Raw genomic sequence first — 142,485 nt, 5'->3', positions numbered from 1 at the left:
TGGAAACTATTGAAGTCAGTAGAGCTACTTCAGATCTGGACAAGTTTTTATGGAAAAGAAATTTTGCCCATACTTCACACAAGGGATCTTTGTTTCTGAAATCTGTGCCATAATTGTGGGTTTGTTTGGGTTTTTTCAGCTTTCTTACTGGCAAGTGCACCGTCCTGACCTTTCTCTTTCTTTCTTTTGGAGGCTTTTTACATAATAGAGAGGTATTTGGCAGAGGTCTGATTGCTTTTTTTTTTTTTTTGAAAGAACAATGATATTTCCCTAGAGTAAATTTGGATATCGAAGCAAATGTAATTCCAGAAATATACTTTCTGTTTGTTTGTTTGTTTAAGGATATTCACAAGTTTGATCGAAGACAGATTTTTATCTAAGAGGATAATTCTTTTAATGCTGAGCTGAAATGTCGAATGCATTATTTACTAGGAGGTACTCCATTCTGTACGGAAAAGTGAGTTTGTTCTCTAGAAAACTGTAGCATAGTAAACCATGCTGTTTAAACCAAAACAGAACTAATATCATACATCTGACGATGGAAAAAAGTGCAGCTTGCATGTTGCCAGAGTCGTATTTTTATCTCAGTACAGAGCTAGTGGTATTCATAGACCTGCCTCTTCTCCTGTTTGCTTCAACAGTAACAAATGGGAGATTCCAAATGGCATCTCAAAGGTCAGCCACAGTTTGAAGGCCAAACCACTGCTGAAAATGAATTTGAACTATACCATTGTCTTGGTGATGTGGTGTTTGAGCTACAATTGGTGATACTGTTCAGCTACACTGTGCTTGGAAAAAAACCTTTCAAAGAAACTACTTGTATTTCTCTGCCACACACACAGTCTGTAAACTCACAAAGTAGAGTCTGACGAAGAGGTGAAGAGTGAGATTCAGACTGTTTCCTATGGTGTGCAAAGTAAGAATGAAAGGCTTTAATCCCTCCAAAATCCAAGAGAGTGATTCAACCAGCTCCAAGAGCACTCCAGGACTGGTGGCACCTACATTCAGTAGATGTAGCTTTTGGATCACAGAGTTCCTGGTGGCTGCGTTCAAGCTCCCAGCCATGTGCAGATGCACTTTTCTATGGACCACAAAGAAAGCTTAGCTCCTGCATAAGCAAAGTCACTCTTTCAGTCTGTGCAGGATGGGGCCTCAGCTCTGCCTTATCCTGGTTGTTTGGTAGGTGGCATTGGGCAGAGCTCATGCACTCGAACAGCACAAAGCACAGTACAAAGCAAAGCAGCCATTGCTGCCTTTACTCGAAATCACAAAAGAAAAATATTGATGGTGCTAATCCATGCCTGGGATTTTAAAATACTGTAGAAATTGTCATTTCAAAGCACCTTTAGGCTCCAATCAGTGCTCAGCATCAGTGGGGGGCATCAGGCCAAAATAAAAGCTGACAAAAAAGGGATCTCAAAACTAGGACAACTCAGAGGGCAGATCCAGATTTGTATTTGCTCTCTTGCCTCCAGAAGAGCCTCACAGAGAAAAGGATCCAAGACAGAATCACAGACAAGGTCAGGGGCTGCCCCATCTGCCTCACCAGGTTTCTAGGGGTTATATAGTCACATCCCACTCCCTTTCCTGGAAAGATGGATGTGACCCTCAGCAGACACATCCAACGGTCAAGATGATAGCAAGTATGAAGGTGTGGCATACAAATTGCTAATGGTTATTTTCTATTTATTTGAGATATATCTTCAAATAAACTTTCATACCCTTTAGTGTGAAATTCTAAAATGAAATTCTAGCAAAGAAATTCTAAATACAGGAGAGAGGCTGGGGTGAGCATTCACTAATTCAGTCCAAAGCGGATAGTAATGAAATAATTCTACAAGCAACAGATACTTAAAGAATATCTTCACTGCTTTAAGGAGACTGCAGGGGAGTTTGAACAAGTTGACTCAAAAACACCTCCCACACCTGCTGAACTTCACCTACTGTTGTTAATATAATAATATCCAATATAGGGAAAAAAAAAAGTCTTCAAACCGATTAGGTACTGCAACTTCTTTTCACTCTGTTATCTTCTTCCGCTCTATGTGCTTTCCCAACTCATTCTTATCATATTTACATTTGTATCTTCACTTGCCTGTTTCACAGTGTACACCAAGCACTTCTTCACAATTTAGTGAAGGAGATGAGAAGGCAAAGGCATTGATATAGATTCATATCTACCTTTTGACTCATGTACAAAATGAGGAAACTGACCATCAGGTTCTCCTGGTGCTCCCTTTCATATCATATCATCGTAACACAATGGCAAAGGCTGGAAATGGTATATAACCAAATATTCATAATTTAACTGTTTCATTCACAGTAAGACAAAAAACTGGTGAAGCAGTGAAATACAGTTATGATGGGGTCTGGTTTGCAACATTCAAACTGGTGTTCACGGATCTTGGGAAAGAAGGAAAACAACGTTCTTGACATTTTGGGAAAGTGGCAATCTTAAATCAACTCCACTAGTTTTGTCTGAAAGTTGGCATAGATTTACTCAGATAACTTCATCCAAGTTCTGTCAGTTGGCCAAGGAGATATTAAAGTTAAAAACCAGATAATCTAGTAAAACAAAATAAAAGGCCTAATTAGTGATGGTAGCTCTGGCCTCATAAGAAAATAATGTGATGGATTTGGAACACAGATCAGAGCACTAGCTCCACAGAAGTGTTATTCCAGCCACAGAAGGTCTTAAATACACCTTTTAAAATGTATAATATAATGCCAGATGGCTGAGCCACTTCTGAGTTTTTCAGAGCATTCAGTATGCGATCAAAGTTAGATAATCACTGAAAGAGGGTAAAGTTGCTAGGGAGTTGGCATTATAGTTGATGTGACCATTGATGAATTGATTCTTGATCTTTTTTTCAGAAAAACTCTTGGTGGGTGGCATTTCTGTGAAATAGGTGTTAACTGGAATAGCCCAGTTTCAGGTCATGTTTTTCAGCTGAAAATGTAGTTCTTTCTAGTACTTTAATAAAATAAAATTAATATAGAGCAATAGTTTGTCTAACTAATAGCCAAACTTCTGAATTCTCTCATTATAGCCAAGATAACATCCAGCTCTGAATCAAAATCTTGTTTCACTCTTGAACACAACCAACTCCTGGCTGGACAGTTTGGCTGCATCTACACTCTCTTTTGAAATCCTTATGTGGGTGGTGGCTAAACTGCTCGAGTTCTCTGATCCAGCACCAATCAAAATTGCTGTCTTCAATCAACCTGTCATCCACAGGGCAAGATTCAACTTTGCATTAAGACACATAATTTCAGATATGTGCACGTAGGTGTTGAAACTGGCATTGTAGCTATTGGAGCTCTACTCAGTGCCATCAACAGTGTTTGAATGGTAATTCGCCTCAATCCAAACTAGACACTTAGGGCATGGTTGATTGCATTTAAGTATCCCATGATATTTGAAATGCTCTAGGGTATCTGAAACACATCCATAGGGGAGGTAAAGTGGCACATGCCCCACAGGAGACCCATGATTTCCCATACTGGCAGCTAGGAGGTCAGGCAGGACACCCTGGAGCATCTTAAATGGTACCATGAAATGCCACTTGTGCATGGACAGATGAATTCAGTGACTGCTCAACCAAATCTCTCTTTAGACTCCATAGACTGTACTGATAAATTCCCCATTGATCAGATTGCGATTCAGACACCTAGGCCACATTCAGACAGGCAGCTAAATGAAGAAGCCTTAATCCTGTAGAAGCCTTAGTCCTAGCCAAGCTGTTAGTCTGAAATGTGTAAAGACACATCCAGCTCTGGCTGCCTAGGAATTCATGGTCCTTTACATGGGCTACATGGGTCCTTTATAGATAGGCTCCCTGGTTGTATTATACTGCATATTGGTTCCCTAACAAACAAATCCCACATAGTTGATAAACACAGAGGTGGCAGAACCAGGTGACAAACAGCTGTCCACCCAAAAGTAAGTATCTGCTCAGGCCTGCACTAGGGAATGTGGGTTGAGATCCCAGATTCTTCCCCTTCCCATGGGCCTTGAAGAGTCTCCATCTGGACTCAAGCCCAAGCCCACTCTTGTTTCCCAAGATTATTTACTCCTCTAACCCAAAAGGCACTGGTTACACACAGCACTGTGGAGTGGAGAGAAAACTCATGAAAAGCAGACAGGACTGCCACGGTATGAGGGTTACCATGAAGCATGTCCTTGTTCACCATGTCAGTAGTATAAAGGAAAAAGACAGACGAGTTGTCTGGAAAAAAAAAATCACTTAGAGTAGGGACATCATGAAGACTTTGCCAAGTGGTTTTATGTTGTCCAAGTTAAAATTGCCAAAACAGTTACTCTGGTATAAAACTGAGGTAAACAACAGGAAATAGCACCTACATTTTGCAAGTACCAGTGAAAGGTAACGGTTATATTAACTAATAGGAACATAGGTATGGATATACTTTTCATAACAATAATAGACTTTTCCAAGTCACCCATTAAAAAAAATGCAAAAGAATGAACTGTTTTATCTTCAGGTCTTTGTCCTTCCTTGATCATGGGCCAGGAAGGAACTAATGAGAAACCATTATTGGACAAGGAGATAGCCTGACAGTATGTTATTTATTTAGTGCGCCTTCTCCCCTGCTGTTTAGCTTGTAAACAATTGCAAACACAGGCTGATCAGCAGAGCAGACACTGAATGTCGACCCCACTGCCCAGCGGCTGGGTATAAATATGCTTAAGAGATGTTCAGCTAGCTCCTCAGCAGGTGTCCTTCACAGTAGCTCCATTAAGGGCCTCACTAATGCCTAATTAAGCATCTCTTTATGCTTAATCCTGATGCGGACTGGACTGATGGAAGATTTTTCTGGGTTTATCCCATAAAGTCCTGACTTCTTGCAGTTCTTTCATACAGCTCTAACATTTTGGTGGTTCATTAGAAGTAAACACAATTGTTACAAAGTTATAGAAGTTATAGTTTAGGGCATGAAAAGCAATTTGAGAGGATTATCTGTTTATTTTTCACTCTACTTTCAATGAGATATCTATACAAGCCCTTAATATTAATTGTCCCCATGACTTCCACTTTTTAATCATTCAAATGTGTCAAATATGTAACTTTTTATTTATTTCCTAAATAGAAAACTTAATTTTTAAATAAATAGTAATATAAAGTATTTTTAGACTGTTTCTTCCTCTAAAAAGTATTGCAACTTTTCAACAGAAAATAAATAAATATTTTAAAATCATGCTTTTAAGATTTGAAAATATCTTTACGTTTTTAGTGAGAAGGAGGGGGGAAAAAAGAGGATTCTCTCCCACTCTAGAAATAAAACTAAGTTGGTTTATTATTAAAGGCTTGAGGTGGCTATGTCTCCCACCTCCAGTAAGATTTCTTAGGTGTCTAGATGAGTTGCTCTGGATGTACCTAGAATGCGTTGGCCTCAGCAACGCTGAGCGGCTTGGCATCTGTGTCAGCGATATCAAGTCCACTGCCAAGAGCAGCCGGCATGATCTGACCAAATGGATGGTCTCAGAGCACATCCAGATTGGTCCCTGCACAGCATAAAGAGCCTGGTACGGCTGCTACGTCACCTCTTACCACTCCTGGTCAAAAACCCCACTTACCTGCTATATGGGAAAGTTGTTCCAGCTCTGTTTCTCCCAGGCTCTACAGTATCCAGGCTCAACCATCCTCCTCAATCTATTAGTCTTTTCATTGACTAAGTAATCAGCTGGCAATTGAAGAAGGGATCAGCAAAGCCCTAGCTTCAAGACCAGTGGTTGGGACAAACACTTGGGAGAGGGCAGACCTATAATGACTTGACCTGATGCTCAGCTCTACTGTGTATCACCACTATTAGTTTCCCTAATTATTGCGTTAAAACCACAACAGCTTAAATGGGAGGAATTAAAAGAGATCCCCATCAGAATGCCATTGGGGTGTGGCACTCAGAGAATTTGTCAAGGTGGAGGGAAATTTGACTTTACATGCACTCTTGTGCTGATGGAAGGCCAAGATGAGGAGGACTTTCCTCCCCTTTGCTGTCATTACCTCCCAGTGGTCAGTGGGAGCCAGAACCAGAGACAGACATGTGTTCCACACACAGCAGAGAGAACCAAGCCCTTGAGATGGGAAGTTTCTTCAGAAAGGCCACATTTCACCATGCTCTCTCCTGGTGGAGCCTTAACCCCAGTCACTGTGTGGTCAGGCTGCTCTTACCACACAACAACACTACAGTTTTCTGGATCCAGCAGGTCCCTGGGTATCTTCCAAATGTGTGGGGCTACTGCTAAACCCTTCTCCTGCTTTTCCACAGTCTTCTGCAAGCAGGAGAGCAAACTGGCTGCCCTGCTGCAGCTGCTTCAAACACACTCCTGTCAGCTCTGTGCCTCAGTCTGTGACACTATGTGCTACATTCTCTGCCCCTCTGGACAGACCATCCTACAGTTTAGTGGCACAAGAATGCGGGTCGGCCTGTACCTATATGATTTGGAGATATCCCTCAACATTTTCTTCCGCAGGGTTTTGCAGCATGACTGCAAACTTGCCAGCTCCCCAAGCCTCCCTAATCAAGCACCTGTGATATGACAAGCTTCTTAACAATATTATTTACTTTTCCTGAGACATAGCAAGGGAAGGTTACATTTCTCTCCCTACAGAACACAGTAGCATGATGGATGAAACTTTAGGAAATATTACACTGGCTGGTTCTTTAAGCTTTAATATAAAACATACTTGTGTCTGGGCTGGACCTGAGTTTTTCAGCAACCTGAATTCCTGTAGGGATATTTTAATTTCTTTCCTTTGATGCAATTACATTTTAAAATCATTCAACTCCTTTGTTTTGCTAAGAAAGAAAAATAATTTTAATCCACACAGCTCCTTTTGATATTGCACTAAGACATAAGAGGGAAGCCCCCTCTTCCACTAGTGGCTTTACCTCCAATAGAAGGAAAAAGTCCCAAACCAATTCAACTAGTTTGTCAGCCACATAAAATCAGCAGGCACATGATAACCAAAGGGGAAACAGGAGAGGTCAGGTACTGAGGAGAAGAGGAGCACCTTCAGGGTGTGTTCCTGTGAGGAAAGCAGAAATCCCCCTCCTCTCCCACCATTCCCTCTTCTACCTCCAGCCAGAGCATACTGTAAGCCTGGGATGCTGGGACCTACCTTGATGGCACTTCCCTCAGCAGCTTAAATTAAGAACAAAGCGATGATTTCTTCAAGTTGAGAGAAATGGTGCCCTTCCCTGCAGCATCCAGTTTCCTTAAGACCTGTTCAGTAAAATGAAAACCCACAGCGTCTGGAGATTTCCTAGAATGGAGCAAATCAATCCTCAACACCCAGGCCCTGAAATGACAATAAACACAGCTATGGCATCTGAACCACAACTCCCCAGTAAAGCCTCTGGGAGTAACACAGAGGTGTTTCTTGCTTACCAAATTGAGTGGCTCCACCAACGCCGAGGAAGCCGGCAACACTCTGCCCGTCACCTCCATTATAGACTTGCCAGGACTTAAGTGTCTGGGCACCATCTTTACCATGCTAATAAGCTGCTGTCATGACTAACAGCTTTTTCCAGTAGTATTTTAAACTCAGTCAAAATAGTAGGCTCAGGAAAACTATAAACAAATAAAAAGTTTACCACGTTTCTCAAACCTCAAAAAAAAAGGAAAAAAATTGAAAAAACTTCAGGTGATGAACCTCAGAACTTCTTTTTACACCTATGGACCAGCCTTAAAATCAGGAGGTACTGGGAGATCGCTTTTCCTACATTATTCTGGGGGTGAATAAATATATCATAAGCAAATTTAGATTAGATAGATAGATAGACAGACAGACAGACAGACAGATAGACAGGAATTGCAGGGAACATAACACTCTTCAGTACACTCTAAAGAACCACCAGCCAAACCAATTTAGGTATGCAACAATACTTGGTTTCTCTGCATCACCTCATGCCAAGGAAGGATTATAGCAACAGCAATTTGTTTCAGATTTACTCAGTCAGATCAGCTGCTGATAGCTTCAGACTGCTCTAATCTGGGAGAGAAAATGAAGCTATCCGTTGACAGAAGAGCTATTTGTAATTTTTCTGAGGCACTTCATTGTTCATGTAAAACTATTAAGGAAGCTGGGGGTGATATGAGTTCAAACTCCTTTTTAAAAAGATAACCAAAGAAACTTCAGATTTACGATTCTGTCTCTGTTCTCCTCATGAGATATTGCAATCTTCTTGACTCAGACGAAATGAAAGTCTAAACACCAGTGGTGACCACAGTGCCTGCTACTACAAAATATTTGGTTTCTTCTCATAGAACACTAAACAGTGGCTTAGCTTTGGGAGCTGTAAATAAATGAACTGCATTCTGAAACAAACCCCAGAGTTTACATCATCTTAACTATAAACTCTAAATTAGGTGCAATGGAAGTGACATTAGATCTTTATATGCTGGTAAGGCTTTCAAAGATGTCTAAGGAATTTAAATATACAATTCTTATTAGTTTTAATAGAAACCTATGCTCAGCTCCCTCAGGTAGTTTCAAAAGCTTCATCTAATGTACCTGGACAGAGGAAACCAGGAGATCTTCTCAGATAACTTCAGTGCTGGGAGGGAAACCTGGAGGAGGGTATTACAGTATTTTATACCAAGGTTGGTAAGACTGTCAAACACCTCACGTCAACTGCAAAACACCCATTGCCTGCTGTTGCAGAAGATTTCCCCCCTGGCCTGAACGCCTGAGCATTGGGGGAATTGCAAACCCCTGGGCACCACAGGCACTCTCATGGCTCTATTAATCTCTGCATCTTCTTACCATAAATTCTGACCAATATGGGGAGGGCACATCCTCAGGTCCAAGCAGTGCTGACACAGTGTAGATGTGTCACCTCAGGACTAAGCCCTGGCTGAGCAGTATGTGTCCATTACCTACAGCATCGTTGGAGAGAACCAGTTAATTCTCCATCTTTGCAAGACTGGGCTCTTTTTCCACAGGACTCATTGGAAGCATAAATTAAACTGAAGTTTCTTTCATACACGGGATTTAAGTTTGCTTTTTCATCATAGGAACAATGCTGTTTGAGAGTCCAGATGACATAATGCTGTATATTGTAAAAATGAGAAAATAACCACAGGTAATTTTAAACCAAACACAAAATTATATTAGTTGCACTTGAATTTAAAGCCAAATTTTGGATTAGGGCTCCATTTATTGGCAATTCTGGGAAAAGGTTTCAGTATAATCCCCAGTTAATGAAACCTTTGCTAGTGAATTTCCTTTGTCAACACTGCATTTAATGTGAGAAGTGCTTATACCTGCTAGATCATCAAAACCTGCAAAGCTAATAGACTCAACTGGAATGTAAAAAACAGGGAGGATTTTCATAAAACTTTAATAAAAGGTTTTGGCCTAGCATGGTGTAGGGTGATTCCTTTAAAAACAACTCTACTATTACTATTCTCCAGCTTCCAAATACTTTTTTTCCATGAAAATTGACAGACAGCTATGCTCAAAAAAAAAAAATATATATATATATCCTGTAAAGTATTTCTTGGAAACATTGCACAAATAAAAGAAAAAATTCAATTGTAAAATCTCTAGAAACCTAGCCAAGCTGAGTCTGAGCTTTAGACCCTTTTGGTCTTGAGTGGTCCTTACAGAGTCAGAGAGATGCCAAGACCCAAATAAACCAGTCAGAGAGGAAAGCAATCTTGACCACTGCTAGCAAGCGGCAAGAGCAGAGGCTGGTTTTGTTCAGTGCAACACTGGGGCTCCCCTGCTGTAGTGCCAGGTTTCCCTCAGTGTCACAACACGCAGTGACTGACAGGAGCGTGACAGAGAGAAGATCTAATCCGATCTCCGTCCAGTACCTCCATCCCACTCCACCGCAGGAGTAACCGCAGGGGCAGTCTGGGTTTAGCCCCGTAGGGGTATTTGCATCAGAGGCATTTCAGCAAAGCCACCTTTAATGAAAGGGCTGTAGGGTGGTGTTTTCCTGCGTTTTTTTGTGAGACTACTGGGCCAAAGGTGAAGTTGTCAATTCTTTTTGTATGCTCAGGGGCTCTCTCTTGCTGGTAGCATTACTTATGGTATAGGAAATATGTTTCCTCTCCCACTAATTCAAAGTGAAAATGCTTTTGAACACCACTACATGACTTTTTCCCACAACTTGGAAAACTGCAATTTTGTAGTCAGCCCTGACACTAATTTGTTTCCCTTCGTCCTATGAAAAACCTCTTGCACTATCATGTAATTCCCATAACTGGTTATCCACCTGTACACCCTTCCTCCTTCTCCTATATGAAACCATCTGCCACAAGGACTTGGGATCCAGCAGTGAAAGACTTTTAAAGAATCCTTCCTGCTGCATGTAGCGTGTGCTGAGACAGGACTTTGGAAATTCAGTTAATGCTTCCACGAACACAAGTAATGTGTGAACGTGCCTGTAGCTGTGTACTTCCCTATGAAACCTTAGAACTAGGATTAAAGTGACTTTCAGGTCAAGCTGGATGATTGCACTAAAAAAGAAACTCCTTATTTTTCCTTTAAAACTCTAAACTCTTCATTTCAACCATGTTGATTTTGTGTTCACAAAAACAGGAATGCTCATGGAAAGAGTATTAAAAATATTTTTAAATACTCAAGAAAAGCAAATGTTGAAGTCCTACAAAAAATATTTGCAGTGGAAATCTCATTCCCCTCATTCAGTCGGGAAACAGAAATATACCATATACACTGTACAGCCATTACAGCTGTTTGAAGTGGGCCAAGAACTACTCATAAATTAACTACAGACATAGAATTTTGTAAATAAGCTTGATTGATAACTAATCAAAGTCTTCTCAATGGCAACTCGGCTGAAAAAAGTGGAAACATTTGTTGGAAAATAGGGTATTACAGACTGCATCTCTAGCTTGACAGCCCAGTTATCTGAACAACTGTGTTACTTTCTGCCAAACATATCCTGGCTGACTGGTAAGAAAAACTCTTGCTTTATTTTTCTTCCTTTTTGCTTGCCTTCTTGCTAGTTGAGTTTCTCACGGCAGTGCTGCCTGAGTGGGATCTATGGGACTGTGCAATGAAAATCCTAGGAAAAAAGGGCTACTGTCCTTCACTGAAGACATATCCCCAAGTACAATCCTACACATACACCTCATCCTGATTGCTGGCAAAATTCCCTTCTCACATTTATGCTTAAAATCTCCATTTTGAAAAACACCTATACGCATGCTTAATTTTCTCTCTGTTTGAAATGGCCTCAATGTGGTGCAGACCTGTGACTGATTTTGGGCACGCTGCAAGCTTGCTTTTCTATAGAAATGTTTTCCTGAATTTGAGCTTAACCACCCAGTTACGGGACAGAAATACAGTTTCATAATCTTTTCTTCTTCTAGTTTATTACAGTTATAATCATCACAGTGCTGTATTTTCTAATACTGTACAACGAATCATATCTTTAAAAAAAAACATGTCACAGAATCACAGAATGTTAGGGATTGGAAAGGACCTTGAAAGATCATCTAATCCGGTCCCCCTGCCAGAGCAGGAACACCTAGGTGAGGTTACACAGGAATGTGTCCAGGCGGGTTTTGAATGTCTCCAGAGAAGGAGAATCCACAACCTCCCTGGGCAGCCTGTTCCAGTGTTCTGTCACCCTCACTGAGAAGAAGTTTCTTCTCATATTTAAGTGGAAACTCCTGTGTTCCAGTTTCCACCCATTGCCCCTTGTCTTAACCATCAGTTGTCACCGAGAAGAGCCTGGCTCCATCCTTGTGACACTGACCCTTTATATATTTACAAACATTAATGAGGTCACCCCTCAGTCTCCTCCAAGCTAAAGAGACCCAGCTCCCTCAGCCTTTCCTCATAAGGGAGATGCTCCACTCCCTTCATCATCTTCGTTGCCCTGCGCTGGACTCTCTCCAGCAGTTCCCTGTCCTTCTTGAACTGAGGGGCCCAGAACTGGACACAATATTCCAGATGAGGTCTCACCAGGGCAGAGTAGAGGGGAAGGAGAACCTCTCTCGACCTACTAACCACCCCCCTTCTAATACACCCCAGGATGCCATTGGCCTTCCTGGCCACAAGGGCACAGTGCTGGCTCATGGTCACCCTGCTGTCCACTAGGATCCCCAGGTCCCTATCCCCTACACTGCGTTCCACTGTCATTATTTTGATATCAAACATTAGGTGAGAGAAAGCCAAAGGCAGGATATCTGCAATTGGGATTGCACTTGAGTATAAGAACACCCTTGTCTTTATTTTTCTAGCCATGAGTAGAAGAAACACAGGAAGAACAACCGATTTCAATGACAGATGGATGATGTACACATCAAAGTTCATATATCCTCTTTGAAATATGGGCTCATCCAAACTCCACTGCAACCAGTTTGATGTCTATGAATTAGGGGGTTGAATTCCTCTTCAGAAGCATTGCTCTTCCAATTGGTGAGGTGAAATTAGCATTACACCTGCCAGAATCCAGTGCTATCTAAGCACACAAGGTTAAAGGAAAATTATGTATCACATAATGAGAAAAAGGCCCAAGAACAGTACGGCACAACCAAGGATGACAACTTGGGCTACGAATGCATTTTGACTCAGTGGCAAAAATGGGGGAGGGGGGGAAGGAAAAAACAAAAAAACAAGCAAAGCCAACAACAACAACACAAAACAAAACCAAAACCAACCAAACAAAACACACAAAAAACCACACCAGAAATAGTCATAAATAAAAAATCCAAGACAAAGATACAGCAAGCAATACACACTACAAAGTATGAAAAAATGATAGAGAAAACCAAAGATGTTCACAATCAGGCTGGCAATAAAAACAATCACCATTAAAAAAAAAGCGAACATAATGTAGAATGAGATGGCAGGGTTATTACATACAGAATATACAAACATATAGGTTTATTACATACAGAATATGTAATAAAAGTGCTGAAAAAGCAAAATAAATAATTCTCTCCTGTATTTTAAAGACCCAGAAAGATGCAATACTTCCCAGTGCATTTGTAACTCAGAACATCTCTTTAGAGAGGAACATTTTACTCCTAGATGGATTGCATCCCTTTTCTTAAAGAAGACATCTTAAGTGGCCACATGCGAATGGGTACATCTAGAAACAAGAGGTGCCGGTCACAGGCAGCAACGTGGGAGTCGCGGTCCTGGGAGAAATCGATGCTCGTGGGAGCCAAGGGGTCAGTGTGGCTGCCCCTGCATGGTCCTCATTAGAGCCACAGCACAAGCGCTCAGCTTGATTTTCTAGCAAATGGGGTAAATATGGGGGTGCAGTATGACAGAGTGAATAAAAAGGTAAAAGACAGTGTGAAGCTGCCAAAGGAGGAGGTACAAAGGGGATGGGGAGTAGGAGGAGGGAGTCCCAATCTCTCTCCAGTGGTGACCATGCCCCCCCAGGATGGCGAGCTGAGATGGCAACCTCCATCTCCTACTTCTTGCTGAGGACAGGGACCTCATGGGGGGACAGAAGACACTGGGGCCACCAAGTCCTCTGCTAGGTGCTGAACCAGTTTGCAACAAAGACAGGTTGCCTCTCCCATAAAGGTCACGATCCAGATACTGTCCTGATACTTCCTTTAAATACTTACCAGCCTGTCACTTTGCTGCATTTCTAGAGCCCACAAATCCATTTGTACCTCAAGTGGGATGCCTGTGCACCCCAGCCCTGGGGGGCTCACAGGTTTTCTCTGCTCCCCATGAAGGAGAGTTCTCTGGTCCAGCGCCTTTTTGTCTGAGGGGACAGACCCCTTTGATTTACTTTCCGAACACCAGGATTTATTGTGATTTGCAATGATTCAGCCCTCAGCACTTGAACTGTTTATGCCATTTTAAAATATTAAGAAATATAATAGTCACAAGTATAACATAAATAAATTTAAATATAATAAATTCCTCTTGCTTCCAGCCAATGCAAACTATGAAATGAGAAACTTAGGGACTGTCTGCCTAAGGAAAAAGAGACTAAATACACTTATACATACATGGAAGCCAAGGGATTTCTCCATCCTGGGAAATGTCTTGAGACTTAACCCCATATGCCCAGAGAAGTTTTTTGCTGTTGGTTTAAAGCAATCTTCCTCAGGGTCCTTTTTCAGAAGCCCACTGCAAATGACCCAACCGAAGGAAAGCGCACCCTCCGACATCCCAGTAAACCACTGCTCAAGGCTTGGCCAAGGAGGGGCCTTTCCTAAGCCCTGGATTTTAAGCATTGAGACCTGACCAGCGTTTCCCCTGCTCGTGTGGCATTCCCCACGTTGGTGTCTGTCTCCCCATTTTATGCTTAGTCAGCAAACTCTCCACAGCGGCTATGGCACCTGGGTTGATGTTAACATCCCACTTGGTGACATGGGACCGTGATCCATGACCATGCTCTCCAGACACTATTTAAGACCAGAAAGTAAAGTCTGCAGGTGTAGTTCTGCTACCACCATGTGCAGGTGAGAAACATAAAGAGCAAAATGAGCATAACTTAGATAATGCTCTTTCAGAGACAAACGTAACTTAGAAATATTTAAAATATCTGCTATGCCTCTGATAGAAATTATTGATAAAAATACACAACATTTTATCAGTGGATAAGAAAGGGGAACACTAGACCTAAAATCAGGGAAAATATACTTCTCAGAGGCTATGATATTAGTGTACAAAATAATTTTCTAGGACAGTAATATCAACTTCAGCTTTTAGGCTGTTTAGTACTGTATTGGACCAAACCATTTATAGATATGCAATAAAGAACAATCTAGTACTGCCAAAAAACAGAAGAGATGACGGTGAATATTCTTCCTCTGGAGTTAATAAATGTAAACAGCTATCTCCTTTTTCCTTTTAGGTATAATATGATAAGAATCTCATTCTCTTTCGAATGTAGTAATTCTTCAGAAATATTGTCCAAATAGACCAGAATTATTTTCAGCATAAAAGTTGCCTGTTGATAGTTCACATTGACTAATCTATGTTCAAAAATAACAAGAAATTTCTTTGGCTCTACTTCTGTTTGAGGAAAACATTTTACACTTAGAAAAATAACAAATACGAAATAACATTCTTGGTTAGCTAACACTCTGCCAGATTTTTCACCCTTATATCTATGAAACTTGCAAGAATCACTGACATTTATGTACATATTTTAAGGCACAGTTTGGCTCAAGGAAAGAAGCACAAGAATTTTGTGTGTTCACATGACATCATTCAAATTTAAATTTATTTAAATCCTAATTTTTATTCTCTGTAATCATGGTTTTTTTTCATCACAGAGAAGTTGCAAAGAAACATCTCAATAACTGCAGTTGCATTAGCAGGACACAGGAAAATAGTATTAAACCATATATCTTCTGACCCGGATATCAACATTTGATTCTGGATTAAATTTGCATAGTACACCCTTAATTACAGTCAAATCATTATTAAGATCTTTTCAGAAAATCTAGTTTCAATGTTTGATGAGAACAATTTCACCATTAGACTAGACAGGGTTAAGCTTGTTCGTGAGCACAGGACTAGCACAGAGCCTAAATCCTTTGCTGTCCTCTGAAATACTCTGAAAGAGATGGACTTCTGCACTGCAACCTGTGTGTCACAGAATTACATTTTTATATTTATTGGCTTTAAAAACAAGACAAAACAAAGCAAACACTATCCCTTATTACTTTGAAAAATAAAAGCTTTTATTAGTAAAATACCACCCTGCAGTGCTCAAGCCCTTGAGTTCAAGTTCAACAACCTGAATTAACACTCAAAGCTAAGAGTGTTCTTACAAACACCCAAAGAAGTGGTTCGTGCCTCTGTTTGAAAATAGTCTGTTTAGTACAGTGACACCTAAACCAAATTTATTTTCTTCTCCAGGGAGGAGAAATGAAAATTAAACCTTGCATCCCTTTCTCCCAGTGCATAATAGTCTGTAAATAAGTTCTCATCACATTATTTTTCAGAAGTACAAATAATTCCTCACAGGTGAGTTTCCCATTTATATTCACAATTGTATAGCAGCCCCACTCTTTTTCATGCAGCTGTTAGAATACTGAATCAAGTCATTGTCCACTATTTATAATTTCAGAAAGAGCATGAAGTATTTCCCAGTTATTCTAAATCAGTCTATTTGGCAGAACTGGCTTAAAATAAAGTAAAAAAAGTAATACAAACAAACCCTGGAAAATATCTTTGTGAAACTTGCAGAGTTTCAAAGAGAGCTCAGAATAAAATTATTTGCTTTTTCCTATTGTAGAAATTTTTCTATCAAAACGGAAGGGAACTTCTAATCTAGAAACACATTCTCAGCAAAGATGACTTCACTTTGTGAAGAAGGGATCTTCAAAAGAAAACTTCTTGCATATGAAGTATTTTTACCTCACTAAAATAGAAGGTAAAAGTGAAGGCATGTTGTGTTACAGCTGCTACACTTATTAAGAGCCAGCCTCTCTGTCACTTTGGTCCCATCAGGTAGTACCCAAATTCCTTAAGTAATCCCACTGAAACCAATGGGAAAGCTCATAGAGTAAGGTACAACTATTGTGATTAACTGTGGCAGAATCTGACCTTAAGGTCATTTTAATAAGCATTCTGGTGACTTGCTATTTCCTAAGAACTCCTTTTCATAATACAATCCATAAAAATAAGCTCTAGAAAGATACGGTTTCTCCTGCTGCAATATTCCAGACATTTGGAAATCCTGATGAGAACACAATGCGGCCTGCTTGTCACAGTGATGGAACATCTGTACACCAAGGGCAACGTAAATGACAACATTAAACTCTCCCCTGTGGGTCTACCCTGCAGCTGCCCTGGCTTTTCACCATTGACAAACCAAGACCACAGGTCTGATGTTGTCCTCCTGGTCTGCACATCACAAAATTCCCTACCTGGACGATAGCTACCTTCTTTAGAGAAAACCGAATGATAAAAACTAAAGGTGAAGAAGCTTTATCAGATAATTTTGTTCACCACCATCCCAGGGCAAGATTATTCCCCACAGGCTATTCTTCACTACTTTGTCTAGTCTGGCTGTAAGCCTCTATGGCGGAAGGACTGAGCAAGCCTGGCAAAACTGCGTGGGGAAACTTACATTATCCCAGCTGCAAGCCAAAGGGTATTAGTCCATCACTTTTAAGAGCACAAAACCTACTGACATTTTAAGCACCAGGTTCACTTCAGCTAACATCAGCAGGGCCACAAATACCAAACATACCTTCAGGACCAGAGCTGGGCTGGGGAGTGGCCACACAGCTGGCAGAGCCAGATTTGCTTTTGTGTGTACATGGACATGAAAGAGTCAGGTAAAGCCTTTACAAAAGCACAAAAGAGGTGTTTAATCTTCAATATCAAGAAGTAAAGAGGAGGTTAACATACACACCTTACTGGGTGGAAAATATGCCGATGACGCTGTTGGCTTTGCCAGGGCAAAAATTTCCCAACTCCCTAACTTAGGGAGTGTTGCAGGGAAAGAACCGCACTATCTCTGAGTATCTCCTGCCCTTGCAGTTTCCCACCACCAATGCATGGCTCTTGCAGCCAGCAGGCTCTGCTGGATCAGGTGTCCCAAAAATAACCGTTCCCCTCCAGTATCTTTATTGATGTGTCTAAGCCTAAATGCCGAAGTTTCAACTTGGTCCTGGTTATCAAGCTACTTTTTTGCCCAATTTAATTAATAAGTTTACACTCTGAGATAATGGTAACACACAAAAGTGTCAAACTATTCCTTAATTATTATTTTAAAGTTTTAGCATATCAACAAAAAGTATCTTACAAAGTGTAGAAGTATCTTATATAAGCAGAACTTGTCGACAGTATGTCAACAGTAAAAAACATAAATGTGGTCTATTCTCTCTCTGCATTATCCTCTAGCTGTCTTCTCTGTGCAATAAGAAAATAGCACATGGTTTACGTACTGACCTGTCTAGCATAGAAGAAATGGAAAAGGTAGAAACCAACTGGTGCTGCTGCTGAAAAAATACTTCATGTCTTGAGTACAAACTGTAATATCCTACAGAGATTAATATAACCATGCTAGGTTTATGGTTATTCGTTATTAAGCTTCTGGGAAAATAGAAGAATATATCCTGATGGTTTTAAGTACATATTAGATCCTCTGAGTCACTGCTGATTATTTAGCCCATATTTCTGTCGCCATATTTCAAAATTACCTGAGAGCATTCTGAATTTGTAAAGTTACAAGAAAAATTGGCAAAAATAATTTTACCCTTAAAAAGGACATTTAAATGTTGACTGTAGCAGACTCTCATCAAGAGATCAGCCAGAAAATGGAAGGCAAGAGCAGGAGACAGCTAACAATAACTTTGAACTGACCCTCAAACATAAGCTACCAAACGATGCTCTCAGGACCGCGCAGATTGTATTTCCCGTAATGGGAAATAAAAGCCCATCATGTTCTGCTCAAGTGAACAACTTGCTTTGGTCACAGGACTAAGAAGCTAAATATTTCTAGCAAACATAAGTATTTACAAAGTCCTATTTTAAAGTCTGCTCTTGTGTTGGCCTTGGGAGGGCAAGAGTAACCTGGCCCACCCCTTTTAAAGTGTAAACAGATCTCTCCGTAGGTAGAGAGGAAAGGGTAAATTAATTAGCCAGCATTTCTTTTGTCTTACAAAGCTGTTTGTTGAAGTGGGGAAGAGGAGGCTGGAGGAAAAAAACCCAGCCTTTGCCCAAGGGCCTTTAGCAATACACCTGAGTAAAAAAAGATGCCAGCCAAATTCAGAGAAATAGCCCGCACACAAACCCGAAGCAGAATTACAGCACAATTTATGTCAACTGAGATAATTTTTTATGCATATCAGAGGAGCAAGTTATGGCCTGGCTTAGATCGGGCACTTTCCTGGTAGGTACAGAAAACACTGCTGAAGAAGTCACCATTTCAGTAGGCAAGATAGAGCAAGAGTGATGGAAAATGTGTGTAGCAGACGAATTTTGCAATGAAAAAAAAAAAAAAGAATTAGGTAGATCACGGATGGGTGATTCAGAGGAAGATAAGGAGACCCACACTAGCACAGGTGACTTCCCAGCTCGGTCTCCTCTCATGCTGTTTGGGTGCAATGGGTTCAGCTAGAGTTCCCGAGAGTTAATCTCTTCTACAGACCCTGGTCTAGTTACTGGTGCAACTCTTTGGGCACATATGCACCTCTGAAAGCCTGAGCCTGTGAAGCCCACAGACACGGCTGTGGAAAAGGGTGAGGTACAGCCTGGTAACAGCAGCAGGAAAAAGGTAAAAATTTCATCATCTTTTGCCTTCATCTTGAACTCACCCCATCTAGCCTATCTTCCCTGCTTCTTGAGGAAGATTTATTTGTGATCGCTGAGGAGTTGATGACTATTTTGTTTACTGCACACAGCAGCTCTTGTTGCACGGATACAACCAGCATCCCTCAGTTCCAGTTCTCTGGGGATTCATGCTGCTTTTATAGCCCTGGACTTCACCTCTCCCTGAAGGCAGGACTCCCGAGAAGTACTGCATGTTTTATACACAATGCTGAGGTTGCTAAAATAATCAGTCCATCATAGATTTCTTCCTTAATGTATACAGCTCATTAAACACCACAGCTTTAGGTTTATATTTCAGCAATTCTACTTAAAAAAAATACAAAACGAAACAACCATATTAAGTAGAGGGCCACACTCTGAACTCAGCTGGTGGAGTACATCCAGTTTTATATAGCTCTATCCAGGATCAGAATTTGACTCCAGAACTACCTTGAGCTTAAACAAAGCCCTGAGATGGGACCTGCCAGTAACAATGAGGGCTGAGGAGCAGACCTTGCTGGCTGGTAGTCCCGCTGTAGCATGTCTGGCATCCTCGGTAGCTCCTACAGGCATGTTCAGACCTCCATCAGCAAACACTCAGATCTTCTGAGTGGATATTTTGTGGGACCTTTAGACAACTGTTGGTGTGCTATCCCTCAAAGAGAAGAAGAAGACGAACAAGACCAAGAGGAAGAGGTGGAAGAGGTGGAAGAGGTGGAAGGGGTGGAAGAGGTGGAAGAGGTGGAAGAGGTGGAAGAGGTGGAAGAGGTGGAAGAGGTGGAAGAGGGAGAAGAGGGAGAAGAGGGAGAAGAGGGAGAAAGGGAAAAACCCTGGGCTTAAAGTTTCTCAAAACTTCAGCCTGGAAATTGCACACAGGCTAAGGAGTCAGCCCAGACCCCGCCTCCATCCTCTGCCAGATCTGCATCCAGCATTCCTCTCTATGTTTACAGCTGGGGAGAAATTGAATTACCTACATAGTATTATTTTAGCATAAACGAACAGGAAGACTGCATCAAAATTGATGACCCAGCGAGTGTTGCCCCTCCCTGACTGTACTGTATATGTAGAGCTTTCTAGACTCCAATTTATTGGTTTGTCAGAAACTTCAGTTATTTTCATCAAGTTGAGTTTTACATTAAACATTCCTCCACTTAATTGGAACCATGCGGATACATTTGGGCAGCATCCATATTCCTGCTCAAATAAAAGGGGTACTTTGTTACAAATTCAGCATACTTTGCTGTTAAATTATATTTTGCTAGCAATTACAATTAAATATGAAGTTCACACTTAATAGCAGACCTTGTAATCATGTGAGAGTAGTTCTCTTTCCATGAACATCACGCATGGGTGGGAGAAGGGAGAGCCCTGCAGCCTCATTTTAATAATGAAATAAACAGTTCTGCTGGTGAGTAATTCAGGGATCTTAAAACAATGGGCAGTGGCAGGATGGAAATTGTTTAAGAAGCTTATTTAACCTTCTCACCTGCTACTTCTAGGTCTCTCAAGAATTACCCACCCAACTGCAGGCAGATAGGAAGAGCACCAAGGGATTTGGGAAGGGATCAGGGAGCAGGGCAGGGGTTTGTGTCACGCCTGATTTCATTCTTGCCTTTAGTCCCCTTGTGAAAATTGTTGAGGATGGCAAAGTCATACGTGCAGAAAGCTTTTAAAGATCTCTTTCTCTCCTTCTTGAATTCCAAATTATAATCACAACAATTCTCTAAAAATATTCTGCTTTTCTGGCATTTGTCTTGGAGAACAGGTAATGCTAGTCTGCAAACTGAGATTTCATTACAAATTCTGTTTATGGTTTTATATTCTTATGCTAGTTCCTGTTAGCCATAAGTGTGCCTGTTATAGAATGGTATCAAGTGTTTTCATTAGAAGATGCAGAGGAGACATTTTGCTGTGGAAAAGAGGATTTGATACTTCAGCCAGCACTAACCAGGCTCTTTCAATTTTAAAAATGGAATGTGAAATATTGCAACTATTACATATTATGGCAGTATTTCTACTATCCTGAAACATGTTTCTACTGGCATGTCATGGGATTATAAAATACCAATTACAATGAAAAATACAAAATATAAACCTTATAGGAAATCTTTCATATCCTAAGTCCAATTTTGATTTTTTTTTTCTGAAAATAAATCTTTAGATTTGGATTTGTACATCTGGAAAACTTAGGAAAGAATCTAAGTGACTAGTTCTGAGGAGACAGTGGGACGAAATCTGCTTTATTAAAACAAAGAAAGCCCAAGATTAATTTGATGAAAATATTTCTGCCCAGCTCAAGCTCATTTCCTTTGTCTTTGCCCTTAAAATTCCTTGCTGACTTGCAAATGGACATAATTTCCATGCTGCCCATTTAGAAGCAATTGGAGCTTGTCCTCCACATACAGTCGATACTGCCCAGCTATCGTGACCCATCATTCAATCCAAAGCATGCCCTGCTTTCCCTCTGCTATGCCAGGTTTGGAATGTTTGAAACGCAGCTCCATGCATGTCCAACTCAGAAGAAAAGCAGATGACAAGACTTGTGCTGTGTTAGCAATCCAAAGGAACTGCTCTTTCTGATGCTTGTGTTCGTGGCCACACATTAGTGGCAAACTGGAGATGCCCGTGTACCACACAGGCTGCAAGGACAGGATTTATGTCCCCGGGCACACAACTTCCACACTGAGACTTGCAGCAGATACCACAGAAATCTCAGCTGAGCACCTCCTCACTGCAGCATGGATTTTAAAGGAATGTTTTCCTTCTTTAGCCTACGCTCATACCCCATTTCTTTCCACCACTGCTGTTCCTGCATAATGTGCACATGGAGACACCAGCTACACACAGGCATAAGCCTTTTAGCTCTCTAGGATGGAGGAATTAAGTAGCTATGAGAGCTACAGAAAGCACCATCCTATAATACTATCACCTTCCTTCTGGCATCACACCGGGGAATTAAAGCCAGAAGAGCACACTGTTCTCACTGTAGAGCCCGTCTTACTGTTTCCCTGGCGCAAACTGCTGAACTCTTCTGGTCATTCCAAGAGCTGATGTCTGTCTTGGGGGTCGGTCATCCACAGAGCTCACACGTCTCCTGGGGATCCTGAGGGATGGTGAACCTCTTCCCAGGGTCAGCCTCTTCTGCTTCTACCTCTCATCTCTACCTCTGCAGTCATTACACCTGTAAATATTGGAAAGTCCAACTATTTCCAATTATAGATGGATGAACCCTGCAGTGTTTGAAGCACTGAAGATCCCTGGAAATACTTTGGGGGCTCCCAAACCAGTTCCAACTCAGAAAACACTTTTACTTTCTACAAGTTAGCTCCATGTTTCTCTCACTGCACTGTTTTCTAGTCATAATTTCATTTTAAGCTGGGAAAAATATTTTCTTTACACTATCTTTTCTAAAAAGATGACAAACATGACTGCACAGACAGCACATCAAACTTTGGGATCTGTGCTGTTTGATTTGTTTTGAAATGTTAGAAAATAATGATCTCTAAAACATCCTAGAAGTGCCCCCACTCTTAAAGTCCCGACGGCTCCCAAAGGACTTCTCTGGCCAGCACCTTGTGATTTATTTCACAAGGATTCTAAGTGTCGTGCTCCAGCCCATGTTTCAGAGGTGGCCAGATTTCCCCAAAGGGAGACAAGGTAAGAAAATTGCAGCTGAAGAGACAAAACCAGAAATATTCCACAGAGCATGAAGCACCGCATTTCTTGTGGAGCTTGAATTCATGTCCCCATCACCCTGCAAACATGCCTGAAAAGGTACCACACTGAAAATTACTCTGCTTTGCACTGAATTCCTTCTGCACTTTAAACAAGTCCCCTTCAACAACACATATTCTCATCTGTGCATTTTTAATAGAAGCACAATTTTTGTCATGTGTTATAATGAACAGCATACAACTAAACAGAGCATGTAAGACTGTAATTCCATCTGGGAGTTTGTTGACATTGATAAACCACTTGGGTTTTGCTTTGGTGGTTCATGCCATAATAGCAGCTCAACAGGATTACAATCTTGTGAGGTATAGCTGGTTATAGGCATTATACCATAAGATAATGTCAGTATGTTTTATTAAAGAGACGGTTTGAATTTAAACATGTTATTCAAAATTCTCATCAATGGTCTGATAATAAGGTGTTAAAAATTATCTTTATGTTATTACCTGAGTAGCTTGTTTATTGTATTTAAGATTCTTTATCTCGGGCGCTGAAAATACTTTAGTCGGATTTAATTATATCTGTTCCAAGGGACTGAAGCATTTCCCTCGTAATTTTGTGGCATCGCTACTTTTATAGGATATGAAAACCAGAACATTGCACTGCCCATAAAGCAAAGTGAACCAGACGAGTCTAGTAATTTCACAGTCTAAATCGAGTTAAACAGATACACACAAAAGCAGATAAACAGTGAAAACTGTGGGTGTGCCTTTTTTTTTCTTTAATTTCCAGACAGTAACAGTGATAACAGTGGCACTGCCAGGGATTGTTTAAAATATGTAACAACATTTTCCTTTAATTTGATTATAATTAATAGCTCGGCCAATCCATGCGTGCATTTCCCTCAAAATGAAGCTTATGTTAAGACACATTTCCCTCTTTTCTGCAACCAAAGCTCTGAAACCCATGTGAACAGGGCCTTTCATTCTTCTGCACTTTAGTCCCAGGCTGTTTGGATCACCATGGGTTTTAAAACTTTCAGTAGTGCATCCCGTTTCTAGTGTAGCCTCACCCTGCTAATTGCCATTTCATTCACAGTGAAATAACTGCACTAATGACTTCAGCAAAGTCCAGATGTTCTGGGCCGGAAAGAAGGGAATTATTTCTGACCTGAATTTTTCTACTTATACAAACTACTGGAAGCAGGCACCACTGCCTGACAGAAGACTGAGGGCACTAAGTCTGATGTCCCACTGTTTGTCTCTGCCATGTGCTCTGTGGAAAGGTTATTATCTAACATCCCATGTACTGGACTTCCATATTTCACCTTTTGCACCAAGTAAACATTTAGCAGCACTGGCAGGAAAATCACCAGGACAGGTCATGGCAGCCCACAAGCACAGGGCACAGAGTGCAGCTACACTTCTTCCCCTTCCCACCGGTGGCTTTATGGAGCTGCTGCTTACCCAGCATCAGCTCATCAGCCTTGGATGACCCACCACTGCTTCCAGATGTTTGCTCTGTTCAGCCACAGGCATTATCATATACTGGGAGAGAGCAGAGGTACTCACACCACCTCTGGTCAGCAAAATTAGGGGAAAAAACTAGAGGGCAAGACTGCACAAAGAGTTGGTGGAAGCTCTTCTGTTGGAGTCTACATGCTACGGATCACCATCTGGAGGATCTGCAGACAGAGACAACATTTGCAAATCACCTGATCTAACCACCAAGCTACCATTTAGAATGTTAGGGGATACTGGGGTACATTTGCCCAGTTATCCTAATTGCACGCAGTTTCAGACTCCATTCTAGACCAGAAAAACTGAAACTTAACTTTCAATGTAATTGTTCTTCCACTCTGTGGCTAGGGTCTTCTCTGTAGTACAAGATCTTTGCAGACATAGCTTTCACAACAAACTCTCCGAGTGGAGATATCGTGTATACTGGCAAGAGATTTTTGCTAGCAGTGTTTATTCCAGCTACCCAAATGACATAAGTCCTACCTCTCAACGGAGCCTTTTGCCGGTATAAGAACATTTACCAGAACTGACGATTTAATTAGTGGCATGTTTCTTTTCTTCTCTTCCCATACTCTTAGCTGACAAAGCTGTATATGCAAAATGTTTGAATGCAGACAGACCTATTACTTCTGGGCAAGCTGCGCAACAGCCAGCAAACGATGCCAGCATTGATGGGGGAGTGGAAGGGGCTGAAGCAATACAGCCATGACGTGCGATGAAGCAGCCTTCTGATGGATCCTGGGCAATGTCCAACAGTAACACACAAAAATCTGAGGTGGGATTTAGGGCTGCATGTTGCTCTTACAGAAGTTCTCTGGAGCCAAGATGGAAGGAAACAGAAGAAAACCACCAATGAAACCAGTTTCTCTGTGGTTTAAGATGCCTAAATCCTCTCACTCAGCATGTATACTAAATTCTCATTAGCCTTAAAACATTACAATGATCAGAAAACCTTCAATATGGCACCTTCCCACCAGGATGTCTTTGTCATCCAGTTATACCCCCTCACTCAGCTAACCAACACAGATTTTTCCTCTGTTAACATCCTGCAATTACAATGACTCCTGGGAGGGCGAGATGGGAAAGGAGAAAGGGTTGGGGGGCCAGACTCTATTTTTTCTTGAACGTCGTTAATAGCATTGTCAGCTAAGCAATTAAACCATCCTCATTAGAAATGCAACACAGAAAGAACGCAACTTGATTCCAGGTAGGATCCACAACACTGTCGATTTTTAAAAATATTTCTTACAGTAGGAAAATTTGATCTGAAGTCTTTAAAAGAATCAATTTGGAATAATTTTTACAGAATCCCTTTTGTAAATGTAATGATACTTTAATGGAAGTTACACTATATACACACTTAAACAAAAGAAAATTTGTGTATATTGGTTATGATAATGTTTTGTGCCGAGTACCGAAAAATTACTGGAATAACACTTAATAACTATGTAATGTTTTATAATACTGTCAGCTGAGTGATTTCCTGCTCCAAGTGGAGACACGGCCCTGCAGTTAATTTCACCAGGTTGCACTCAGGGACTGTTCCTATGCATACAAATGCTCTTAGTAGTTACCTTGTTGGTGATGACGTAAAAGGGGGTACAGAACACACTCTCTGCTCTGCCGAAACCCAGAGACATGAGATAGTTTTGGTACAATGGGCAGGGGAAAGAAAAGGCTATAGAAAAGATTTTTGGTGTTTGTTTTTGAAGCTTTAGTTTTATCCTAGGATAAGGGAGCCTGAGCATCTCCGCCACAGCTGAATGCGGGAATGCTACAAGCCTTTTTGACAGCACCAACACAGTAATAGAGCTAATAATAATTTGTTTACCTCAGGATTGACAAATTAAATAATTCAGAAGAAATTAATCAGGGTGTATAAAATTAAGACTGCGTAACTCAGACCCTAGGGCGGATGTGCGGCGTGGATAGATCTACCAGAATCGTTGGGCAATCTGCAGTTGGCATTGCTGCACGACTAGAAGATGGTGTCACCTGGAAGAGGTGAGGCCATGCAGCAAGTGCCCTTTAGCTCTTTGTTCCTTCTTCCCTTCATAGCGATCACCGCTGGATCAGAGCAGCATCTTCCCTATACCACAGTGATCTCAGCACCTATCTAGAGTGAAAAGTGTCTAGACCTTACCTGTTGGGCATTTCGTAGGGTTGCTTTGTTTCCTATATTCAGTGAAAGCAAAATTGTGCATCTTTCCTAGGGTTAGACACGTGTAGTTTTGCCCGTATTATGTATTACTATGGCCAGATACAACTCCAAGCTGGTTTGTACAAAAGATGGGCACACAGTTCTGATTCCTTATTACAAAGGGAGGAGAAACTGAGCACCTTCTGTGTCTTTTAGAGTTTTCCAGAGGGGAGGAAATGCCCTAACCACTACTTTTTAAAACATACCATACTGAATTAACATGCTGTGGAAGAGGTGGCAAGGATCTTCTGTTCTATTAGGTGTTTTCATTCCAAATAATTTTATTTCTAGGACTAAATAATCTCCAAATTGGATTTAAGAGTTTCCATATCACCTTCCACTGAAACCAGTGCAGATGAAGGGCCCAACTGTGAAAAGCTACTTGTCAGTTCTTCCTTTAAAAGTAGGGGTAGTTACAGCACGCTCGCATTTACTGGGATTTGTTTAGCTGGCTTTCAGCATACCTGACTGGCCATGTGGGTTTGCAGTCTCATGGACTGCAATTTGAGCTTTGGGTTATATTCAGCTTGCACACTGAGAGCAAAACTGCAACTTTGAACAGTTTTTAGGTGGTTGTGGTCTGGGTAAAGCAGCCATTTGGTACTGTGTACACACTATTTTTAAACACTGACCCCACCTTTGATCCTCTTCCAATGTCTTCGCCCACATACATCTCACTAACACAGCACAACACACTTCTTTCTCTGTGGGAATTCCTGTATTTTTAATGTTTTAAGGAGAGAGAATCTCCCCATTCTCATCAAATTTGAAGAACTTACAGATATTAGTGACTACTATTAAGACTGGAGCAGAAAAAACATGGAAAAATAAAACTAAAGGTCATTCAACTCAGGCTTTTTCTGTAACATATTAAGTCAGGGCTACTTAAATGGGGGACTCTGACCCTGACCTGGCCTGAAGTAGCACCATAAGTGTCCCTGCACCAGATTTATGCAGACATCTAGGTCAGTCATCGGATGTTCCAGCTGCAGTGCTTCATTTCGCTCACCATTTTAAATACCTACTTTAAGATGAGATCAAGTAACCCACATTTTTTTGTTTTGTAGCTTGTAGATACATAGGTTGGATAAACCAGCCTTGAAGTCATAAACAGAGACAACAAGGGAGAGATCAGGATGCTTACCACAGGGAAGTCAATAGCATTCCTGGCATTTTGTCCTATGGACTGCTTCTGCATTTTTTTTGAAGAGAGTCATTGAAGAAAAAAAGCCCCAAGACAAAGTCCCAAGAAATTACTCGGACTTCAGGGACGAAACTTCTCTCTCCCCATTTCCCAGTTCAGGACCGTATCCACTAAGCAACAGATCAGGATCTCTCCTGCCTCCTCTCCTTCTTGCACCAAGACTTTAGCATGCCTGGGTGCACAGGTCCACCTTCAGCTGGGCAGGGGGGACACTACTGACATAGAGAGATTGAGAGGGCTGGACTAGTTCAGAAGACAAACCAGCAGAAATCGCTACTAAAGACATTTCCTAACACACAAAACAGCTAATAAAACGGACATTTGTTTTCTAGAATAAAAATATGCCAAATTAAAGTACTGCACATCTAAAAATCCTTAAGGGATTCAGGTTTTTAAGAACAAATGAGTGTGAAATTCTGACATTATTATTACAGTTAAAAAATAAATAGGTACAGATAACATGAGTATCTGCAAGTACATTACCTTCTTCAGGGAGGGAAACCCATGTGTGTGGACATCTGCACCTACAACATATTCAGTGGGGGAGTCAGGAAAGGAAACAACTTTATTTTCCTAGACTCCCCTGGAAAAACAAATTCAGATTATGGTGGTTTTCTCCTTAAATAAACAAACTAAGAATTGCATAATAACAGTGCAGAAATTTCTCCTTTGCATCAGCACAGATTTCTGAAGTATTAGACTATAATACATTTAATAATATGATGAATTTGTAAATGTTTTCAAGAGTAAAGTAAATAATATCATCTTCATCTAATGGAACATTTTTTTTAAATATAGCTAAAAGAAAACATTAACTGCTTAATGCAAATGGTAGCTGCTGTCTTGACTTTATGCTTACAACCAGTTAGCTCATGTTTAAAGCTGTACAGATTTGTTTGGAGTTCTCATAGTCTTTCTGTTTGCTTTAATGTTATCCTACCATACTATCTTCTAAGTATGGGAAGTTTACTTGGAAACATTTATTTTTTTCAGTTGTTTTAATATTGCCTTTATGGCTAGGCTGTTTGAAGTCTACATAGAATACCAAAGTTATCTTATGAGAACCTGCTGAATTTCTTTATGACTTTTCTCCTAGGATCCGAAACTCCTAAAATGCTATTCTCTTCTTCCCTGAGGTCTTTTTCTGGTGATAAGAGCTACTGGGCTTCTAAGCTCTCTATTCAAAACATCTTCAAGGCATTTCCTTCCACCCCGTTCTCTGGTTTGTGAAATTTCTCATGGCTACCCAAGTAATTTTCACCAAGGTTCAGCACAAAGTTTCCCTAACGACTGCTTAACAACTATCAATGAGCAGTCTCCAGATTTTTCAGGACATTCAGATGCTGCAAACTGCCTTCAGGGCTGGGAACTGCTGCAGCCAGAAGCAGCCAGCCCCTCGGAGATGGAGAACGTGAGGGACCACCAGGACTCCCTACTGGAACCAGGGAGGCAGCACATGGGTGAGACTTGGGTAGGTCTGAACAAAATTAATTCATGAGCTGATTACAAATCAGCTCACCACGTACGTAAACCTATTTTAGGAAAATAGAGTTGGTACACACTGATGCTCCCCCAAACCAAAACATTACAGTAGTCACGTCACAACCATGTATCTCTAGTTGGCACGTCATATGACTATCAAAGTACAGGATGATGGCAAGTCATTTGTATTTTGTGGGACTCTTTACCAAATATTCTGTAGATTAAACTTCTGTTCCATTATTAACCTGGGATTTTGTGTACAGGCCTGTCCAGGACTGTGATCCATGATACATGCATCTAACACAACACAGTCTACATCCTAAAGAGCTTCCAAGCTAAGTACATGAAACACACAGCAAAAATAAAAAAACATGCCACACTCTTTGCAGTTGGTGAGCTGAGGGACAGATTAGCTCTAGGTTTCACAGTCATCACTGGCAAAGCTGGGAAACGATCCAAGACCCATGTCCTAACCATAAAATCATGCATGCCCTCCTGGCATAGAAAGGAACAGCAACATGCCAGAGATGCAAAGCAAACGCCAAGCTGTAGAATGGGGCCCTGAAGTATTTTGTTCCCTGGAGAGAGATTAAAGTCTTGCAGTACATATAAACACCTGCCTAATGATGACAGAATTGAATTTATTGCTTCATGCAGCAAAAATGCCCCAGAAATAAGATACTAGACCTACTATTGAGATCATCCAAAACATACCACGTATTGTAGTTATCATAAGCTTCAGGTGATCAGCCTAAAACATCTGTAGCATATGTACTATCTGGTGAACACCAAGGCACAGCTCGTAGAAACTCTGCCTTGGACCCTCCAGAGATCGTAAAGTAGCTGAGACATGATAGACTCGAAAGAACACCTCACTTCATGAACCTTGACCACTACCCCAGCACAGCAGCTCCAGCGGAACCACTGCCAGATGCCTAATTGTGCACCCTCTCCTCCACCTTATCACACTCTTAGGTTAGTGAAAACACATTTCTGAGGCTGGGATAATAGGTTTGAACAGAGACCTTAACACAAAACTGCTGCACCTTTTCCTTTGGGAATCAACTATCTTCAATAAGCACTTAAGCCACTAAGTGTTTCTAAAAGAAGAAAATTGGTTTTCAAAAATGTTAATCAAATGCCACATTTTAAACAAATCTTTCTAATCCTTCTTGATACATCCACATGGTCAAAAACCGAAGCTGTATCATAACCAGCACCTGCTGGAACAAGTAGTATTATGCCCATAGAAAAAAGCTCTCCAGCTCTACTGGGTTTAAAGTTGGTAAGAGTAAGGTAATTTCCATTAAACTGTCTATACTAAATCTGACCATGATGTTAAAGGTGGGGTACTGTAATTTATATATTGGGTGTAATATGGTTAAAATCATGGTACAAATGGCAAAACCATCTACACTGCAGTCATCTGATATTGTTGGACTTCTTTTCTCCTACGAAAAAAAGGTTTCATGGCTTTTTATTGATAGAAGATGTAATCAAGATGGTCACTCTTGACTGAAGAGAGTTAATCATGCAGGTTGAGGAGAAACTGTATTTGCAGATTGTAAATTAGGTGAAAAAGATCCATGTTTGTTTATTTTCACTTCTTCTCCTCTGGACAAAAATCCCTATTTTATTATCTGGAGCAACTGGCAAATATTTTAAAATACAGTCCTTACAAATTACAAATTTAGCTTCACTCCTCACATCTCAAGCCAACAACAGCTAAGAAAGAAAAAACAAATAAATCCTTGCCCCTATTCACCCTTTCACCACCTTCACAATTCTGTTCCTCCCAGAAAACACTTAAGAGAACTGGTGAACTTTGCAGTGTGCCAGAGAAACCAGTGCACACCGGCTATTTTAGATGAAAGGGATAAATGCCTTCTGAAGTGCCAAGTGCTGCCTCGCTATTATACCAAAAAAGCACCAGCTCACCTTTTCTTCTGGATGAAATATCACAGAGAGAGAAAAGCTGATGTCTAATCTGGGCAGTCTTTGGTCATTTCCTGCTTCCTAGGAAGCAGGAAAACAAACAAACCAACCCCAAAATAACAACAATTAAACAAACGAAATCAAAACACACACACAAAACCCCTTTCAACCCCTTTTGGAAATAGCCCATCCTGTTGTACAAAGTACTTGCAGGGCAATAGCCGTTGTGTGTGAAATTCAGCCCCGGACTGACTTCAGTTTGAGCTGGCTCGATAAGTAGTTGTGCGTGAAGTGCATCACAGCAATGTAATTCCCAAGATAACAAAGACACAGAAGATATGTTCACTGCAAGACCAAAGCAACCTCAGATGGACAAGAAAAAAAAAAAAAAAAGAAATAACTTTTTAATAAGATTACCCACAAGTGTGTAGAAAGTTAGCTGGATTAGGTATGTTCACAGTTCTAATATTCTCAACTTAAATGACAGCAACAAGGCTTATTGTTTCTTTCACCTAATCTATCAGCCTGAGCCACCTTCAGCCTCTGCTAGCCTTCAGTTTTGAGCCAGCTGCTAATCAGGCAGATTCCTGAAAAAGTCTAGCTCCTTGATTTCCAAAGGATTGAAGTAGCCACCTTCTTTTTTCTTGCTTTACCTGCAAGTGCTAACGATTCCTTTTGTACCTTTTTATGACTGTGACCATGAAACTGGAGGTTGTAGGCATCCATTTGGGCTCTTTTAGCACTCTTGGGAGCATGGCCATCATATCTTTTCCTACCAGGAATGCCCCACAGAGTGAGACCACTGTCCATCACCCAGTTTTTTGTCTCCCACGGTGGCTGTTGCAGAAGTTGCTTAGGGAGAGCATGTGAAACAAGCCACTATCTGAGGTCCAATCCTCATGCTCCTCCTGCATCCCGCTATTAGATTTCAGATGTCAGAGTTCCGGAACATTGCTGCCTATCAACAATAGTATCTGGTTTGCACCTTTTATCTATTAATTTGCCTAATTCATTTTGAACCTCTTGATGTGTTCTGACTCCACATTTCCTTGCAACAGCAAGTTGTAGAAATTTACCACATGCTTTGAAGAAAGGCACTTTCAAAAACCTGTTTTAAATTACATCCTATCAGTTTCAACGCATGTTCCCTGATCTGCTGTTGTAGGATTTGGTAAACAAGTTTAGCACTCCTCTTCTGCACTGCCTTCTTGATTTTGTAAATCAGCTTCATCCCGGCTCAGCCTTCTCTCCAAACTGAAGTGAGACAACAAGCCTGCTGTCACTTCCCCTTAATAGTTTTAAAAGTCCTTTCCTGAGCCTTTTTTTTTTTTTTTTTTTTAAGAAAAATCTATGGTCTTCTTGAGATGCGGAGACCACTTGTATGCACTATTCAGGATGTGGAGGCAAGAATATTTTCTACAGTTGCAAAATGTCACCTTGGCTCATGTTCTCTATACCCTTTCTGATATGGGCAATCTTGGCTGCAGCTGAACACTGAGCCAATGATGACAAAGAAGTGCTAACTCAGCATGGCTTCGATGGCTCTGCAGCACCACAGAGTTGTTTTGGAGATGCCCAGATTAACTCCAGACAAGAGACTAGATCACACAACACCACGAGATAATGCCATGCAGAGATACTTGTTTAAGCCCTGAAAGATTTACAACTACATTAACGCATTGCACAGGCTCCTTCCAAAATTTGGTAGTACCTTGCCCAGTGAGGGTGCCTACAATCACAGTGCAGTGGACAAGATGGGCAGTTCGAAAGGTCCTCCTGTGCATTTGAAATGTCTTCAGAACAATACCTCTCTTTTGGAGATCCCTCTCCTCTCCCACAAAGGCATCTGGAACTCTGTATCCAACATGAAGTCCATGTACTATAGAGTTAATAATTACAATTACCAAGAAAAACCAGTGACTCACAAATTCTTCCCAACTTAAAACTCGTTTTCAGTCACTGAGAAAATTTACCAGTACCTCATCTGAAGGCCAAGGCATAGCTGTTATGTGACAGAGGAGGATGAAAAGTATGGACTACTTCCTTTTTACCCAGTCCTGCACATCTTCTCCCTCCCCATGTACACCACTGATGCACCTCAAAAAATATTTATGAGTTCTCATTCAAATACTTCAGCTGATAAATTTAATATCACATTCCCTGGGGTAAGCAAAAAATAAAATATTGCATTGGCCTTCGCACATGTGGAGATTATATTACCTTACAATGAAACCCAGCAAGCTGCACATTACAGTTTTTACCACAATCTCCTTGGTAGGAATGTTTCAAATACATTGCATATGTGTGAATACAATATAAGCATAGTGAAATGCTTTGAACAGTGTAATACATCAGACACTTGAGGCAGTGGGGAGAGAAAAAAAAGAGGAAAAAAAAAAAAAAGACTTCACCTATCTTGGCTCTTAAGCCTACATTGTCCTTTGAGTGTTTAATTCAACACTGGTATTCTCTAGTCTCATAGACAGTGCTACTTACAATGTACAAAGTGAACTTCCAAACAACTGACTACTTAAACGTATCCCCCAAACCTCTGTAAGTCTGTACCTTGTTCATGAAATACCCCAGTGAAAGCAAGCAGATGAGAGTGCGTGCGCTGTGCGGTACGACTCTGAGAAAAAACAGATTAAAGGAGTCGCGGCTGTACAACAAAGTCCTTTGGTTTACGCAAACACATTTCTACATGCTGTAAAAGCCTAAGCATCTGACCGACTTGGATTTTACAAGGCTACAATACTGGAAAACACGCATAGAAATCGACAACATTCAAAGGCATTGAAGAGTTTCATTTCACATTTGTTTCCTACGCCGCCAGCTCGCTGGGATCACCGCAGCACCTGCCCCTGTAACTCCGGCCCGCGGAGCGCGGCGCCTCCCGGGCCCGCTCCCTTCTCTTGCCCGCGGCCCCGTACCCGTAGCACGGGCGCCACCTCCTGCCTCGCCGGGGAAGCGCTGCCGGGAGCGGCGGGGACGCCCCGGAGCTGCCCGCCCAGGGGCGAGTGTCGGGGCGCGGAGAGGGCCACCCCCGCGCAGTGCGCTGCGTGCAGCCCGCGGCTGGCACGGCAGCCGAACCCCAACAGGGATTTGTCTTCACCGTCGTCCCAAAGAGGATTATTTCCCCATCCTACGCTTGGGGAAACTAGAATTCACAAGCTAGCTAGCCAATCAGAGACTCTTTTAAACTTTATTTAAAAACAAACAAACAAACCCACGACATGCTTTGCAGCTTTCTGTGCTTAAAGCAAAATTGCAATAGCTGTAAATGTTCAGCATTTCTACAGAAAAAGGCACAGGCAAGTTGGTGCACCCAGAAAATGAAAAAAACCACCATCAATCACCCTTTGTGAAAGTTTCTAAGTGACTTGGCAACCTCCACATAGGAACCCAGCGGCAGCCTGGAGAAGACCTCATCATGGTCTACAGCTTCCTCACAAGGGGAGGAGGAAGGGCAGACACTGAACTCTTCTCTTTAGTGATTAATGACAGAACCCAAGGGAATGGCAGGAAGATGTGCCAGGGGAGGTTTAGGTTGGACATTAGGACAAGGTTCTTCCCCCAGAGGGTGGTGGACACTGGAACAGGCTCCCCAGGGAGGTGTCACGGCCCCAAGCCCAACAGTGTTCAAGAAGAGACTGGACAACACCCTCAGACACATGGTGTGAACTGTGGGGTTGTCCTGTGCAGGGACACGAGTTGGACTCGATGATCCTTGTGGATCCCTTCCAACTTGGGACATTCTATGATTCTATAATTTTTAACCACAAAACCAGTCTTTTTTTCATACACAGCAGCCTTCTTCACAGTACAGCCCTGGACAATCATTAAGGTCTGCTGGTCTGCTTTGTCTTTGAATTATGTAAGACAACTGCAGAAACAACATCATACGGGGTTTAGACTGGATATCAGGAAAAATTTATTCACGGAAAGGCTTATCAAGCACTGGAACAGGCTGCCCAGGGAAGTGGTTGAGTCAAACGTATTTCACCACTCCCTTCATGGATAATTATTGGCAAGAAACCAGTGGTGAGACAGTACCAGATTCTGTGTCTCATTGACTTGGCCTCTTGCTATTCCTGCTCTGTCCCCATCTAATTATGTTGACCAGTCTGCCTAACTACCCATCGCCTTTTCTTTCCTACACATTCAATCCTCCCCCTTGACCCACCATCTGGAAGTGCTCCTCCTCCTCCTCCCCCTTTCCTATTTTATCTGAAGTCCATGAATGGAAACACTTGAACTTCCCAATGGAAATATTTTAAGAAATTAGTTGCGGGTAAAACAAACAAACAAACAACAACCCCCTGTCAAACAACTTATACAAAACAGAAGTCTCAGAAACAGTTACATTGCTTTAAGTTTAAAAAAAAAAAAAATCAAAATATTTGAGACAGACCCTTTACTAGGAATAATGTCAGGCCATGGAAAATAAGCAATAAAACAATGTAACTGGGATCCCATGGGAAGGACTAGCTAATATTATCTATATTCACAACCATACTAGCTCAGCCAGTAACAACATGATGGATTTTATCATAAGGTAATAGAGGCACTGCAATTCTGTCCCTGTTTCTTGGCTGTAAGCCGGTATGCCCAAAAGTTTTTCTTCTCTTCTGAATATATGTAATAATCACTCATAGCTCATGCCCAAACAGCATTCTTAGGTACATTTTCACATAATTTCAAGTAGAAGTGGCACATATAGTACAACTTGCTTTCCTTTGAAAAGGACACATAAATAGGCCTGAGGGTCAGACAGAATGATATTGCTATTCACAATACTCAGAAAAGGATCAAGACATGCTGGTCTTAAAATGCGATTCTAAAAGCCATCATGCCAAGTTTAAAACAGACAGCCACGAGGGAAGAGTCAGAACTAGTTGAGATTTTTATTTGGATATAAAACGTATTCATGGAAGGAAAGGAAGGGTAAAAGGCAGCCTCTGCAGAAATTGATATTTAATTTATATGTTTTTAAAAGTACAGTAGCTTGCTAAATTCCATGCACATAAAGACATTTATTGTACATGTGCTGACAAACATTGTATTTTGCTGCCCTGAAAAAAAGCAAAGCTGAAGGGTGTTACTTGAATATTGTCCATTCGAATAAATGGATGAAAAAGAGAATATATACCATAGCTTGTATTGACATACAAACACTTTTTATATATATGGATATTTGAGGGTGTTTCATTTTTTTTGTGGAGGGGTTCTAGAAAACATGACCTTCATTCCCTTAAAATGAATACTCTTAAAACTAGAAATACTTCATTTTTTTTTTCACCCTATTTGCCTTCCTAAACCTGTCCTAAGCATCTGTATTATGTTATCCAACACACTGGCTGCTAACAATACAATCAATATATAAGTTTATTTAGGGGCCATGGTTTTTTTCTGTCCTCAAAATGCAAAGCTTATTTTAACAGGGATTTGAACTCTCTCACTGTGGAAAATGTCTTAGAACCATTTAAAAAAAAAAAAAAAAAAGAAAAAAAAGAAAAAAAGAAAAAAAATAAAAATGAAGCATACTGGAATTACAATTTTTTGGAGTATGCAAACAGGAAATTTGCTTTAATAAACATTTTTCTGCATGTCAGCATAAAATACATTTTTCCAGTTTCATAACTTGATTGTAAAATTTTACAGGGCAGGAACTTGGCATGCCAGGCACCGACCTAAATGCCTATTATTTCATTGCTTTTAGAAAAGATTATCTGACTGCGTACATGTCAGTGGTTTTGAAGAGTATTGACATACAAACTACCATTGTGCTTCAAACAGTAAAACTTATCTTACAGACACTAACCTCAGTCAGGCTACAGCAAAGATGAACAGATTCCTGACATTTACTGAGCTGGGGGACTACTTAGAGGTAACAAACTTCCAATCAGATAAGCAAAACAACAGCTAAGTTGATTTGTACATTAATATTTTTCCCCTTGTGGATTTATATTTGTATGTAACTCTGCTTTTTGCCTAATAATTCTTCAGCAATATAGAATATCAGGTGACCATTAAACATTGGTGTTTGGTTTGGTTTTTTTTTTTTTTAAAAAAAAAAAAAAAAATCACTCTTACCAGTCTGTAAATTTTTGAAAAGTGTAGTTGTTACTTTACTCATAGAAAGCATCCCCATTTTATGTAACACCATATTGCCCACCCAGGTCTCAGTGAAAATATTTTAAATACTTTTGTTTAAGTACTATAAAGAGGCTCCCCAATTGTTATTGAATTAGAAGAGGAAAAAAGCTCCTGCAAGTCGGTAATTTCCAAATTTGTTTTCACTCGTTCATATATTACATGATCCAGACTTTTTTGGAATTGAAGGAAGTGGAGTTACCAGTGGCTGAAAGTTCAGCTATTTGTATAATGGTTTACTTCCATAAAAGATGATATAATGTACAACTGGTCACCTACAGGAATCAGTTAATGTGGATTTAGGATTTTTGTGAGTGGGCCTTTAATGCCAATGCATGATAAAATTAAGAATGTGTGTAGGATCATTATATACAACAGCGTACTTCATCTGCTCAATTTGTTAAGACTCTCAAAATAAACATTTGCTTGCTGACCAATGGCTGAAAAATAATATCCTGTGTATTTACTTAACTGTCTAATATTAACTGTCTAAATCTATTGAGAAAATTGCCGTTTCTTCTGTTTTCCTTCAGGCTACGTAAATCAAGCCACAACTCTGCTCATCCACCACCCAGTATCTGGTTCAATGGCGTAACAAATTAAAACTCCTACTGAGGCTTCACATCCCAAACACATCATATCTAAACATGACTGACAAACGCATGTATTTTCAGAGTTCCTTTACGTCACTGGATGAGACCTTCATGAAGCCTCCAGAAAAGGCAGCAAGTCTTAGGGACCATGTTTGCGCCAGTTTCAGCCACATGGATACAGGAGGGGGACTGGCTTGCAGCTGGGATCTCCAGGTTCTGTAGCACAAACAACAAACAGAATTGAAGAGGTGGAGTAAATTCTAAATCAGGAACATTAGTCAGAAAATACTGGGGATTACGTTTATTTGTAAGAGAAAGTGTAATGAATACCATATGTTTTAAAACTAAATATATTTTTCTTCATGTGGGATTAGTGCTCACCCTCCATAAAATACTTTTTGTATTAAATAAGATTGGAATATATACTTTTCTCTTGGCAAAGTAGGCAGACTAAACAATGTTCTCCAAAGCAATGGTTGGAGCCTGCAGAAGCGCATGTGCAGCATGGAAATTTGTTATGACAAGCTCTGATCCCCTGACATTTGTAAAAGGTGTATGGAGGGCAGGTATAACCAGCTCCCCTACAGGAGCCACAGTCAGGGCCACAATTTCATCAAAGCAGGAGCTGTGCAAATATGTGCTGCTACTGGTGGCAACATCTAGAAGCTCAAGTTTATTATCTAAGGTAAAATGTACAAGAGACAGAAAAGCAGTTCTGGCCAGGGTGACACAGGTGGTTCCAAAACAAAATGAGCTTAACTGTTCAAGGTATTTTTTTTTTAATTTTGAATCTCACATAGGATGTTCTTCCAATACTGTCCTGAAGTCCGTACTTAGCACCTTCACAATGACTTACCAGCATTTCTTCAAAGCACTTTGTTAGCTTTCTACTTCACATGGAAACATAGGAATTTAGGCCTGGAAAGGGCTACCAATCCATGCAAAACCACTAAACTTGTATTTTAGTCCAGAAAAAAGAAATTCATTCTGCTTCTTCTGCCAAGCAAAAGCCACAGAACATGCATCATTGAGCAAGCCATCCTGTATTATCCCTGTTTCACACCAAGGGAAACCTGCAAGTGACATTAAATATGATCAGGGTCAGCCCTGGAACTCTTAACTCCCAAGCCTTTAATTCCCAGTCCCATGTTTAACACTGTCTAACCACCTCTGTTCAGGGGACAGGTAACAAGTACTATTAGGGTGATGGCTACGTAAACAGTAACCCAAAGTCTACTCTGAAATAATCTGAAATCCTGCAGAACTCAGCAAAACAAAAATACCATCTATGAAGTATGAATAAACCAGGTCTTTTTAGTCTACAAAGCAGAGATGTCAGAAGCATATGCTAAGTCTTCCAGTAAAAAGGACTAGCAAGCACTTCTTGGCCAACCTGAATAAAAAACAAATAACCTTCAGAAAAATATTAAGGTGAACCAGAAACTTTGGGTGGAATTTAGTTCTCGGGAAATTTTTGGAAATAAATCAAATACTACCAATAGTATTTAAAAAGCATAAGGTAGGGTAAGTATAAAGTAAACTGAGTCAATCAGTTCCCCAATGCTGACCCCTGTAGAGGTTCTAAGGTCACTTCTGAAAAATGAAACATTACATGAAAAACCCTAACTTGATACCTAAGCATTTTGATCAGAAAATTAAGATCTCAACCCACTTCCTTCTGGTGAAAATATTTAGGAAGAGCTGGTTGTTACAGTGAAAAAACCCTTGGCTTGAAGAGTTGTCAGTCCCTAGTATTAGTGTTCATTGCCATGTAAAATGATCAGATGACTTATTTAAAGAAATAATATCCCTGAACTTATATTGAGGTATCTTTCCATTGTTGCAAAATAAACACTGCCTAATAAACTTGCTCATGGACTCCAGCTCTCCTTGTTTGAATCCCCTTTTCCTAAGGAAATTGATAGCAATTAAGAGGAAATGCATAATGAAGATACATTCCCCACCCACTACACTCCCCTCTGTGAAGTTAAAATGCATTAAATATAATAGAATACTCTGTGAAGTTGAATAGTTAAGTGTGCTGGACTCTTGTTTCCCAGATTATTTGCAGGTTTCAAATATGTAAAATTCCTTGAGGACCTATTTAAAATTATAGTTAAGACAATAACTTGGCTAAACCTATCAATTCATAATGTGGTCGCAATTGTTAAGTCTCATACAACTACAGATTCAGTGTGCATCTCCCCATATATATATATTAATAGCTTTTAAAAAACCCCACAAAACACAAACCTTGTCATAAGGAATTTCCCTGCTCCTGTCAAAAATAAAAAGCAGCATACTAACTCCCAATCCATGAAAACAGAGACATCTTGCCTACATTTAGTGTGAATCTGAAACTGGTGCTTTTGTACTATTCTAGCCTAACCAAATGAATGCAACTTACTGCAACCATCTTGTAGGTTGTGAATGCTCACAGAACATTTTCCTTTACCTATTTCTCACACATCTTCCTCTGAAGCACTGTAAATAAGTATGGGCTGAGTTAGAAAATTTTCTCCTCACGTTGCTATAGATTGTCTAGCCTTATGCTCTTCCATTTGTAGGCCATACAACTTCAATACTATGACCTTGTTCCTAAAAGGCAATCCTACTGAGGCAACAGACACTCTACCATTGTTATAGCTGGACAGGAAATCAAATGACTATATTGGAATGCAGCTTATTACTTTGAATTAGCTTTCTCCATAAAGAAATATCGAGGGAAGTGCAAAGGGGAACAAATTCAGATATTCAACACAAGGTGAACAGACTTCCACATCCTTAGAGTATGGAGCTAAAGAAGTAAAAGCCAGACAGTATCTACAGAATTTTATTAAAGCAACAGCTTATCACCTTAATTTTTACTCTTCCTTTTCAGCAATAGTCCTTCTCCTTTAACTTTAGGATCATCATCTCAGAATTACACTTCATCTGGACAAAAACATTTCCTTTCATTGATATCATTCCTATTCCTCCTCCCCATCCCCCCACCCCCAATAGCAAATTAGGAAATAGTCCCCTCTGAAACTTTGGTGTGTTACTGTTAGCACTTCACATCACAAAATACAGTGCAGTGTGATACCATGCTCTACTCCATTCTCCCAGGTAATCATGTTAAAAAAAAAAAAGGCAAATCTGTATTTTAACCAAAAACCCAATCACCTGGAAAAGCTCAGTTTGCTTGCAGAGGCTTAGCAAATACTTCCTCAAATTTGATAATGCAAGTCTATGAATTTCATCTTTTTTAAAAAAACCTTCACCCACTACCATAGAAGAGCTTACTTGATTGCATGTTTGTTACCCTGCATTCACATGTGTAAGGAATTAAGATGACTTTACTACTCCTAGCAGGTAAAAAAATGCCCTGGTACAGAAGCATGTTCGGTGAAGAAATAATTTTCAACTTCAGCAACACAGATCATTGAACCCAGGTACTGAGCTCCAGTTTTGGATCCCAGTTCCCTTTGTGAATATAACTAACAGAACAGTCAGCCAAGGAAAAACAAATCATAAATCCTATTAGACTGCAAACACTACCACCATTTCAGACAATCCTTTCTCTAAAATGTAGCTGAAAACAATATAAAAATGCAAATCACAAGTATCATAAGTTTATTTTATCCAAAATACTTGGAAGATGAAGCTTAAGACAAGACAAAAGAGGAAGTGTCCTTCGGTGTGCTTCTATATGCAAGAGAGTAAACTACTCAACATTGTTAGCTAAACTCAACTGACAATTAGTTTTTCAACAGTTAATGTCTTTCAACACCATTTAAAAAAAATAATATTCTTACAAGGATACATTTCTTGGTTTTAACCGGAGTTGGAACAGATGACTCCATCATGAAGTACACCTGAAAATATTACTTCAGGAACCTCTGAAAAATCCAGGTCACCCAGATCCAGCTACTAGAAAGCTGACAGGGCCAAAACCAAGAGACACTTCAAGAGGTTTCATGAGAGCTGTAAGCCAAGTGCATCTGAGCCCAGCATCTGGAGAAGATACCTGCCTCTACACTACATGAATGACTGAGGATATATAAAAAAAAAAGGGGGGTGACAAACCATAATGAAAATTCAAGCTCAAGAGCCCAAGAACTAAACTGATAATGCATTCCCATCTCCTCAGCCTACAGGTGCCCAACCCTATATACTCACATTTACATCCTACTTATAAGCATAATGGAGCAATTCCTTATGACGCTTTAGAGCTGCTCCACAGAAAATGTAAGACATATAAAACAACTTGCAGGAGGAAGTTAACTTGAATTCCAGTCCCAATCTCACCTTATTGTCAAAAAGCAAAAAAAAAAAACCACACCACACACAACTGTATCATACATCATTCAACTGCTAGGCAAACCAAGACACTGGGCAAGTCACAGTTCAACATTGCCTTGTCTAAGCAGTGAAAACTCTACTTGGCTACCTTGACTACTTAGAACTACAGAAGTACAAAATGATACTTAAAAGATGCTAAATTCTACCCACGATTTGCTTCAGAACTGAGTAAGTGGAGGGAAAAACCCCAACAAAACACCTCGTGTCAAGTAAGTTCCCTGAATAAATTAATATAGCATTTTAGAAATTCCTGCAACATCTCAGAATTGGGTAACGGTTAAGGCCATTCTCCTCATTTGTTTCAGTAGAGGGAGCCAAATTTTCATCACAGATGCAGCAGTACTTCAGACTTCCCCTAACAAGTTATTCAGAATCTCCGCAGAAGTACACGCCTAAGCACTGCCAAACAAACCACCAGCACTTTTGCAAGTGAGAGGCTGTGCTAAATTCCACAAGTTGGTAACCTCTGGGGCCGGAACAGGCAATAGAAACACCCTACAATACAAATGGCAAGGACTGCTGTTATCTTTTCAGACAGCTGAGAGAGATAACATACTAGTAAACTACACCAAGATCTGCAAAGTTCTTTCATCTTCTGACATTATCCTTTGCAGTTCAAATAACTATTCTGCAAATACCCACCCATTAATCACACACACACTAGTCAGGTTCAAAATTTATTTTCCATTCATTTCTTGCACTTGAAGTACTCCTCGATGACATCTTTGGCCTGAGATTCCTTGCCATAGTCCTGTAACACAAGATAACTCCATTAGGAACATACAGACCCATACAAAATTTTACAATCTATTTTTAAAAGGACAACTGAAATCCTGACACCTTTTCTCAAACCATTCCTAAATACTCCCAAAATTCCACACAGGTAACCTCAAGCAATCTGCCAGTTGCTTTCCTTTCGTTCTCTAATAAAAGACTATTTCATTCGAGTGTAACACCCATTGGTATGGATCCAAGTCAATTCTTCATTTCTGCTTAAAGCCAAGCAAAATACACGATACAGCAGCAGAAGTATGAACACACAGGCAGAAGGCATTAGGCTTTACTGTGAAGATGTAGCCATCTCTTGGGACCTCAAAGACAACAAAGTCTTCAAGGCTCGTACGGTGGCTTTACTTTACCAGTGTCATTTTAAAATGTGCTCTGCAAAACATTTTCACATTGAGCAGATACATTGAACTGGCATTTTTTTCTGAAGCAAAACTTCATCTCTTCGTGTCAAAATATCTTTAACACTTACTGGCAAGTGGGCATAGATACTTTAAGGACACAACCATTAACTCACAAAATTAATATCAGTACTTTAAATAAACATGAAAGGGAATATAGAACAGAGAAGCAGTTAATTTTTCACTAGCAACAATGGAAAGCAACTGTTTTAAAAAAAATCTAAGACCTGTATTTAGTAGTTCCTCATCTAAAGCAACCTTATCTTTACTGCTTATTTTCAAAAGTCAAGAACAAGCTATAATATGATTAGCATCATCTTACTTTGACAACCACACAACTGCAGCCCACTACTTTGCGAGGTTTTCCTTCTCTGTCGATCTTGCAGAGACCTACCCATTCACCCAGTTTCTTGTTGTCATCAACCTGTGTAAAACATTGCATAACATTAGAACTAGCCATTTCTGACATAACTGGGTTCAGCAAAGAAGCTGCTGTACTCTCAGAAGCATTGGGTAACGGATGGCTGCTTTCCTCACAGGTATCAGTAGAGGGAGCCAAAGTATCATCATTGTACAGCTTATAAGTACTTTATCTTGAAGAAAAAGTGACATTAAGACCCCTCTCATGCTCCACAACCACTTGCAGCATTAATTCTATTTCTTATTATACAGGACACAAAAATTCATTTAAACTGTGTTAACGACCTGTGACACATCCATTTACATCCACAGTTTTTGTACTGCTTTTATGACAACCACACAGAATTAAAACAATTTCTGCTGCTAAGCAAAATTTTGCTTAGAAGAGCCATATGCAGAATTACAGCATAAATTTTCAAAGCTTCAGCTCTCTATATGCTGAAAGAAGCAACTTATATTGTAAGCAGGACAACTGTTTCAAACTTGTGTCTGAAGTTCTGACACTCACCTTTATTAAGTTGATCTGATGTTCTGCACAAAGTGCTTCAACTAACTTTACATATGTGGGTTCATCACAATTTGAAGCCAGAACACAAAGATGGGCTTGGCGCCTAAAAAAAAATGACAACTGACAAATGTAACTTCAGAGGCTGTTCAAACTTTCTTTAATAACCAAAACCACAAAGAACAAAACACAGCACATGCATTTCTAGACAGCCACTTCCCAAGTTTAACCTTTGGTTTTGAGACAACACATGTTTGTGAAATACTAAATATACTTTTTAGATGATCTACTACTTTTTATGTTTTTCATATATGTAACAGACTACTCACACATTGTTAGCTTTATTATCAGATTCTATTCCAGTTTTGGAAGCTTCTAAAAATCCCACTAAAAAATTCACAGTCATTGGAAAAAGGTGTAATGATCAACAACAGGTCCCATAAAGAACTAGTGCCACTATTACAAAGCAAACAAATTACAAGTTGCTTTTTCTTGCTTACCTCACCTGACAGTAATTTAACATTAGAATTGTAATTATTGAAAGTTTCAATTTTCATGTCAAGTTGTCATAAGCTCTTTAGAACAATCTTTTCTACTCACGTTCAAAGAAGCTGTTATGACAGCACCCCAATTCTAATTAGGCTCTTTGTATACTGTGGTACAATGTTAAGAATACCAAAGGGATACCTGACAACAAAGAGAGCTGTATAGGTCTTCTATGCTTAGCCTAATGTAATTCAACCACTGCAAACAAAGTCAGTTTTGTCTGTGGGCTTCTTCATCATAAGTTTCACTAGAATGTTTCAGAAACATTTCCAAGCAAAAGCCATCACACACAAAGGTATATAAACCTTGTACATATATCATCCTCTTAACACATAGCATATGAAGTTGTAGTTCAACTCAAAAGAACTCTTACAAACTAGTTGTCAGTCACCTAAGTCGTATTCCTTTTCCATTATTCGGTACCTTGTCTTAGGAGCTTTTTGCATACAGGTTTGTCAGACTGCTATTCTCACTCATAAGAAGAGTGAAGGGGTATCCGACAAATCGCTGAGTCATCACCCAAACACTGCAGCATCACACTTAAGCACAGTCTTAGAAGCATGTACCTAAATACAGACATACACAGGTGTGTATTTATGTGTATACATACACATATATATGTAATACTTCAGTCTAGAAAGAATCCCATAACTAATTACTACGGTTGGCACATATATGACAAGCTTAAAATGGTTTAGATACTGTACCAAAGCAATTATTTACAGCTGCAGCACTAACTCCAGAAGCTAGCAAAAAACTAAAGACAAACTATGAATTTCAGTTTTTCTTCATAAAACTCGAACCAACTCTTCCAGGCTAGGTCTGACACACAAATTAACCCCCCCAATTAAAAACTCAGAAAGTTCTGAGAAGAGTTTATCACTTCCTAAAACACAAGGATTTTGAGCCCTATACTTCCACATACCCATACACCAAAAGCACCATTCCATTTTCTTCACAAAACTACTCCACATGAAAATTCAATAGCACTGGGGCCACAAAAAGACAGAACCTAATACAGTAGATGCTGTTATTCTTGAGTCACCGAGTTTAGCATCTGTATTTTAAGATCATAGTTAAAGACTCCAAAACATACAGCAAAAGACAAAACTCATTAGCAGAAAAACATGTTCCTGCAAAATCTTTCTACTAAACCTCTGGACAAAGTTAGCACTGTGTGTGCTTAACACAGCTCACCCAGTTTTGCAATTCACCATAGACAAAAATGGAAAACAACACTTACTTGTCCAAGGCTTTGGCTGCTTCACGAATACCACGAGCTAGGCCATCATGGATAAGTGCGGTCTTCAGCACTTCTTGTAGGGCGGTGTTAACATCCATTACACCTCCAGCAGTAATGCTAAAGAGAAGACAAAAATTGCTCTTACAACTATAAGCAAAAGCTTCCCATTCACCTACAAGCACGCAGTCATTAAAAAAATCCATTAGAAAAGGAAGCTAAAGAACCAAGTGAAAGGAGAAAGCATAAAAAGACAAACTTGAAAGAAACTAAGAGATTAAATCCTCCTGGCAAGCCGGCCAGCTGTGCTCTCTCCACGCTGCCCTCCCGAAAAGGGCAAGCCCTGCACACAGCCACCCCACAGCCAGGCCCCACGCCGAGCACGGAGCCTCTCCCCAGCAGGAAGCAGGCGGCAGCCCCACCGCGGGGCCCGCGCGGCCGTAGCTGCAAGGCCCGACACAGAGCAGCGCGGCCCGCCGAGACGCGGCCCCTCCGCCCGCCGCCCCCCACGGCCCCGGCCCCGCTCACCCTTCCTCGGCCATGGCGCTCTCGGTGGGTGCTGTCCCCGCCCGGGTTCCTGCTGCAAATACAGACACAGGCCGCCCCGGTGAGTGGCGCCGGCCGCCCCGGGACCCCCGCCAGGTCCCCTCCCGCCGCGATGCCCCGCCGACCGCGGGGATTCAGCTCACAGGCCCCGGCGCCATGCCGATACTCACCCCGGCCGCACCGCCGGCCGCACGCGAAAGAGAAGGCGGGCCTTCCGCCTCACCCTTTTATAGGACGCGAGGACCTCAGCCCGCGTGAGCGCGGGGCTGTCCGCCGCGCTGCCTGATCCGCCTCCACGCCCGCCGAGCGCCAGGCCCCGCGTAGCCGTGGAGACGGCGCCGCGGGGTCTCCCCGTCCCTGGGTGCGGGAGCCGGCCCGCAGCGAGCGCGGCGTCCTGGGGGTAAATCCGACTTCAGCAGCCGGCCAGGGGACCCAGGGGCCACCTGGGGTGGGTCCCATCGTCTTCCCTAGGGCAGCAAGTGCACCCGTTGCTGCTAAAGCGGCTTCAGACGGCACCGATGCTCAATGCCTGGCAACCTAGAGGGGGCAAACCTTACTGAAATCCCTTGCCGTCAGTCAGTGGGGGTTACAGCACTTGACTGTAACTGAGAAATCTAAAAAGTGCAACCTCACTATTCCCATCCCCGCCAGGTGCTCCCGCAGGCTCCGTGTGTGTGGGCACTGACAGGTGGCTCGGCTGTTGGGTGTACGTGCGGCACGGCCGCCACACAGAATGTCAGGGGTTGGAAGGGACCTCCAAAGATCATCCAGTCCAATCCCCCTGCCAGAGCAGGAACACCTAGGGGAGGTTACACAGGAAGGCGTCCAGGCGGGTTTTGAATGTCTCCAGAGAAGGAGACTCCACAACCCCCCTGGGCAGCCTGTTCCAGTGCTCTGGCATCCTCACTGAGAAGAAATTTCTTCTCATATTTAAGTGGAACCTCTTGTGTTCCAGTTTCCACCCATTGCCCCTTGTCACTGAGAAGAGCCTGGCTCCATCCTCATGACACTCACCCTTTATATATTTATAAACATTAATGAGGGCTGCAGCACAGCCACATTTCAAATGTGTTACCTGCTCAGGTGCTGTCAGTTTGACATGGGCCTTTGTCCATCCCATCTCTTTCAGTCTTGACAATTTGACTGTTGGGTGGTCCACACATTGACATCTTTGTAAAAAAACACATAGTGACAAAACATAACAAAAATAAGTAGGAGATATTGATAGCCATGGTTTGTGGCTAATGCAACGGAACACATTTGTCACCAATGTTGTCAGTCATCTTTTCTACAATGTGTCCTCCTTTGATCTTCCTGGTATGGTCAAGCAGTAGGCTGCAGGCCTAATCCAGGTGATGAAGGGGCACTGACCACACAGTGACCCACCATGGCTGAGGAGGGCAGGAGAAGGCAGAGAGTGAAAGTGGAAACCACTCCTTTAGCTCAGAACTGCCCCACAGCCAGCACAACCCTTCTGAGCCAGGGAAAGGCTGGGCTTTCCCTGGTCAGGGAAATGGCTGGGGGGCTGCGGCTGCAGCACTCCCAGGCTCCAGCTGTCTCTCTCCTTGCTGATGTCAATTCTGAGGCAGTCAGGTACATAGCCTTTACATTACAGATATCTAGAGGGAGCAGAAGCTAACCACAGCCCTCTGAAAAAGTCACAGAAACAGAAGTACTGTGTGGGGGCACTCCTCTGCCTGCACTCTGAGCTACCAAGGGCAAAGCCAGCAGGGACAACACTGCCTGTTACTCATGCTGACAGCTCCAAGGTGCATACAGCCACCTGCAGCTATTGCATGAAACTCTGAACTTCTCCACTGGAGCCCTGAGACACAGACTCTCAATTAGCAGCACCTGTGGGACATTTGCTCCTGACTTCTCCCATCCTTCTGCCAGAATTGGTTTCAGAAGTGTGAAAATATAATTTCCTTCATGTTGCTCAGATTCCATAAAGCGTGCAAACACAAAGAAATTATAATGCCCACTTTCTTTCCCTCTCCCCTGGGAGAATGTTCTTCCTTATCGTATAAGCCAACACAGGCAGGTTGCAAGAAGAGCCAGAGGCTGTGTATGCAATTGCAAAGAGCAAATTTATTTTAGTTGCCTCGCTACCAGGAGGTCTCCAAAGCAGCACCTAAGCTCCCGGGCAGAGGTGACACAAGCAGGTGCTGCAGAATTCAGCTCTGGTAGATCATTGGGCCTGCTGTGTTCGCCTGTATTTCAAGGCTTCAAGCAGGTGCAACCTTTCGCTCTTTCTCACAACAAAGCAGGCATCTCAAACATAATGATAAGGTGCCTTAGAGTTTCTCACAGGCCTATATTATCTAACACGGAGGTTCTACTTGCCAAGCACACAAGGTCAGTAAAACAATTAGTGTGATGTACGTGTTTTTTCTACACCCCAGCTGCAGTCACTTGAGCGTATTTACAATGATCCTTCTCCCCATTCTTCCGCTGTATTCCCATACGCTTATATCCATCTATCACTTAATCTTCTCATGACCCTTAAAAAGCCCCAACAATCTACAGAGGAGTTCTTGTACTGGGTGGAACAATAAACCATTATCTCCATCAGGGCTATCAAAGGATAACAAGAAGTACTTAGCCAGACATAATACATACCAATATCACTGGATAAGTGCAATATATATTCTGTCCAGGAGGTGGAAGTATGCGCATCTGAAAATTTGTATTACAACAAAAGTGGTAATCGCAGTCAAATTATAATCAAACATTCTAGAAGTAGAATATGCAAGAATAGTTTTCCTAGCACAGTTGCAAGAAAACAAGCCTGTGCTAAGATAAAAGTTATTTATATGTAGAGGAGAGGTTTGCATTGACACTGAACTCTGTGTTGAAATGTTGGTATAGCACAGTAGGCATAGGTATTTGTGTGTAATAATTAATGGAAGTGTGTGATCCTGTTTGAAAGTCCACGCCACTGCAGAATGTGTTAATGTGAGCTCAGCGTTCGTGTGGGCGCTGTGCACGCTGTTGGTACTACTCCACCTATACTCCACCTATGACACCTTTCTGTCTAGGTTCCTACAAAGAGTAGTGAGTTTCTTAACCTCTGTATTTTCTGTTGGAGTTATGATGACCATTTAGCACCCTGCAATTTAAATGCTGGTATACAGCCATGGGGTTTGATATGTTTAAGCCAAGGACTGCAGTCCTGTGCTAAGACAGCACTTCTGGTCCACTCGAGGATGGGTGATCAGGGTAACAAGCAGAGTGCTAGAAAACGAGGAACTGGCAGATGCAGTGCCAGAGCCTGCCTGGGCTCTAGAGGTCTGATATAGTGTCAGTGTAAATGCCGGCCTGGTGTTTCACTGAGCAGCCAGTCCCAGCAAAGGAACTCGGTCCTCTCAAGATTTGCTGATATTATAAACAGCATCACATGCTGTCTATAAACTTGGATTTGAGGAGAGAAAGAGTAACCATAAGCTGCTGTCACATGGTGATCAAGAATTTGGATTCTCACCAGCCAGCTGTTCTGGGCAATCCATTCGGACTCACCATCTTAGAATCATAGAATCATAGAATTGTTTTGCTTGGAAAAGGCCTTTAAGATCATCAAGACCAACTGTTCATCTAACACTGGCAAGTCCACCTCTAAACCATGTCCCTAAGAACCTCGCCTATGCATCTTTTAAACACCTCCAGGGATGGTGACTCAACAACTTCCCTGGGCAGCCTGTTCAGTGCCTGACAAGCTCGCTGAATATATCTAAAAATCCTTTGGTTATAGCTACCACTCTCTCTGCTCTCCATTCAGTTCCTTGACTCCCATTTCCAGCATGGCAGCCTTCCTCTGTTTTCTCCTCCATGACTGAAGTGGCAACTGAACTTGGGGGCTTTTTCAGAAGAGCAGTAGTACTGCAATGAAGATACAATGGTTCACTCACAGCCATCCTCTTCCTGCTCCTTTTTGCTTTCTCTATTTCTCTCCTCATCTCTTGCTGTGGTAACCTTTATCTTCACCCTGTGCTCACCATGGCAACCACAATCTATCTTTTCTTCAAAATGCCATACTCAATGACAGCTTAAGTGCTATGTTGTAAACTTTGGAGGCTCAAGAACTGAATAACGAGTAGTTCAGAGAGTGACACAGTACAGTGAGGCAGCCAGGTAGGCAGGTGGAAGTGTCAGTGTCAGTATTACAAGCTGCCAAGAAAGGTTTATGACACTGCCAAACTCCAAACAGTCTGTTCTGAATTTCAGTTCTGAACAATCCTTGCAAAACTTATTTCCCTCTGACATCTGTTTCTACAAATACAAAGCACAGGCATGTGCTATGATTAGATTGCTAATGTCACAAGATAGAATTATCTCATTTTCATTCCAAAACAGACATGATTTCTCAGCCCTGTGGAACATAGAGTTGGAAACCTTCTTGCAAATAACACAAGTGCACATTTCACCCTACTCTTCCTAAAAAATTATCTTATTAATCTCCTGGTCACACAGTCCATAAAAAACGTTCTGTATCGTGAATATTTTTTGTGGAGAGCATGCTATTTTTACCCATTTTCTCACCCTATATCCACAGAAGTCCTGCTCACCAGCCCAGAGGGGCTGTGGCAGTTGCACTTTCCCCCCCGCCCCCCCCCGAGAACTGGTGTGGCAGTTGCACTGGTAGCTGCCCATCCCTCTCTCAGAACTGGGACCTTCAATGGGGCAGCTGATGGCTCTTTGTGGAAACCCAGAGTCGGTGAGCAGAATCGTTAGCAGAGGAGGGGCCGAGAGCGCCCACAGCCCAGAGAAGCTTCTTGAAAGCCCACACTCGGGGCGGGCAGGGCGTAGAGAAGCCAAGAAGCTTCTGGAATGCCCACAGCCAGATCTGATCAGACCATAAATGGGGTTCCCACCGGAGACTCCCTTTGTGTGGTCTCCTCGGAGCTGCGGGTCTGCCATGCTGCCGGAGTCCCTCCCCTTAGATGGAGAAGCCGTCTGAGGTAACTTCTCGGGACAGGGAGCGTCTCACCTCTGCATGTGGGTGAGTGATAAATTACTGAATATATGCTTTAATAAGTCCTCGCCTGGTAGGTGAGTGTAAGTTCCTCGTCTGGGACAGACGAGTGTAGCTTCCTTGCCTGGTAGGCAAGTGTAAATTCCTTGTCTCGGACAGATGAGTGTAAAGTCCTGGCTGCAGTAGGCTAGTGTTTATCTTTTATGGGAAAAACAGGGCAGAGAGGGCTCCGGTTTGTTTTCTTGTGAGTGTGTGTATGCATGCTGTGGATCCTCATTCTTACTTCGCTGCACCCCAAATAATTTCCTAACCTAATATCCGAACCTGTATCTTATGTTATCGGAGTGCTAGTCCACCTAAACTTATATTTGGGGTGCCTCCGTGACAGGGGTGAGATGTGTATTTCCAAGCATGGTAGTGGTTCAGAACAGCCAACCATCTGCTGCTACTCAGGAGTGCAAGGGATGTCTGCATTGAGTTTCAAGTGCCTGGAGGAAGTATGGTGAGACCATTCTGGGGTCTCAGAGAGAGGACAAGATATAGCATTTTGGTACCAATTTGGTAAAAGAAAGACCTTGATGTCATGATAATTGAACAAAACAGTTTGCTGGTTTCGTTGCCTTCTACAGATTCTGCACTAGACTCTCAAAGGATGTGGTTATCATGTGGTTAATTTAGAGCCATTTTGAACTCTTTTCAAATACCTGTGTGCAGCCACTGTGACTTCTGGCGAAAGAAATAGTAATATGATGCGAATAAGCACTGGCTAAGTAATTTCTGGATTGTAATGCAAAAGTATTTCTAAGATCTCTACAAATATACAGAACAATAAGAAGGGCTACATATTCCCACACGTACTGAGCATTTCAGAATGTCCTGAAGAAAGCTGTTCATAAAGAAATTGTTCTTAATATGTTTTTATCTTGTGGACATAAGCAATGGACGTAGGTTCTGTTTGCAGTATTTATAGACGGCTAGTGTTCCAAGGCTTGAATTCTACATATGATTTGGGATCTGAAAGGAAAGGTATTTTTTAAAAAGTTGTTGCAGACATGACATAAGCAAGAAAGGCTTGTCTGCTTTTAAAAAAATTATTTTTGTTAGATTGAAAAACTATCATGACAGCCTGGTAACAAGTGCCAGTTCAAATGTCAGCAAATATTTATAGCTATTTTTATAGCTATTTTTATAGCTTCCTTCTTGAAAAGATATGAAGAATTAACAAATATGTTCCATCAACCAGTTTCTTCTTACAGTGAGCTGTGCAGAAGTAAACTGTATGCACACATAGGGAGTTCATAGCCCTGTTTTATTATTGCAGCCACAGCTCATGCTGACCACAGTGCATCACTGCTACTTCTCACGCTTCAGCCTTCTACTGCACACATTTGCTTTGTGGAAATCTGACTTGATAGGCTTTGTTGAATTAGTCATTGCTGGCATGTAATTATTAATGAGAGGAAGACTGGAGTTTGAAAGTAGTTGGAAACTGTTGAGTGAGAGTCTAGAGTGAAAACAGTAAGTAGTTAGAGGGAAAACCACTTCACCTCCTGAGTATAATTGTCTCTCTCTGGGCACAAAAACGAAAGCTTTTTTTCTCTCCACAATTTTAATCTATCTCTACAAATTTATCTTGTTTGCTCCATTCACATGTCATGCTTTGCATATACCACCTTTTTCTTATTATCCTTTTGCCAAACTCAGGATGACTTGCAAGTGCTTTTCTTCTTTTTTTTTTTTTTTTTTTGGCGGGAGAGTAAGGCTGTTCAAGGGGCAGTATCAATGAAAAGGATTTACTTTTTTCTCTTTTTTCTGGAGGCAGGCAGGAAAAGATAAAGGTAGTTTTTAGAGATTTTTTTTACTTCACAGCCACAGTAGGTGCCACACACAAGATATTGTCAAAATAGGTTTCGGCAAAGGAATGTGTGACTGTTGCTCTTTGTGGCTGCTAAATACTTTTAAGGTTTCCTAATTTTATGATAAGAAAGTAATTCTGCTTTTTTCTGTCACATGGAGTGTGGGATTCTAAAATTAGGTACATGGCAACACTTGCTCTGAAATGTCCTTATTATGCGTCTTAATACTATAACTAGTGACTTGATGGAATATTGATGGTCTAGTTAAAATAGTGCTCTCAAGAAGTAATTACTAATTTTTCTCTTCAATAGGTGTTCTGTCTTTTATCACATTTTGGAGAAGTCCCCAGCTCACGTCTCATCTCCTTCATCACTTTCTTCCCTTCCTGACAGGAACTTGTGCCAAATGCACAAGTTATATCACCTCTTCCTCATAGCCAGCCTGTATTTTACTCCTGGGCAGTTTATAGCTATTAATTCTTGTGACAACTTTGTCATTCAGCTCTTCTGTTACTGTTTTATGGTTCCTGTAATGTGCTGGAGGCTATGTAGATGATCAGTGATCTCGTTTGTTCTACCAGTCCTAAGCAGCTATCCTGAATCTCTGTTTGGTATGGAAGACAGAGGTGTTACAGTTCTTTTTGAAACAAATGGATGCTTATGCTTACAAGGCAAATCAGCAGTCCTACAGTAACTGCAAGCAATGCCTGAAAAATCTTAGTCAAGTTGGTCCCAAGTGGTTAAGTTTTCAGGAAATGTAATCGGGTCAGTCAGCTGTAGCAAGGCAGAGTCCCTGGAGCTGATGACTCCTTTACCACACAAACTTTGTGGGAGGTACCCCTTGGGTCCCTGACACCAGCTCCCAACAGTCCCTAGCAGTCACAGTAACATATTATTCATAAACTGAGCTCCTGTTTTAATACACTTGGGATTTACAGTTCCATTATGCGGCTTTTCTATAACGTGTACTGTTCCACTTGTCGGAAATGTCTTTCTAATGTCCAGGTGAGGTACAGTTGTATTCAGCAAACACCACTTGTTCTTGTGACAGCTTCGTCCTCTATCTGCTTGGTTTTCTTCACCTGTAACTCGTTGCAGCCGCTGTACCAAGATGTGCCAGATGTGCAGCGTACCCCGAGAGCCACCACGTTATCATCAGACTGCCCAAAGCCCGGCGCCTGCTGTCACCCTGGGTGCTCTCCCCGTCCGGGCTGGCAATCCCCACCGGCCACAGCACCCCCAGCCGCTCTCCCGCTGCAGCCGCGGCCGGCGGGGCGTGGGGCGCTGCGACCGCCCCCGCGGGCCGAGCATGCTCAGTGGCGGCGGCCGGGGCTGGCGAGGTCCCGGGGCGCTGCCAGCCCGGGGGGCGGGAGGTGTAGCACCGCGCCGTCCGTTGCGGGCGCGACGCTCATTCCCCATGGGCAGCCGGGCGGCGGAGGGCGCGGGGAGCCGGCGGCCCTCAGGTGGGAGGCGGGGGACGCTCCGCATTTCTCCGGCGCTGGTCGGGGGGCGGCTGCCGCGCCGCGGGCTCTGCCTGCTGCGGCCGGGCCGGCGCTGCAGGGCGGCTCCGCGGCGCCGGAGCCTGCGCCGCGCGAAGGAGCGGGCGTGCAGGGGTGCGGGCGGGCTGCTCCCCGGGGCCGGGTCCCGCGGTGCCGTACCGGGGCTGTTCCCAGCGGGTGTGCGATCGCACGGCCGCCGTGCGCCCCGGGGGACGCGCCTGGTGCCGGGCCGGGAGCGCGGCGGGGCCGCTCCGGCAAAAGCCCGTGCGCTGTCGGGGTGGCTGCGGGCTGGTACCGGGCGGGTAAGGTGCTGCCTTTACGGCAAAGTCTGCCCTCCTGTACGAGAAGGAAAAGTTGTGAGGCTTGGTTGAGTTCCTCAGAGCCGGGAGGGTAGAAGTCTTATGGGGTGTTAATTTTCAAACCTGATTTGAAAATTCTAATTATATCAGTTTGTAACACTTCGGTTTTTTCATTTGCATTTTAAGACGATAGTATGCCAGAAGCACCTGCTGAGGAATCAAGAAGGCTTACGAGACAACAGCTATTTACAATGGCTGCAACAGCTTCTATAAACTTCAGTTCAATGATATGCTATTCAATCCTGGGACCCTTTTTCCCTGCAGAGGTAAACCAACAATTTAGCCAGCTGCCCTTTAGATTATTTTTTGCATGTTGAAACTTTTAAAAGGATCTCGAACACTGTGGGATATTTATGGCTATCTGTAAGCTCTTTGTGAGACTTCTCGGTTGTGGGAATTCATAGTGATAGCCTGATGTTGGCTAAAATAGGTTAGAGTGTATATAACGGTGACCTGGATCCTGTCCATGCACTAGTTCGTCTTCCCTGTGACTGCAGAGAAGACAGCAAGCCAATGATATGAGATAGAAGTTGAAACAGGTGCTTGGAGAAGTGAAATAGTTTTGGAGAATAGTGTTGCATAGCAGTTTGGTAGTAGAACTGAGATTAAAACTGTGCCTGTGTCCTGGCTTGCATTTCAGTGCCTTAGCCACTCAGTGACTTTATTTATAATTACCTCTCTGTTAACTCATGCTGGGCCGTCATTCACAGTGTTAAACTTCCTGACCTATCAACTGGGGGGAAAACAAAATATCTCTGCTTAGGTTGTGTGATTACAGTGTTTTAATACAGGATGGAAAAAAAAAAGTTATGGTGCATTTGCAGCAGAAGTCCGTTTTTCTCATGACGAAGTTGTTCCCAAGTATTAACAAAGAAACGTTAAAATTATTTTTGCTCTAAATATTCCTATGTACTGCTTGTACCCAAGTGTGTTTTGCCAGTTGGATGAGTAAAAAATTTGCTTGGTGCTTTTTATGGGAAAGCATGATACAGTGAAGGTAACAGGTACCTCTGCTCACTGCCCTCTCAGCATGCGAGGGATCAAAGCTCTGTAGCTAGCTCTGTTGCACACCAGCTGAAGCCACCTGTATAAAGTCTAGTGACTTGCTCGATAGTTCAGCAAACAGCACAGTGTTTCTATTCCTTGAGGAATGGCTGTTACTTTTCCTTTGATTACATATAGCTTAAACAGAAGTGCAACATGTCTTAAGGTAACAACATAGCAATTTTATGAGCCCCTACTGCCTTTGAGAAAGGAAAATGTTTTGTAACTGCACTGACAGAATTTTAAAAAATTGAAATGTACAAGGCATGCATGTTACCTCAAGAATTTGCCTCCATCTTTACACAGTTGTGATCTTTATTGCAGGCAGAAAAAAAGGGTGCCAGTAACGGTGTTGTTGGCCTGATTTTTGGATGTTTTGCTTTGGTCAATTTCTTGTCGTCTTTAGCCTTGGGAAATTATGTAAGTATGATTGAAGCTGTAACTTATTTCTGTGATAATACAGGTTGGTACATGAAGATGTTCTCTGAGGCTGAAAAAAGCAATGTCTCTCTTCAGTGACACTGCTGCAGGCTTGTGTCTGCAGTAACTGGAACCTGGCAGTTCAGTTGGAATCTGGTCTAGGTCTTGTCAGTACAACTTAAAAGTTACTCTTCTACAGCACTTGAGGGTGGTATAGGGTGGTGGACATCCAGCTGTTTTGTTTTATCTCGTTAACTGTTCTGTTTGCTTCGGAGTAATCTGCTGAACAATCCTCCTTTCTATTACCTCCTTTCTCCCTACCCCCCATTTTAGTTATTGCACTTATTTATATATTTTGTTTGCCTTCTTAAAGTGCGTGGGTTTGGGGTTTTTTTTGTGTGTTTGTTTTTTTTTCTTTAGCTGCACCCCTTATTTTCTGGTATGTTGTCTTTTTCTTAACATTTCCTCCTGTAATGACTCTTGGCTGCTTAACTTGGTTTCCACTTTATTACATGGCAGTATTAGATAAATATCTCCAGTTCTTGCAACTTCAGTTTTCCCACAGATTCAGGACTTTTCTCATGCTGGAGAAATTATTAAATTATATAGCTGTTTGTTTATATGCTGGAGCACTGCTGTGCATGCATTTTTGGCTGGGGCTGCTGAAGATCATACCGTAAGTTGGGGTTGCTGCAGTGTCTTTGCTGACCCCATGGTGGATGATTTTCTCTGGTGGTGAGGTGGCTCATCAATGTGTCACACAAGTGCCATTGGTAAGTCCAGTCACGATGCCTGTGATTATGGCACGACCCTCACCAAGTATTGTGCTGGGGGAGAGAGGATGAGCACACCATCCTCACTGCAGATGGGTGAAGTGAGCACCGATAGCAGTGGACAGTCCAGCAGTCAGAAATCCTGAGGGTTTCAGTGAAACTTGGCAAAATATGGGCTTTGGTAATAATGGCTGAAACACAGAGAGTCTGTCCAGATCTGAACAAGAAAAGAGTCTGAAATACTTGCTTTCCTTAAGGGAAGTTACAGAATGGAATAAGAAGCTCAGAGTTAATTTGTTATAGGATTGAGTTAGCTTTATGGAGTGGCTGTTGTCATCCTTTGCCCTGGTGATGGAGTCTGAAATGAAGGAAGGTGGGCGTCCTTTCCCTCATAATGAATGGAGAAGCCTGAAGCTACCATGCTTCCTTTGCCAAAGCTTTGTGCTATTAAAGGGTTGTGATAAGTTTGCTTTAAAATCAGGTTCCACTGACTCTTCTGAGCCATATACATAACAGATACTGCTGACTTGGCATCAGTGGCACTGCTGGAGGGGGTATGCGTCACTTTCTGTTTGTTTATAGCGAGGAATGCTGCAGCACAGCACTGTGAAATGGTTAACTGCAGCATTGTCTCACCGTTCTGAAAACTGGGTTAAGTCACTTAACCGTTTAGAATATTTTTAGGTTCAGTGTTGCATGAAGGCAAACCAGCAGGAGCAGTATCTCCAGATCTTTTAGTCACATATGCCCATAATATTTTGATTTCTTAACAGTAAATTACTTGGAAAGATTTTTGATTTAGGCTTGAACTAATAATATGTAAAATGGTATTTAATTTACAGCTTACGCATATTGGAGCAAAATTCATGTTTGCGGCAGGGATGTTTGTTTCAGGATGTGCGACCATTCTGTTTGGGTGAGTGATTTTTGTTGGTTGGTTTTGTTGTGTTTGTCTTTTAATCATTGTCATCCATATGAAAAGATGGACACAAAACAAAACTGGAAACTCTTGGACACATCTTGGCTGTTGGTTAGGTCACATAACTCTTTGCATCTTTATTTTTCATCTATCCCATGTAAAGCAGGATGAACACTTGCCCCTTTCAGTACGTTTCAAAGCCTGTTCAGTACTTTGAAAGCAAAGGAGGAAGATTCTACATATTTAAATAACTACCATAGTTGATGAACAGCAAGAAGTCTGTCAAAGTGCAGCAATAACAGAACTATTTATGTGTAATGTTTTAGTTATTCTTTTCTTAAAAATATAGAGTGCAAATGAGAAGCTTTTACCTGGCAGGCAGAGAAGCTAAGCCACTCATTTTAGCAAAATAAAAGTTTTAGTAACAATGAAGGAAGCTCTTATTAGGTAGTTGTAACTCATTGCATTGAAGTCCTTGCACAGTTGCTTGGAAAAGCTATGAAATACAACAGAAGATGGCTTTGGAGTTTTTCACAGGTTAGATTTTTTTGTGCTCTTTCTACCACCAAAGAAAGAGAAAAAGGAGAAAGCTGCCAGAAATAGTTTGGTAGAGTTTGAGTGACTTCACTGATGTGTTTCAAAAAGATGTGGCAACTGAAAGCATTGAGTGTCTCATAACTATGTCCTTTAATAAGTAAGAAATGATGCTTCAGAGCCTTTTGTAGATGACTTGCTGCATCCCGAGAGTTCTCCATTTATGTGATGGTTTGGTTTGTTTTGGTTTTTTTTCAGAATGCTGGACAAGGTGCCAAGTGGGCCAATGTTCATTGGTTTGTGCTTTTTAGTAAGAGCAACGGATGCAATGGGTTTTGCAGCAGCAATGACAGCATCATCTGCAATCCTTGCAAAGGCATTTCCCAATAATATAGCTACTGTCCTGGTAAGTGCAAAAACCAATGTTACAGCTAAGTACCTGCAATATGATAAATTGCCAGTAGGCAGCCTAAAACTAGGTGGAAAAAATCTACTGTGTCATATGCGGGGCATATTTGAAATCATCACATAATGTTTGTAATCTAGAATCACAGTCCTGGAACAAGTTTAGACCTTAGCATGACTCCAATTAGATATAAATTAGGCAGTGTGTATCAGTTGCTTATGTTGTGAAAATAGCTGAGGATTGATGGCAATAGTTATCTCTTCAGGTGAAATCAGACTATTAAAATACTAATGCAGCTTTTAGTAACTACTTCTACATGGATACTAAGAATCCATGTGGATTGATTCAATAAATTTGATTAATTCATTCAAATACTGTTGATTTAAATGAAAGATGCAAAATTGGAAACTACTTTATTTTTCTAATCTATTGATAAAAGTGATGCATGAGGAGAGCCAGAACTTCTTGAAATCTGGCCATCCACGACTCATTTCAATTGGAGATATTACCCTTATTTGTTTGTGTTTTATGGTGTTAGGAAAAAAAAAGTTTCGTATATAATAAAATGCTGCTTTCTCTTTTTCAATAAATTCTGGTTTTAATTCAAATATAGTCTGACAGAAATAACTGGATTAAACTTTAGTAAGTGAACAAACATTAAGAAAATCCTTCAGAACATTTAATAAAATTGAAACAGTGCTTTTACTAATATTGTTGTTAAGCTGCATAATTACTTCTTTAAATAAATGTCTATAAAAAGATGACCTCCTAACTAGCAAAAAACTACTGAATTGCATCTACAGTGATCAGCTGGCAATTTTTTTGGAAAGGAGGTTATACATTGTAATCGTTTTGGATATATACAGTCAATAAGGCTAGAGTTAGCTGTTTGCATGTTTTAAAATGTAACTTAATAGGTAAGTAAAGTAACCTTGACTTAAAGGGACTTTGTTATCTGTCGTATAAGACAACTTCAAAATAAATTAAATTCTGTGGTGGCAGCACAATAAACATGATGCAGAGCTGAAAATGGTATGTGAGGATGAAGGTCACCTCAAGACCATGATCAAAACCACGACACAGCTGTGGTGTGGTAGCTACCTTTGTTTAAAATCTAGAAAGAGTGATGTCAGAAGACAGATCACTTTTAAATGTTGGTCTGTTTGCCATATTATATACTCTGATATCTTGTTCTGCATGAGAATAAATGCTTTTCAAATTCATTCATGTAGAGTTACTGTCCTTAAATGGACAGGATGTTACTGTGAACTCTGCTTGTGGCAGAGGCAGAAGGCAGAAGGAAGAGCTGATTAGTTGAAGCGAGGTGCCTCCTATGTTAAAATCGTAAAGCCTGAAGGAACGGATGAGGGATTTTTAACCTTGTTTTCCATTGCCCTTCCTGATAGTGCTAGATACTGAGAAACACTTTTCCTCTCCTTACCCTTTTGGTACCAGTTTTCAGCCTGCCTTTTACTCCTTGGGTACCCTAGAGCATGATTGGGGAAGTTATTAAATGTAGACATGTCAGCCTTGTTGAAGTGAAAAGTTCAGCATCTGTCAACATGATTGCTCTGTTGGAGGAGGTATGAGCTTCAGAACAAAAGCAATATCACTTTTTTTACAATATCAGGTTTACCTTATTCTCCTCTGATCTGCAATAATGCAAAGCCTCAGCTTCCCTCCTCCCCCAATAATTAATAATTCATTAACTTAGAGGGGCTAAATGATGTACAGCCTAACTTGAACTGAAGTCTCACCAATCATAAATGTTTGTTATGGTTGGTGAGCAGCACAAATAAAAGCATTATTTGGATGCAGTTATGTTAACTCATGAGCATTCCATGTGTTGAAGTTTAGCAAAATGTCTCACATCTATCTAAAGCTATTTTTGAGGACTTGCTAGTTGTATACTGTTACTAATTATTCTTTTTCCTAGGAAAGGAAAAGTCTGGGACCCTAGACTGACCTAGGGTAAAGAACTTGCATATTGCTGACTGTGCCCACTCTCAGGCCATTTGACCACTCTGACTTGTATCAGTAAAATTACCGATGAGGATGAATTCCTGTACCATCTTCCTGGGTCCCAAAAGTTAGCAAAACTTTAAGCAATGATTACCACCAGCTACTCCTTGTTAAAAGGGGGTGATCTAAACACTGATTAGTCAAGTATTGAGGCAGATGTTGACAGTGGTAACTATGGTGTAACACAATATTTAAGTGTAACTGTATTATTGTACTTTTGAAAATTAGTATCTTATAAAAGGTGGCAGATTATGAAATTATAGCTAATATAATCAGAGTTATCCCCACTACAATTTCACTGTTGTCTCCTACCCCTAGTCAGTGAATCCAAGTGGTCAGTTATGGACAGAAAGCTTTAACTTGGCACATGTACCGCATTCTGTGGCATAATGACCTATCCAAATTGGCTTGTTTGGGTCCTCCCGCTCAGGTTGGACTTTAAGGCAGCAGGGAGACACGATCTCTTCAGCTGAGTTGTCCTACAGATGGTTTCCATCAGTAGAACATTTGTCTTGCCTCAGTACTGGAATATGTTAGGTGATGGCAGAGTGGCTGATGCTACAGTACTGGTGGTTCCCTGTATTGACGCGAAAGAGGTGATGGCTGTCATGCAGACAACTATAGAATTCCTTTTGCTGTCCCACTTTGTTAAGGTCACTGTGAGCCGTTATCTGTCTTAGTGATGCAGTGCCTTTCTCTTTTCACTAGCTTATTTTGCACTGCTCCTCAGAAAAAGTGATTGCTTTTATTGTCACACTAGAGTTTCACAGCATTCTGATTTTTTTTTTTTTTTGCTTGCTTTCTTTTTCCTCCTTTAGGGCAGCCTTGAAATTTTTACAGGACTCGGACTGGTGCTGGGCCCACCTTTAGGTGGCTTTTTGTATCAGTCATTTGGTTATGAGATCCCTTTCATTACACTGGGATGCATAGTGTTGACCTTGGTGCCTGTGAATATGTGCATATTACCAAAATATGGTAAGCACCCTGCTTCCTTCACTCACCCTAATTTCTCATGTATATAACTGTGGTTTAGGAAAATATCAGTTTCTGGAGTCTTATCCAACTCGGAAGGCAAAGCTTCAGCTGAATCAACTTGTGATCTTGATCAGGCCCTTGTTTTAATGCGAAATTAATGCGTGCAGATGGCCTGGAATGAATCCAACACCTCATGCCCGTCTCTGCAAACACTAAGAACTGTGTGTGGAAGTGAACAGAGATAAATTTTAGCTTTCTTTTGTCTCTTTAGCTTCAGGGCTTGTAAAGGATCAGTTATCTTCTTAGTATCAGTTTGTCATTTCAGCTAGTTGAAGAAAAGCCGGAAAAAAAGCTAGATTTTGCCTAGAACAAAATAACTTGACAGGTTTGTGGGGTTAATAGTGGGGGGGAAAAGCAGAATTACAGGGTGAACAAAAGGGATTGATTTGTACTGAATGGTTTGAGATCTGATTAATGTGAAGTAATGTTAAAATTAATAAATGGGGGGTTTAACTAAAGTGCTGGAAGTCATAAGTTTTATTACATTTTAGATAGACCTGTTTGGACATAAAGTTAACTTAAAGATAAGTCTTCACACGGTATCATAATTGCAAGGTTACGGTTCTGATAGTCTTTTCTATTAAAAAAGTGACTTTTAAATACAGTGAGTGTTTGTTTGTTTTCTTTTTTCCTATTAAGTATGAAAACATTGGAGTATAACTTCATATGTGCTGGTTTTTAGAAGAAACTTAGTCATTAACCATGTGCTGCTACTGCTGGCTTCCCCACCACCTCCACAAGCTCTGAAATTGTATGGACTCATGACGTTACTGGCCAATTTGAAACTACATTAAATAAATGTTACCTCTGAGCTGGTGGATGCTAATGAATGAAATTTAGTTCTGTGTATACTTTGAGACCATATTTGATTAGCAGAGCACCATCAGAGGAAAGCATGACTTAGAAATGACACGTAACCGTGACATCTGAAAGAATGTACTCCAGACTGCTGTCTGGAGTACAAATTGAACACATGAGAGATCCGCATGACTGGCTGCTTAAAAATTTGGACAAATCTGAACTGATAAATAGCAATCTTTTTATTTTACTTTCAAAGCATGTTTCTCTGTTTCAATACGAGTTGTTGCTTGTGTTTGTTTTGAGATATATCCATGAGATTTTCATTGCGTAAGGGCTAGTGGAGAAGTGGCTCTATTTTCATGTAGTTGGGAATAGTATATGCTTTTGTTCTTTTTAAGTTGGGGATTTGAAGTGTTGGAATCTAAATTGCCTACTCTTCTTTTATTCACCTATCAAATTTGGGATTTTAATATAAAAAATGGTATAGTACATAATAGTCTACTATTGACTTTCATTTGTTAGATAACAAAAGTAACAGGACTAGAAAAAGGGAAATACTGACTTATTTTCTGAAGCAAGATCAACCATTAGCTTATGCTGCTGAAAATAATGCAATTTGCCTCCCTTTTCTCTTGAAACAGATTCGATCCCTAGCAAGGACTCCTTTTGGAAGCTCGTTCTTCTGCCGAAAGTCTTACTTCTCTGTCTTACTATATTTTCTCTGAGTGCATGCTTGGGCTTTCTGGATCCCACAATGTCTCTATTTATCCTAAAGCAGGTAAGTCCTGTTAACATGCAGGGAAAACCTGACCTGCGAAGTAGTAAATAACTGGTTATAAATGTGGTTTAAATATCCCAAACAAAATTGAGCCTTATCAAAATGCACTGCTTTAATTAGCTGTTAATAATTTTTCCTTCTGAGATAATTTAGGCTTTTTTGAGTACAGTTTTGTCAGGTGGTGTCATTCCATGCCTAGAAATATAAGTGAAAGAAACTGAAGCTCTGCTGTTGACTTCAAATACTTGAAAAACCTCTGTGTGGTATCAGTAAGATACTTAAAATCATGCATTTCAGTGTTTTGACCTAAAATGTAGTTCTTGGATTGTCCTGTAATTAATGTGGCATATATGGTTTGGTTTTTTGTTTTTTGTTTTGTCTTCCCACAGTTCAAACTCCCAGCTGGTTACGTGGGCTTGGTATTCCTTGGTTTGGCGCTCTCGTACTCCCTGGCTTCTCCCCTCCTTGGCCTCCTAAGCGACAAACTGCCAGTGAGTACTACTCTGCTGTTTCTGCAGGGTTAGTAAAGCAGTCTGTGCATTTAGTTAAAACTGGAGGACTTCTCATATTGAAGCAATGGAGGTAGACTTGGTCCTGTAAGGGGATCTGCCTTTCAGGACCTTGCATGTGCACTGAATACTGCCCACCTGAAGGTCTCTTTTACAAGGTCCAGGTAATGTCCAAAATAGTAAAGGATGTCTGTATCCTGTAGTTGAAATGTGTTGAGCTTTTCCAGTGGACTCAGCACAGTCTAGTTCCAGCCAATATGGAATGGAGAGTAGGAAAACATGTCCTAGTTATTCATGGTTTTATCCGCATCTAATTCTGTCAGCTTTTGAGGAGTAAAAATATTCAGGTTAGCTGTATTGAGTTTGTCTCTTAAAAAGTGTAATATCCAAATTAAGTCAGCACACTGACTGACTATGGTTCTCTAGCTCTTAACTGCACCACAGAAAGAGACTTTGACAGTGATATACCTAAAACTGATTGGTTTACAACCACTGCTAATTGATCAAAGAAACTTACACTTTGAATGCTCTGAATGAAGGACAGTGCCAGTTTTCTGACACTTTTTATTTTCCCCAACACGAACTAATAGTGGCCTTTGTACATGAGAATTACGTGCAGTGCTACCTTATATTTCTTACACTAAGGAAGAGTAAGATATAAAATACTTTGCTAACAGAAAAGCACCCTTACTCAGTATCCTGAAGAATTCTGTATTAAGCAGCGGCTGCCAGGGATTGCATTGGTGGCAAGGAAATATGAATTCAGCTTTTCTTGGTGGTGTTCAGAACTGGCAGAGGAATTGTGTATTCCCAGTTTGTGTGTAGTGACGTTCTTTACAGGACACATACTTTTCAGGAAGGGAAGATTTAGAAGAGAGGTACTAAGAAAGACAGAATAGTTGCATTACAAATTCACATCTTTGAATTATGCAACTCTTCCTTTTCTTTCACAGTACCTCAGGAAGTGGCTGCTGGTAATTGGAAGCTTAATGACAGCAGTGTCCTTTTTCATGTTAGGACCTGCTCCCGTGCTGCACATTGAAAGGTACAGAACTGCCTCTTCTTGAACCTGTCACTTTATGAGATGTTTTTGTGATATGTATCATGACCATAGCTATGTATGTCCACAAGTCTATAATTAGCACCTCTGAGCATGAAACAAGGGTTGTTTGTTGCTTTTTTTTTTAACTTCTTACATGAGGCTATGAATATAAATCAGTGGAAGCATCTGAAAATTGAGATTTTACAGCTTTGTAAAATAGATCCATTTACTTTTTACTGTTAGTGTGTTTGCTCATGTTAATGTGTGTGGTGGGAAGAATGCTGCTTTTTCTTTTCATTTCCTCCAAATTCTGTGTCATTTTGAGTGCAGCAAAACAAAGTTCTCTTTCTGTTTTATTTTCCAATGTTCTCCGTTTCATCAGCGTTTCTTAATTATAAGCTTCATTTGCATGGCTGTACAGAAGTGTTGATTTTCTTCTCTCCATATATAGACTACTGAGGAGAATGCCGGGTTATAGCTTTGTTTTCAGCTAGCTAAATAGAGACAATACATGTTGCGCCTGAACCCTGTGTTGCCCTATCTCTGAAGTTAATTCACAGCAAAACACTCTGCTACATTTACAAAACAGCTGTACAGTCCTTTTGTCCTGGGTTATGTACTCTGTTAAAGATGATGATAGGCTTGCTGATGTGCAGAATTAGTAAACTCTTCCTTGACTTCTAATTTTTAAAGAAGATCATACATTTGAAACTGGTGAGATACTGCATTTGAGTTGGTGAGAAAAATAAATCAGTAAAATATTCAACATTCTTTAGCTAAGTCTATTTGGTTATAATGTATTAAGCTACAAAATTTTAGCTGCAAATCCTTCACTTGTGCAACAAACCATGTCTGGGGCTTGGACATAGGTATTGCTGAGTTATGCTCGCCTGTCTACCTCTTCTCTATGTGCTTCTCTTAAAATGAGCGGCATTTGGTGAAGAAATATTTAATTTGAGCACAGGATTTTCAGATTCTTATATAAAGGTTGTTGTGGGTGGGTTTTTTTGTTTGGTTTTGTGTTGGTTTTTTTTCTTTAAGCATTCAACTGTATCTTCAAGTCTTAGAGTTCAATCGGAGTTCTTTTTGGCTTCAAGTAACCTAGTTTTCTGGTCAGTCATGGAGAGGTGATATAAGTCATCAGTCAAATGGGGTCTTTATTTGAAAAGAGTCTTCAGCAGCTAACTTCTTTTAAATGCCTCTTTTTCAGTCAGCTGTGGATGTTTGTGCTAATGCTGGTTTTGCTTGGGTTTTCCATTGGCATGAGTGCTATCCCAGTGTTTCCAGAGATACTGCACTGTGCATAGTAAGTAACTCAGTCCAACACATCTTTCATGTTACTGACAGTAGGAAACTGCAACTGATTTTCAGCAGTGAATATGAAAGGGGGTTTTGGTGTGACTTTTCACCCTCCTCTTTGAGATAAAGGCAACAAGTAACACTAAAATGCTTCCATTACTTTTGTTGTCTTAGTTTTTTCTGACTGAGCAGCCCAGTCATTATACTCCAAATATAATTTTGTAAATGTTGTCTATCTCAGTACTATGGACACACTGAAGCCCATCAGACTTTGGGTCTCATAGCATGGGGTGACCTGTGTGTGATTTCATATACATGGGATTTATTTCAACTTCTGAAGGCAATTCATAGCAAGCATTTTTCACTGGATTTTCAGGCTGCATTTGCTTTAACAGCTGCATCTGCAGGAGTCGTACTTGCTCAAAGTACAAGGTCTGTAATGTGGTTTGGCAGCAATGACCTAGAAGGGTCTTGATTTACTCTTATTAGTATGTTCCTCTTGGAACAGGGTCTTCTTAAAAGCCACCTGTCACATCAGAGGTGAGGAGCAGAACTGCAATCCTTCAGAGAGGCAGCAAAGAACAAAGTACTAACTAAACAGACATGATTCCACTGTACACTTTTGCTTGTTGACTATGTATGTTGGTAGTAAATTGAAAGGAGGAGGAAAAACTCTCTATGGAGAATGCTATAGACTGAAACACAATTTATTGTACTACTCTAACTGGTCTGTCTTTTTGCAGTGAGAATGGATTTGAAGAAGGTCTGAGTCTGCTGGGACTGGTGTCTGGGCTCTTGAATGCCACGTGGTCCCTTGGGTAGGTACATAGTCATGTATTTGTAAGCTAGGAGTGTTTGGTTGTTCTGCGCTATTGCCACATGAAATCTTGCTGCATTATGACCAGAAGTCTTGCATTGCAGCCCTTGTGTTGACCTTGATTCAAGAGGTTCTTTCTAAACAGGTGCCTCGTGGACATGTTTTAACAAAGCTTTTTACCCAACAAAGGAATGGACTCTGAACTTGTCGTCTTTGAAATGTAAAGCCCTGCATATCAAAAGCTGCAGTGATTAAGTGGATGTTAGCATGCACTTCTGTGTGGTTATTTTTGTTGGCACTGAAATATTAAATGCTTAATATAGAGAGAGGTGGACCCTAATATATTTACAAAGCTAAGTCTACCACATGGTATCTGCTCCTGACTAATTCTCTTCTCCATTTTTCATTTTCTGCATTTCCTTCTTTTGTCTGGGACAGCTTAAGGTGGAATCTTCTTTTTCAGCCACAGCCATTATTTAGGGTCTGTGTTTGCATAGCTTAGGAGAGTGTATTTGTGTTTATTATCCAGTGGTCATCACATAAATAAGTGAAATAATAATAAATAAGTGAAAGGCACTACTGGCTGAGTGAAGCTTCAGAGTTGTCACTCTGTGAAGTGAGAGAGTTCTGCTATTGACGGCCCCTTCCAGGATTTTTTTATCTGTCCCTGTAGTCCTCTGTGCCTGCAGGTGGCTTCCAGTGGTATGAATTTGCACCATTTTTCCAACCTAATTGAAATTCTAGCTGTCCTGCTTATTTGGCGTAGAGTTCAGTACAGATATAGGTTTTATGAAGTTACCAAACAACAGATTTATGCTGTTATCAAACATGGTTTTATTATGTGACTTGCTTCCAGGAAGTGTCTCTAGTTTTACACAGTTTTGTCCCTTTCTGTAGTGAGGTAGCTTATCATGTAAGACCTTTTATAAAGTGATAGCAGCTGCATAACCTTTCATGGCATTCTTAGGCATGAAGGTACAGGGCAGTTACATACAGCTCAACCTTGCAGTGACCATGTCTGTCACAGTGTGCCTTCCCATCTGCCTATATCCGTCAGTCTTTTGCCTTGACGTTTGGAAGGTTTACATTTTGAGGTATGAGAGTTTAAGTTTCTTTTACGGTAGAATTGATTGGTGTAGATGTCCTGTTAGAACATGTTAGAAGATGTCCTTAATGGGGCCTCTAAGCCATTCCAGATACAGAAAAAAGTGCATTCAGCTTTCTGATATGAGTCCTGTTTCTGGCTGAAGAGGTAACTAGACAGGTTTACTGGGGCCATGGCAAACAAAGAATTAGTACTTATTGTGGATTATAGGAAAGTTAGGTCTGTAGAAGACAATCTCTTTGACAGATGAGAGAGAATCAGTGGAAGGAGGCAAGAAAACACAATAAAGTTTTCTGAGAATATGATATGATATCTTTTTTGTTTGGGATGCCAATACCTCATTTCGATTTTTCGCAGGGCATTTGCAGGTCCCACTCTGGGAGGATTTCTCACTGAAAAGCTGGGTTTTGAATGGGCCTCAGCCATCCAAGGAGGATGGGCACTGTTAACTGTAAGGAATTACACATTTTTTTGCTTTTTATATCTATTGCAGTTATGAGCTATTGCATAACCTTATTATTATTATTATAACAATTGTAACTGACTGTTTCCTCAAAGGGTCTTGTAACTGGAATATTCTATATCACTGAGGCAACAAGGAGAAGGTATGCTGAGATATTTTTTCTTTATTTTACTTGCAGCCATATAAAGCCAAACCTTTGAAAGCTGTGATTCCATTTTTTTCCTCACTGTCAACCTGATAGTGAATTACAAGATAAGCAGTAAAAATATAGCTTAAATACTTTGTCTGTATGCTTTCCTAAATCCCTACTGGCCTAAACAGAGACCTAAACCGGGCAGTGCCTGTTCTATACAGGCAAGAGGACTGTGGCATTAACGAGCAAGCCTTACTGATGGTTCCTCCAGGAGGGTGTCTGTGAGCTGGAATTGGCGAGGTGGTTGCATCCAGAGGGTAGTGGTCAATGGCTCAATGTCCAGATGGAGATCAGTAACAAGCAGTATCCCTCAGGGTTCTGTATTGGGACCAGTATTGTTTAATATCTTCACCAATGACATAGACAGTGGGATGAGTGCACTCTCAGTAAGTTTGCAGATGACACCAAGCTGAGTGGTGCAGTTGACACGCCTGAGGGACGGGATGCCATCCAGAGGGACATGGATAAGCTTGAGAAGTGGGCCCATGTGAACCTCATGAGGTTCAGCAAGGCCAAGTGCAAGGTCCTGCACCTGAGTCAGGGCAACTCCCAGTATCAATACAGGCCGGGGCATGAAGGGATTGAGAGTAACCCTGTGGAGAGGACTTTGGAGTACTGGTGGATGAAAGATTGTACATGGGCTAGCAATGGGCGCTTGCAGCCCAGAAGGCAAATTTTCTTGGGCTGCGCCTAAAGGAGTGTAGCCAGCAGGTCAAGGCAGGTGATTCTGTCCCTCTACTCTGCTCTGGTGAGACCCCACCTGGAGTACTGCATCCCTCTCTGGAGCCCTCAGTAGAGGAAAGACCTGGACTGTTGGAGAGGGTCCAGAGGAAGGCCACAGAAATGATCAGAAGCCTGGAAAACCTCTCTTTTGAGGGCAGGCTGAGAGAGTTGGGGTTCTTCAGCCTGAAGAAGAGAAGTCTCCAGCGAGATCTTATTGCGGCCTTTCAGCACTTAAAGGGGGCTTATAAGAAGGATGGGGACAGCCTTCTAGCAGAGACTGTTGCGATGGGACAAGGGGTAATGGTTTTAAACTAAAAGAAGGGAGATTCAGACTAGATGTGAGGATGAAATTTTTTACAGTGGGGGTGGTGAAACACTGGAACAGATTGCCCCATCCCTGGAAACATTGAAGGTCAGGTTTGACAGGGCTTTGAGCAACCTGGTCTAGTTGAAGATCTGGGTGACTGACCATCCCTGGAGGTGTTTAAAAGACTTGTAGATAAGCTGCTTAGGGACATGGTTGAGTGACAGTGGTAGGTTAACAGTTGGACATGCTGATCTTTTGGTTTTGCAACCAAAATGATTCTATGATACTATGATTCTAAGATGTCCCTGCTTACTGCAAGGGCATTGGACTAGATGACCTTTAAAGGTCACTTCCAACCCAAAATTTTCTGTGAAATGATAGGTGTGAAAGCAATAGTACATGGTTCTGTGCAACAGTGGGGAACCAAATCCAGTTGTCCACACAGCTCTTTCCACATAATGTGTGGCTTCTTTACTATCTTTGCTATAATGTTGGAGTTGCATAGAAGTATCTAGAGAATATTAAACTGGTTTCTTCCTTCCTGTTCCTTTCTTTGTGCAAACAGTTCCAGTTCCAGCCTGCAAAATCCTCCTGGTAATAATGAAGAGAGAAGTCATCTGATGGGCAATGAAACGTAGCCAGGAATACTTTCAATTCTCTGTTTACTATTGTGGTTTAACCTAGTGCTGAGATCAGTGGACTTGAGTCACCATCCCTGGAGGTGTTTAAAAGACGTATAGGTGAGGTTCTTAGGGACACAGTTTAGAGGTGGACTTGACAGTATTAGGTTAACGGTTGGACTTGATGATCTTAAAGGTCTTTTCCAACCAGAACAATTCTATGGTTCTGTTCTATGATTATTAATGGAGCTGGAATATGTGATCCTGTAGTGAATAACCAGCTGTGGTTTAGTTATAGTTGTGTGAATGTTTTGAAGCACCAAACACTGACTGCCTTTCTTTTGGAAGACCTCATGTGGATTGGCTGAAATGATGAGTAGTTCTCAGATGTCAGCCTGTTTAATTGTGTTCCATGTACAGTACACCACTGTATGTGAAGAGATGTTTTCAAACATCTGGTTTCCGTATGTGAGCCTGCTGTGCATTATTCTTGGGTAAAGCTACTATTTTGCTACCATGATTTTCTGTGTTTTTTTTAAAGAAAGTACCTTATCTTGTAATACTTTGATAACATAAAATGTTCAAAACAGAATTTGAAATGACAAAGCATTAAGCACAAAATTGTTTTCAGTAAAGCAACTTTTTTTTTCTTAAGTTCTGTGAATTTTCTTAGACAACGAAAGTCTAAAGGACTTTGTGTTTACCAGCACTTGTATTATCTTGAAAGTGCCTGAAAACAAGAGGCCAAGGTAATGAAGAGAAGACTTCGTCAGCCCTGGAGGAGACTTGGCATTGTGTGTGTATGTGTATATACATACATGCACAGATGTATGTATGTTTGTATTGTATATGAGGACTCAGCTTTGTGTATGTGAGATCTGTTTTACTAATAAATGCCGGCTGGAATGTTTGTACTAATTGCTTTTGCAACACTAGATTTATCGAAAGTCTAAGGCTACTATTTTCCAACAATGGGAAATAAAAAAATTAATCTCCTCACCACATCCAGATACTCGACAAAAAAAGTCCCTCAAGGGGAACCGAGACAAAGGCATGCCTGGCAAACTCATGCTGACTTCCTGACCTTGGTTTCGGCAAAAGTTTTTCAGTTTATCCTTCAGCCCAGAAGTGGGTCCTAGAAGGGGTTCTCTGTGGTACCCATTTTTCCATAAAAAAAATTGTCTAGTCCTAGCAATTTCCAAACTGTTTCTTTTGTGAGTAGCTACTGGAATTTACATGAGAAATACTTCTTTCTCTGCCAGAGCCCTTTCTGTGGAACTAGCAAGAACAACTGCTCTTGTAGCCAGCTGAACTGTGAAGTATCAGGGTACCAAAGGGCAAGCTTCCCCTGGGAACGTCCTGGCAATATAGCTCTCTTTCCTTTTGTATCCTGAAACCGGGAATGTACAGCTCAACCTATTATGAAATGCCAGTGCCAATGGTGAGGCAGGTGAGAAGGAGCTGAGAGGTCTGGAGGTAGACACAAGGTGCACAAGATGCAGATCTGTGGATGTGAGACTTAATTAGCTCTTTGTGGAATGACTTGTTCTCTTACTTGACTTTTGCCGTTAGGACTTGAAGGGGCTGGGATTACCAGCACAAATGTCATTGAAATTAATGAGCTGTCCTCCAATGCATGAACTTCATCAGACCTCCAGTAGAAACTACATAGGCTTAACTAACCCCTCTAGCTTTCTGGCAACACATCATCTCCCATCTTCATTCTTTCTCATACACAATGGAGGTGAAAGAATCCTGAAGAGGAATCTTTGCTTCCAGGTTTGTTGTTCAAATCAGCTCGCACGTTCTCCAGCCATGATTATCCAGGTTTTCTGGAACCACGGTTAGAGCAGCGCAATGGAATCTCCTGTGGGAAACTCAGCAACCTCCTGTCTAGTGCTGTACTTGTCTCATGTGGTGGCAGGTCTAAATACCCATCCGCTGTTACCAACACAGTTGTACAGTCTGTGAAGCTGTGGTGAACAGGGACTGTGCCAGGTACAGCCAAATTACACTTGGCTAGATCGGAGCAGCCCTGAGCTGGGGTGGCACAGGCAGTGCCCAGGTCACAGCAGGAAAAGAAGCCAGCTTTGTGTTACTGCAGCAGTGCCATGCCTGAATCGTTTGCAGATCTGGCAGGTGAAGTGTTTCTTCGGCTGCAGCACAGTGGTGACTTCTGAGTCAGTGATGTAAGGCAGAATTGCTCAATGCTGGCGACCCTCTTGCCTTTGATGTTTCAAGACTTTCCAGGCAGGGTGATTACATCTCCTGGTGTTGGCTTTCTGATACTCTGGGGAATTCCCAGGTTTTGTGCAAGACTGTCCATTATAAAGGCCTCCATCTTTGCTTGCCCCCATCTTCCTCTTGGGTGACATCCAGACACCAGACATGGGGCTTCCGAAAGCTTGTGCCTCTGCTGTGCTCTTGGTGCTGTGTGCTCTAGGGGCCTGTGCCCTGGACAGCTGCATTGCAACCATCTGCGAACACAACGTGGTCTTGTCCAAGGACTCTGAAGTGCCCGTTTCTCCTGAGGAGGTCTTGGTGTTGATGGACAAAAATGTGACAATTTTGGAAGTGGCCATCAAAGAAGCAGCCAGACAGGTATTAATGACAGAATTAGAGATGTTAATTTTGCAAAAAGCTGACCAGTTATTCATTTTCTTGATGGTGTGTTTTGGTTTCATATGTTGGTACCAGGGTGCCCATATCATTGTAACTCCTGAAGATGGCATTTACGGCTGGGTCTTCACAAGGGAAACAATATACCCTTATTTGAGGATATGCCAGACCCGCAGGTGGACTGGATTCCGTGTGTAGATCCTGGAAGGTAGTGTTCCTGCTGTGTGTGGGGTAACAGTCCGATGGGAAAGATGGGAACCTTTAGGAGTGGTTGTTGATAGTTTTAAATGTCTTGGAACAACTGCTGTGAAGTGAAGGCAGGTTGGAAATCATGTGGTTACCATAAATAGCTTCAGACAACTTCCTTCATCATTTTTCTCTGTCATTTTTTCTCACTGTTATTGCTTTGATTTTAGTTAGTGTACTTATAAAGGTTGAGATTTGTTTTAAAAAAAAAAAAAAAAAAACAACAAAAACTTTAAAAAAATCTACGTTTCAGTAATGTATTTCATGCATGTTGTAGAAAATGTTTAAGATACAGGAGAATTAGGAATATTTGTGAAAAATAATAGCTACTACTGAAAGGCAATACTGCACAATTTCAAACGTAAGTTTTTGAATCATGACTGGTAGCTTTTTTATTCTGTCAAGAGCTGAAGCAGAAAGCTGAGATCAGCCCATATGTCAATGTTACATCAGTGCTGTGCCACACGCTGGCAGCAGAAGGAATACCTGAAGGTGCAAAGTTTTGCTTTCACTGCGAGGAAACCCCTGTGTTCCTCAGTTAGTGTGAGGTGTAACCAGAGTTTCAGCACACTAATCTTTGAAGCATAAAACTACTGCTTTCTGTTGAATAACAGAAAATGATAGTCTTGTATCAGATATGACTAACTTAAACCTATCATTCTTGTAATCTGTATTCTTAGTGCTGGCATTTCTATGGATTGACTGGTTTTGATGTTTCCTTTCCTTTCTTCCGCGTTGTTTAGGTTTGGTCCCTCACCTCTGCTGGAAAGACTGAGCTGTCTGGCAAGGAATAACTCCATCTATGTAGTTGTGAATATGGGAGACAAGAAGCCCTGTAATTCCAGTGATCCAAGGTGCCCAAGTGATGGCCTCTATCAGTACAATACCAATGTGGTCTTTGACTCAGAAGGGAGACTGGTGGCTCGTTATCACAAGGTAAGAGGATTTTACAGTGTTCAGGAAGTGCATGATCCTTGGATGATAAAAGATGTGAAACAAGCTGCTTCCCAGGCTTAAATGTATTTGGCCATAGAGTCGTCATACAGCAGGTGTCAGAGGGCAGGTGAAAGCCACTGCCTTAAGATATCTCAATTCCTGCTATTCTGAATTTAATAGCCAGTCATTAAATGAAATTAATTAAAACTCAATAAGCCATCTATTTTTACTGCTTCTCAATAGGAAGTGACACTCGTGTCCTAAACTCTTGCTAACTAAATACAAATCCCCCTTACGAGTATAAATCAGAACGGTGGATATTTGTGCTTGACTTCTCTTGCAGTAGTATGAATTCTCCTTTTCAAAATTAAGATTATAGCACATTCACAAAACATACTCTCCATTACTCGTATTTAAGTTAATGAGTATTATATTCAATATTAGTCCAATTTAAATGGTTAGATTTATTTTCTAATTTTTTTTTCCATTCCTTCCTTTCCATGAACAGTACAACCTTTTCATGACAGAGAAACAGTTTAATTACCCTAAGGATCCAGAATTTGTGATTTTCAATACATCCTTGGGCTACTTTGGCATTTTCACTTGTGCAGACATACTCTATCATGACCCAGCTGTGGTCTTGGCAAGCAGATTTGAGGTTGACACCATTCTGTTCCCAACCGATTGGGTTAACACTCTTTCACTGCTGTCGGCAGTCCAGTTTCACTCAGCATGGGCCATGGGAACGGGCGTCAACTTTCTTTCAGCAAATACGCGCAACTCCACTTTAGATATGACAGGTAATGTGATATTGCTCTAATTGGTCTTCTTCATGTGGGCAACATGTGTATCTATGTAGTGCAGTTGACCTGAGCAGAAATTCCCATCAGCTTTAGGCATGCATACACATGTCAACAGGGTTAGGACAAGAGAACTTTTACAGATAAAAAGGAAATCAAAATGTGATATATAAGAACTCAGAAATGCTTAAGTTGACTATACCACCTTTACTTACTTGTTAAGTGATCAATCCTGAGAGTTTATGGATGTGATTCTTCATCTTCTGACCCTAGTGTTTATGAATGTTTTGGTCATGTGAAGGCAAATACTTTTTTCTCTCCACTAGGTGGAAACCTAACTCTAAGAAATGGTCTTGTGAGTCCTGCAAGCATTGCTTCTCGGTTGGAGACCTTGTGGCAACTTTTCTTTGCAGGCTCTATTTTTACTGTATAGTTTTCCTGAGCAGATGCCAGAAGTCGAGCACAGGTTTTGTGGGTATTTGCTTGCAGAAGTGAGAGGAACTTACTGATGTTGCTAAAATGTGGCCCTAAACTTTGCCTTCCAAATAAAAGCAAATGTGGGCTGTTCCTTTAGTTCTCAGTCATTGGTGACCCTACGTTATAAAATTCATATTCTTTAAGGATAGGTTTTACTCTGGGATTTAAAGGTTTATGTATTTATTTAAAGGACTTGTATAAAGATGTAACTTCCGGTAATATATTTTCCTTACAGATTTTTTTTTTTGACTTGACAGTGTTACCATTCATTTTAATCAGAAATACTGATTTCTGATGCAACTAAACTCAATGAGGAATATATAGCTTCAGGCACCTAAATCATATATAACTACATATAATTAGCATGTTCTTCTTGTCACTTAGAATACGTGAAACATCAGAGTTTGATCTACTTTACATTGAATGCAAAAAGCATTAGGTTAGGATTATAGTCCATGAAGGCTTAATTTAGGTTCAAGACAAGCTGATAAACATTAGAATAAAATTTGGCACGAGTTTAATTAGTTAAGACTGCTTACTTATACCATGCACTTGCTTTCAGATTAAAAGCTTTCTGGTGTTATGTGTTTGCAGGGAGTTGCCCCAGGTGGTCCAAGAGCATATTATTACAATACAGAAACGGAAAATGGTCACCTTTTGGTGACAGAACTGAGTTCACGCCCACGTCTGTCTCCTGACTATCCTGCTGGTGTTAACTGGAAATTTTATGCCAGCAGGATCAAACAGCTTCTGTCAAATGGCCACAACTTCAGTGGGGTCATTTACCACGATCTCATCTCCTTCACAGAGCTCACTGAACCTGAGGGAAATCGTACCATGTGCCAGCAGGACCTCTGTTGCCGTCTGAGTTCAAGATGGCACAGGTGCAGAAGGATGACATTTATGTTTTGGGTGCCTTTGATGGGCTACGTGTTGTTGAAGGAGAGTATTATTTGCAGGTAAAGTTTTTCTGTTCTTATTTGGACAGTGGGAAGGCTGCAATACTCTCTTTTCAGCCCATTTGCATTTGTCTCATTTTTGACTTGAGGGGGTTTATGAGGAGGCATTTTTTTCAGGTTCCTCTGAAAACATTTGTTTTCTTCATTATGTATTTTAACTACTTCATTAGGAGTGTTGGTCGTGCTTCTCTGTCTATGTTTTAAATGCTGAAAGTCAAGATCCTGAGTCGTTTCTGTGCTATAACGCTTCAAGGAGATTTCCATATATGTCTACAAAAGGGAGAGAAGATCAGAATTCTCCCTGTCTTCATAGGGATGCTCTTGTCACAACAGAGAGCTGTTTCCTACTCAGTGGATTGTGTCATTGTGCTGATGTGATTCTCCTACATGTGCTTATCTAACAAAATTAAGAAACTAAATACAGATACAACCCTTGTATCCACATGGCTTGACAGTATATTAGTTCTTTTAAATTTCACTGTTAGGCTTTTTTTGGTGTGCCATATCTTTGTCTTTTCTCTATATATTTAGAGTATTCCTCCTAGTGTAGGCAAGTATGGCTTCAGTTTTTTAGGAAACTCAGCCAGAACTGAAGTAACTTACACAGGTCTCAAACTAATCCACATCTATGACGAAACGCATATGTATTATGCATGAACATACAAGTAACTTATAAACACCTGTGTATAAACAGACATAGTGCGTTGCTGTGATGCTGGCAAAGAACTATATTTTTACAAAGTTTCAGGTGCCACCTATAAATCCTCTTGGCACAAATAAATGAGTAGATGTGTTTGATAATTTCTTCATGATGACAGCTTTTCTTACCATCATGTTCAGCTCTTGATTGTTGAAAGCTTAGCAGTATTTTGCCTTTCTGTGTCCTCCTCCCCACAGGTCTGCACGCTGCTCAAGTGCAGGAGCACAGACCTGAACATGTGCGGGCAGCCGGTGGAGACCGCGCAGACCGAGTTTGAGATGATCTCCCTTAGTGGCACGTTTGGCACCAACTATGTCTTTCCAGAAGTCTTGTACAGCGGGGTGCAGCTGGCCCCCAGAGAGTTCAAGGTAATGGGACACACTTGTGAGTTGTCAGACTTGTAAGACAAATGCCAAGAAACCACTGCAAGACACAGGAGCATGTTGGGAGTTCTCAGTGTCCTGTATTTCAGTAGCTGGTATGAGTTCAGGGCAGCTTTATTTCTGCCTGATTTTCCTGGTTGCATTCATGCAGCACGTACATTTTGCTGATTCCCTTCTTCCCCGTCCCCTCAAATCCCCTAGAACAAGATCTTGCTCAAGACAAAAATGTAGTTTTTTTCAGACTTTGTGGTAGCTTCGAGTGAGCTACCACATCTACCAATTAGGTCAGCATTAATGATTATATCATTTTGTGTTTGTCATACAACAGTACTGCTTTGCTGATGTTTCTATTTATTTTACTTTTCTATAACTAGGTGCTAACTGATGGACGTCTGATAAGTTGGAGTAATACATCAAAGCCAGTTTTAAGTGTAACACTCTTTGGGAGATGGTATGAAAAGGACCCTCCACACACACAGCAAGCTTCACCATGATTTCACTGCAGATCCTTTAAGATCTCATATGCTTGTTTCTACAGCACTAATTAATCATAATTAGTTATAATGTTAATTCATGTTAATTAATGTTAAACCCATAATTATAATGGCATTCTGTTTCTCAAGGTGCCTTATCTAACAGTATAGTCATTGCATTGATTTGTTGACTTGATTTTGCAGCAAAAATAAATTACTCTGCTGGGCAGTTCTGTATGTGTTTTTATAGGATAGCTTTTGATTGTCATAGACCTGACCTTGATCTCCCTCGGGACAACTGAAAATAAATTCCTCTGACTTTAGTGGTGTAGGATTCAGGCATGTTGCAGTGGGTTATGGCCAGCCAATTTTTAATACTTTAAAATTTCTGGTGTAGTATTAGAATGCTCTTCCACCCCATCTTAGAATACACCCTTTTCTAAACCAGAGATTAACAGAACCTTTGAAGGCTGCTGGTTGAATTTTCAGTTATTTATTTTGAAAACGAAAGCATGCCTCAAAACACTGTTACTTCAAGAACAGTTATTCAACTCAGCATGCAGTGTAATATGTTGTCATGCCATCCGCTAACTTATAGTTGGGAGAGACTATTTGAATCTTTCTGTCCACAGTTTCAGAGTGCAGAAAATTTCCTTTCCTCAAAACTATTGATAACTGTGCCACCTTTTTCAAGCAGTCAGCTGGATCCATAAAAAAATTCTCAAAATGAGCAATTTTTCAGAAGCATATCTGTCTCCCAGTGAAATGGTTACTCATGCTGATGCAAAGGAGAGTCTGGACTGTACAGGTAAGTGTTGGGAAAGGCTGGCAAACAGCTTGAGATTGAATGCACTTACATGTGTGCAGGTGCAGGCACTGCAGACTGTACTTTCTAAGCAAGTGGACTGGATTACTTTGGGTGGCGCTGCTAAGATTTTTATGTACCATTAATTCTGTTGCTTGTTCTGCATGTTTGTTTAGAAATAAAAGCATTGTTCACATCTAACCTGACCAATACAATAAAAGAATAGACTTGCAGAATGCGTAATACGTTGGTTTTGAACAAAGTCAACGTTGTAAAAACAAAGCTTTAGTCTGTAAATGTATTAAATTGTAATGCTCTTACTATTCATACGATAGAAGAAATGGAAAATACTTCACTTGTTTGTGGAGAAAAAGTACTGTATCCCTACAATTACATCTGTGCCCTAGGACATGGTGTCCTGTTACAGCTAAGCAACATAACTATGTGCTGTTGCTAAAAATGACTGGCTTCTGATTTCCTCACCCCTGACTGCCTGTCCTCACTGCTTTGCAGTGATTCCATGATTGCAGGTGTGACCCTTCACACAGGCTTCTCCATGGCAAGATTAACCCTTTGAACAAGTATTTTTCCACACGGCCCCCTGTAGCACAAGGAAAGGAGCAGGACCACAATCTGAAGATGGACTTACCTCTACAGTGAAGCCGATTTAGCATCAAATTGCATCCTGTTTCGCAAAAGTAAGTCCTCAGATGACGCCCATCCTCTGCCAGGGAGAGTGCAGGAGAGGAGTGGGGACAGTGGACTGGGAGGATGGAGGCGTGAAAAGCAGAGGGAGCTCTAGGATAAGCTTCCTCTTACATTTCCCACAGCCACGAATAGCCTCAACCGCTGTAGTTTCACTAAGTTTTATACGGCAGGCTGGTTTGTTTAACTGAAGTTAGTTTCTTGTTCCTGGGTGAATGCTCAGCTCCGCAGGCAGTTGTGCCAGCTGGAAAAGAGGCAGACAGGGATGCCTCCGTCCCACCATGCTACAGAAGACCCCCTGTCCTGGCAGCGTGATGACTTGAACTTTGTGGGGCAGTGCCCAGCCCCTGCACTTGTAGTATTTTTGGTCAGCCCTGCCATTGTAGTCCTGTTTCTGGGCTATTTTCCTAGTTGTTGCTAAATGGAGTGTTTACTGCTTCCTCCCTCCCCTAACCTCAGTTAAGGTGACTCAAGCCATATTTCATTTGATAAGAAAAGCAGGGTGGGGGGAAAGGCTTCTAAGCTACTTTACTTCAGTTATCACTGAAATCTTGATTGCAGCCTCCTAAAGGCTTGTATTTAAGGCTCCTGAATGAGCATGATGTACCTAGAGGAGATACATCTATGTAGAGAAGTACTTATAGAGGTGAACATTACCAGATGTAAATCAGTGTTCCTAATGCTTGAAACCCTTGGTCAGCAACACTCTTGCAGGGAACTCTCTGGTGCTTCTATCCACCCACAACATTTCTGTGGAGATACTGTAGAGAAAGCTCTGCAGTGACAGTCTGTTGTAGGCTGAGGGTAGGCAGCCTGTTCTGCTTCCCACTATTCAGAAAATCTTTTCCAAATGAGAATACTGCAAATATCAGGATGTCAAAAGCAGAAAATGTCACAGGAAGATGCATTTGAACCGAACTAAAATATTAAAAACGAAGGCTTCTCAAAACACAGCATGTTCCTGGGAACAGGAAAGGTGAGCAGAGGAGCAGGGATGTTGCTGCACCTGGTGACCTTGCCTGCCTTTCGCTTCAGGCAAGTGGCAGCTGGGCAACGAGGTACTCAGCTAATGGCTTGGCTGGTGGCTTACCTGCCTGATTTCAGAGGAAAAGATTCTCTCCACATATGTATTTTCTGATGGAAGGCTGTTGGAATGTGATGTACAGCTAAACAGAAGTGACTGGGAGAACCACTGGGAAAAATGCAAAGAACAGTTCTGTTGCTGGTGTGTTAAGTGTATTACATCTAACTGCAGTGAGATGCTAATGTAATGATTTTGGTCTTAAGAAACTCTAACAAGGAAGATGCATGTAATGGCAGATAGCACAGGAACTGGGGAATATGAAGATACCAGAATAAAGCAAATGGTTTTTAAGACCCTCGGTTTTGCCACTCATACTTCAGAGATTAGCTCAAGGCGTCATGCATCCACCTGTCACTTTAAGTATCAGAGCTGAGCCAAAATGTTAATAGCAAAAATCTATTGCAATCAACAGAAAAGTAAAATAACAAAAAAATTTGGCCATTCTTTCTAGCCATGGGTTTAAAAACTTATTTTTCTACTGGCACAATTATTCTTGGCATTGCTCAGCTTTTTAGTCTCACTGAGTTGCGACATCCCTACTGTGTACTGTTACACGTTCCATTATGTCACCAGCAACTCTTGATTCCAAGGTAATGTTTTAACAGACCAACACTTCCTCCTTACTTCAAAGTTAAACTTTGTCCCACTTTTCTATGCATGATCCTTTTGCACCATTTGTCTCTGACTCAGAGTGCTGCAGGAGCTGCGAGGCTCCAGCCATGCTCCCTTCCCAGCCTCTCCTGCACGCTGCGGCGTTGGCACTTGCCGTTCTTCAGGCCCTGGCCTCCGACACCTTCATCGCAGCCGTCTATGAGCATGCTGTCATCCTGCCAGATGCCACTTACAAGCCTGTTTCTCCTGATGATGCTTTGGCCCTGATGAACAAAAACATGGATGTCTTGGAAGGAGCCATCAAGGAAGCCGCCCAGCAGGTACTAGGTGTATTGTGAGCATTGTTACTGAGTGTTTTCTGCTCCTGATGGCCCTCCTGGGTATCTGTTGATGGGTGAATACTTAACGGAGCCTGTTTTGTCAGGGTGCCCACATCATTGTGACTCCTGAAGATGGCATTTATGGCTGGCGTTTCACAAGAGAAACCATCTACCCCTACCTGGAGGATATCCCTGATCCGTCAGTGAACTGGATTCCCTGCACTGACCCCACAAGGTGATTCCTTCTGCAGTGATTTAGGTGGTTTCAGTCTAGTGTCTCATGGAGTCATGAGCTGCTACTAATAAATGTCTAACAACTGCTAATGCTTTTGACATGAGGGTAAGTTTCAGTTAAAGTTGCAGATCAAGGCAAGTTGCATAATAAAATATATAGCATGTCCATGACTAATTGATGATGGAGCCCACTCTGTTAAATTTTTTTTTTTAATTAAAGAGAAATTCAACCAATATACAGAATTTGGGTTCCTGAATGTAGAGGAGACATCTTTTCTTGCACTTGGAAAAGCTTTGGTGCCAGAATATGCTGCTTCTCATGCTGCTTTCAGTTTTTTTGCTCTGTTTGAACAGAACTGCTTGTAAACTCTTAATACTAGTTTTTATTTGGTTTATGTGTGTTGTTTTGTTTTTTACAAATGCTGTATTCAAACAAAAGCACAGCCAAGAACTAGTTTCTGAGCACCTAGTAACAGAATTGATGAGGTCAGTAGTCAAAGTCCAAACTTTTAATCTTAGTTTTTCACAATTAAGATAAAATCTGAATTGCTATAGTCTCTGTGCTGTGGAACATGATCTGTCATTCAAGCATCATGTTCCAGCAGGGACAAGCTAACCTGAAGTGCTGGACTTTAGATCCATACAGCATGCAATAAGTGCTCAGCCACAGAACTACAGCTGTGGTCGGCCTTTTTCACCACAGCTGCATCTCCTCAGTCATGAGATTCTTAGACCGTGTTATTGTATCAGTGAGGATGTAATTCCTCAATGGTCCTGAGAGGAAGATTCAGAATGCGGAGAAGTGCAGGATGTGTGAGACTTTACTGAGACCTGAGTAGCTAAAATACAGAGACTTTCAGAGTATGTGGGGTGGCAGCATGTCTGAGCAGGTCTTTATTCCAGTTCTTCACACAGTTTTTGTGAAGGTGTTCCGTGTGTGTCTCTCCACTGCTCTAAATCGGGGTTTTCATTAGCAGCTAGTGGGAATATAGTGCCTGCCATCGCAAGCTGGCATGCCCTGTTTCTTGGCACCATGTGCGTGATGGTCCTCCTGTGTGGCCCCTGCACACCTTGCAAAGCCATATACACTGCCGCCTCACACAGGGGATATCTGCTGTCTTTCTGGCCTGGTATGGGTGTGATTCCTCTCCTGCCACTTCCCAGCCCTAGGATTATCTGTTTGCTGCAGAGCACGTTCTCAGAGCCAAGGGTTGCTGGCAGGCAGCCCAGGGGCAGTGTGTCCCTCAGAAGGCTGACGGGAGGGATCCAGGACTTGCCCCAGTGTGCAGGAAGTGGCCTCAGTGTGTCCTACAGCCACTTTGTGTACCTGCCTGCCCTGCCGTGACCGCAGGACGGCACTCCAGTGATCGACACCACTGACAGCACGATTTTTATTAGTCTTTTTCCTTTTTCTTTTCCCTAAAATACATTAGATTTGCCCCAGCACCAGTGCAGGAACGACTCAGCTGCATGGCCAGGAATAACTCCATCTATGTTGTTGCAAACATTGGGGACAAGAAGCCGTGTAACTCCAGCGATCCTCGTTGCCCCAGGGACGGTCGCTATCAATACAACACCAATGTCGTCTTTGACCCAGAGGGGAAACTGGTGGCTCGTTACCACAAGGTAAAGTGACCTTGGAAAGTCAGGAGCTCTTTTTCCACTACTTCCAAAATGTCTCTGTTTGGCAAGAGAATGAAATGCCAGTCATTGTCCTATGGCAGATTTTTGCTTCTGTTTAAAATTTTAAAGAATATCTCTGTTGCTGTGATGTGTTGACTCCAAATTTGCATTTGCTGTCATAGTTCTCGAAACAGACTGGAATAAAAAATGATTCCTAAGGTCCAATTTAGCAGCATATGTTTTTGGTTGACTTCCTCAGTTCATTAACTCCCTGTTACTGGAAACTCTGCTGCTTTAGCAGCTTTAGTTTTCAACTCCAGCTTTTCACCAGACTAAACCTTCATGTTCCAGGATTTAAAAATATTCATCTGCATCTCGTCTTGCATGAATAGTCTGGTTTAAGGAATACAGCCCCCCACTTTTTTTTTTCCCTGATGGTATTTCAGCACAGTTTTTGCATAATGGAAATTATCTGGACAAACCCATGCTGAGTATAAAACAAGATGAGGGCATTGAAACATTTGTATCCAATTAAAGTATATTCTTTCAATTTTATGTACCTACCTGCAAGGTTCATCAAAGTTGTTTGGAGGTCATATGCTGGATAGTATGTTGATGTGGCTAGAATTAAGTCAGTTGTTTATTTAATGCACATTGGCCCCAGTATTTCACCTAGTTCTTCAGAGATTATGCTGAGACTTTTATTTGTGAGCAAACTGGGTGAGCTGGACACCGATACTGGGCAGGCTGGTCCCCTGTGCATCAGCTTGGCGTGGCCCAGTCAGCAAGTTACAAGTTCAGCAAACTTGAACCTACTTTTTGGCTCAGTGACATGTGTTTATTGTCCAGGCCACCTGGAGATTAAAGGACTCTTAGTAAAGGTGAATGTGAAGGAAGAATGAAAATGTTGAAAAGCTGAGAATGTTGCAAACTTGGATTTTTCTGTTGGCTGAGATCATCTGCCTTTTCCCATCAGCACTGCCTTTGTTTTCTTCTCTGCCTTGTGGTCACCCTCTACTTTCTCATGCTTCCTGCTGGTGCTGTGGGCTTCCAGTCCTTCTGTGCATCTCCACACCAAGGTTGCCAGTCCTGTTTCTTGGCACTAGATCCTCCATGCTCCTCTTCATTATTATCTTCTGTGTGTCTTTCGGGTCACCAGAATTAAAAACTAGGTGGGGAGACTGAAGATTATTTTTATGGGAGTTGCAGGTGGATGACACCAACAGACCTGCGGACTGTAGGCAGGAAAGCAGCCAACTTGCTAGAATCATAGAATCATTTCAGTTGGAAGAGACCCTCATGATCATTGAGTCCAACCATAACCTAACCTAACTCTAGCATTAAACCATATCCCTAAGAACCTAGGGCAATATGTGTCTCCCCGTATCTACCTTTTGAGCACTATGGTGGTGTTATAATTTTAGCCTGACTTCCTAGATGTGAAGGCTTTGAACACAGCTTAAAAAACATGTCTTGTCATTCTGAAAAATTTCAGGGAGTTACTCCAGGATATTGCAGTAGGTGCCTTTAACTGGTTTCTCTTTTTTTCCTTCTGCTACAGTATAATCTATTTATGTCAGAAATTCAGTTTAATTACCCGAAAGAGCCAGAAGCCATCACCTTTGAAACTCCTTTTGGGAAGTTTGGCATTTTTACTTGCTTCGACGTCCTTTTCCATGAGCCTGCCGTGGTCCTGGTGAGTGAGTTGCAGGTGGACACGGTGCTTTTCCCAACAGCTTGGATGAACGTCCTGCCCTTTCTGACTGCGGTTGAGTTTCACTCTGCCTGGGCTATGGGCATGGGTGTCAACTTCCTAGCTGCCAATACACACCGCACCAGCATGTCTATGACAGGTAATTAATTCCCACTCTGTCTTCAGAGTCTGTATAACCATGAATCTTTACTTCTTGTTCTGCGAGGTGATTTTGCAGAGGAATATAATGTGTTTATCTGGAAGGTGAAGAGTCTAGTCACCAAATTTTAAACCTGACAAATCTTGTCCCTACTGATGCCACAGAAGGCACAGCAAAACTTGTGGTGTTCTCCCTAGCTTCTTAGAATTTTCCTTTCTTTCTTTTAATGCCTCTAAACGAGTAGTAAGTTACTGTTGCTTCTACCTGAGTAGAAACTCCTGAAACTTAGGCTCTTTTCCTCTCCACCTCTAAGTGTGTGATTGAATGCCAAACTGTAACTGTACTTGTAAACCATGTACATGGCTCCATTTGTTCTGGCCAAATGAAAGGCTTATTTGCAGCTATATTTAACACAGCTGTGGAAACGTGGTAAAAGCAAATTTTCAGACCTGTTGCAGTAGTGCTGCTAAGAAGTCTGCGTTTTCTTTTAAGAGTGCAGCACTGATTTTCTAGATGAAACCACAGTATTGGCTTGGGGTTTCTCATTTGAAGTGCCTGACAGGCTACTGTTTTATGTCCCTTTTATATGGCTCTTTGGCAGTGATGGGTATGACAGATCTTTGATTCCCCTCTGTTACTTGGCACTGTTCAGGTGTGAATTCCCCATATGGGGAGGAATCAGTGTAAACAGGGCTGGACAGTTGCTATCACCTTCTGTGTTCACCAGGATGGGCCTGTGATACTTACCTGTGTTGTGGTTTGGATGGTCTTAATTGCTGGATGGTCATTTTACATCAATTAGCTGAGAATAAAGGAATTCTCAAGGAACTCTGTTGGATACAGGAGAAAAGAGAACTGGGGAGGCCATAAACACAACCATAACATGACATAGCCTGCTTTTGGTTACACTAAGCAGACCTCACCTGGGAAAATAAATGCTATTTTTTGCTAAAGCATGAGCTATATGTACTGAGCTGCTAATGGTCACATTTCGTGAGACTAAAATTTCTGTAATATTTACAAAATTGTGGATAATCTAGCAGTAGAGACAGTTAAAAGGACAATATGAATGTTTTTATTCATTTTGGACTCGCTATTGTGCTTTCTTCAGGGAGCGGTATTTATGCACCAGACAGAGCCAGAAAATACTACTACAATATGAAAACTGAGGATGGTCACCTCCTCATTGCTGAGCTTGATTCACACCCTCACCTTTCTCCTGCCTCCCCACCTGCTGTCAACTGGAGCTCATATGCTTCAAGTGTCAAAAGATTCTCACCAGATGACCATGATTTTGAAGGACTCATCTTCCACGATCGGTTCACTTTCACTGAGCTCACTAAGCCTGAGGGGAATCTCACTGTTTGCCAGAAAGACCTCTGCTGTCACTTGAGCTACAAGATGGCAGGGAAACGAGAAGATGAAGTTTATGTGCTGGGTGCTTTTGATGGGCTTCATGTTGTTGAAGGACAATACTATCTGCAGGTAATGATTCTTTGGAGGGGGTACTTCTTTTGGGAAACTTCTTTGCACAGAGAAACCTTTCAGTTCTGTGGGGAAAAAAGGCAATGACTTTCGTATATTCTGGAGTCCTGGTGTCCTGTTTGTTAGCAATGGGAATTACTTGCTAAAACATCCAAGCTTGCTTACCATTAAATCCAACAAATGCAGTGGAGAGGTCTTGTGTGCCCATTATTTTTTTAGGTGTGTAACACTGGCTAAATTTAGGTCCTCTTTTGTGACCATCTGTAGTAAGTGTTCTGAATCTCCTCTCTAATCTTCATCAAACGTGCTGTTAAAGAATCAGTTGATCATGTCTATCTTTATGAGACGCTCTGATAATTTAGAGTCACAGAGATGTTATTTTTTTGTCATTATTCAAATCATAGCAATGAAGTGTACTGAAATGGCATGTGAATTTGACAGGAAGTGTCCACTCTTCCTCTCTTTTAATCCAATATTTGGGAAAACAGTGAGTTACATCCTGGTTGAATTTTCTTAAAGCCATATTAGAAAACCTTCTTTGCCTTAATAATTAAGTTACTGTGCCAGAAGGCTATTTTTTTTTTTAGTTACTTATTTCTGTCTGTCAACACAGCCTTTGCATATCAGCTGGTACAGACTCCAGGATATGGGGGGAGGTCTTAGTCAGCAAACAGCCCATCTAATACATTTAAGAAGGTAAACTGAACAAATTCAGTTCTTGGTGAGCTCGCTCGGAAAATTTGAGTGATGGTCTGCCAGATGGTCTCTACCAGTACTGAGTTTTCTAGAGAAGACAGGAATTTCTACTCTTCCTTTTTTCCTCAGTATTTTTTTCATTTCCTCAGAACATACAGAGACAAATTTATTCCTTTTATCTCTGCTTATTTGCATTTCAACACAATACCATATTTGCTGATTAATAGAACTTCTGATGTTTGCAAATATAATTCTTCTATTCCCCAATATCTGACACAAATAAAAAGACTCCTCCATCACCTGTCAGCAAAACCAGCCAACATCCTTTGAATCTTCAGAGGAATGCTAGTCCTATTTAATATTTCTTCATGATGTCCATAAACATTTAGCAGCTGGACAATTAATTCTAAGGACAAAAGGAAAACATTGTCATTCCTCCATTCCTCTATGTGCTGTAACTACTAACACAAAACTGTAACAGGGGATGCTAACTTCATCACCTTGACATATATTCACCAGGAGTTGGATGGAGAAAATCAAGTTCAGATTTCCCATGGGCTACCAAGCCATCTAATGAATATTCATTAGCAACGTGTACAAATACCAGTAAGAGGACCTATGTGTGCAGTTGCACAACATACCCATGAGGAGGACTTTGCTTCATTTGCCTAAAATTTCCATTCACAAACTCATCTTACAAAGACCTGTGGGAAAGGAAGCCTTCAAACAAAAGAACTGGCAAGTGGAAGAATTAGTGGAAGTGACAGGATTGGGCTTCAGGGATGCAGTAAGGTGCTCTGGCAGCACTTATGTCAGAAACAGTTGATTTCTAACTACTAAGGCAATGCAGGTCTGGAATACCCCCAGACAGATCAAGGAGTGAAAAAATAAGCTACAACTAACAAGGAGTTGCTTAAAGATTGTGGAAGAGATCCAGTGGCGGTCACCTGCTCTGACACACACTAGCTTTGACAACACAGGGCTTTCCTACGGGGATGCTTCCATCTTGCTAAATATGTTGTTGCCTTCTCTTCCCCGCAGATCTGCACGCTGCTCAAGTGCAAGAGCACAGACCTGAACACGTGCGGGCAGCCGGTGGAGACCGCGCAGACCGAGTTTGAGATGATCTCCCTCAGCGGCACGTTTGGCACCAACTATGTCTTTCCAGAAGTCTTGTACAGCGGGGTGCAGCTGGCCCTGGGGGAGTTTGAGGTAATGGGACACCCTGGAGATATGTCATGCTAGGTTCTCTGTGGGACAGTAACAGAATAAACTGTCTCCAAACAGCCAAAGTGAACTTGCTCATAATGAATAATCAGATCTATTAAATACCTTTTAATGAAGTCATTAGTTTCAGTAAGAGAGATGATCTGACATAGCTTCTTCCTGTTTTGTCACATCTTTCTGAGCTCTCATCATGTTCATATGGGTACTCCTCTAATCATGTCCTTCTCTTGCCTTTTTCAATCAGGTATTGAATGATGGACGCTTTGTAAGTAAGACAAGACCAACAAAACCAATCGTCACTGTGACGCTTTTTGGACGGTGGTACGCAAAGGATCCACAACAACCACCCTTCCCATGATTTTACTATAACTGAAGCTGTACACTGTTAATCTTATGTCTAAATGAGATACAGCATCTTCTACTGAAACAATCCCAATTATGTTTCTTATTTCCAGTTGCACAAGCTTCTTCTCAATGTGCTTTGTTTAGTAATAATGCAGCAATATTATCTGATTGCTACCATTTATTGAGAAGTATCTACTTCTATATCATAAGATTACTAATCTTTTATTAGTCAAAACCAGCAGTTGTGTTTCTCTCTCTGTTTTCTGGATTTTTATTTTTCTAACTCTCAGAAAACCTGTATTGTAGACCAGAGGATGCATTCTTATTAAAATAGAGCATTGCATATTTTATAATTTCAGATTATTATAAGTAAATATAATAGTGAAAGATGTGATTTGTGGGCACTCTGTACAAAAGATCTCAATAATGCTTTGTCTCTGAAATACAACTACTTATGCTGGCATATGCAAGTCAGCTCTTTTACCCCACTTACACATTTTTTTTCCTGTATGTGTTGCTTTGGTTTTATTGCCTTTATGCCATTGGTGCACGCTGGGTGGCACATAGCAGCACGGAATAGTGCATCATGGAGACTGAGCAAGGACTCCAATCAAAGAGCCAACCCTGAAACAAAACCCACTACCACTTCTTGGTCAGAACTCAACATGAATCATCAGTTATTTGAAATCTCTATTGAACCAAAACTTGGAACTGAAGCCCCAAAGTATTCTGCTTGCCAGTTCTGAACAACAGCTTGTCAATACCTGCTGGATGCTATTCGGTGTTGGAACTGCTTGCACCCAGTAAAGAGGTCACCGAACGACCTGGTAACATATAGCAGCTCCTCCCTCCCATCTTCTTTATCTCCTTCTGGTCATATAACACCAACATATGTGAAATAAGCCTTGTCCTTTGGTCCTTCATGATAATGCCAGATAGTGCTGCCCTGCAGATAAATTTGCTCTAGGAGTTAGGGAGTTTAGATTTCTACTTAAGACCAGCTGCTCTGGGTGAGAAGACACTGCTCATATCTTTGCTTCCTCTTATCCCCCAGTGACTTGTGCTTTGTTGCTGCTGCTGGACCCTGGTGACCTTTCTTCAGCATATGAGTGTATAAAGATGTGCATCTTCTGTGGCTGTGTCTTTAAGAACTGTCAGAGACCCCTATTAGTCTAATTTCTCCTTCCTTTTCCTCACACTGGCACTATTCCTGGTCTTAGCATAGTGCTCTCAAGGTCCTCAGTCCTGTGTACTTCTGGAGCTGGTGAGACTTTGGGAGTACAAATACTATCCAAACTCCAGCACTGATTGTCAGTTCTGTGCACCATATGACATTTTCTGTTTTCAAATGTAAATAGGTACTAATAGGTCCTCACACATAGTGTCATGTCTAACATAATGACATGTTTATCAAAAGTCACAGCCAATGTACTCTGACTCACAGAAGCTCAACATCACTGCTGCTAGAGGCACCCTCTCTTAAAAGGTTGTTCACTGTTGGAGTCACTGTCTGACGACAGACTGATGTCAGTCCAGCCAGCGATCATGTGGTGTGATCCTCCTCCCATGGGTAAAAACTCAGCACAGACACTGTACTTGTCCCCTGGGAACCTGGTGGGTGATACCACAACTCTCTTCCAGGGAAAGGATCTGGATTTAACGGAGGCTATGGCACACAAGAAGGTCTCATCTTGCAACGCAGAAGGGATTCAGGGGGAGCGTGTGGCCAGTCTCAGAGCTGAGAGGTGTCTCCTTCAGGTTTGTTCACTGCTGATACCGGTCCTCTGGCTAAAGGAATGTGTGTGCAAGTAGTATGTAATCCCAACCCTGAATATGGTATTTTGAATTCAGGATTTGGTTCAAGGCCATTGAGGTTTGATTTAGGTGTATTTGTATGTTGTGTGTTTTCCTATAGAAGACTGGCATGAGCTGTTATGTCACTAAATTATTTTTATGATTAAGATTGCATAACAAGTATTGTGAAATGCATTGTTGTGTGAAGCAAGTCAAGCATACAAAAAGTTATCCTGTGCAAGTCTACCCATTATCCACATGCCAACTCAGTCTGTATGAAGACAAGGCTGCGTGTAACCACCGATAACAATAAACACTTCTGCAAGGGAAGCGCAGCAAAAAAGTGTTTCATTTACTGACAGCTGAGTCAGAACCGAAGAAGGTAGGCAACTTTGGCAACCAGATACAAGTGATTTTTGTGCATGTGCAGCTTTAGCTTCAAGATTTCCACTGGAGTGATCTGTAGCGGTAAGAAATCAGGTTGCAGTAAGCAAAATTTAGAAATTGTGGCTCCCAATCAGGATGCTCTTCCAAAAAAGACCTTTGGGGACCAGAGATCTTCAGAGCTCAGTTACTGAGCTGTGTGCTGGCAGGTCTCCTCAGACAAACGGCCTGCCTGGCAGCCCCCTGTGATGTGGACCAGCCCCCAAAAGCCCCACAACTCTTAAGTCAGAGCAGCCCTGAGCTGGGGTGGCACAGGTAGTGCCCATGCAGCAGCACCGAGCTCAGGGCTGGCCTCCTGCAGCCCTGCCTGCAACCCGCACTCTTGAGTTTGGCCAGGAATGTGTCTGTGCTGGTCTTTCCTGAGATTTCCCAAACTCTGGCTTGTTTTCCTGCTATGACCCAGGCTTGCCTTGAACTGCGTTACTATAGCAATGCCATGCCTGAATAGTTTGTAAATCTGGCAAGCGAGGTGTTTCTTCAGCTGCTTCTCAGTCAGTGGTGTAAGGCAGAATTGCTCAATGCTGGCAGCTCCCTTGCTTTTTTTGTTGTGAGACTTTCCAGGCAGGGTGGTTGCATCTCCTGGTGTCGGCTTTCTGATACTCTGGGGAATTCCCAGGTTTTGTGCAAGACTGTCCATTATAAAGGCCTCTGTCTTTGCTTGCCCCCATCTTCCTCTTGGGTGACATCCAGACACCAGACATGGGGCTTCCGAAAGCTTGTGCCTCTGCTGTGCTCTTGGCGCTGTGTGCTCTGGGGGCCTGTGCCCTGGACAGCTGCATTGCAACCATCTGCAAACACAACGTGGTCTTGTCCGAGGACACTGAAGTGCCAGTTTCTCCTGAGGAGGCCTTGGTGTTGACGGACAAAAATAAGACTTCAGAGTGAAGAGGAAGATGTCGGGATGAGGAATATTTTCCTTGGTTTCTTGCTGAGTGCTAAATGATTAGCCAGTTTGTATTCCTTTACCCTCACAGACATACTATAATTTCTAGCAAAGATTTTTTTATGAAGCACCTGAAACTACAGTAGTAATGTTCTATTTCCAAAATAATATACAAAACTTGCTTTCCATGAGAAAAAAATGGCATTGTATGATTAATTTTAAATGGCTTATGGTGCAAAAAATGCCTTTTGTAACAAAAATAGTAAAAAAAAAAAAATCATCTGTTTTGTTTAATTCTTTCTCGCAAAACAAGCAAGTATGTTAGCTCTAGGCAGAGAGATCAGCGCCCTTCAAGGGTTGGTTTATATTGCAGTGTGAGCCCGGGAGGAAAGATACTCCCAGGGCACCTGTTACAATTGTAATAAACCATTGGCCAAAGACAAGAGGCATCGCAGGACCACGTGTCTCATGAGCGTACATGAGTCAGCTACGCTCAGAAGCATGGGGGCTGTACCTTATGTGGGTGCTCTGCCTTCAGCACTGGCTGAATTTTTAACTGATGGCAGCCATGTGCAGTAAGGTTATATGGAGTAGTATGCCCTAACCAGAGGAGTCTGGGCTTGCCCCGGGATGGGTTTGTACGCCTGGAGGGGGATGTAAAAACGGAGTGTGCAAATGTTCCTTAGACAGAGCCCCTCATAGATCAGCGTGCCTTCAGACGTGCCCTCTTAGCCTTTTGTTCACCTTTTATTTACAGCATTTCAAATTGGAAATGAGATTCACTTCCTAGGAATGTTTCTTTTTCTTCTTACTGTAACTAAATGTCCTGATTGTTGGCAGCACTATATTGTACCTTCTCAGATTACTCAACGGAAGGTTATTTCCAAAGCAAACTTATTAGTCTTTGCTCCTCCTCTTTCTATCTGGTTTATATTCCCCCTGCCTGATCCAGGAGCTGCGAGGCTCCAGCCATGCTCCCTTCCCAGCCTCTCCTGCACGCTGCGGCGTTGGCACTTGCCGTTCTTCAGGCCCTGGCCTCCGACACCTTCATCGCAGCCGTCTATGAGCATGCTGTCATCCTGCCAGATCCCACGGATGAGCCCGTTTCTCCTGATGATGCTTTGGCCCTGATGAACAAAAACATGGATGTCTTGGAAGGAGCCATCAAGGAAGCCGCCCAGCAGGTACTAGGTGTATTGTGAGCATTGTTACTGAGTGTTTTCTGCTCCTGATGGCCCTCCTGGGTATCTGTTGATGGGTGAATACTTAACGGAGCCTGTTTTGTCAGGGTGCCCGCATCATTGTGACTCCTGAAGATGGCATTTATGGCTGGCGTTTCACAAGAGAAACCATCTACCCCTACCTGGAGGATATCCCTGATCCGTCAGTGAACTGGATTCCCTGCACCGACCCCACAAGGTGATTCCTTCTGCAGTGATTTAGATGGTTTCAGTCTAGTGTCTCATGGAGTCATGAGCTGCTACTAATAAATGTCTAACAACTGCAGATTTTTTTTCATCTTTTAAAAATCCCAAGTAGCATAGAAATGAAATGCATCAAAAAGAACTCTTAATTAAATGGTAATGGGAATACGCAAGGTAAAAAGCATTGAGATAGTCTCATTTTTCCAAAATGCAAAAGGAGGAAAATGAGGAAATTCTAGACAAAATAATTATTTTTAAAACACGTAAAACTTTGTCACTTCAAATCTATTGTGAAAATCTTCTGTAACTTACTTTATTATCATGTCAGATGCATAGATTAGATAAGGTGATTCAGTCCTCAGCTCATGTGGCTGGGTGTTTTCTAAATGAAATGGTACAAAATATTTCTCTAGATCTGAAAGAAGTACCTTTTAGAAATCCAGCCACTTGCACAGTCTGCTGCATTACACAGGGCTGCTCTGAATGTGTGTCAGCAGGGGATACCAAGAGGACCAAGTTCCTCTTTAAGCTAAACTTTCATGATTTTTTCTTTTGAAGATTTATGAAGATAGATTTCAGGAGTTCTCAGCTCTGAAAATGCTGTGGCCACTTTTTACTAAAGGCTTATGAGCAGATTCCTTAAACAGGGTGAAGAGTCTTAAAAAGGTCTTTTGAAATCAAGGCTTAGATGTACCTGAAAATATTTTTTTTTTGAAGTTATTTCAAGTTTATGTCTGTGTACTGATTTATTGTCTCCCTTGTTTTCTGATACTGTCCATGTGTTTGTATGTGTGTTAGCTGGGAATTATATCCACAGAGAAAATAAAATTTTTAAGGGTACAAGAAAGAAGAATGCAGGGATACCATTTTTTAAAGCTAAAAGAGACTGGCAGTTTGAAACGATTCTATGAACAGAGAAGAAAATGAACAGAAACTATGATTTGATCTATCTATCCCTTTTTCTGCACCTAGGGATATGCAGTTAGTGCAATAGTAATTCTGAATGCATTTTGTCCACATCTGAACTTAAACTCATAAAATTTTTTCCTTTTTCTTTTTTGTTTTTTCTTTTTTTCTCTTTACTTTTTTCCTTTTCTTGTGATTTCACAAAAAACGCTTTAGATTTGCCCCAGCACCAGTGCAGGAGCGACTCAGCTGCATGGCCAAGAATAACTCCATCTATGTTGTTGCAAACATTGGGGACAAGAAGCTGTGTAACTCCAGTGATCCCAGCTGCCCCAGTGATGGTCACTATCAGTACAACACCGATGTCGTCTTTGACCCAGAGGGGAAACTGGTGGCTCGTTACCACAAGGTAAGGAAGCACTTCAACATCACCCTGTCATTGATTATGAGTATATTTTTCATCTTACTGACACCAATTCAGTTAGTTTATACAATAATTTTACAATATTATAAAGTGACAGCCAATCCAGGATGATCTGATGCAAGGATCTGATGGCCAGAAGGAAAAGCAGGCAAGTGCTTGATCGATCAGGCATTATTCCCAGGAGCACCGCAGCTGCAGAGACCATGTCGGATACCAAAGAGCCAAGGGCTACATTTATGGCAGTAAATGGGAAAGAAGCAGTGACAGAATTTTCCCTACTCGGTATATGTTAGCTGGTCCTTGGCGCAGTTTTAGCCAAGCCAGATAATGCTTTTGCAGGTGATATCTTGGCAGATTTTAGCAGTTACTACTGGCTGGGCGTTGCTGCCAGGAGGCAGCTGGGGCACAGCCACCTCATTTTGCATGGGAAGAGGGTTGGCTGGATAGATGCAAGCCTGCTGTGCCAGCCAGCTTGGGTGTCTCAGTCCCCAGCTTTGCTTTAAAGCCTACCTCAGACACAAAAAGTAGCTGTTTATAATTTTGCCTTATTTTTAGTTTCTAATATGCCATTTTCTTAACCTGCAGTACAACCTGTTTAGAGGAGAAACTCAGTTTAATTACCCGAAAGAGCCGGAAGCCGTCACCTTTGAAACCCGTTTTGGGAAGTTCGGCATTTTCACGTGCTTTGACATCCTTTTCCATGAGCCTGCCGTGGTCCTGGTGAGCGAGTTGCAGGTGGACACGGTGCTTTTCCCAACAGCTTGGATGAACGTCCTGCCCTTTCTGACTGCGGTTGAGTTTCACTCTGCCTGGGCTATGGGCATGGGTGTCAATTTGCTTTCAGCAAATACTCACAATATCAACATGTCAATGACGGGTGAGTTGCATTTGGGAAAACAGATATTGTCTTCAGAGTACTGGTTTCAGAAGCAGGCAGAAATGTTTTGCAAATAGTGAAGTGTCTGTAAAACAGTGCTTCAATTAGGCTAAAAATCTTCTTGATGATGTATTGAATGTAGTGAATAGCTTCAAGCAAGAAAGTATTGAATGTTCTGGAAGAGGTAAAATCTAGAAGTCCATGACATTAGATTTTGATAATTTAAAAGTGAAATTTTATTTCAAAAATAGCACAAAGTTTCACCTAAATTTTCAACCTCTCATTTAGAAGCAACATTTTTTGTTTAAAATTCAATCAGCAGTTAGATGGAGAAAAAAATGTTTTAAACAGAACTTAATAACATAAAACCAAAAGGAACATTCCTCTTGTGTATTGAATAAAATGTTTTCAGATTTCTGTGGCTGCTGAAGAATTAGAGAATTTTTAAAAAATCTGAATAGATATTTCCTGTCTGTGGTGTGGGGTTTGTTTGCTTGTTTTGCTTTTTGTTTGTCTGTTTTTCTGTAAACTGAGAAAACATTTATGTAGCTGCATCTATAACTCTTCGCTAAAGCTGAAGGGAAAGCCACGAAGGAACATTTTTGCCTGCCCTAAATAGACTGAGCTGAATTTAGGCCACAGGCCCTGGGTTTCCTTCTGTGAAATGTAATTACCCTCATAGTTTCCTCCTTTGGCAAATATGCCACTCTTAGAGCTCTGATTTACATTTAAATGAACCCAAGTTCTTAAATAAAAACCAATAGTTGAATGTCAAATTGCCATTTTAGGCTCAGAAGTTTAGGTAAATTTTTCACACTGTGATGGGTATTTTGGTGGTTCTGCACTTCAGAATTCTCCCAAAATTCTCCATAATGTGTTGACTGAAAATAGCTGGCTGACAGGTGTCTGGGGATGTCCTCCGCAGGCAGTGGGCTGTTCACACCAGAAGGACCTGCCGCCTACCATTACGACGGTGGGACGGAGGAAGGACGTCTCCTGATGGCAGAGCTGAGCGCACGCCCCCGTCTTTCCCCCACCTACCCCCCTGCTGTCAACTGGAGCTCGTATGCCACAAGCATCAAGAAATTTCCAGGAGAAAATGAGACTTTTTCAGGAGCTGTCCGGCGGGACATATTCACTTTCAGTGAACTCAGGCACGAAGCTGGAAATTACACAGTTTGTCAAGGAGACCTCTGCTGTCATTTGATCTATCAGATGTCAAATAAGAGCAAAGATGAAGTTTATGTCCTGGGTGCATTTGATGGGCTTCACGGTTCTCTCATAAAATACCATTGGCAGGTAATTGATTTTGTAGGGTTGAGTGTGGGTTGTATATTTCTACATCCCAGCCATTCCAAAACACTCATCCATTCCTGCATCGTGAAAACCTTTTTTGCTGTCAAGTCCAGCTCTTGATTGTTGAAAGCTTAGCAGTATTTTGCCTTTCTGTGTCCTCCTCCCCGCAGATCTGCACGCTGCTCAAGTGTAAGAGCACAGACCTGAACACGTGCGGGCAGCCGGTTGAGACCGCGCAGACCAAGTTTGAGATGTTCTCCCTCAGCGGCACGTTTGGCACCAACTATGTCTTTCCAGAAGTCTTGTACAGTGGGGTGCAGCTGGCCCCCGGGGAGTTTGAGGTAATGGGACACACTGGAGCTGTTTGACACAAGGTTTTCCAAGAGGTGGCAGTGGAAATTGATATGGCAGCAAAGTCCCATCCGAGAAACTCTTTCTTTGGTTCTGCAGACTGTAATTCAAGAGGACATTTAAATTGATTAATTAGTTTAATCCTTACTGATAAAAACATACAAATGCTAAGGCCAAGAGTATCTTCAGTGTTTTCTTTAGCAAATAAGCCTTCGTACTTCAGGTCCCAAATGTATAAATGGCAGCTTTCAAGGAGATAATTTCTACAGGTTTCTACTGATGGGCATTTTAGGAAACAAAGAAATCAAATACTCTGATAAATTGTCCAAGTTAGAAAAAATATTAATGATTATCATGCATAATAGCAGAGATCCGGTGCTGTTAAACATGTTAAAAGGGATTTTTTGAGGGGCTCATAGTGGTGGGTTTTTTAAAAATCATATATTTTTGCCAGAACGTGTTTTCATTCATAAGCCTTGGATTACATTTATGGAAGAGGCTAGATGAAATCTTAATTGATTTGGAAGAGCTATTTGATAGCTTACAGGAGATGATGAAGACAGTGAAAAAGACTGGAAAATTTTAGAGGAAACAAGGGAAATTTATTTATAAGGTAGAGAATGGAAAAGCATTGCCCATCCTGCATATTTGTTTTGAATGGGACTTCTGTAAAAACATAGACATCAAAGGATTTATTGGTATGCTACAATATGATCATGGCCTAATTAAAAAGAAAATGTATTTTCTTAACAAATACATCTTTATTGTTTGTAACAGAGGCTCTTAAAAAGTTGCAGATGTTCACAGTCTATGAACAACAGTGATTTCAAATTGATCTGTAAAAAGTAACTAAGAAAAGCAAAATATGGCCAGTAACTTGAAATTCTCAACTTCAATCTGGAGATTGTTTTGGGGTCTACAAATCAAAAAATATTTCAAATTACTGTCCTAGACACATATATAACTTTTGCCGCCATGTATGAGTAACTAATGAGAAAGTAACAAATCAGTTATTCTTGCTCTCACCTTCTTATGAGGTGAAGAAAGTGATCTTTTTTTTCCTGAAGATGGAGTTGAAGGAAATTTTAAAGACTTCCAGGTCCACGGAAATGTGGGAAAGCTATGGCAGAGCCAGAGAGAATTCTGTTTGGTTTTGGTTTTGGTTTTTTTTTTTCATTCTCATGATTGCATTTTAAAAGTGCTGCATCAAAATATTCAACATCTAAGGCCTATTCTTCCTGTACCATGCAACATTGCTACTCTGTTAGTGGACTATGAGTATCATTCTTTCTCTTTTCAACTAGGTGCTACGTGACGGACGTTTGAAAAGTAAACATGGCACATCAAAACCACTTGTAACAGCAACGCTTTTTGGAAGGCTTTATGAAAAGGACCCGCCACATCCGTTGCGAACCTCCCCATAACGTCACTCCTCAGCTGTTACACAGTCGCCACAGACAGGATGGGAATTTCCCACAGTGATCCATCTCCTTGAGAGCCGTGGCAGTTATCCTGTATCATTCCTGTTCTGCGATCTTGCTCAGCAGCAGCAGTAGTTGAGTTTATTTAGAAGAAAGCAGTGTGATCACTCTGTTGTGTACCTAGATATAGGTATATTTTTTTAATAATGCTTGAGCCAGTGCAACTATTTTTTTAGTTTGGATGCTCTGTCACATGAAATCTTTAATTAGAAATTATTGTTTTCCCAAAGATATAATGTAGATTGTCAGGATGACACTAGAAAAAAGACCAATACTGAGATTTGTGAAATGTGAAGTTTGCTAATTTGCTGCAGAACAAATCTTTGCCAAGGAAGCCTTTTTTGTCCCTTTTGCCTCTTCCTGGTTTTTAGACTGTATAAGCACTAAGTACCCATGTTTCTCAGTCTTACACACCGATCAATAAGGCCTTCCTAATGCTCAATGGGCTTTAGTCCCATTCCGACCAAGGGACTTGAAATGAAAAACAGATTTGAAATGGTTTTAGGTGCAACCTTAGAGAGAGAAAGTCATCCCCTACAATCCGCCCACTTGCTGAGTCTGGCTGAGCTCCGTACGGCATGTTCAGTTCTGCAATCTCTCTGAGTTCACACCACTTTGTGCATGGCAGATGCTTGCTGGCTCCAATGCATTTCAGATCAGACTTACTGTGTAAACGTAGTATGCCAGCACCTTCTCCTGGGCATTTGGAAAATTTCTTCAAGACTGTGAAAACATAGGAAGTAGGCGATGTTTTAGTACCTGAAACATATTTTACCATGTAGTGTAAGAAATGGGCATTATCTGGGACTTCTAGCAATGGTATGTAAAACTTGGCAGTCATGGGCCTGAATTCTTTTTGTCATGTTCTGCAGCAAACAGACCTCATTTGCACCACATATGCCTTGGACTGGTCACTGCACCAATGCTTATCTCATGGTCTTTTATATCTACTGCCCTTCACATCACTGGCTTACAGCCTGCACCATGCGTAGCACTGAGCCGCCCAAAATGCAGCCCCTGAGAAGTGTGCTGTGGTTTCTCACACCATGCACACCAACAAATGTTATCCAGAAGTTGTTGAAATCACATGATTTCTGTTTTGCCACGTGCTCCGCTTCTCAGCACACAACTTCGGATGTTCCTTCCAGGACTTGTTTCATCCTGGAAATAAAACAGGTGAGCTTGTACTCAGGGGAGGGACTGTACTGCTTGGGAACAGTTATTTGAGACAGGCAGGGCCTCTAGGTCATGCTTGCTGGTGGCTTGTTCTGCACTTCACCCTTTTTGCACCTGGCTTGTGGTTGGAAGCCAGACTAGCCTTTCATCAAACAGAGGAGGTTTTAGTCAAGAGCAATTATGGCTGACCTGTGGCAGTACTAATCCCACGTGACTGCTGGGTGTATATTGGGTATGGGGTCCAGAATTTCAGATGGCCATGCTGAAGGGTGGGAGATGATCCCCACTCCCCAAGCCGGTTGTACTCCAGGAGCTCTTTGTCACACACGTGAGGAGCAAGAGTTTGGGAAAGGCAAATGAGGCTGAGCATGATGGGTATGACAGTCTGCAGTGTCAGCCCATTGACCAGTCAGGTCTGTTGGTTTGCACTGGGGTTGGCACAGTCAGACACGTATGGTGGAAAGTGTCTCTGCAGCAGAGCAGGAAGGAGGAGCTTAGCCCTGGGGATAGTCCCTGTGATGGTGCTTCCCCATCCATCCTCAGTGCTGCTCACTCAGCTGTCTGCCCTAGGAGACATCAAGAAAGGCGAGAGCTACCCTGACATGTAAATTCCAGTACTGAGAAAGATCCTAAAAAGGTTTTCAACTTGAAAACGTGATTCTCCCTGCTAGTGTTGCATCCTGCTTTTTCCACTCTCTGCCTCAGAGGTACCTTTGATACCTGTCTGTTCCAGTCACGGTCACTCCTTGAGCTAGCTTAGGCCACGGTTCCAGCAGGGGTAGGGCTGGAAGAAAGAGGGAGCCCTAGTGTGGGGGATGGCCACTGCCTCCTGCAGCCCTCTGACCACACAGGAGTTGCAAGAGCTGCGAACTCGGACTTGGACCCAGCACTGCACCTCCTCGCACGCCCTGTCGCTCACCTCCGTAGCACTTTCTGTTATATATATATATATTTTTTTTTTTTCTGTTCTTGTAGAAAGAATAACTTTCTGTTATTCTGCCCATTCTAGACCTCCTTGCATCCATTCATAGATTAGGCCTAATGTTAGCAGTAAAATGAGGGTGGCGGCTCAGGTGAGCGTAGTAGTGGGGGATGGAAGTTGGCTGGCTCATGGGAGAGGAAGAAGGAGAGCGATTTCTAGGTCGAAGAGGAGGAATAGGATTGCTACTAAGGAAGAATCGGATTGAGAAAGGAAGTCGGGCGGACCCAAGCGTGTCGAAGCCACATTCGTATGGGGATAGTTTTTCTGAATCCGGGTTTGTTTGAGCAAGTCAGAAGTTTAGTGCGGTTAAGAGGGTACATAGGATTAAGGATAAGATAAGTATGAATGTAATTATGTTGATTGCTCTTCTCTGGGATTACACCAGATTTTAAGGATTGGAAGTCGATTGTAATTAATATACTAGAAGAGCAGGAACCTCATCAGTAGATGGTTATGTAGAGGAATAATCAGATGACGTCTACGAAGTGCTACGTCCGCTTGGCTACACTGCAGGCAAAATGTGCTTTTATTACCTGGCCTAGAACTGCTCATGTGGAGAAAAAAAAAATATAGCAGTAGCATGTGAACACAATTTAACTTCTGGTTTTGCAGTCAAATCACTTGATTAAAGTCTTTCTTGACTGGTTGGCATCAATAGCTTTACATGCTAATCTACAAAAATGAAGAATCTGAGGATATTTTAAAAATAAATGCTTCACAGGTGACTCAGTAGCACTTGAAACAAACATTTGCAGGCTGCTGGTAACCCAAGTATTTCATGGTCTCCAAATGGATGTGGAATTTATAAAAATCTTTCTGAAGCTGAAGGGAAATGCAATCGGGAGACATAGACTGAATAGAATTGTAGACATTCAGTATATTATTACCAGATTTATCTTTATTTGTCAGGTTAAACTTTCCTAAACTATCTCTACCAAAAGAGTCAGAGTTTATTCAAGCTCCTGAGTTAGTGTTAAGGAGATAGGGGTCATGGGGGGACACCTAGATTTTAAAATAAATGTTTTCTCTTTATTCAAGGGTAGAGTTTATGCCACATTTTGCTCCCTTGTTACTATTCAGGCTGTAATGATCAAACATAAAAATCTCTCACATATTGCTTGCTGAAATTTCTGAAGTATGGAGAACTTCCCAGATCCATGCAGAGCTGACCATCTTAGGCTGTCGGAGTTGGAAACGGGTAGGATACCATTGATATTACTAGTTAAGTAGCTTTTAGGATATCAGGAAAGGATTCTCAAACCTCATCATTAGGATGCAGAAGTGCAAGATTCTTTGAAAATGACACAAAAACCAAATTTGAAGAATGGTTGACTTGTAGTTTTCAAGATTTGCTGTCCAGCTTTCCTCTCCCTGAGAGGGTAACAAGAGTGCCATACGATGGACAACTGAGGACCTTATTAATCCTTTTCTCATTTCTGATGATAAAGCAAGAATTAACCAAGTAGAGGATGAATTTACACAGACTGTTGCAACAGTCTTAGAATAACTCCATCATTTTAATGCACAAGAGCAATGAACCCTGATTTTGGGTAAGAGTTCCCTAGAAGGAATGCAAAAACCAACCACATCTTCAGCTGAGGAAGTTGGTGGTCACAGTGACTAGATGAAGTTTAGTTTTAGGGAATGTGAATATTTGTAATAAAGGCCAATTTCAAATGATGCAAACTACAGAAACTTTCAGAATACAGAAGCAGAAAGATAACGAATAACCAATGCAACAAATTGCATTCACCTAGAACAGTTCCTGTTGAATGCATGGGAAGTTAACTGTCTATGCACTAACTTTCCTACCTGGTAGGTGGGAGTTAGGAAAGAGAGAATGTTAGCTCATCTTTGGGAAAAAAAAAGAAGAGACCTCTCCTACATTTTCCTTATGGGACAGAATTTGAGTTTCTGGAAGGAGTGTTTACTGACTCTGGCACAGATATGCCAGAGAGAAAGAATCAAATTAATTTATAGGTAATTCACATCAATGACTCCACCTCTAAAGCTACTCCAGATGGTATCCTAATGAACTCCATCCTTTTCTGAGCTGGAAAATCCTGCTCTTCACACATCAATATATCTTCATTATACCTTGATGCTGGCTAAAGGAAACAAGACTCACCTGTCCATGGTGTCTCCAATCACACGTAGAGAAAAAACAGTCCTTAGCAGATTTTATTGATGCAAGGCTTCAGATGAAAGCAGAAAAATACTGCATTAAAACAAGTGTGATCCAAATGTTATGGCTGACTTAAGTAAGACTGGTAACAAATTTAGGGAACATTTAACTCTGAGTAAAATCTAATGTATGTTTTTGTACATATTGAATTAAAGTAAGTAGACCTGGAGCAAAAAGAGAGTGAGAGAATCTTTTTTTAAGGAGAGCGGGACACCACAGCCATATCCTTGTATGCATATTTTAGTCATCACAACCTCAAGCTATCCATTAAATAACATGGAACAGCAAGCTGCAGCCAGAGATTGTGCAACTATTAGACCCAGTAATACAATACTAAATGCTTATGAACAACTCATGTTATCATAGCAAAATTACTGGTGGTATGGAACACTGTTCGTAGTTTCACAAAATCAGTGCAGATATAGTGAATGATAGACAGAGTGACCATGACCTGATTTGACTTGAATAATTCATACGTTTCTAATTAACCAAAAACCAAATTATAACCCCACCTCATCCAGACAGTGTTTACAATGTCATTGTCTACCATCAGGGCAGGAAAGCTGAAAAAGAAAAATAACTTTCACAAGTCAGTAAAGACAGCAGCAACTGTTTTGAAGCTTACCACAGCTAACACAGGAATGCTTCTCAGGGGCTTCTGATGGACTATGTGGACGTGGAGCCCAACAGAGAAATAATTCCAGTATACCTTCTAAAAATTAACCTTGTGACAATGTAAACAAACAGTATCTCCTACTGAAGCCACAGAGAAGCATAACAGCATTACCCAGTATTGTCTACCTGTGGGTCAGGCATGGCTAGAAATGATCAGTCTTGGTGAAACAGAAAATTAGCATATTGACAACATTATGTTAATTTCTCTTTCAGTTTCTAAAAGAATTAAGAATTAGCAGAAGCACTTGTAGCCTCCATCTGCAAAAGTATTGAAATATTTCTTGTAGCTATTAATTACCATAAAGTTGTAAGTGAAATACTCCATTGTATGTTCAGACATTCTCATGGCAGCAGTGAATTTCTACTACAAATATATACAGTATAAGAAGTGCATTGTAACTACATGATTTTAACTTTGCCCATCCATCTTCATTTGCTGCTTCTAATGTTAATTTTGATGAGCTCATAGTCTGGTAGCTGTGATGGTGTCACGAGCAAGAGCAGCGAGGAGTGTAGGAAGCAGTAATATCTTTTAATGTCAGAAAAACCAGTCAATTTTCAGGAAAGCCTTTTGCAGAAAAAAAAGGACAATAAGTATTTGCATACAATTGGTTGTCCAGCTCACATACTGCAAAACATAATAACATAAACCAAAAAAATAGACTACCTTAGAGATAACCCTCAAGATCAAGTGATGACTTTTTAAACATAAATTTTTGACCATTTACTTCTAAATGAGTGTTAGGAGTATGAGACACACTTGAATTTATCAGAGTGGAATACATGAAAATGTTAAGGTGAGGTTTTGATAGCATGATTTTTTTTCTATTCTACAGCTCACTTTGCTGTGTTTTCCAGCCATTTCAGATTGGTTTTTTGTACACTGAAAAAAGACTATTCAGTTATAGTTTTGGGGTCCTTTAAGGAAAATATATTGTTTTTTTCAGGTAAACCTTCTTAGCAATTCTTGTCAAATTTATGAATGGTTTTGGAAAATCTAAACCTCATTCTGCAACATTTGTGAAAATCTTGGGCAAAATATAATAACGATAAGCAGTTTTAAAGCTTTAGCATCAACTCCATTAAGTTGAGCAAAGAGAGTACAGCGAACTTCAGGCCTATACCATTGCTAAGTTATAATACTTACAGACTCTGTAGCATATGGTCCCCCATACTTGTTAGAGACCTTCCTAAGATTTCCATATAGCATCTATTACTGTGCTAGCTAAGAGCTGCTATCTAATACCTAAAATTCTCCCTTTTCTTTTTTCATTTTGTCTCCACTAAGCCAGAAATCTTGACTTAATGCTTTTTTCATTGAGGTCCAATAAAGTCAAATGAGTGCTGTGAGTTTGCTATACTACTACTAAAATCAATGGTAGTACATCAGCTTACATCTGCTGGTTGTGCATCTGCAGCGACAGAGGTGTTCTGCATTTAGTTGTGGATTCAAACAGTCGTATTCTGTGTTTTGTTTTGTTTGTTTTCAGTGTGCCCTGCATGGAGGCTCTTGCACCACTTGACTGGGTTTGGTTGGGGCTGGAAGTCATCAGCTCTTCCCAGGAGAGTTCATAGAGATGGTGATACATATCGCTCCTACCTTGCCAGAAGTCAGGTGCGCTGGCCCTGTAAAATCCCCAGTATCTGGGTTTGTCAGCCAGCTGACAAACTGTACAAAAATGGATCAAAAATGTACAAACATTTGTTTTCTTCTCACCTCCTACTTCGTTAGTAGTTGTCTCTTCCAGTTTTCTCAGAGATGTTCTTTGAGTTGGCTGCAATAGCTAGCCTAACCAAATTGCAAAAGTGCATTATAATTCATTCATGGAAACTTATTGTTCAAAAGGAGAATTATACTTGCCTAGGTAGAAATCTAGTATATCTGACACTGAGATATAAAAGGGAAGAGCAAGCTGAAAAACATGGCCATTAATGGACAGTGATGTACTTCCTGGCACCTAGATTGAAATACAGAAAGCTTTGGCAGGTGTGGGTAAAAATACACGTGTGGTGCCTTTCATAACAGATGTCATTGAGCTACACCTCAAGAGTATCAGATGGCTGTATGTATAAGGACCAGAGCTATTAAAAAAAAAACCCACAACAAACCAAAACAAAACACAAAACAAGCTCAAGTTGGATCAATCATCATTACCCAACAACAGGCTTAAACATTCACTTTGTTGAAGACTTTCTGAGCCTATCTTTAATGTTCCGCTAGGCATTTTAGATTGTTTATTCTTGCTAACATAACTTCTGTTTGCAGTGAATCTCCCAAGGTCAATATTAGACTAAACAAAAAGCAGGCACAAAACATCTCGCATTTGAGGGTTGTGCAACACTTACTGTAACCATTCCTGTGTTTTGCCAAGGGAGTCTTACAAAGCCAGTTGTTTCCTGCTGAGTCTTTTCTTACACATCATTGCTCTTCTATCACTAGGGATGCAACCCATATCCCTCTTTGATTTGCCAAGGCTAATCATTAGAGAATATCTTGATATCTTATGAACATTTGCAATCAGAGCCCTTCCATGGAGCTATCCTATAATGTAGATGTGGAGATGAATTGCAAAGAAACTGATGTTTACCATAAACACTAATTTAGGTGGCTAAATTGAGATGCCAAAAGAATTCATATTACAAAAATACTGCATACAGTCAAAATATGATTGTCACTGGCTTCAGCTGCAAGTGCTGACTACCTGTAAAAATCAAGTCTTGTCATGCACCCAGAAAATGAGGAGCATGTTTTCAGTGAAAGCTTCAAAACTTGTGATAGGAAATGACCCACTTAACATCTTGTAGTAACAGATGCATGTACAGCATATTTGAAAGGAGGGAAAGGAGGAAAGGGACCTGTATAAGGGGGGCATTTAGGGTATTAGTCCATGGGGCAGCTGGGGCAACAAGGTTTGCAAGGCACAGAAGGAAGGAGCAGCAACAATTGCAGATAAGAACAAAATGGATTTTCTTTCTACCAACCCTCACCCGCATGAACAAAAAGTTATGCAGGTTGGTAGAGGCACATTTACACAGCTGAACCTCCCATTGCTGGCACTGTTCCCTCTCAGTCTCACAGGTATTGGGCAGGAGACAGCTAGCAAGCAGGAACTTGATAACAAACAGTAAATAAAATTCAAATTGACGCCAGTGCACCCTTATCTCCCCTCTGGTGATGAAAAAGCATATTCAAATGACATACAGCAGCTATTGAGAAGACAAATAAATCTCTTTTTTGCTGAAAAATCAGGCTGCCCCTGCACGTCTTCCTAAGACTAGGCAGCAGAGAATGGGCATGAAAGGGCACAGCCTCCGACACTGGTAGTTTCTGCACTGGTTGAGTTGCTGTTCCTGCAGTGTCATGATGCCAGCAATGCTCACGCACAGCACTGCTGCTTCCTCCAGCAGCAAACAGCTGTGGAAGCGAAGGATAACACCAGCAGGTCCCCCTCCTTAAAAATTGCCCACATTGAAGCAGCACCAGCATCTGCAGTCCGTTGCAAATGGGCAATTACAAACGATCAAGCTTTTTCAATATTTCTAGGAAGACCGCATTGTGGTCAAATCCAGGATTTGAAAAAGCCAACAGAGAGCAGTGTGTGAAAGCAGAGGCTCCATCAGATTGCTTACTGACATACAAGTCTTTATTGGCAATTTTAGGCCCAATGGCTTCCAGCAGAGTAGTAGCACTTCCGGATCAGAATGTGACATTTCAAAACATTCATTTCACCAAGAGTTCTCCCTCTTGTTCAGCCTCACATCACCTGTGCCACCTTGCCAGGGCCGTACTTGCCTATCTCCCAAGCCTACCCCAATCCCAAATCCCCAGGGAGAAGCTGCAGCCTGAACCATGCAGGTCCAGGGCTCAGGGAAACCTCAGGGCAGCAGGAGCTGGAAGGCGTGGCCCTCTACCAGCGCTGCGCACTAGCTGATACACACAAACTGACCCAAATTTCTCCTCCCTCGGATTACTTCTTTCTGGAACGACTCTCCTCCTTGGGTTCCGCAGCAATACTACAACTCTTACTGTTTGAAGATGTGGATTCTGGTCAATGAGCGGTGCTTTAAAAAGCAACAAGTTGCAGTTTGGCCACTGCTGATTTGTAATTTGGTCGTGTTTAGGTATAGTTCTTCTGGTATGGTAAAAGATATTCAAATAGACAATCAACACCTCTTAAGTCTCTGCTACAAAGCATATAAATACCAGAGCATCGTAAATGAAAAACAAACACCATTTCTTAATTTAGAGGAAATAATATCTTTTTAATTGGTCTTGTTCTCAGATCCTGTTGAAATATTGTGGGTGGACTTCTTTTGAAAATATCCAGTCTGGATTAGGCAAGTAAAATTTTCAAAGATGATAACTGAAATTGCTAAAGTTTGGTAGCATTACACAAAATGGAAAGGAGGGCGAGAAACATCAGACTATCATAGTGCTGTTAGCTCCATCTGTACTTTGGCCATAATAAACATTTGTATTTATTTTGTATGCTTCTTTCCATGAGCCTGGCTTTAACTTAGTTCAAATACAGTCATCTTTGCATATGCTAGTAGCTTGTGACAGAATAGGTTTATTATCTGCTTATATTTGCTGAATATTTAATATTTACATCATCCTGTTGATAATATTTTTCCAGCAGGCTGTAAACCAGAGTCAGACCAAGTGAGCAGCTGCTCAGATGTGGGAATTATGTGGGATGAGTCACTATTGCACTGTATCTGCAGGCTGCACAGCTTCCTGATGAGGAAATAACTCCTGAGCAGGTAACATCTCTGTATCACACAGTTTGAAATACAGTAAACTGCTAATTTGCTAGTGTGGGATATTATTTTTTTTCAGAGACAAATCTTCTATGATTAGCAGTAAAGATAATAGTCATTGTTCTACACAGAACACTGCGTTCTTTCTGTACTGAACAGCAATGGTATCAACAACAGTGAGGTTTTGGTGGTGTCTGATGGGATGATTTTAAAAGACATTAATTTCCAAGAGAAAAAGTAACCTAACTGGGAGCAAAACTCTTTTCAGACACAGCTATGAATTCAGAGTAAGGCTCTTTACTTTCTATGAAGTTATTCCAGGGCCATGAGGATGTAGCATGACAAAGCTGGGATTGTACTTGCTCACTGCTCACTGCCTCCTGCTGTCCTGCTTTTATTTTTTTTTTTTTTTCATGACAACAGTTCCCATTCCTCAGCCCCTTTCTGTTCCTTCCCATTTCCAGTGTCCCTTGCACAGTCTCACCTAAGAAGGACAGAATCGTTTTTAACACACTGTTCAAATGGGTTTGATGTCTGGCAAAAGTGCTATTTTCATTCTCTTCTGTGCTGTTTTCCATATAAATTATTTCATGTTTTAAAAACAAATGAACAAAAAGTGTAGATGACAACAGGTGTGCTAGACAGTGTGACATCTCTTTTTCTTGGTTTTCCAAAAATCTGAAAATTAGTTATTACAGAAATATAAATTTTGCAGAAAAGAAAGCCACAGCAACAGTTTTATAGACAAGTTTTTACTTTGAATGTTGATATTTAACTGCTTCACTATATTACAGACTCAAAAGACTATTGAATACTGATTATTTATATGTGCTCTGAGGCCTCCCAAGAACAGAGCTTGATGTATTTATCTTTGATACTATGAATAGCAAGTTTGAGGTATTTTCACGATCACATCAGCATTAAGCAGCAACAAAATACCTGTTTGAAGCACCTGCACCAATAGCATGAAAGCTTGTTACCAAAATGTTCCTTGTTGGTCTCAATGAGTTACTAATTTGGCCTGCTTAGTTACTTAATTATCAAGATAACTTATGAACTGCCACTTTACATTCATTGCAGTAAACATACCATTAAATACCACCCTCCCCACGCTTCCAGCTTCCTCTAGGTCTGTGGTTCCTTCCTTTCTGATGTGTGTGGGTCCTGCAGTACCAGCTGGTGTATTCAGAGATAAGGAAGGCTAAGTGCCGTGCCCATGGGTTGGTGTTTGGTAGAAGAGTGAAGGGCATCTCCAACAATAGTCTATACAGAGACATCCTGCTGTGCAGCTCTGGCCTTGGGCAGCCTCCTGCTGCCATGGGGCAGCTGAAGGCACCTTTTTAGTAGCTGTATCTTGCAAATAGCTTTTAACTGATTAGGCGTTTAGATTAAACCTGTTTGTTCAGTAGAGTAATAAGAACTAGGCTAGTAAACGCACACCATGTCACTCTGCACACAACATACCTTTTCAAAGAGTTCTTGCATGCTGCTGTAAACTACCTATATTTATGTATTTTGCTATATTTTAGAAGTTTACAGAAGGGCAACAACATGGTGGTTTTTGTTCTGGACCTAGATAATCTCAGACTGCTGACAATGTGACCATAACATTTAATCAAACAAGTAGGCGTACTTCAAATTAGTTAATTTTACCTATGAATAAGGCTTGTTCAACAAGTATGAGTGATACAGTCATGATTTTGTTCATAAGAGGGTGACAAAATAAACAGTTTGAGCTACTATTTGCATTAACAGCTGTTCCTCAGATGAGGGGCCAAGAGTGCTACTCATTGCACCCAACATCCTCCAGCAATGTGCCGGGGCTTCTGGAGGCTTCTCCAGCTGTGGATTAAGTACCCATCCGCTCAAAATTTGTGTTATCCGGAGCTGTTATGATGGTGAAGAGGCTCAGCTGTCTTTTGAGATGGTCTTTAAAAGGAGGGGGTGCCACTCAATCAGCAGAAAACAAATGAGTAGCAAGAGCAGACTTCTACCCAGTGTGAGGGGAGAAAGGTAAGAGGACAGGCTTTTAAAGGGATACTTCTTCATATTTCCATTGTATTGAATTTTAAAATTAATAATTAATTATGGAGGAGAAATGTTCTTCTTTCATACTGAAAACTTCCTCAGTGTTCAGCTCATTTGGACAGTTTGCCATGAGTTTTGATTTCTTTTGTTTCCATTTCATGCAAAGCCACACAACTGATCTCAGTTTGCTTAATATTTTCCTTGGCGATTGGAGCTTCTTCTTTCTGTTTAACTAAAAAACAAAATCCCCTGAAAATAAGTTTCAAACGGAGATCATATTTCTTTAGGCTAAACCATTTCTCTATCAGAGAACAATAGGGAAGTTATTCGACTTTAAAGTAGAAAACTAGAGACAGCACCTTAATTCATTTTGGTTGTCTTTTAGCCTGTTTTACTATATTTATTTCAATTATTTACATATCAAGCAAATGAAGATCAAAATCTATGTGACACATTTATGACTTGGATGTGCTTAAAAATTTTATCACTATGTCCAGTATATAAAGTTAAATTGCTGTTTAATAATTTCTGCTGTGAAAATTGAAAATTTGGGTTAATAAAGATCCAGCTGGCTGTGCTTTCTATCTTGTGTGTAAATGTGCCAAAAGAAGGAATGATAGTCAGGAAAAGAAACATTAAGAGGTGGATCAAAAGTGAAAAAAAACATGAAGTGAGGGTTAAAGTGAGGTGGAAAAGAGCGGAGATGGTGTTAAACATTAGTAGGCAGAAAAAAAGGGGTAGCAAGAGGTACTCCAAACAGTAAATAAACATACTCATATTCCATGTGTCGTTTTCCTGAAAGTGCCTCTGGATGCACCTTGTCCCTGGCACTCGAGTGCCACTGCCTGGCATTACTTGGAAATCCCTCTGTATAACGTAGGCTGTTAGTGGCAGCTGCTAGGGTTTCACAAGCTATAGTTTATCATCTATATTAAGCTTCCTTCCATTTAGCTTCTAATGGCATTGTGCGCTTGTGATAACATTTGTTCCGATATGGGAAAAAAAAATATTCTGTGTGTTCTATCGAGGATAACCAGAGGCAGCAAAGTCCTGTAGCAAATGGGTTAAATTAATACTGGCTAAATTGCTGTGTCAGTATTTTTCTGACTTTAACAACCATATTATACCATAATGATAATGCTAGTGAATAGCATACGTTAATGTTCTTTATTTTTCACAATAGGACTATTTTTCTGTTAATTAAAAGAAAAACGGATCTTTCAACAATGAATATTGCTTGCCAAGTGCTTAAGCACTTTCATTAAATCCTTTTGTAAAAAGAGACACTTGCAGAAGGGACACAGTATTGCATACACAGGAGAAGAACAGCAATATTTGCGTCCTCAGATGCAGACTAAACCAATATTCAGGAAATGTTTCTCTTGATGTTTGTGTCTTGGCTAAAAACAGTAGTAAAATAATGAATAAACATAGCAAGCCTAAACTCATAGCACTGAAATAAACTAAAGCCCAACAGAAAAGATATTTGCTTATACAGCAGCTAATGCTTCGGAGTAGTCAGGCTCTTCCATTATATTTTGGCAGCAAAAGGGCAGAAAACTTTTCTCTCCTCTGAGATATTTTTCTTACATCTCTGTTTACATCTAGAGCCTACAAGAATTTTGCAGTAAGGCTTGACTTGGTGAGGTAGTGCCATCTGCCGAAAAACCGAGGGCTCATGGAAACTTTTTAGTTTTGCCCAGCTGCACAGGGGGTTCGGTTATCGCTATGAGGAGACAGCTGGAGGACAGGCTGAGCTTGGGCTCCTCAGATTTAGCCTTCTGGTTTAGACCCGTGGATCATAGACTTATGTAACAAAACACAAGTTGAGGGAGCTTCAGAATCCAAAATTACTGATTTTCAAGAGCAAAGCGAGAGATAGAGGACTCCAACAAAATTTGACGAAGAAAACTAGGACTGTTTAAACAGAAAATAAGGAAAAAGACTTCACATCTGCTCACTAGACAAGACACAGCCCAGTGCTGGCCCCCGGGAGCCACTGCTGTTCTGGTGTGAGGACAGCCCATTACGCAGTTTACATCATCATTTCAAGGGAAGTCTAATGATAAAAGTGTCTTTCTGTTAAAAATCTAATTACAAAATTGTTTCATCCTTCATAAAATGTGAATTTCCTACACATCTAGATGAATGAAGGTATTTACAATTGCTTTATTTTTTTTTTTACTTCCTGTGGATCTCCTCATATGGAAAAGAAAAAAACAGTTGTAAATGCATCTCAGCATTAGGAAAATCAGTACCTGTGCTGCATACCTACGTGGATTTGAGACCTTGGTAAAGATGCAACTGTGCTGTGAATCCGTAAATGGCTCTTGCATAAGGAGCAGCTGGTCAAACAGTATCTGTGTTTCCATGTATATCCTCATGGTTTGCATTATTCTGGCCACACTGGTTGGAAATTTGACAGTTATCATCTCAATATCACATTTCAAGCACCTCCATACACCCACCAATTTCCTGCTGCTTTCTATGGCTACAGTAGACTTTCTGCTGGGATTCCTCATCATGCCTTGCAGCATGGTGCGCTCTGTTGAGCACTGCTGGTATTTTGGGGAGCTCTTCTGCAAGATCCACACGAGCATGAACGTTATGCTGAGCACAGCTTCCATCTTCCATCTTTCCTCCATATCCATTGACCGTTACTATGCTGTGTGTGACCCTTTAAGATACAAATCAAAGATAAATACTTTTGTTATCTTGGTCATGATATTGGTAAGTTGGATGGTCCCTGCTGGTTTTGCTTTTGGTATGATCTTTCTAGACCTAAATTTGCAAGGGGCAGAAGAGATTTATAATCATGTCCGTTGTGCAGGAGGATGCTTTGTCTTTTTTAGTGAAACTTCAGGTGTTGTGTCCTCCATTGTGTCTTTTTACATTCCGGGATTTGTCATGCTGTACATCTACAGGAAAATACACTCTACAGCCAAGATGCAAGCAAGATGCATTGACACAATTAGTCGAAAAAAGGTGCGCTTCGAAATGAAGAACGACACTTCATTTGGCAGAGAAAGGAAAGCTGCAAAGACATTAGGCATAATAATGGGAGTGTTCCTCATCTGCTGGAGTCCATTCTTCTTCAGAGCAACCAATCAATTTATGAATTATGTGATACCTCCTATTCTCATCGATGCTTTGGTTTGATTTGGTTATTTAAATTCTACTTTTAACCCAATTGTTTATGCGTTTTTTTACATGTGGTTTCGCAGGGCATTAAAGATGATTCTCTTTGGAAAAGTTTTTCAACAGTACTCTTCCAGGACTAATTTGTTTTTAGAGTAACATGCTTTAAAAGCTTGGATTCATGGCTTTGAAGTTTTGTCTGGAGTCTGAGCTCCCAGATGTACTCATTTACCAAATCTGGTTCAAGTAAATAAACAGTGATTGTGCTTTACATCTTTTTTCATTCCAGATTGGGAATTGTATGTGATGTTTTAGTTATAGCTGTTTATATGCAATGCACAGGAAACCAATACTTAAGTTTAAAAAAACTTACAGCAGTTTATATCCCTGCTCTTAATTATTCCAATACAACAGATTAATTTTTTGAACAAGGGGTGTTTATATTTGTGTTTATTTATTGTCTTCTAGAAAGAGGAGAAAAACCTTTCCTATTCAATTTCTAGACATCTTTGAGTATTAACCCAAAGCTTTTAAGTTTTGTCCCTCCCCTACAATGTGTGTGCAGAGGTAAAAAAAGGCCCACAACCAGCCATACCAGCACACTCCATGGAGGGAAGATGGGACAGAGGAAAGTCATGCTGCTCCTTCTGTTTCCATTTCAGCTAGTGCTTGTCACTTATGAGTTTGTCACTTAAAGGCTTTGCTGCTTAATGACATCAAAAGCATATTTAACTAGATTAAAGACAAGGGAAAATATGACGTACATAATAAAAACAAAAGGGAAAAGCAATGTTGAACCTGACAATGTCAGAAAATGATGCTTATCTAATTATAGAATTGTTAAGGCTGGAAAAGACCTTTAAGATCATGAACTCCAACTGTTAACCTACCACTGGCAAGTCCATGTAGGTTTGCACTCTCCAAAATGTCATAAAAAGGAGCAATGAAATATACACCATATCTGCACTTGTGCTGTGGAAGATAATCCTTGTTAGTGACAATATAACTAATACTTTATATCACAAAGTAAGTTAAGATTAAAAAAATCTATCCTTCTGGTAAATTCATTGGTAATTCTCTTCTCCCTTCACCCCCAGTGAGGCCAGCCTGATGCACTTAATTTTCTCATGCTCAGTGCTATCTTCTGAAATGAACAGTGTGAACACTTGGACATCTCAGTCTCTCTTGAAATAGCTGTTTCAGAAGAGCTGCCAGGTGATATCTCCTTTCTTCTGTTGGTGTTATAGATTGAAGGAAAGTGATCTTTCCCTGTGAGGAATGTTGCCCATCTGAGGCTTTTGAAGTATATTTAGTAAATTCAGCACATATTAACATAGTCCCTTCAGGAAGTCAGTGGAGAAGCTATTTCTTTCTCCTCATCCACTGTCTGTCCCTTTAAAATCTGGAAACATTACTGTTTCCAGAGAATTTAATCTCTACTGGTCAGTCATTTCACAACTGGTCAGTCTCTCCTCATAACTTGTTCTGGCATCTTTCTGGCATTATTTTCTGGTTGCAAGGAGGAGTTTGTGAATGAATATGATCCCAGCTCCTTTGCAGGATAATCTCTAGCTCTAAGAGAGCACACGCCTCTGCAATTTGTGCCTAGACCCTAGTGCAAAGCTAATCCAGTTGAAACCATAAAAACCAGACCCACATTACTGAAGGCTCATAGCCACCTAACCTAAATTTAGACATCTAAAAGTTAGTCACTACCTCCGCTCTAGTCACTAGTAGCTCTCTTTTTACTCACTGTAGGAAAACACTCACCTTCACAGGGTGTTTTGTCTCACCAGCTTATCCATTATTAGGTAAGATGAATTGTTCCTGCAGATGTTTTTTCTCTAACTACCAAGAAGGATCTTCCAGTGACTAGAATAGATGTTTCAATAGTTTTAGATGAAATTATTAGGTAGCTGAGAAGAGGATCACTCAGCATAGGTGAATCCCACACTATGAAAAAGTCGATATGATCCTGGGACTCAAAAAATGCTTGTGTCAAAGGCAAGTTTCCTTGGACTAGTAGTTAGATGTTTCTCAGGACCAACTCTTGACTAGCAAGAGCCCTGAAACGAGAGTTTGGATCTAGTCAGTGATCCATGGAGCTACTACTGAAGATTTTCCTGAGTAGCTGCAGGTGGGAGGTGGTGAAGGGACAGTAGATTGTGAAGTCTCAGAGTCACACATGCAGCTCCCCATATCCTGCCCAGGAGCACATCAGGAAGGAAGCAGGTAAAAAATTGTCATCAGCCAGTAGGTCATGCTGTGGAGATGACCTGCCAGGGAGGGCATCAGACAGGGGAGACTTTGCTTTAGGAGAGTTTTGGCCATCCCATGCACGCTGTGCAGAAATTTGGAGGTTCCCATAGTTTAAGCCCAGTAGGCAGCTCAGCCCCACCCAGCTGCTCACTCACTCTCACGCTTGGATGAGGAAGAGAATTGGAAGGGTAAAATTGTATTGATGTAACAACAGTTTAATAGGTAAAGAAAAGCTGCATGCACAAGAAAAGCAAATTAAGGAAATCACAGAAAACAAAGTGCATCCTATACCCTTTGGGCTTTCTCAGTTACCAATGAGAGTAAACAATTCTTTGAGAAAATTTGAGATATTTTTTTGCTCTCTGTTGCTTTGATTTCTGGTTTACTGAAGCCAGCCCGGAGGAAAAAGAGCAGTTAGTAATAAGTAACCAAACAGTTCTTTCCAATCAATAATTATGAGCAACATGGTAATTGTCAGGTACAACATGAAGGAATCTCATAGGCTGTAATAAAATGAAACTATTTTACCGGTGAAAATAATGACTACAACAATTTTATCTCCACACTGGCTTTGCAGTACAGCAATGTCTCATATGACTAATTCTCAGAGACAATTTCTAAGGCCCTTTAGTCTTGTTTTAACCCAGCTAAACAGGTTTTTTTATAAAGTTTTCAGTTCCTGCACATTTGTTAGCAGTTTTAAGGCATTTTGTTTCTGAGAGCTCAGGTGACAAACTGTTCCAGCATCACTGTCCTCTGTCCCATGCTGGGACACTGGGAGGCTTGTGGGACACTTCCTTCTGAAAGTAATGCTTTTTGAAGCGTAGCCTCTATTCACAGATATTTTTTTAATTAATACAATTGTGTCTGCACAGACTTCTGCACGGATTTGTTTCAGTGACTTCTTTCAATAAAGGATCATCTGTGTGAAGCTTGCATATCTCTCACTTGATCACTTAAAAATGGAGTCACTAGATGTGCCCATCTCAAAAATACTGACAGATATACTGACATAACACATTTCTGCTGTACACAATAACAAAATTTTACTATTCTTTGGAGCCTGTAAATGATTTTGTTGTAGATAATCCCAGAGATTTGCCTTTTCTTTCCAACAGAAAATGTCCTTGTTTGTCTTTAAAGCAGATGCTTTATTTGTTGTTTATATTGTATCCAATAAAAATCCAGTCTCTGTTGAATAGCAGTCATTTACCCTTGGACTTGTAATGCATCTTCAATACTGCATAAGTGTCAGCATTAAGTCTGAACATCCACCTTTGACCTCAGAGAATTCCATTTACTCACATTAATAGTGAACTAATTTTGTCTTTTCTTGTAAGAAAAGCAATACTACCTTTCCTATTTTTATACCTTTATAAATAATAGATTGTCTAATAACAATGATAGATTGACCTAAATTAATACTTCTTTTTATCTGTTCTGTAACGTATGGGGAAGGTTTTCTGTAGAAATTTGTGTGAAAACAGCATATACAGCCAGCGTGACAAAAAGTGTTATTTCAGCCCATTAAATTACAAGATCGTAATCTTCTTCAAGATTATTAAATATTTAATTTCTAAGTTTCATTAGAAATTATAATTATTAAAAATATGATAGAATATACTGGCCACTAAAATAGGTGTACAAAACAACGCCTGTTCTTCACCTTCACCTTTAGCCTCTCCTTTCAAAGACTCTTTTTGATATGACTTGTGTCTACCTTAAGTCACTGCAATAGCTCACCCATACATGAGGACAAATGAATTAATAGAGCAAACAAAAACAATAGCCTTGGGAATACAGACATCTGGCTTTGTTTATCTCCTGTTACTGTAAACCCATAAGTTTTATATATATATATATATATATATATAAAAGTCGAAATCTCCTGGGACTTAAATGTAATGTCATAAAAGAAAAATAAATTCCCACCTTTCATTAATCTGAACCAAGTTACAAAGGGGGTCTGCCTTTTACAGGCATTGCAGTTTTGCAGGACAACAACAAAACAGGAAAACATGTACTTAAAGAATCTATTGGTGGTATTACTAAAACAGATACAGGCAGGGTTAGCCTATAAAACTGACTTCCAAGCATTCTTTTCAATCTTTTGATGCTCTGTTTCTGTATTTTCATAATTTCAGTTTGATACTTATTGGAAAAAATCAGTGGACCAAGCTGCTTTCCAAGTTCCCTTTAAGTGGGTTAAATTACTGTGGAGAAGAATATCTCTTTCTTCTTCTATTTCTAAATACGCGATCAGTCCCAAACAAGTTCGCAGAAAAAGAGGTGGTAGAAATGGGTCTCTTTCTTCCCAGATAAATGGAGTTTTCTGACCCTTGAAAATATTCACAGGCATTTAAATTTATAACTACTGCAGCTGGACCGCAGTCTATTACAGGAGACAAGACTTAGCTTATCTCCATTCCCTTTCAGTTAGTGGAATTATAATGATAGAAAACAAGTGTATAAATAGGGAAAGAAAAGAATATTCCTAATCATACCAATTTTACAACTGATTTCTATCAGATGTGTTCATTGCTGGTACTTCATAATGCACAGCAGGTGAGTTTAGCATCATAAAAAGTTTGGAAAGGGGGATTTTGGCAGCTGATATGTGACTCTTAAGATAAATGTTTAGGTGAAGAGTTCATTAACTGAAGTCTCCAAGAAAGCTGAGGTATGTGAGCTCACATAACCTTTCTCTTATAGAAAAAAGGTCAACATTCTAAGATTGAAGAGATGAATAAATCTTATACAGTATTTACAGATGGGAATGAACTTGAGGGTTTTCTTTGTCTGTGCATCTTTTCCTTCCACCACTTTAGAATTACTAATATTATGATGTATATAAAGTACAAGAATGGTATTTTACAAAATGCTCCAGATACAACAGAATGCACTAAATAAAATCGATGGTATAATGTCATTTAGTTAATTTAAGAGGCAATTAAGTTAACTTTCAACTGCTTTGTTTTAAATACTGTTTGCGATTAATTTTATAATAGCTTCCAGTTATCAGATTTCATGTACAGTTTCAGAAAAATAGGTTGCGGTTGGTCCCTATTTAAGCCAAGACTTTGCCTCTGAATTACTGCTTTTCACACAGTAACTTAATTCATGTTCTTGACTTACTTTATCTTGTATTCTAATGTTAAGATTTGGAATCTTGGAAACTCATGAAAATTAAATTTGTTTGTGGAACTGCTACGCCAATAGACAAACCTAACACAGGATTGATTGCGCTTTCTCCAAATATCTTGAGGGATTTAACTGATTGCTTTGAGTTTGGAAATAGATCCTATCCTGAGAGCTTTAGGTCACCAGGAGTATGAAGGGTAATGTATCTATTCATAACAGCAGCCTTCATTTTCACCATGTTAGGGAATCTCACCATAATAATTTCCATCTCATATTTCAAGCAGCTTCATTCTCTGACCAATTTCCTCATCCTGTCCATGGCCATCAACGTATTTCCTGCTGAGTTTTGCTGTTATGCCCCACAGCATGATGAGGTCTGTGGAGAATGGCTGGTACTTTGGGATGACATTCTGCAAAGTTCATCACAGTTTCAGCCTGATGCTCTGCTCAGTTTCCATTTTCCATCTTTGTTCCATTGCCATGGATCGCTTTGATGCAATCTGCCACCTTCTGCATTATGCCAGCACCATGACTGTCACAGCTATAAACCAAATCACAGCAGCTCACTGCCCACTGCTCTTGTTTTTGGTGTGGTTTTCTCAGAAGTTTATACTTCTAGAATTGAGAGCCATGAAATGCTGGTTAAATTCTCAAGCTCATGCCATATTGTGTTCAACAAACTGTAGGGGGCTGTTTTATTTTCAGTTGGTTTGTTTGCTCCTGCTTGTATTATGATAGGGATTTATGTCAAATTTTTTACAGACTTCTGAAGGCACACATGTGAATTGAGCCAAGCACAGAGGCACACAAAACTTTATAAGAAAAATTATCTTTCTAAGAATAAATATCGGAAAGCTGACAAGACTTTGAGTATAGTTATGCTGGGTTTCTTAGTATGCTGGTTTCCTTGGGTTTTTTTTGAAGTCTTAATTGATCCGTTTTTAAATTTATCTACTCCTTTACTTTTGTTTGATGCTCAAAACTGTCTTGGGTATTTAAATGCTTTCTGCAATCCACTAATACATGACTTTTTTGGAAAACAAATACATCTTAAAAGGCAAAATATTTAGCCCACATTTTTGCACAATAAAACTTTCATCTATAGTAATAGATTCTATTACCGACAGCAGCTCTAAAAATGAAGAAGAAACAGTGGATTACTAGACACTCATGGTTCAGCAAAAGCCTGAATTGCGCAGTATGAATTTTATGTAGCAGTCCTGTGGAATTATGCCATCAAATATTTCTTTAATAAAATCAAACTCATTTCATACATTTATTTACTACTTGTGTTCAGTCAATGTCTTGATAGTGTTTCAGAAGTTTAAGTCTTTATAGAATCTCTTAATGCATTGTGGTTTTCTTTTGTTTTAATTTCAGAAATTATTTACATACAGTCCATAAACTCAATATTTCACCTAACCTTGTAGCTAATCTCTCTTGAGATTCATCATCAATATTCTCCAAAACTGAATACATCCCATGCTAATATGGTGACAGACTTTTGTGTCTGGGGCATTAGCAAATGTATAGAGTCCACTGTTATGTCCAAGCAAGTAGAATTTGAGTGTAATTTTGCCTTGAAGTTGATATTTTCCCCTGAAAAGAACAGAATGGGGTTTTCAGCCCTTATCCTTCCTGTACCTTGTACTTGGGAATGAGAGAACTGCTCACACTCCAGGATGTGCTTGTCCTTTCTCAGTTTAGATATCAGGCTCCAGGTGTTATAACATATTCTTACTGACAGCCCACCCCATATTCACCCCACCACACTTCATCAGTGAACTGTGGCCTTTACTTGAGGTCTTTGCCATGCTGAGTTCCCTCTGATGTCAGTCAGAGTCACTGCCAGAGCCCACATCAACTACACACTTAAAATAAGGTGGGGCTGAGCTATTGTTACTGAACACAGCTACTGCAGGCTTTTTATTGTTAGTCGTACATCTGACTTACCTTTTGTGGTATGCATAAGTGTATACCCTTACTAAAGTCTGACTACCAAAAAGCCACCCACATGTTTATTCACTTCTTGGCTTATCGTGATCTTAATTCAAACAATTGCTATATTTTGATTCTTGAATGGTTTGCAACTCAGCAACTCACAGGTGTTAGCTGCAGAGCCTGCTTGTGATCAGAATGTTTAAGTTCACTTTTTTTTTTTTTTAAAATCTTATCTGTCACAGCCTAATCTGTGAGAAAGGATTTCCTACCTCCTTGTGGAGTCCACAGGCAAAGGCAGCTTTAAAGAAAAAAGTCAACATCTATGACTAAGAAAAAGATTAAAAAAAAAAGTTAAATCCTTGGGTTGCAAAAAAAAAGGGTGAAAACTATTTGAGAAAAAGGTTGATTTATTTGTGTAAGCTCTGTGCTGATTTTTATTTCATACCTTAGTACTGTAGAGCACTTAAATATTTAGTGTGAAGTCACCGATATAACCATGGTTCTGAAGGCAGGTATGTTCTGGAGGTGAAGAAACTGAGCAACAACATAGAACATCCAAAGAGCAATTCTCTGGAGACACTGCAGTAGCATTTCCGAAATAAATTCTTCAGGATTTAAATTAAAGGTTTTGGTTTATGGGCATTAATTTTTCTATTCAAAATGAAAATATATCAACGAAGTCAGATAAGTTCAGGTAAAGTAATGCTCAATAGTCCAGTACTGCTCAATAGTCCATGTTCGATTTTCAGCTATAATGTTTTTTGACAAAAAACAATCAAACAAACACAAACCAAAACCAAACCCACAACACTTTAATCAGCTTTAGTGAAAAATAAATAAGTGAATGTAACTGTTCCAAGAAACACCTGACAAAAGTGCATATACAGCTGTAACTGTAATATATTAAAATTATTTATTTATTCTTCTGTTTATATAACCTAATCGAATCATCTTCCCACTGGATCAGTTCTGTGTCAGTCTTCACGTCTGCAGCAGCAACAAAGCATCCATGAATCATTACACTGAAAACTGACATAGGAAAGGATGTGCCGTTTCTTGAGAGACAGCCATGAGTCTTTTTAGGTATATATAAACCAAAAACATTCCGGTTTTCTTGTAAGGAAGAAGGAGTATTTTCAGTTGTATTTTTGATTACACATTTCCACCAAAATGCAGGATAGAGAAAATCCGAAGCAGCTTTGGATTTTAATGAGAGAATGAATATTTAAACACAAAAACCCCAATCTGGTAGTGCTCTGGGTTGTAGACGGGAGATGGAGAGGCAAGGGAAGGGAGACCTCTGAGGCAGGAGGGGAGAGGCAAACAGGCAAATATTTGTTTGGCTCTGATGGGGAGCGGGGACCGGTCTTCCCTCGCTCTGTGCCTGCAAACAGAGGTTGTAGCCGCAGCATGTTGCAGGTGAGGCCAGCTGGGACAGGGGACAACTGGCCTGTGCCACCAGCCGCCATCAGCATTTTCATACCGGGCAGACAGGGATATCCGAGTTCCATCCTGGGCTTGGCATCCTGCCCTCAGACACCTCCATGTCAGAGTCTACACGTGATGGTGGTGACACTGCACATACTTGACATCAGTGGAGCTAAGGGACAGATTTTTGTCCCCTCGTCCTTCAGCTCAGGTGCCGAGTGACGGAAGTGACAATCACAGCACCTGGTTTAAGCTGCCACAGATAACTTACAGAGGTACTGCTCCTAAAACTGCTCATGTAGGTGTGTCCTATATGAGCATGTGAACAGACAGAACACAGAACAGTGTAACCAAGGGCAGGAAAACAAATGCAAAAGTTACATAAAAATGGGCTGCAGCATGTGGAACAATTTCTTGTGAGTGACATGGACAAGTTTTCCATCATTACAAAACTGAAGGCCAAATGCCACTATTTGTGTAAGGAAAACGAACCCCAGGGAGACCTCCTGTCTGCACAGAGGGAGGATGCCCTACACCTAGCAGAATTTTCAGCTGGACTGGGTGAGTATGTACTCAACAAACATTTCCACCACTCTGCACTAATGGTAAAACACTCATATATGATACACTGACTTCTTCAGAGATGATCACTGCTCACTACCAAGAGGTAGGGCAAAAGGTTGCACTATAGACCCTAAGGCTGTGAGACATATGACAGAAGATTTGAGGTTTAGGTTCACTAGCTCAATGTAGGCCATCAAGTAAGCCCATCGCCTTTTACTACTATTATATTCTATTTAGGGATCCCAGATTGACTCTTTTGGAAGGTGTAAGGAAAAATTTCACAGCAAAGGGGCACTGATGATGGCCCTCTTAGAAAGTCCATAATTCTTTGAAACTGTCTTGTTCTATTTTGAGGAACTCAGACTCAGAGGTTACTTAGAGGAACTTATATCTTAGAGGTTATGTGGAGCAATTTCAATGAAAAATATATCGGCTATACACATCTTCACTGCAGATCAAAGCACATCAGATAGCACACTTTTCCTTCTATTTTTTGTGTGTTTTCCTGCTGGCAGTGCATTCAAAAAGTTCATTTTAAGACTATATCCAGCAATTTTGTTTGGAGAAAGAAGGGTGAAGAGAAGGAACACCTTGAGTATGATGGGCATTTTTAATTTTATGATAGCATTCTTACTTTCAAACTTGACACACATTGAAAAGCTCTTCTTGCTTCGAAGTATAAAGACCTACATTGTCATTATCTGAGGCTTCTCTTAATCATGAACTTGTCTTTTCCATTGATCAGATGAGAAGAGAGAGGAAAATATGCAAAGTGATTCCAACAAGTAACGTGTGCAGGAAGGGCGAGCTGAGATTGTTTTGCAACATGTTGTTCCCTTTAGGAGTTGTCATAATCACTTCAGAAGCATCACAATAGTTAGCTAGCTAGACAGGGTAAGTATTTCGACAAGGACATGATTTTACATGGAATCTGAATGACAAAGTACTCGGATAAGAATGATACTTAATTGCAAATAAAATACAGGAAGAATGAAAACTAATGAAAATGTCAGAGCACCAAGGACAAAAGCCCTATTGTTAATATCATGAGCTATCCAAAAGCCTCTGACAATCTTAATATAAATGATCAACTATTAAAATGTGGAAACAGGAAAAGGAAAAACAAATGTCTCTGAATTTTTAAGGCAAGTCTCCAGCTAAGCACAGTGTTTCAGGGAACTATACCCAATTTAAACTCTTTTGCACTGGGATTTTTAATGTTGTGGAAATGTCAGCTTAATTTGTTGTTGAAGCAAAATTGAAAAACAAAACCAAAAATATCTTGCTTTTGTAGCAGTTTTTAAATCCCTATAGTAATAGCTGCTACTCATGTCCTGACACAAAACAGAATGATACAGAAACTGATGCTGACTTTAGCTCTTTCTCGTATTAAAAATTCAGTTTAAGCAATTGTCTCAGTCTTATTCTAACAGCCTCTCTGCTGAATGTCAGCAGCCTTTGGCAACCTGTGCCTCAAAGACATCAAGAGGGAGGGGAGCTGGGCAGCAGACAACTTCTCAACCAAAGAAACTCAAAGTAGAGAAGATGAAGAATGGCAGTGATACTGGAGAGCTTGTAAGAAACTAATTGCAGAGCAGAGACGAAGACAAGCTCTGAGAGATGTACCATTGGAGTCCCTTAAGGTGCTGGTATGAGCTTGCTCTGACTGAGCAGGAGACAAGATTGGAGGATCTGAGCACTGAGAAAACTTTCAGTGAGAAGTGAGGAGCTTGTTTTAAAACCCCGTATCCTGTCTAATATGAAAAATCCGGGATTTTCCTGGGTGATATTTGTCTCCGTAACGTCTACGTTAAAACCGACCATTCCATTGTGTCAAAGAAATATCACAAAATTATCCAGGATTGAAGGCTGCTGTACCCACCTCTTCTGCCAGCTTATAGTGTGGGATAGAAATGGGTTCCACTATGGAGGAAAGAAGGAAACTCCAGAGGTACCTGACATACCTCCTTCCAGAGTGAAAGATGTGGTTTTGGGGAGACTGACGCTCAGGAGCAGGCAAGGGAGGCCTGCATGGGGTGAGGGTCACTGGTGCCCCAGGATGAGCTGGCATTAGATGCAACTTCTTGTGGGAATATCCAAAGAAATTCACAGCAAACTCTGATACAAATCTTTAGAGATTCAACAGCAGCTGAGCACAAGTGCATTTTAACAATTCCTTAGTAAATGGCAATTTTTGCCAAATACACAACAGTGTCTCTATGCTTCTAAGGTGTATTAGTCACCTATAGGGACTCTCCATCTGGTTTATATAACATTTCATGCTTTCCACTCGGGCAGTAGATATGTACTTAGAAAAGGATTTCAGTGCACTGCAGTACAGCTCCCATTCTACAAAAAGAGACATTTTACTACAAGTATTCCTGATTTAAAAGCTTATGGAAATATAATTAAGAGAGATTTGCTATTGTGTTTTGTTGCTGCTGGAAAGGATGGGAAAGGTGGGAATAATTTCCAGCTATTATACCAGTCATTTCAAGAACAAAAATACACATAAAAAAATGCCATGTATTTAACTGTAGTTGTCGTACTGTTAAAAATCACACCATTCAGTTATCTCTTTTACTAAAAAGGCTACTGGAATAATCCATTAATATCAAGTATTTCTTACAGTTAAAATTACAAATTAAATAACTTAAATAGCCATTCCATAAGTAAAACCCAGTAGCAATCTTTAGGGCATATAACAATATTTCTGTTTCCCTTGCTGAATATTTATGTCATCAATACAATGGATATCCACATATATCCCCATAGCCAGAACACTATAAAATGAGCAACTTGCCCTGAGGGGTTTTCCTTGGCAATCAGATATTACTTGTTTTAGAATAATCACTTCACAGCTTCTACTTAATAAAAACAATCATAACTAAATTGGAACTTAATTTCCAGGGAAATTCACAAGAACCAGTGCACCATTATACTAGAGTCAGATTTCAAATCCCTTAAGGAGCTTTGGCTTGCAATGTCTGTTACTCAGCACCGGTTTTCCTTCTGTGGCAGACCTCTTTATTCACTGCTTCCCCACACACCTCTGGATTTGCTGCATCTCCTGCACTACTCGTGGTACTGGCTGAAAGAAAACTAAAATATAATATAAAAATGATACCACAAAAATGGAATACACTGATCTGGAGCTGTTTTGTTTCAACAGAGATATAAAACAGATAAATCAGGCTCTTTTTTTTTTTTTCACCTGAAATATGGAAACTGCCTGATGGCTTTAATGAAAGTATTTTATTCAAAGACATCTCTCCTTCTAACCTGCATTTTCATTACCTTTTTGTCAGGTTAGTCATCTGGCACCTCTGCTGGAAGGTGAATCGTTTTCCAGGCTTGTGGCAGAGCTGGGGGAGGCAGCAGGACCTGGGAAGACTGAGACGAGCTCAGCCCAGGGCCCCAGTGCTGAGAAGGAGATGCTCATCATCTTGTGCTACGAGGCAAATGGCTCCTGCTATGAAATCCACCACCCCTTTGGGATCCAGCCGGCCTTTTATCTGGCCTGTGCCTTGGGCACGCTGATCACAGTGCTGAGGAATCTGCTTGTCATAGTTGTTATTTTGCATTTCAAAGCCCTGCACACCTCCACCAACCTCCTGCACTTCTCTCTTGCCCTTGCCCACCTCCTCCTAGGGCTGACCATGCTCCTCTTCAGCACCAACTGGTCTGTAAAGAGCCACTAGTATTTCAGAGATGACTTCTATAGGCTGCACACCTGTCTGGGCACACTCTTTAGCTTGACATCTGCATTTCATCTGTATTTAATTTCCATTTATTAGCACTGTGCTATCTATGATCCTTTGCTCTACCCCACCAAGTTCACCGTAAGAGTGGCCTGTATTTACATTGGGGTGGGGTGGGCAATGCCTATAGCTTACATCTGCCTTCCTCTACACTAAAGCGATTGCAGAAGAACTGGACCATTTTTTGCAAGACGTGCCCTGTGTTGGTAGCTGTCAGCTGCTGTTCAACAAGCTCTGTGGGTGGCTGAGCTTCCCAGTATTCTTCTTCCCTTGCCTCACAATTATAGTTTTGTATCTAAAAATATTTACTGTGGCTGACAAGCAAGCCAGGCTGATAAACAACATGAGTAAGAGTCTCGGGTCTCAGCTACATGTGGGAGCATTCAAGAGTGAAAGGAAAGAAGCAAAGACTCTTGGTGTAGCTGTAGGAATCTGCCTCCTGTGCTGGTTGCCCTTTACTAGTGACACAATGGTAGACAGTCTTCTGGATTTCATTACCCCCAAAGTTCTATTTGACATCCTAATTTGGTTTGCCTACTTCAATTCTGCCTGCAATTCCTCGATCTGTGTTTTTTCCTACCATTTGTTCTGGAAAGCTGTGAACCTAGTCTTAACTTGGGGGATCTTTTGTTCTAGGACATCTACAGTAGACTTGTACCAGAGTTTTCATGTGCACTGTAGAAAGTATTGTAGGCTATATCACAGCATTTCTCATTAATACTCTTCAACACTCACTTAGTATTTAGTTTTGTTTTGTTGCTCTTTTTTTTTTTTTTTTTTTTTTTAAGACTACTGCCTTGGGCAGATCCCCAGTTTAAATAGACATGCCATTCTGTGACTCGTCTTCCACATCATTTGTCCCAGCACACACATCTTATTAACATCTTGTGTTTGTTGTGTGATGCCGGCAAGTTCTTGAAAATTGACTGTAAAAGCTCCAAAGAGGACCCTGTGCATACTATGCCTCGGGCATCCTGAAATAGTTACCACCTCTTTCTGAAGAGCTTTTCTTTACAGGCAATTGTCTAATTTTTGCACAAAGCAGGTGGTGCTCATTTATAAAGTTACACAGGGTGTATGTCAGTTTTTAAGTATAAAAAGGCATAAGGATGCAACTGCAGGTGAGACCAAATGTCTGCCTAAGCTAGTGGCCAACAGTAGAGGAAAGATCAAGGTTACACTGATATTTTTTACAATATATTTCTAGGCCACAGACACATGCCACTGAGCCAAATGCTACATGTGGGAGATGATTCTATGATTCTATAATTCTGTGAGATAGTATCCTGAATTTCTTAGTAGTGTCCATTGAAACCCATGGAATTTTTGCCTGTTTGATCTGTTTGATCTGTATGGAGCCGCTGCTCCATAACTTTGAACACGCTTTTTGCCTTAGTCCATATATTTTCTGCTCCTACTGCATAAAGGGAGTTAGAAGAGGGGGAAGAGGGAGGACAGGAACTGCACTGGGTATTCCAACTCCAGATATCAATAGGTGTTATGATGTTTTATGTTTTGTTCTTTTGTTTTCTTTTCCCTGACAATCCTGAGATTCCATATCCTCTTTTGTTTGCTTGTTTCCAAAGAAATGAGTACGTCTGCTTACAGACATAACATGTGCTTACATACTTGGGCTGAGCAAAAAATGTCAGCGTAGGTTCTCAGTTTTCTTCAGCTATGTTTATGTGCTCTCACGAGGCCAATTTTAAAATTGTAGATGCTGATAAGTTGACATCTCTGTTCAGCAGCAAGCTACATGGTAAAGTTTTGTAGTGTTCATAAGGGAGTTATTTTCTACTTCACTATTACGAACATTTTATCAGAAAAAAAATGTAGTAAGCAGTAGTAACTCTTCTATACAAAATTAACAAGCAGCCAAATAACAACTTTAATAATTTTGTCTCATTTTTCTGTTAATGGTATGTAAAACTATTATCAGGTTTGAAGGTTGTCCAAATTTTTAGTGCCTTCTAAAAAAAGTCATTCCACCCTATAGTCAGTTGCATATTTTCTGAGTGACACGTGCTAAAAGAACAGCTACAGAAAGCATGTAAGACACCAGCAGATGCCCCATAACCCAGTGAAAAGAGCAGTCAATTTTTAACTACGTGCAGCAGGCAATTGAATCAGGACCTAGATGTGTAAAAACAAAAGAAAGGAACTGGATAGCAGCAGATATTCTGTAGGAAATCAGTGCAATACAGTGACTGTTGTAGGGGCTACATATTTTAATGTATGCAATAAACTAAATGGTAAAACTATTTTCCCTCTTTTTTGTCTTATTATGTTTTTTGCATGGCAAGAACAGTTTCCTCTACCAGTACAAATGAGCTACAGCTTTGGGATGTTGTAATCTGTTCTGACATATGTTTATCTCAAACCCTTTTTGGTTTTGTCCATGATCTTAAGATCCCAGTCAGAAAAAATATCAGTATTCAAAATACTTAAAGCTAAAGAATGTGTCTGGAGGAAGGAGAAGAGAAAGAGGGCTTATGTGTTATTTTCAGGGGTGTCCTGCCTGAATAGCGAGTGACCATAAAATGTTGGTGTTTTTAAACCGAGACATTTATGAAGCCTTATGCCTGGAGTTGGAGTGTCATTCAATCTCACTTCATTCTCCCAGTGTCTGATATGCCCTCAGTTCACTATATTAATCTTCACTGTTTCTTAAGACAGAAGGAAAGGCTTCTTCTACTGTTCCCCTGTCTACTCATGCTGTAGCAGAAGGTAAAAACCTGAACCCTACTGCATACAGCTGTAGATTTTCTATAATAAGGGTATCAAATCCAGGGACCAGGCTAAAGAGTGAAAGGCATAATCAGATTCTTAGAACAATTCAGGTGCCAAATTACCATATATAGGAAAGCTGTGGTGCATCTTGAAAGACCTGGACTGCAGGATGAGTTTCAAGCTTAAGACTCAAATTTAATGTGTATAGGTAGGTGTTTATAATTGTGATAAATGTCTAAGCACTGATTATAGCTACAGCCAGAATGGCTGTTTAAGCTCAGGCTGTAGTCAGTGGGTATTTAGGGTATGAATCATTTGCCCAGTGCTACCTAAGGTGCCTTAGGGAACGTGAGATGTCTACATGGGGCTGGCATCCAGCATCAATGAAGCACCAGCTGAAAGCCAGCTGGGACACATCTGGGCATATAAAATGGCACTAGATACCCACCCCCAAGCTTAAGGAAGGCATATAATAGAAGTTTAGACATTTAGCTGTGTGGAAATCGGCGATTGTCAAACTGAATCATGTCCCAGGGGCATATTAATAGCATCTTTCATTGACACATTTTGCTCTGAACACGCTGTGGCCAAAGCAATAGAGAAAGGGAACTTCCACTGAGTTTCTAGCTGGTTTTTGAGATATATTCTACAAGTACTCAACAGATTACAGAGGTGGTTCTTGGTAGTATTTTTTGTAGGGACCCTATTGGCATGGCACGGCATTGCATTCCCTCACCTCTTCGTGAACACCCACAGGCTTGCGGCCGTGACACCTCCCTGGGGAGCCTGTTCCAGTGCTCCAGCACCCTCTGGGTGAAGAACCTTCTCCTCACGTCCAACCTCAAGGGGGGCTCTCCGGGGAGACCCACCCCAGCGGCCCACCGAGCCCCTTCCCCGGCCCCCACGCACCCCCTCCCCACAAAGCCCCTCTACCAACAGCCTCTTCTTGCCCCACAGCGACCTGCAACCGCGCTCCCTTCACGCACACTCCCCGCACCCTCACACCCTTCGCCCACCACGACGGGCCTCCACCACGGACACCCCCACGCCCCTCCCCTTGGCCGCCGCCAGCCCCGGCCCCGCCGTTACTACGGCAACGCCGCCCGCCCTCTCCCTCAGCTCATTGGCCAGCCCACAGGGAACGGACTGAGCCACCGGCCACTGAGCGGGCGGCAGGCAGGCCCGTGACGCACGCACCAGCCAATCCGCCGCCGGGGCCAGGCGGAGCAGGGCGGGGCCGGGTCCCCGCCTGGCCCGCGGCTGCGGCTGCGCCGGGCGGGGGCGGTGGCCGCTTCCAAGTGCCGGGAGCCCGGGCAGGGGGTCCGGGCGTCCCCGGGAGTCCCCGGGCGTCCCCGGGCACTGCGGGGTTCCAGAGCACCGGCGGGATCCCGTCTTCAGGGTTGAACACCTGGGAGAAGCTGGGAATTGTCCCGCTCGGAGCTGCAGGAGGAGGAGGGAGAGGCTCGGAGAGGCTGCGGGAAGCACAACCCAGCTCTGCTCTCCTTCTGCCGGAGGAATTGTCAGAGAAACCGGTGATCGTCACCGAGCGGTTTCCTGAGATCGTGGCAAAGACCGCGTTTTCAGAGAGCTCAGAGGGTCTCTCGCCCGGCTCCCAGCCGCTCTCCATAAGACGCCGCGACTCCCGTCCCGTCCGTGCGGAGCGGCGGGGAGCAGCTGCCCCGGGACGGGGTGCGGGCCGGCAGGAGAAATCCCTGGTCGTGCCGGCTTTGCTCTGGGTGTCGAGCCTTTGCTGTCTCTCGGTGAGAAAACGAGAAAGCAGATGTTCCTCAGACTGGGTAGAGTAATGGCGTTGCAATTTGTCAGCCTGCAGGGAGCCTTGACAGAGAAGTTGAGAGACTGGTCATGCTATTTCGACTTTTTTTTTTTTTTTTTTTTTTTCTAAAAGCAGAATTGTCACAGCAAAACTCTTGGCGGGCCGTGACTCCCTCCTGCTCAGGGAGCTTTGGAGTGCGCTTGACTTTCTGCCATATGCTTGTAAATGGTACTTCTTATAACACACGCTGGTGCCGCTGCTCCTGCAGCACTTCAACAACCGGTGAAAATTGTCCCGGTTTCAGCAGCTGATCGTCAGCCCCTCTCTTTGGGGCAAGACATCTAGCTGATGGAGAAAAACAAAAGGCTCCTTTTCTCCTCTCCCACAACCACTCATGGCATCAGGTGAGGTTTGTACGAAGGGTTAAAACAGCGAGCTGAACTGTATAAGTTATTCTTGATGCGCTGAATATTAGCTCCTGGTTCAGGGACCAGTAATGCAATTTTTCACAGAATCACAGAATGTTAGGGATTGGAAGGGACCTCAAAAGATCATCTAGTCCAATCCCCCTGCCAGAGCAGGAACACTTAGGTGAGGTTACACAGGAAGGCGTCCAGGCGGGTTTTGAATGTCTCCAGAGAAGGAGACTCCACAACCTCCCTGGGCAGCCTGTTCCAGTGTTCTGTCACCCTCACTGAGAAGAAGTTTCTTCTCAAATTTAAGTGGAATCTCTTGTGTTCCAGCTTGAACCCAACCCTTTTCTTGCTCTTTGTCTTGAGCTCTGCTACATTACGCCATTGTCCGGTGCGAGACGTGCTCGGTTTCCTTGTGCGCGAGATAAAGTTTGTTATTCCATAAAGCTGAAGACTGAAGGGATCAGCTGAAAGGCATCGCACCGAACATGGAGGCGCAGGAGCTGCAGTACACGTTTGACTTGCAACTGGCGCAAGGTACAGTGGTTATTTTTTCAGTCCTTTATTAAAATGCGGCGTAATATGCAACACAGTGAACCGTTTCCTAAGCAAAAAGAAATCAAGCATTTAAGGGGAGGGAAGAGACGTGCCATCTTCTCTAAATTACGTGGCAGAGAATTACGGGTTCCACTCTCTTTTTAGTATAGTCTTAATTACCTAAGGGGAGCAAAATTATCTTTAAAACACGTGGCTGTTTTTTCAAGTGTTCTCTGATAAAAGCACTCTTTGATCGTTTTTGTTCTGAATATTAATACTCAAGGTCTTCTCTTTTGGCAGAGGATGCTAAAAAGATGTCTGTCAAAGAAGAAAAATATGGTCCAGGTTACAAAGCAGCGTACGGAAGAGCTCACTGTGACCATGCACCGTAGGAAAGCGAACAGTGCCATGTCTCTTTGAAGGGAATCGGTAAAGTTCCATGCTTGCAGCATTCAGCCCATAAACCGTTAGCCCTGGTTGAAAAATAGAGGAAAGATGGAAACTGCAAATATATTTTTTTGGTAATCGTTTAGGGGTTGTTTTGGGAGCTTAGGGGGCTTTTTGCTAGTGGCGTCATCTGTATTTTTAGTTTTAGCAGTATCGGTCGCATTTTTTTTAACAGTGTTTCATTTTGTTTGTTTGCTTGTTTGTTTGTTTTGGCAGCAATCGATCTGCAGTACAGCGAAGGGTCGTCCTTCGGTGAAGTTCCTAATGGATGACGGCTGAGCCAATCCTCTGCAGACCAGATTCCAGAGTTTGGTGCTGGTTTGACACAGGAAGAGGAGGGAAGCGGCGCCTGAGAGCCGTTTCTTCTCGGCCGTCCTTACGTGCCAGAGTTTTAATGCAGTAATCAAGACTGGTACCTCAGTTCTCCAACTGAAGCGTATTAGTAGTATTTTATCTCCACTAGTTATTTTATTATAGCCCAAAGTAAATGTGTGGTAGGCTCAAATCAATGAACTAGAGAATGTTAAGAAGCTGTCCAGACTTTTTTTTAAAAAAAGTTAGCCCTTTTTTGTATATGAGTTTTATATGTAATGTATACCACTTCTTGTATTTTTTGACAACTCGTTTTCTCTTTTGTGAAGATTTCTTTGGGGCGTTGATTTTATTCCATAGATCGTCACATAGCGGCAGCAGCAGTATACTTTTTACCGATGCCTCAAAATTTGGATAATCTCATAATCCTTGTCTATCCAAAGCGGAAAATGGGAAGTGCACCCTTATCTTACATGAAGTGGTGGTTTTAGTTGTGCACAGTTAAGCAAACGGTGCTTTTGAAGTCTGCCTTTTACCTTAAAAAGTGCAGAAAGTTGTGTTCTGCAGCCATGAGTAACGAGTATTTTCCGGGTGGGATGAGAGAGCTCTGTCTAAGGAGTGATTGGACCATATCCAGGATTAAGGGAGTGGAGACATCATCCTGAGTCACAGCGCTGGGGAGGAAAATTTGCGTTGCACAGGACAGGCCCTAAATAATGCTAGCAGAGCCGTTTGAGGGTAAGGCGTCCCTCCCGCTCCATCTCTTTCCCCCTCAAATTCCAACATAAGGAACTGGAATTCCTTATAAATGAATGGTGGTTCTTGAATTCTGCGGCATTTAAAGTCTCAGTCGTTTCCGTGTGATGAGCCTCTTCACCTGGCCTTTGACCAGGAGATGAGCTCTTTGAACACGTGACATTGCAGGGAACGGAAAGACCTCCTTCTCTCTAAAGACCACCTATGGCTACGTTGTTTACGTCAGGTACGGTCAGAACAGGGTGAAGAAGGTTTGTGGTTTAACAGCTGTTCACATTCAGTTCTCTTCAATCTCTAAGACCTTGGAGGGTGTTCTTGTTCCTCTTAGAAGGAAAAATCGCCGAGTTAAACATAAGGGCAGCAGTTCCAAGACTAAGAAGTCAGCTGTTAGAAAGTACAGCTCTTTTCCAAGGAGCATGCTTAAACGAGACACTCTTTTGGCCAATATTAGTGATTGAGAAAGAACCGAGATTCCACGCTTATGCCTGACCATCTTCTTTCCCTCTTCTATCAGGAGGGAAGAGACGATGTGAAAGCAATAAGCTGATCAAAACACGAACATTTTGGTGAACTTACGACAGTAGGTGCTTCACATACTTGAAAAATAGATACCAACAGAATCTCTGCAATGCCCGCTGGCCGGAGATTCGTGTACGGGTGTGTTTTATCCTTTCCTCACAGCCAGCGACAGTCGTCAAGCATTGGGTGTAACCAGTTGGCGTAGATTCTAATCCTGCCATCGCAGCTCTCGCTGAGATCACGCGCTGTCGACCCGTTGCGAGGCGGGCACAATGTTACAGTTTTATTCCCAAATTATGTGGCTCAATTCTGAGCGTCTTAAATCAAGAAAGCGTGCGTTACGATTCCGATTGTGTTTATTAGCGTCAGCCTAAAGCTGTTGGGCATATCGTCCAAAAGGTATAGGATTTCTCTTGTCTGTTATTTAAAGTGTACTGTATCGTGTATTGCTGTTTACGTGGATGTTCTCCTGCAGGTGCTCGAAGTATCTTGCATCAGGGATTTGTTGCAATTCCATTGTATTTTCCAGCAAAACTTGACCTATGTAACGAACAGTGCTGATTATGTAGCACAGTAGGATCTAACTACTGTAAGACTATCCCGTTTGATTGGAAGGGAAAGGTCTCTTGAACGGAGTCACCTACTCAGTTCTCTCGGACCAAACACAGCAAAGTGTACCATGACTGTTTCGCTAAATATTGCGATTCTGTGTGTTCTCCCTCAGAACTGCTGCTTATTTACATGACGGTAATACAAAAGTTCTTAATCTGTCCTAAATCTGTCCACATTTCACAATAAAATCGGGAATCGTACTGCAGTGTCCTAGAATGTGCTTTTGCATCATGCTAGTGGAGGTCTCAACACACAGTGGGACGTGCAACGCACAGAAACTCTGCCCAGCGGTCACCGTGCAACAGAACTCATTAAAACACCGCATAAGTTTTCATTTTGAGCTGTTGAATGTGGGCTAGGCAACTAAAGACACCTTCAGTGTATTAGGTTGGTGCAAAAGAAAGAGCGGTTTTTGCATTGTTGAGATTTGCCATTGGATATTGGAAACATTCTTTAAAATATGTGGTTATGTCATACGTCTGAATGCACTTTTCTCGCTTTCTGGGCTTTTTGCTACTGATTTATTACTTGCCATTTATATTTATTTGAAGACTATGGAAATGATGTTAGACAAAAAGCAAATTCGAGCCATTCTCTTATTCGAGTTCCAAATGGGTCTGAAAGCAGCGGAGGCAACTCACAACGTCAGCAAGCCATTTGGCCCAGGAACTGCTAACAAACGTGCAGTGCGGGGACAGTTCAACAAGTTTGGTGAAGGAGACAAGAGCCTGGAAGATGAGGAGCGCAGCAACCGGCCATCGGAACTGGATGTTGACCCATTGAGAGCAGCTGTCGAAGCCGATCCTCTCCTGACAACGCGAGAAGTTGCCAAAGAGCTCAACGCCTGCTGTTCTACGGTGTTCTGGCACTCGAAGCAAATCGGAAAGGGGAAAAGGCTCAATAAGCGGGTGCCTTGTGAGCTGACCGAAAATCCAAAATGTCATCGTTTTGAAGTGTCACCTTCTATTATTCTGCGCAACGATCCATTTCTGACTGGATTGCGACACGTGCCGAAAAGTGGACCGTATACGATGACTGGCGATGATGGTCTTGGCGGCTGGACTGAGAAGAACCTCCAAAGCACTTCCCAAAGCCAAACTCGCACCAAAAAAAGGTCATGGTCCCTGTTGGGTTGTCTGCCGCCGGTATGATCCGCCACAGCTTTCTGAATCCCTGCAGAGCTGTGACATCTGAGAAGGATGCTTGGCAGACGGACGAGATGCACCGACATCTGCAACGCCTTGGGCTGGCATCCGCCAACAGAAAGGGCCCCGTCCTTCCCCGTGACGATGCGCGACTGCACATTGCGCATCCAACGCTTCAAAAGGTGACCGCCTCGGGCTATGAGTTTGGCCTCGTGTGCCATGGTCGCCTGAGCTCTCGCCAGCCACCTGCCACTTCTTCGAGCATCTCGACAACACTTTTTGCAGGGAAAAGCCTTCCACAACCGGCAGGATGCAGAAAATGCTTTGCAAGAGCTGGCTCAATCCCGAAGCAGGGATTTTTACTCTACTGGAATAAACAAAGTTGCTCCTCACTGACCAAACTCTGTTGGTTGTAATGGTTCCTATTTTGATGGATAAAGGTGTGTTTGGGCCTAGTTGTAATGGTCGAAAAGGTATGGCCCAAGGCCGCGCTTCCTTTTGTACCAAGCGCCCGGCAGGCGGAGGCCGGGCAAGGTCTTCTCCCGCACCGAGGTCCGTCTGCCGAGGCCCTGGCATTGCTCCCCTGAGGCTCACGGCCGGGCAGAGAAGGGCCCGCAAGAGAGTTTCCCTGGCGCTGGGAAGTGCCGGAGCGGCGATGGGCTTGAGAAGGGGAGGAGACTTTGGAAGGAAGAGATGGCCAGGGGGCACGTGTGGATGGAACAGAAGAAGAGAGGGAAGACCAGGATCTGGCCCGAGGCCTTGAACTGCACGAGCGTTCCTGCCTGGGATGACGTTTCTCGTGAAGCGCCCTGACTGAAGCCTGTGCGCAAGTGTTGTTGCTCCTCCTTCCAGTGGGATTGCTGCGATGTGGTCCAGCATCGTCGAAGTTCTTTTGGGGGGGCTCTCTCGACCTTCCCACGTGCTGGGTATTGATGGGAACGTGACGGTACCTGGGGCTAAAGGGAGGAAGCGGGTGACAGGGTGCAGAGTGTGCCATGTTGGAGTGTGGTTTTCCCCTTTTCACAAGAGGCTGAAAAGAACCGATCCCTTCAGGGTCTTCTAGAAAAGCCTGGGCTGGCCGGCCCTGTGGTCCTGCCCTCTAGCCCTGGCCTTTGCTTCCAGCCCTTTCCCCAGAAGCCTGCACCGGCTGTGGCCCCAAGCCCTGCCCCGTGGTCCCGCCCCTGCCGCCGGGCTGTGTCGTGCGGCCGCGGGCAGGGCTGCTGCTCCGGCCCTGCGGCTCCGCGCCCGGCCCGGGCCCGGCCCGGTGAGCGCGCCCGCAGCGCCCCGAAGCTCCGCCCCGGCCCCGTGACCACGCCCCCAGCACGCGAGGCCATGTGAGCAGGCCCCCGCCGTGCCGAGGCCCCGCCCCCGCCCTGTGACCACGCCCCTGCTGTGCCGAGGCCCTGCCCCCCCCGCGTGACCACGCCCCCCCGCTCTGAGGCTCTGGCCCCGGGCTCCCTGAATTTGGCCTCTGGGCTGGTCTGGATCGCCTAGCACAGCACAGCACAGCACAACACAGCACCGCACCGTGACTGTATTCAACTGGCCACTTCTTTTTTGAGTCACATTGCATAGTCTGTCTTTATAGTTTTCTTCTGTGAGCCTTATTCCCTCAATGGGTTACCGTTGCCTATGCCGCAGTATAAGGACTGTGCCATGGCATTGGGTGATGGTTGCTGCCTCCTTTTTGGCTAAACAGCAGGCTGGAGTGGAGAGAAAAGCAGAACCCAGAATACCGATATGCATAGTTTATGTAGCCAAATTCTGTTGTGTTTGTTTGTTTTTGTTTCGTTTTTGGTTTTTGTTTGGATTTTTTTCTCTCCATGGTTTCAAAAAGTAATGAAGGTAATTATGAATTGTAAAATGATGATGATGATGTGATGATAAGTTGTAAAATGATGAAGACTGATTGCTCAGCAATGACCTCATTTTCAAAATTGCAGGCTGTTGAATTCTGCCAGAGTTGGTTGCTGATCTCAAAGTCCATAATTTTTTTTTTTTAAATACATTTCCTTCTGTAGATTTGTATTTCTTTAGGTGGACAAAATATTGCCATTTTATGCCCCTTATGAATCTTCATCATTTTAAAACAGTTTAGCTGAACTTAGAAATATTATGTATTTGCAGGTACTTCTCAATTAAAGACGGGGCTTTGAAATAATATCATCAGCTCATTGCACTAATGCAGATGAAATTATATTATGGTCTTTGAAAATTAAACAGAAAGGCAAATAGAGATTTGAAAATAAGTAAAATTTATCTTCTTTTTTTCGAGGGGGGCTGGGGTGGGGAGAGGGCAGAATCATTATTAATGTTGGGAACATAATTTTTCTCTATTTAAAATGTATGCTATCACATTAATTAATGCTGCTTGAGAGGAAGTAACAGTCGATACATTTTTTTTTAAACAAATAGGTTTTACAGGTCATTCTGTAATATAATTAATCCATAAGCTTGTTTAGGCTGGAAACCATCATCTGTCATAATTTTGTACAGCATTGAGTGTAATAGGAACCTAATCTCATTTCAGGTTCTGGAGCAGATATTTTAATTAAATTAGCAAACAGGGATGATGACAACAATAACAGGAATTCTTCCAGATGGTGGAACACATCAGTAACCATCTGGGAAGCTCTGCCAGGCAATTTGCTGTTGGTACCAAATACTGTCAGTGTTGCTCTTCCTATCTAAAGTTAGAGGTGAGCAAGTGAAATGGAATAGCAGAGAATGAAATTCGTCCATTAGATAAATTACACAGTACTTAGGCATCACTCATGCCTTGGAAGAAAGACACTCATCAGGAATATGAGGCCAGGGCTGGGCTACTTCCGCTTTATTCAATTGTGCATCATACAGACCTGGGGAGCTGCACGGAAATGAGTGCCACATTCCTGTGTCACCAGTGGCCCCGATGCTCGTGCCACCCACACTACTGGGCCCGTGTGCCTGACAGTTCAATGCCGGGGGGGAGCTGGAGGTGGGAGGCAGAAGCAGAGGGTCTGGGAGGTGGGGCGGCTTCAGATACTGGACTAGGAGGAAGGCTTGCCCTTTTGAAATCTCACTATGCTATAATAGTTTTGATTTAATTTCCAATTCTTCTAAACACCGGATGCCATATTGAGTACAGATCCTCAAACAACATGTGTTTGAAGTGACATCCCTATTAGCTCAGTTTTACATACATCAACAGGAATATAAATAGTGTATGCTCTGATCTTCAGTTAGTGAATACACAAAGCATTCTCCATGGTACGCTGTACCTGTGAATAGCAGGGTCTCAACATTTCCCCCTTTCTTTCCCCAGAGCTTTCATTATTTCATTTAATCCACTGAAATCTGATCGTGCTCCAAAAGCAACAGGAAAGGTCCATAAGCAGGCGAACATATGATTCCAAACTCAGTTCCCGGGTCATGCTGGTGTGGGAGCTCTCAAAAAAAGCCACTTAAATTAGAGACAGAATTGTGTAGCAGCATTCCATTTCAGTGTGTCTGATGACCACTTAGAAACAGCTTCTTTACAACACCTGTCCATGCATCGTTGACAATCTTATTTGCTAACAGAGGAAAGCACACAGAAACTGAAGGAACTCTCCTGTTTTATCTAAGAAGGTGAAACCTTCTCCCAGTCAACCTCTTTTCTATAGGAATTAACAGAAATCCTTCAAGGACATACTATGGTCTTAGCAATATCTGATCAATAAATAGGACTGTATGGCCAGTCTCTTAGATGTATCTTCATAATTATTTTATATTATTATATTAAAGAGGCTATTTAAATATTTTCATAGTATGGACAACATTTTAATGAAAAGTTTGGTTTATAATACAGTTTTCCCTCCCAAGCTGTAATATATTTGCTGCAGCCAGTTACTTTAAAGAATAGCACCACAAGCATTTTTACTTATTGACCAATAAAAGGTGGATGCTGATGATAAATGAGCTAACAGCAGGTGAGTACCAGCATTTTGTCCATAAAACATCTGGCATCACTAGGAAAGTGTTTGGATACCTCTTTTCCATAGCATGAGAACGAACATCAATCAGTGATGACCGTGTATTCCCCTCCAAGCAACAAAAAGAAGTACCCAAGCAGTGATCTGCAGATAAAGTATTCTCACTGACAATGGGTCACTTCTTTTAATTGGAAGCACATATCTGAAATCAGATAACAAAAGATGTATTGTTTTCTGGAGAAATACTGTGAGCTCAGCTGAGGCTTTATAAAGCAAGAGTGGCTGGGCTCAATCAACAAAGATTATATGACAAACACTTGGAGATAAAAATCAAGGTGAGGCCTTAATTCAGAAGGGATGTGCATTGTACTCTAATTAGTGCACTGTCTAGAGGGATCATCTTGGATCAGTTTCAGTACGTCAGCAGCATGGGGGGCAAACACCTGTGCACGCAGCAGCACTAAAATCATTGCTAATCAAAATAGCCTATTAAAACTGGAATGAAGATGTATACAGCAATCCTGCAGCAAGTGAGAGGACAGGTATATCAAAATAGGTTTTTTCTTAATAACTTTAACTTATGAAAGTGAGAAAAGGACATTTCCAAGCATCAGTTAACATAAGAACTATATGTAGACACACCAGCCTTAAAGGTAATGTTGTCTCTCAGCATGCTGTGAGAAGCATCAAGAACCACCAATGTAAAGGGTATTCTTTCTGTTTCAGGCCCTTAACTTCACTCTGTTAATCTGGCATTTTATTGGACTTTTCTGTCAGTGTTATTTGGTTAGGATGTTATTAAGGTTTCCACTGCTCTGGTTATTTCTAAATTCTAGCAATGACCAAGATCTATGACGTAGCAGAAATAAACTTGCACTTCCCAACTTCTGCAGCTCTCCCCCAGCCAAAGCTGGACTTTGCGGAGGAGATGCATTCCCAGCAATCAGGTGTGGCATGTTCTGTGGTAGTTAATACACATGGGGGCATCCTGCAGATGAAGCAGCTCAGCCCTGGGGAGCATCCGGTCCTATAATCTTCCCTTTGAAGAGCTGGGGAGAATGCAGAAATGCCCCAGCCGCCATGCAGGCTCGCCTGTCTCTTCTTGTCAGGCAGCTGGGTCAGGAGGAGACCAGGTTTCCCAGGTCTCTGCTCCCGCGGCTCCCGAGTACTGCAGCTGCTGCCCTCGCCCGCTCCTCCAGCACCCCGAAACGCGTGCCGGCAGCCCTGTGAATGCACCCCTCACTTTCCATTGTTCCTGGCATCACTTGCCCCCTCTCTCAGTGCCACATCATAAATCTCTTCGCTTAAAGACACCTTTAAATTTATGTGTCATTTCACAGTCACTTTCTTCTAAGTGTCCATTCCCATCTAGAGACAAAGTGACCAAAACCGAAGGCAGTGCTTCTAAGCAGGATATTAACATAGTAACATCGTATTTTTCACTGTAATATTGTTTCCTTACTCACGTTTTCCCCTTAATTCCTGATATAACA

The 142,485-nt window shown here is 41.5% G+C and overlaps 8 protein-coding genes, 1 long non-coding RNA gene and 4 other non-coding genes across 16 annotated transcripts; 8 read left to right on the top strand and 5 right to left on the bottom strand.

Annotated features, from left to right (window-relative positions):
- Positions 1-42,607: 42,607 nt before the first annotated feature.
- On the bottom strand, positions 42,608-42,689 carry LOC135987846 (small nucleolar RNA SNORD100). The gene has a single exon (XR_010606081.1). It is a non-coding gene; the product is annotated as a small nucleolar RNA SNORD100 (small nucleolar RNA).
- A 328-nt stretch (positions 42,690-43,017) lies between these two features.
- RPS12 (ribosomal protein S12) lies at positions 43,018-47,002 on the bottom strand. Of its 2 annotated transcripts, none has more exons than XM_065631968.1 (6): positions 46,968-47,002; positions 46,780-46,831; positions 46,255-46,371; positions 44,469-44,571; positions 43,863-43,964; positions 43,018-43,104 (listed from the first exon to the last, which is right to left on the bottom strand). In XM_065631968.1, the coding sequence occupies exons 2-6, from the start codon at positions 46,791-46,793 to the stop codon at positions 43,042-43,044; spliced, it is 399 nt and encodes a 132-aa protein (XP_065488040.1). In that variant the 5' UTR covers positions 46,794-46,831; positions 46,968-47,002; the 3' UTR covers positions 43,018-43,041. The 2 variants fall into 2 exon arrangements, with proteins under 2 accessions (XP_065488040.1, XP_065488041.1); XM_065631969.1 differs by having other exon boundaries at positions 46,780-46,828; positions 46,968-46,991.
- On the bottom strand, positions 43,423-43,557 carry LOC135987843 (small nucleolar RNA SNORA33). The gene has a single exon (XR_010606078.1). It is a non-coding gene; the product is annotated as a small nucleolar RNA SNORA33 (small nucleolar RNA).
- LOC135987845 (small nucleolar RNA SNORD100) lies at positions 44,032-44,118 on the bottom strand. The gene has a single exon (XR_010606080.1). It is a non-coding gene; the product is annotated as a small nucleolar RNA SNORD100 (small nucleolar RNA).
- Positions 45,462-45,536, bottom strand: LOC135987834 (small nucleolar RNA SNORD101). The gene has a single exon (XR_010606069.1). It is a non-coding gene; the product is annotated as a small nucleolar RNA SNORD101 (small nucleolar RNA).
- A 7,955-nt stretch (positions 47,003-54,957) lies between the features above and the next one.
- SLC18B1 (solute carrier family 18 member B1) lies at positions 54,958-72,211 on the top strand. 2 transcript variants are annotated; one of them, XR_010605891.1, is made up of 15 exons: positions 54,958-55,088; positions 55,610-55,749; positions 56,852-56,947; positions 58,563-58,636; positions 59,432-59,579; positions 62,420-62,576; positions 64,079-64,215; positions 64,605-64,706; positions 65,678-65,769; positions 66,977-67,072; positions 67,809-67,883; positions 69,345-69,438; positions 69,546-69,592; positions 71,239-71,413; positions 72,021-72,211. XR_010605891.1 is itself a non-coding variant. In XM_065630358.1 (14 exons), the coding sequence occupies exons 1-14, from the start codon at positions 55,043-55,045 to the stop codon at positions 71,309-71,311; spliced, it is 1,377 nt and encodes a 458-aa protein (XP_065486430.1). In that variant the 5' UTR covers positions 54,958-55,042; the 3' UTR covers positions 71,312-72,211. The 2 variants fall into 2 exon arrangements, 1 of the variants encoding a protein (XP_065486430.1); XM_065630358.1 differs by having other exon boundaries at positions 71,239-72,211.
- Positions 72,212-72,301: 90 nt separating this feature from the next.
- On the top strand, positions 72,302-78,907 carry LOC135986436 (pantetheinase-like). Its single transcript, XM_065630359.1, is given in 9 exon segments — positions 72,302-73,894; positions 73,991-74,063; positions 74,066-74,120; positions 74,902-75,094; positions 75,603-75,899; positions 76,966-77,236; positions 77,239-77,330; positions 78,228-78,398; positions 78,788-78,907. Coding segments are annotated over 9 exon segments (1,485 nt in total). The 5' UTR covers positions 72,302-73,681.
- A 676-nt stretch (positions 78,908-79,583) lies between these two features.
- LOC135986432 (pantetheinase-like) lies at positions 79,584-91,990 on the top strand. 2 transcript variants are annotated; one of them, XM_065630357.1, is made up of 10 exons: positions 79,584-79,694; positions 80,205-80,389; positions 82,171-82,412; positions 82,517-82,647; positions 84,080-84,272; positions 85,831-86,122; positions 87,234-87,607; positions 89,345-89,515; positions 89,775-89,851; positions 91,517-91,990. In XM_065630357.1, the coding sequence occupies exons 3-10, from the start codon at positions 82,200-82,202 to the stop codon at positions 91,533-91,535; spliced, it is 1,470 nt and encodes a 489-aa protein (XP_065486429.1). In that variant the 5' UTR covers positions 79,584-79,694; positions 80,205-80,389; positions 82,171-82,199; the 3' UTR covers positions 91,536-91,990. The 2 variants fall into 2 exon arrangements, with proteins under 2 accessions (XP_065486429.1, XP_065486428.1); XM_065630356.1 differs by lacking the exon at positions 91,517-91,990 and having other exon boundaries at positions 89,775-91,103.
- On the top strand, positions 91,551-101,592 carry LOC135986431 (pantetheine hydrolase VNN2-like). Its single transcript, XM_065630355.1, has 8 exons — positions 91,551-91,633; positions 93,949-94,180; positions 94,285-94,415; positions 95,543-95,735; positions 96,336-96,627; positions 97,553-97,926; positions 98,094-98,264; positions 99,579-101,592. The coding sequence occupies exons 2-8, from the start codon at positions 93,968-93,970 to the stop codon at positions 99,696-99,698; spliced, it is 1,494 nt and encodes a 497-aa protein (XP_065486427.1). The 5' UTR covers positions 91,551-91,633; positions 93,949-93,967; the 3' UTR covers positions 99,699-101,592.
- A 12,268-nt stretch (positions 101,593-113,860) lies between these two features.
- On the top strand, positions 113,861-114,859 carry LOC135987367 (trace amine-associated receptor 1-like). Its single transcript, XM_065632232.1, is given in 1 exon segment — positions 113,861-114,859. A coding segment is annotated over 1 exon segment (999 nt).
- Positions 114,860-120,138: 5,279 nt separating this feature from the next.
- Positions 120,139-121,170, top strand: LOC135986931 (trace amine-associated receptor 2-like). The gene is given in 3 exon segments (XM_065631486.1): positions 120,139-120,423; positions 120,425-120,659; positions 120,662-121,170. Coding segments are annotated over 3 exon segments (1,029 nt in total).
- Positions 121,171-123,451: 2,281 nt separating this feature from the next.
- Positions 123,452-131,674, top strand: TAAR5 (trace amine associated receptor 5). Its single transcript, XM_065631484.1, is given in 4 exon segments — positions 123,452-123,460; positions 127,342-127,928; positions 127,930-128,478; positions 131,482-131,674. Coding segments are annotated over 4 exon segments (1,338 nt in total).
- A 125-nt stretch (positions 131,675-131,799) lies between these two features.
- On the top strand, positions 131,800-136,057 carry LOC135987327 (uncharacterized). The gene is made up of 4 exons (XR_010605991.1): positions 131,800-132,284; positions 133,078-133,248; positions 133,549-133,677; positions 133,912-136,057. It is a non-coding gene; the product is annotated as an uncharacterized LOC135987327 (long non-coding RNA).
- The last annotated feature ends 6,428 nt before the right edge of the window (positions 136,058-142,485 follow it).

Source organism: Caloenas nicobarica, chromosome 3 (assembly GCF_036013445.1).
Source record: "Caloenas nicobarica isolate bCalNic1 chromosome 3, bCalNic1.hap1, whole genome shotgun sequence".
NCBI lineage: Eukaryota > Metazoa > Chordata > Aves > Columbiformes > Columbidae > Caloenas > Caloenas nicobarica.
The sequence above is the reverse complement of the archived record's forward strand: the minus strand, read 5'-3'. Positions and strand labels throughout refer to the sequence as shown.

What these genes read in the sequence shown, in the direction of transcription:
- RPS12 (XM_065631968.1), bottom strand. An exon ending in ATCAGATCAACTTAATAAAG is followed by an intron (nt 43,965 to 44,468) that starts GTGAGTGTCAGA and finishes TGTTTTACACAG; the next exon opens with GTTGATGACAACAAGAAACT. An exon ending in GCAGTTGTGTGGTTGTCAAA is followed by an intron (nt 43,105 to 43,862) that starts GTAAGATGATGC and finishes CTTGTGTTACAG; the next exon opens with GACTATGGCAAGGAATCTCA.
- LOC135986431 (XM_065630355.1), top strand. Translation starts at nt 93,968, where the DNA reads ATGCTCCCTTCCCAGCCTCTCCTGCACGCTGCGGCGTTGGCACTTGCC. An exon ending in TCAAGGAAGCCGCCCAGCAG is followed by an intron (nt 94,181 to 94,284) that starts GTACTAGGTGTA and finishes CTGTTTTGTCAG; the next exon opens with GGTGCCCGCATCATTGTGAC. An exon ending in TGGTGGCTCGTTACCACAAG is followed by an intron (nt 95,736 to 96,335) that starts GTAAGGAAGCAC and finishes CTTAACCTGCAG; the next exon opens with TACAACCTGTTTAGAGGAGA.
- SLC18B1 (XM_065630358.1), top strand. Translation starts at nt 55,043, where the DNA reads ATGGGCAGCCGGGCGGCGGAGGGCGCGGGGAGCCGGCGGCCCTCAG. An exon ending in GACCCTTTTTCCCTGCAGAG is followed by an intron (nt 55,750 to 56,851) that starts GTAAACCAACAA and finishes TCTTTATTGCAG; the next exon opens with GCAGAAAAAAAGGGTGCCAG. An exon ending in ACTGAGGCAACAAGGAGAAG is followed by an intron (nt 69,593 to 71,238) that starts GTATGCTGAGAT and finishes TTGTGCAAACAG; the next exon opens with TTCCAGTTCCAGCCTGCAAA.
- LOC135986432 (XM_065630356.1), top strand. Translation starts at nt 82,200, where the DNA reads ATGCTCCCTTCCCAGCCTCTCCTGCACGCTGCGGCGTTGGCACTTGCC. An exon ending in TCAAGGAAGCCGCCCAGCAG is followed by an intron (nt 82,413 to 82,516) that starts GTACTAGGTGTA and finishes CTGTTTTGTCAG; the next exon opens with GGTGCCCACATCATTGTGAC. An exon ending in CACCAGCATGTCTATGACAG is followed by an intron (nt 86,123 to 87,233) that starts GTAATTAATTCC and finishes TGCTTTCTTCAG; the next exon opens with GGAGCGGTATTTATGCACCA.